A 144179-nucleotide genomic window follows, 5' to 3' on the forward strand; every position below is an offset into this window, starting at 1 on the left:
GTGCTATAAGAGGAAAGCCACACAGACAAAGGAGAAGCTTGATAAGAAACTGAAGGACAAAGGCATCAATGAAGGAGATCTTGTGCTAAGATATGACAATCGACTCGATAATCGTTTTGATGCCAAATTTGAAACAAGATGGAAAGGGCCATACATAGTCAAGAGGGCTTTCAATTCAAGTTACTATCATCTTATGGACTTGAATGGTAAAGAGCACTCCAGGAAAGTAAACGGGTATCGCTTGAAGCCCTATTTGAGTCGCCTTCTACCAAAGGATCTACCAAAGATCTGTCAAAAGGCCACTGTCTCATGTAGGTATTGTTACATGAAGCATGAGTGTAACTCCAGCCAAAATTCTGAGGGGCCAAACAATGAAAATCTCGTCAAGGACTCTGAAGCACTCTCTTTGGAAAAGATGCTCTATGATGGTACATGAATATACCATCATCCTGGGGGAGGGCTAATGATAACCGTTTTCTCGGCTCTTTGTAATTGCCACAGTGAGTTACATCACCCTACCAAAATCACCCAAACACTGTGGCTATCCCTACCATTTCACTGTACATAGGCGTGCGTGAGTCACGGGACTTTTCCCATATCTTCTTAAAAAAACCCTCAATTAGCTAGTCATTGGGCTAGTTGAGCCAAAAAAATAAAAATAAATAAAAAATATAAGTATATTATGGCCCATGCGTATGCAAATATTTCTTTGTATATAGGGCCTAAATAAAAGTTTTTTTCATAATTATTTTGGTATTTATTTAAATATTTCTACCTAGGTGTGTGTTATTTATGCTCTGTACATTGCCTCACCATTACCACAATTTTTTCTTACCATTTTTCATACTCTTTATTCCATATAGAAATATTTTCATGTAAGCTTCTCTTATATTTGGTGTAACTCCACCCCAACAAAAATCCAAAAAAACTAGTTTTATTTATGTGTATATTTTTTCACTATTGTGATTTTTCCCTTCCTACATCTATTTTGTTTTTTTTTCTAAAAAATTAGAACACCAAAAATCTTTATCTTTTTATGGTAGCCTCATAATGAGAGAGATTTCTTTTGACCCCTTTATATTTTTTCCACTTATATTATTTATATTTGACATGTACATATTTTTTAGACCCCTCAATATTTGATTTTCTTAGTTGTACTATTCACTTATATCATAATCTCAACAATATCTTCAATTATAGACCTACCAAATAAGGTCAAGGGTAGGTGGCATGCATACATGCACTATGGAGGGCTCACTCTTGGAGGTATTCAAAAGAATCATCCAAAGAAGGACCCCACAAGGACCTTGTGCAGTGGAAAAAAACGGTCGGTTTTGCTGAATTTTTAAAGTTCACTTGCTCTCCGAATTTGAAAAGGTAATACAAACAAAAGTTGTAGCTCATGGGTTGAAATTTTGCCTCAAATTTTTTCATATTTTTTTGAGCTATGAGCTGTGAGCTATGATTTTATTAGTGGACCCCAGTTTTCCCATGCTATGCAGCCACACTCTCTCTTACACTTTATCATTTTCCTCTTTCACACACACTTCTCCACTCATCATCCCCACCTCTCTCACCCCTCCTCTCTGCACCCTACTCACCTTCTCCTCAACCTTGAAGAATAAGAGAAACCATGGTGAACTCATACCTCCCACACACAATTCCATTCCAAAATTGACCACCTAGTCTCATTTTTCCTCCTCCAAATTACCCATATCTATAAAAAAACCACAAAATTCAGCCTCTTCTCTTAAAAGACAGCATCATGGTGGTTGATTACTCAGCTTCAATTACCTTGTCTCTCAAGGAAGGTCAAGAGTGGAGAAAAAATGTACCGTCAAAGCTAGTGGACCGTCAACAAGCGTCAAAATTGGCCCTACTCAAGACACTTGGAGCATCAACCTTGTAAGAAATCCACCTTTTCTTACCTCTTAAGAGTTTTTCTTCCTTATTTGTATCCTACATGGATACTCCCATTGTAAATATCCAATTCCATTTGTAAATTAATACTAACTCTACTAACACTAACCCACTATGAAAAGTCCTATCACCTCCATTTCTCTCCTCTCTCTTTCCCCACCAACTTCTTGAAAATTCCAAGCAAAAGAAATTATATAAATTTCTGAAAATCTAACCCAACCATGGTTAGAGGAGTAACCCTAGCCTTCAAAATTGCTATAAAAGGAGGGTGTAGCTAGCACAAACAGGGGGAGCCATAAGCAAGAGCACTATGCTATAGCTTGAGAAGCCAAGCTCAACCTCTCTAGAAGGAGCTCTTGAGTGGAAGCTCATTGTCTTATGCATGTGCATGTGTTGTAATGGGGGATTAGCAAGGGAAGTCTATGCCATTGTAAGAGAGAGAGTGATCATTCAATTGAGAGTAGGAAATCTATCATTTCTCCTACTAGTGTAAGCCCAACATTTGTTGAATCAAGGAGGGTGGATTTGGACTAAGCTTGGATACTTTGTCTCCCTTCCAACGTGAAGTATGGACAACAATGATGCGTAAGTGTCTTGGTGTTTTTTGTTAAGTTCTTGATAGCTTGTCTCTGGTGTTGTCATCAATCTAGCCATAAATCCCACATACTGTAAGAGGGCGACAGGGTGGAGAGGACTCCCCTGGCCTTAAGACAGTGATTGGGGTGGCTTTTATTGTGATGTATTGTGGTGAAATTTACGCAAGCTATGTTGAACAAATACTAATCTTACTTTGATTTGTCATGACAGATTTGTAAGGAGGTATTAATGCAACAAGCACCCCCTCCCCCTTTCTCTCCCTTTCTTACACATATATATTTATGTTTGCTTGATCATTAACGATACACTTCAAAGCAGCCCGAGCACTATCTCTCTCTCATCTCTCTCTCTCGTGTTTTAGTGTGTGAGAGTGTTCCATTGGTGTTAGGGTTAGTGTAAATTCCTTGCTTGTTTGTGGGTTGCTCTAACGATTCTCCTCTTTTGCGTCCTAGTTCGCTCTTAAACTAGGTGGTGCCCCTTGTGTAGTTGGGATTTGGCTGTGGGTTTGTTGTTTTGGTTTGTGTTGTGTTGTGCCCCAGCCCCATTGAGCAGCACGGGAGCCTTGAAGGGTGTCTAGAGGTTTCTCTTCTTGTTGTCCGCCCCGGACCGCCTCAGTACGATCAAATCCAACAAATAGACCAAGATCAACAAGTCTAGCAACTGAAAGAAGATTACGTTGAAGATCTGGTACATGTAATACTCCCCGCAAAATTTAAGTGGAAGAAGATAAGGTACCAAGATATAAGTCTCCAATACCCTTTACTTGACAAGTAGTATCATCAGCAAGATAAACAACACATTGAACTGGTAGTGGATGATAGTTATGGAGCCACTTAGACTGATATGTCATATTTCCTGTAGCACCAGAATTGACAATAAAAAGTGATCCATCATGTACATGAAGTACTCTGTCTGGATCAACTGAACATAGGACGCAGCTTGTTTCTAGTACAATGTCGTTTCGATGTTCAGTAGCATATGCTCTATTACGATCTGTGTCGAATCGACGCTTATAGCACATATGAGTGGGATGATCAGATCGTCCACAATATTCACAAGAAGAAGAAGAAGAGTCTCTAGATAAACGTGGTTGTTTTGTGGTAATATTGTGTTCTTCATCATATTGATGTGCCCAACAATCATCTCAGTATGGCCATTTCTGTTGCAGTAAGAACATTGCTTATTAGGAAATTTGAGACGAGGAGAAAATATTACCGCGACGGCCACCTCTGCGGTTTCCTCATTGAAACGGACGCCTTCGAGCATAAAAAGCACGTTCCATCTGTTGTGACTCAGTCTCCTCTTGTGAAATCATAGCTGTATCGTGACCAGCATTACGACGTTCTTGACATTGAGAGTATTCAATTAAAGACATGCAGGCTTGGTCGAAATCAAGACTGCCTTTATTAGAGAGAATAGTAACAATGTTATCATAAGAAGTGTCCTTCACCATATCACGAAGAAGTGTAATCAGTTGCTTTTGTGGAACAGGATCACCGGAAGCAGCAAGTTGATTAATAATAGATTTGAAAGATTCAATATGTCCCATCATGGCAGTACCAACTTCATATTGTAACCTGTTAAGAAACCCTCTCAAATAAAGTATTTCTGTAACAGATTTCTTCTGAAATTTTGCAAGAAGGTACTTCCATACGTCGTGGGAAGTAGGCAGTTCATACATATACAGCAAAAGGGAATCAGTAAGAGCAGAAAGAATATACCGACGAGCTGCTTTATCACGTCATTGCCAATCCGTATAGGCAACATTCCAATCTTAAAATATAGGTCCTTCAGTGATAAGCACGTTATCATTATCCGTATCAACAGGCTGAGGCGAACAAACACAATTTCCAAGAACAACATCGAAATTTCATAGCCTTCAAGAACTAACAACATCTTTGCTTTCCAGCCTAGAAATCCTTGGCCTTGGAAAGGAGGAACAGAACGCTGGCCAGAAGGAAAGCCGTTGATGAGAATATTCATAGCCATATCTTGTTGCGAGAAGACGTATAAGATAAGATCGCAGAATCTGCACACCATATATGGTAAAGGCCGCAATTGAGAATGTTAGAAATATGAGGACTGCGTTCTGTCAATGATAAACGCAAGAGGGATGCTCAAGGAACGTCCAAAGATGTGAGAGACGTCACCCAAAAAAGGCAGGGTAAAGGAGACGTTAATAATAAAAGAGTCCTCAAAATACAGTGGCGTGAGACACAAGATTGACGGCCACAATAGGAATAGCAAAAAGCTAAATCTTCTCAAAAAATTTAACGCCAAATTAAGAAAAACGATCGCGGATGCTTCACAAAGAAGTAGGACGAAGAAAGCTGCGTCAAGCTCAATTGCAGTAAAAACAACATAACTTTTTGCTGCGAACTCCGATTGACGCAAACCTAGGACTCAAATCGAAGAGCTCAAGGAGACGAACAAGTTTTGGATGAAAAGCGCCATTGTGCTATGCTCCGCCATTGCGCTATGCTCCATGGCGCTTTTCCCGTTTCTCCAAATTTTGAGCAGAACACCCCCAAAAATTTAGATGAAGTTCAGGGTGTCATCAACAAGAAAAGGTAATCAACAATTAGATTGATTAGCAATAAACTCCACACAAAACACTAATCAACGCTCAAAAATAAAATTTGAATCTTACATGTGAATCGCATACACATACTATTTTGTCACCATGAATTGAATCAGTGCGTGATCGTTACAGCTCTGATACCATGTTGAGATGTAGAGAGAAAGAGAGAGAGAGAGACGAGACACACCATATACGCTCCCAAAGACTGATTCATATTGAGGACAAGATACAAATATATAGGTGAGACCAAGCTGAGTAGAGTGAGCCATATATAGCTCCAATAGAAAGTTGGTCGGCCAGGTCATGAAAATATCGTCGAGCCTGCTAGGTCACCCCTCCAAGCAACAAATTTTCACTACTACCTCGTTGAATTAATGCATGCCATCTCAACACAGTCAAGGTATTCCTACCCCGGTATCACAGGTGCTAAGACTAAAGTCAATAGTCCAAAAATACCTCTATCATGCCAACAAACTTTGAAAGTTACCTCTAACATTGAAATTTCAAGTTTGGCTCTAAAATTTGAATTTGTAGGTGGGAATTTGGAAACAGAGCAGCTCTCGTCGAGGAGGACGGTGCTCATACGGGAAGTAAAAATTGCATCTTTGCATTTGTATGTAACAAAAAATGTGAGCCTTGAGGAAGCTAGCATAGGGAGTGTTTAGAGCAAAGTGCAATAGCAGTAGTCTAGTCCAATAGAGATGTGACGTGTCAGCAATATTTTGGCCACTGCACTAGCACCGTTATCTTCATATGGGAGCAAAAACATCTCTTTTATTGCAAAAAGACTGGCTCAACATCAGAGCTCCGTATTGACTCCTCTGCCTTACTTGTGCCTTACTTCTAAAAGCGGTCATGTCGTTTGCCACGTCACTTGCAAAAAAATGAACATTTGACAAAGGCCTCACCGTGGCAGGCCAAAAATATTGGAAACACCATTTGATGAGGGCGCACATCATGGAACAAAGTAGAGGTCAACATGCCATATTTTCAAAAAAAAAAGCAACAATCCCTTTGAGCCCACACAACATGGAGGGAAGACACCTATTTGTATGTTGTTTTGAAAAGGGACCATGCCACATAAGCAATACCAAGCTCGGGAAAATCCTTAGCCCCCCCCCCCCCCCCCCCCCCCCCCCCCCCCCCAAATGGAAGCAAGATATCTCGCTTCACAAGTTTCTCGTTCATCAGTGATTGATTGTCGTCAGTACCCTTTAGTAGTGAAATATTGTTGAAAGAAGTATGTTGTTCCACCTTTTGCTACTACAAAGCCCGAAAATGCCTGAACTACATGACAATATCCAATATTGGACGTAGATCCAAGCATACCCATGTCCCTCTCCATAGCTACCCACGTTTAAAGAAAACAATTATGGGCATGACAAATACATATATATCAATGTCGCTGACATTAGAAGTGAACATGCTCATTATCAGCACATTAAGTATAGATGAAGACAGTGATGCACTAATAATCAGGGAAGCTTACACTCATGACCATTATGTATGCGTGTTCTACAACCACATGGTTTATATATGAAGAATAAATCATAGTTTGAGGGAGCAAGAATAGGGCTTCTCCATTGTCCCCATAGATCCACACTTTAATTTCTATGCTGCATACTCAGCCATACTTTCTTGATTCAACTCGATCAACAATTGCCATAGCTTCTTGGATGTGGTACATTCTCCAAAACACCTTAGGAATGCTTCTCTTAGCAGATCCCACATCTTCTTGGTGGCTGGCACCAAGGCGTTGTACCATGATCTTGCTTCCACTTTCATTAGCAGCAAAAAAATGCACAAACATGAAGCATCATCATCCCTTCCAGATACGACACATGCTATTTCAAGGTTATCTAGGAAATCTGAAGCATCTTCTCCCACCTTACCCATGAAGGTTGGGAAGGAAATGTTTTCCATTGCAAAAACCAGGATTTCTCTCGAACTTTTTTTTTCTTTTTTCTTAAACAAAAATGACTTAGCGGCTTATAGCGTCGTTTTTACAAGGCTGGGTGGATAGATTAAAATAGGAGCTAAGAAGAGTGCACATCAGAATAGAATAAATATTCTTACATCAGAAGAGTGGTAGTAATCAAGAAGGGGCAAGGTGATGGGACGTAGGGATCTAAGTATTTCATCAAGCACCCCTACTCCAAATAGGAAAACAATCTTTTGCTGGTAGAATATCATTCTATCAATGTGCAGATTTACATGCATGTGTTGTAAGAAATGGAAAGGAAAGACTTTTGGCCTATTGTTACTATCCATGTCAGGTGTAGGAAAAGGCTTTGATCACTAGAGTTGCATACCTTAAGTGTTGACAAGGTGACACCTTCACCACATGCCTCTACCTCTTGTTGAAGTCCACACAATCCTCCACATTATTGGGCTCAAAATAGACTGGGCAAGAAGAGGCTACCTCAATCGGCTTTCCATTTTACATGCGGCAGTGATGCTTGGGTGTTCATACTTCACTTGAACTCTCTAGGCCTAGAGAGAGCATAGGCCCACTTGATTCCACCAAATTCTTTAAGCTTTGTGGCTTGGACTTAGTGGTTGATGTAGTCGACAACTCTTCTCTGACCGTTGGAGAGAAAACACTTGGTGCTCAAAAACACTTGACGGAGTTCTCAAAAGCAAAACTCACCGTTCTTTCTTCACCTCCTTTGTCTGCACTCATTGATAGAATGCTTTGGTTGACAACGGTGATGACGTTTCAAAAACCTCCCTCTTGATGCTCTTGATTTGCGACTAGCAAGAGCAATCCAAGATGGAGAGCTTACTTATTGGATATCGACAATGATACAACCTGGCAGTAGCACTTCGATGAAGGCCTTGAGTGCCTCTTCAATTTCTTCCTCCTCTGTTCTCCAATTGGAGAATTTACACAACCACTCATCCATGGTCAACGACGTGCATCATTTTCGCATAGTAAACTGAAGGTTTTCGAGAAGCCCTCCTCGTGGGGGCACCAAATGACAAACACAAGTCCAAAATGGACCCCGACATCCTCAACGCTAGGGTGGTGCATGCCGAACTTGTCACGGGAAGTAAACAGGGGACACCACCTAGCTTTGAGCGGCTAGGATATGCAGACACTAGTAGTTAAAATAACACTAGTACTGCACACCATAGAGAGAGAGAGAGACACACACACACACACACACACACAGACATATGTAGGTGATGAAAATCCCTCAGGATGTGAGGGCGATCTTGATTCAAAGTGGTAATTACAGAACACTCAGTTTCGGCAAGATGGAAAGAGAGAGAGAGAGAGAGAGAGAGAGAGAGAGAGAGAGAGAGAGAGAGAGAGAGAGAGAGAGAGTCTATAATGTGTTCTCTAGGGAAAATCCTATATACATGGAGATTCTACTCTTGTGTGTGGTGGCCATTGGAGTCAGCGTGTGTGCATGGCTTCCTTCTCAAGTGCTGACTCCCAAGTGCTGCCCCTTGTGGGACGGGTGTCTAACCTCACCCCTATCTTATTATAGACGTAGTGAGAACCACAAATATAATTGTCAATCCATGGGACAAAGCTGACTTGACCAGTGCATAGAGGCTACAAGAGGTTTTCAATCTCTTGGAAAACAACAAAAAACTCGTATCTAACTCAAGCTACACTCAAATGACTGAAATCACCAAAAGTTAATTGCTCATCGGCAAAAACATCACATCCGTTACAACATCAAACGACATCCAAATGTTACAAAACTTCTAGGACATGTTTATAAGACTTAAGCACACATGCTTATGTTCTCAAATCTCACTTTAGGTCAAGTGCAAAAATTACGATTATGTGAGTTTTTGACCTAGCTGTTTTGACCCAAAATGCATCTAAATGATTAGCAATGATGCCCAAATATCCCGCCTATACTTAGTTTTTGATTCTAAAGTTGAAGTTCCTACTTATGATGAAATTAGGCCGTGGGTCGGTGACACCAAAAAATGGAAAATACTGTGAAATGCTTATGTCAATGCTGCATAGAGCTCTTACCTACGGTTGCAATGCAACATACGTGATTGCAATGCGACAACTGGGGAGGGAGTAGGAAGCGCGAGAAAGAGATAAGTGAGCGCCGTTAGCTCATGCTGTGTTTCTATTATCCAAAAATTGTTAAAAACTTACAAAAATTGGCTTTTATACCTTAGCCAAGGTTTTTCGTTGTCAAAACTAGTAATCTGGGAGCTCTAACTAAAGACAGATTGATACAATCTCAAAGCTCGTAGCCTCAGCTCATCAATTACAATGTTTATCTAGAAAGTAGGAGTTACAATATTGCCAGTTCATCAAAATAATAAGTGTTTTTACAATGAAAGCTCCAAGAAATGGTGTCCGAGTTAGCTTGTCGATAACATTCCCCCCTCCTCGCATGTGTCGCTGCTTGACACAACTTCATGGGATGAAGTAATCTTAGGGTTGATGGCGGGCAAGGTGGTCTTTAAGTGCATGGAGTGCTTTCTCATATCTTAGCCTTCTTCCTTTGTCAGAGGAACCTGCAAGAATTGCATGGTGACCCTGTTTTTAAGCTCAATGGCTGAGTAGACAACAAATCTGGATGTGAGGTTGCTTATCACTAGCCCAAATATCTTTGTTTGCCTAGTGAAGAACCCTGTGTAAAATGCTCCCTCAAATGCAAACACATTGCTAGATGGCAATAGCATGCATCCGGCGAAGAAGCCATAAAGGACTTCTTCAAAAGGTTAGCCACTTAAGTTGTAGCAGAGACCCTTATTGCCTTTAAAGAATGACATCCATGGGGCTCCTCCTTGATCTGGCTCATGAAAATCTTCAATACATGTGAGCAGCATCCAGCAGATCTTGTAGAGCATGGCACATGAGAGATCAAGGAGGCTTTTGAAGAATTTCATGGCGCCCGTTAGGGTTTTCACCATGTATTCCTCTATTGGTGTTCCCTATTCTCTAGAGTTGGCAATCCTGGATAGTATACCCATGTAACCCTCTTCTTAGTCATTGCTTCATGTGCTTGCCATGTCCTTACCCGTGGTACAGGACAAAAGGTTGGGTCTTTTTGAAGTGCAGCAGGTGCTCCTGTGAACAGAATCAAATATATGGGATTCTTGTTCAACCAGGTCTTTCTCCACTTGGGGTGGACATCCTCTACACCTTCTGCTTGCATACCTTTGTATAATCTTTCTTTGACTTGTAAAAGCTCTACCTTGATCAAGGGATATCGCAATGATTGTTGATGCCATTGTGCATTGATTTAGGTCTCTTATTTTGGATTTCTCTAGCTTTAGCTCTAGCTTGAGATCCTTGTTCTTATTTTCCAGAGCCTTGTAGGATTCATACGTACCTTTCATCAAGGCAACTGCAGGATTTTTCCTTATCTGTTGAAATAAGGTTGCCTGATCATTGATCCTTTGCTCTGAATATTGCAGAGATGCGTTTTCTACGTCAAGCTGCACTTGGATCATCTCTATTGACATAGTTGTGGTTAGGAGCTCATTGATTACCTCTGTCAAGATGTTGATATTTGGTGTTGCATGCATCTGATAACTTTGCTAGAAGTTATCCTAGCTCCTCAATTTATTTTGGTTGTTTCTCTTTGGCTAGCTGGTGTTGTTTGGCTTAAGCTTTTAGTTCCTAGACTTGTCTTTGCAGACCTGTAATGACATTCATCCTATCCTCTAGCTCTCCTTGTAGAGCATCGATGACCATCTCCAACTCCCTAGCCTTAGCACTGTGGCTAAGTGCTGCTTCTTTCATTTTTTGATCATCCCCTGCATCTGCTTGGCATATTCATTCACATGTACGATGAATTCATTGTATTCATGCTCTATAGGCTGTCTGGATGTTTCAGTCGTTTCAGCTTGAAGCTCTTTAGCTGGCTCTGTGGCGGTTGCTTGCGGTTGTGGTAGGGGTTCTACCTCTCCTTGAGGCATTGCAGCTGCCTCGACTGCCTTTACTTCTTGAGGCTTCATGGATGCCTCTGCTGTTTCTTGTGGGGTGGTCCTAGATGGGGTGGCCTCTGTCTCTGTTGATTTGGGTTGCTCAAAACTGGCTGCTTGCTATTCAGGCTCATTTTCTTTGGCTTCCTCACCCTCATTGGGTCTAACTGTTGGTGAAGGGGGAGGGCTTGGCATTGGGTGGTCTGCCTATTTTGTAGTGGTAAGATTTGGAGACATTTCTTCTTAGTCATGATGTGTCCTACTTTTCTCTGTAGCCTCCGCTTGTCTTTGTTGCTCTATTGCATCTTCTCTTGCTTTTCTCTCAGCTTCTTGAGCTTCTTTTAACTTGAGGACTTGTGTCTCATACATGCACTCAAGGAAGTCAGCAGGGTCTTCAGCTTCTTTCCTTGCAGGGTTCTTAGTTCTGGGAACCCTTATCTCTTTGGGAATCCACCTTTCTAGGTCCTCACGTGCAACTTGGTGACTTCTTTCCTAAGTTTTTTTCTCTCTTTCAAACCTCGCCTTTTTCTATTGAGGTTCCTCTTGGTGTGCCGCTAATGCTTTTTTCTTCATCTCTTCAATCCTTGCCCTTATCTCTTCATTATCTGAGCTCTCAGTGCTATGAGCTTCATGAGAGCTTTTTGCTGATTCTTCAACTGACTTGTAGACTCTCTTTGATGACCATGTGGTTCTTGGAGAAGGTTGTGCAGACACAATCCATGTGTTTTGATCTGGGGCTGGGGGCAAATTGTCTGCCATGCCAATAGCATGGTATGCTATTCTTGTCAATACTTCAATTGCACCTAGATATATAATTTTACCTTCTTTTTTGGTTCCCTTCAATGTTGTCAGGACATACTATGCATGATCGATCGGTTGCCTGGTTATCGACCTCAACACTTGGGTGAATGTAGTCGCAACTGCATGATTAGGTGTGGTGTATCGTGGCGGTCTCTTTGCTAGAAAGTGGAAGTGATGATGATACAAAAGTGTTGGTTCTTCTACTTGCTTTGGATGAGGTCGGCAAAGGTTATAGTAGCAGTTTCCTTGGTGAAGGTGCCTGTTGTCTTTCTGTCTCGAGCCCTCATTTGTCATCCCTTCAGTAGGCAACTTGAGTTCCTCGGCCACAATTTCCTTTGTGATCACCACTTCAACTTTTTTCCCTTGTTGGTTAGTAATTTGAGGTAAAGCATCCTCTTTATTTGTAGATAACAACTCATAGGCTTTCTAGAAATCTTTGTCACATGGTTCCTGGTCGTAAACGTTCATGAGGCCAAGCCTTCTGTTGGCCTCCTTTGTGTATGGCTTTGCAGCAACATCATAGATCTCTTTCGATAGTAGTTGCAGCTCTACTTGGTGTCCTTCTACACTTTTGAACCTACCTGTGAAAACTGTGGTGTTGTTTTTCTCAAGCTGTTCTCTTGACAAGTATGTTGCTTTGGCATTTTTTTACTGAATTTGGGTCAAATTGGTAGGGTGGCATACCTTGCAACTTCTTTTCTCGGACACCCTTTTCTTGGCCTTCTTGGTAGCTTGCATTGCTCCTGTTAAGTGAATATAGTGCCAAAGTTAGAAAATGTCTGCAATTTCGCTCTAAAATGCCCTTCAGTCTAAATTGCTGACAAATTGAGTCCAACTTGCTTCAAATCAGTTTTGGAACATGCATAGATACATAAAAACATGTAAAGAACAAAATCATAAATTTCAATAAAAAATTTGTAGCAAAAGTAATTAATTACGCGTATTTAAAGCTGAGGATTTTTTCCCATGTTTTACAATATTGACATGATAGGATTGAAATATATAGCAATTAGGTACTTTGAGTGAAGTGTGGGCTTAGTTGAGTGCACTGGGTGAAGATAGTGTTAGATTTAGGCTTTTCGTCTTTGAAACAATAGGCATAAAGGGATTTTGAGATTTTGAGATCCAAATTTTCTTAGACTTGCTCAAACTTGGCCAGTGGGCTTAGGAAATCATGTGCTTTGGTCCCATAAGATCAAAGTTGCAATTTCTCTCCATCTTGGCAAAAAAAGTAAATAATCGTGATTATTAACTTTTTCATCAAAATGACATCTTTTGGTGCAGCTTGGTTCTACGCATGATGTAAACTCTGTGTATGAGATATGAAGTGATTGGATCAAAAAATGTGACAGATAACTCAAAATTTGGATTGGAAGGACTTCTAAGTTGCGTTCTTTGACAAATTTTCAAGTTATCATTGATCATTTTGGCTCATACTTGAAATGTGGCATGTAATAGGCGTGTACAAGTGATAAGTGACGTGAAGGTATGATTTTCAAGACAAAAAAGCACAAAAGTAAATAATCACAATTATTTACAACAGTCATGTTTTTTTGCTAAACTTGACAAGTTTTGACCTTAACATATTCAATACACCTAGAACAAGTTCTAAATTGAATTTGGTAATTTTTTGTCGTGTCGGCATCACTTTGTGCTTTGTTGACTCTGAATTCACCGATTTTCGTGACTACATGGCCCATGGAGTTGGTTAGTCATTTTTGAGGCTATGGACTTGTCCGCTACATAGTCCTGAAACTACCCATCCAATTTTGGCCCATTTGGGGTCAGTTTGACTTTGCATGTCAAATTTGAGTCTTTGTAGCCTTCAAGCTATTTTCTAATTTTTGAGAGCTTGCCTTGATTGTTTTCATGAAACCATCCATGTACATTGTATATAGACCCACTCTACAAGCTGTTTGTGGAGTCAGAATGCAATTTTGGTATCTGGCAAAAACCTAGATTTTCTACTTGGGACCCCCCTTGACCCCTGCCCAATGGTCAATTGGTGATATAGAAGTGGTGTATTATATGGGGGCATGCTACAGTTCAAGTCTCGTCCGATTTGATTGAGCTGACAGACCGCTTTGGTCAATTTTTGGTTGTAGGACTTCGTGCACTGCTCGGATTCTAGGGGTTTTTTCCTTGGGTTTAGGCTAGCTAATGGCCATACAAAATGAATCATTGATAAGTATAGAACTTACCCCTCGTGTCTCGTGTGCGACGGCGCTATAAACAGGCGACTATGGACTCCAAAAATCGTGCGTGAAGAAGGTCGAAAGCTCTCTCTCCAAGGGCAACTAGTGGAAATGAGGTGATTTTAGACTACCTTGAATATCTATACTCGGACTAAGCTATGAATTCTATGCTAGACTCAACAATTTCCTCAATCGGATTCCGGTAGCTCATTCTGCAAGAATTTGCAAAAGTAGGCCTTGGCCGCCTAATTTAGGCTTCCCGCTTCCAATTGCCAGTTTGATTGGAATTTTTTGTGCCTGTTTGCCTTGTCCTTTTGATCATCAACGTATCTTTAGTTTTTCCATATGAGATCATTTGCTATTTATTATTAATTTTTGACCTGTTTATTAAATAAATCAACGAAAATAACAAAATTGTGCTAAAAAAATAAAGTGAAATTCCAATAATTAATAAAATCCATTGAAAAACACAGATTTATTGTTTTTGTTAGATTTCTCCATTTTTAAATCCCAATATCAACAAAAATGATAAAAAATAACTAAAAAGTACCATTTTTTAATGATTTTCTCATATTATATACACTATTTACACTCATCGGGGAGACGTTATCAGATAAATTTCACCTATTGATGATTTGTGAAGGCATTATTAGGTAATTTTGCAAAAAACACACGTTAACATCAAACTTTTTCCTCCCTCTTCAAACATTGCCCTTAGTTACTTAGTTCCCTTCCCACCCTCCTAGATGGCGTACTCCGGGATGACTGTGTGCATGGGTTGAGCAATCGTGTCTATGCATAGCCTTGGTTGGTTCTACCATGCTTTGAAGATCAATGCAATTCAAACATTATATTGTGCAAGAGTTGGGTCTTGAGTAATTAACTCAAGGGTTTCTGATGTCGAGGTTTTCTTTTGCTGTCTTCCAAAGAGAAAATCTTGTAGCTTGTGTGCTCCTTGCTTTAATTTGATGGGAGAGCTAAGGAGGATAGTGAATCCTTGTAGCCATCACGTGTAGGAAGAAGGTGCAAAAAATAGAGAATGAGAGAGAAGAGACAGTAGATACCATTCAAAAACTCGCAATGCTATTGTATATTTCATGTAAAACAAGCTTACAATATATAAATCTAAACTCCCCATGCACACTACAGAAGTAACTGGGTATTATCTGCATGCCTCAAGGTCCTGTTCTTGTGGGATTGACACTTGAAAACCTAACAACCCCCACCTCAAGCCCGAACTAGACAGGCAACTCATGATACCTCGAGTTTTTGATGTAGTCGTCAACCGTGAGTTTTAGGTTCTCTCACAACCAAGGATTTCTGGTGTATCCATAACCAGGTGCTATGATAGTAGAAACCCCCTTGAACAGATAAGTTGTAGGTCAAAAATCTAGCTGCTAATAGATAGATTTTTTGGCTCATTGCCAAACCTTGGGTTTAAGGTGTACCCAATAACTTCATGAGAAGCGAGAACAAAAATAGGACTTCAGAACAAGATCTGATAATTTGGGAGGTCTTACCATTCATGTGTGGAATTGTCTAGAGCCCGTACAATTTATTTTGACTAAAAACATGAAAAGAGTTTAACTAAAGAACGTCATTATCAACATAATATATTGTAGGATCGGTGTATCCCTCAATCATATGAATTTGATTTTTACCCTTTTGAAAGCATTTGTTTGACGGATGATTTGTTTTACCACATTGAACACGAGGATTCTTCTTGAAACAGTCTTTTGTCTGATGATTGTTGTACCCACAAATGGCACAAGATCTGGTTCCATTGAATGGTTGAGATGAAGCTGAGGTAGCAACACAATTAGTGACTGCATAGGCACTAGAAGTATCAGAAGAATTAATGGGAATACTGCATTGGAGACGGTATATGCACTAGGAAAAAGACTATAATTGGTACTATGTACCCTTTTTTCTTCTTCCTGCAATGGATTCATGATACAATCCAAGGAGGGTAGCGGATCTTTCTCCTTTAACACAGTAACAATCTGATGAAATTTGTAAGGCAAACTTTTTAACAAAACGGCTATGAGATCTTCTTTTGGTACTAGGGCTTCGACATAAACAAGTTGAGTTTTAATACTCTTTAGCCGGTTAACTAAAGATGTAATATTTTCATCAGCATGCATAGCAAGAAAGTACAATTCCATCTTTAAACTCATCATTGAATACTTGGCTTTAACACCAAAAACCTTCTCTAACTGTATCCAGGAAGCACTGGTAGATTTGCATCTCATCCAGATAATGAATAAAATCATCTTCGAGAGATATCATAATAATACCTAATGCTTGCTCGTCCTTGTGCTGTTTCTCGGCAGACAATGCTCTGGTACCTACAACGGATGTCCAGATTTGTCGGATGATAGTGGCTTTACGACGTTCCACAATTTTTTTCACATCAGACATCCCTTCACTTTAATTTCCACGTATGAAAGACGGATCCATTGAGCTTGTCGACTTTTGATGCCATATCTGATATGCAAAGGATAGCTTGGTCATGTTTGCTATGCTTGGGAATAATGATCGTCGACCTTGGTTAATAGCATTTTCAATTGCTTTTTAATATATCACTAGATCCGTACCAAACCTTCAAGACTGCTTGGAAGAGTCACAAAAACAAAATTGCATTCGATAGCTGAAACTAAATTGCATTTGCAGCCGCGTAAACCTGAACACTGAGCATCGAGCATCGAGCACATAACTCTCAGGGTGTGAATTCCTCTAGTTTAAGGTGTTACTTTAAGTTGGCCACTTTAATAAGGTATGAACACAAAGGAAAACAAGATCTCTGTGTAGTAGCGTAGACAGGAGATGATGAGCAAGGTTGATGCACTTGGAGTGGGCCAAGGAGGCAGAAGTTGAAGGTGCTCAAGAGTCAAAAGATGGTCAGAAAGCTAGGTCGACCTGATTGTGATTGGGTTTGCTCCCAATAGTGCAGTTCAATAGTGCTCCTTCCTTTCTCTGGAAGGGACTGCTCCCATGCAACTCTATGAGCGTCGATGGCCGGCTCTGATACCAGTTGATGGGAGAGCTATGGAGGATGGTGAAGCATTGAAGCCATCACGTGTAGGGAGGAGGTGTAAAAAACAGAGAAAGAGAGAGAAGAGAGAGTAGATACCATACAAAAACTCACAATGGTATTGTAAAACAAGCTTACAATATATAGAGCTAAACTCACCATGCACACTATAAAAGTAACTGGGTCTTATCTGCATGCCTCAAGGGCCTGTTCCTGCGGGATTGACACTTGAAAACCTAACATATTGTACCCTCAAGATTCTTTGGTACGCTGATTTCCTGAGCTGTCGGTATCAATAGTGATTGTTGTCGAGATTTTACCCGCCATTGGTACCCTGGTTTGTCTTGGTCAAAATGGTGGGGCTTAGTCTTCTGAGACTTAAATCTCCATTGCTTGATTGGTTTTACAGTTTGTGGAGAAGATAAGTGCTCCTTTTTCTTCCAAATCCATTTCATGTTACGTTCCTTGCTCAAAGATCCTCCTCTTTGTGTCTTGAACCTTGGAATCCTCTTTGTTATTGTAGATGATTTTTTGGGCACCCAGATTTGAATTGGCTTGTCCTTAATCTGTGCTTTTGGTACCCAAATTTTGATGACTCCTTGCATGCTACTTGTAGCATTTGCTTTTCCATAGGATGGAGAAGATTTATTGCTCCGTGGTTTGCTCTGCTGGTAACCTCCTTTCCATTTCTCCTTGCTTGCTGCAATTTGAACAATGAGTTGTCCGCCTTTAGGTGATAGCTTGAGCTGATTGGTATCCCAATCTAGTACTGCCTTGTACGTCCACATCCATGATATTCCAAGAATCATTGTCTCATTCATGTGTGCATCTGGTAAGCATACAAATTGATGAGGGCATGAACATCCATGTACTATCACATTTAAGTTGACTACTTCCAATGTCGATGTTGGGTTTCTGTTGTTTCATCCTTTAATAGTTGCTATTCCTACTGTCAAAGACTAACTTGTTGCTTTCTTGTATGTGGAATAGCTAACTGCATTTACTCGAGCTCTTGTATTGACCAATGCATTTGTTCTATGATTGTTCAATTGTACTTTTATGCAAAGGTCCATTCTATCTAACCATTCATCATCTGTTGACATTGCATCTATATGTAATTCCCATAGTTGGTCATCTAGTTCTAGAGTGTCGATGGGAATAGGTATTTGTTGATTTTTAAGAGCAACTTTCCTTTTGAGTACTTGAAGCCGAGCTTCTTCTTGGGATTCATCAAAAACGTGTTGTCGTTTTTATCTTTCTTTGCTTTGCTGCATGCATCCTTTCTATCAATTCATTCGTGGGTGGAAAATTGTACTTCTTTAAATGACATCCACTAATCCAATTAGCCATTGGTTTTCCATCTAAGGTGGAAAACTTAATAGCTCCACTCAGAGATACATCTTCAATGATAAACGGTCGGTTTTCCTTTTTCTTAAACTTTGGAATGTGTTGCTTGAGGGAATAGACTAAAAATAGTTCCCCTTTTTTGAAGATTTTTGTTATTAGATGGAAATCTTCAAGCCTCTTTTACAATCTATGCCCAGTCCACTCAAGATCCTTAGCTACCCTTAGTTTTGACAATAGAAATTCTATCGACAGTATGGCATCAAGACCATAAACAAAGTTAAAGGGTGTAGCATTTAAATATGTTTTAGATTAGGTTCGATAAGCCCATAGAGAAGCATGGAGATTCATTTTCCAATCCGTTCTTCCTGAAGTAACCACTTTAGTCAATACTGAGCTAAGAATTTTATTCTTATACTCAGCTTGTCCGGTTGCTTGTGGGTGGTAGGGAGTTGATTTGTTATGGATGACATATTGAGCAAATACTCAATTACCTCATTGAGAAAATGAGTTCCCCTATCACTGACAATTTCTATTGGTAGTCCATATCTTGTGAGCACATACTCATATAAGAATGCAATTGTGGTTCTGGCATCATTCTTGAGTTTCTTTAGCCTTGGTCCACATGGTCAAATAGTCCATAGATACAATGATATATTGAGCTTGGGTTCTATAAGTAGGTGGATGTATTGGCCCAATAAAGTCTATACCCCATTTTGCAAAAGCTCTAGCCCCCATCATTGGTCTTAAGGGCATGCTATCTACAGGGGTTGGAATTTTTTCTTGTTGACATGCATCACACCTTTGAACATATTCCATGGTATCTACAAAAAGTGTTGGCCACCATATGCCTGCCATTAAGATTTCTCTTACGGTGGTCTCACTCAAAAAGTGACCTCCAGCTAATCCGGCATGTGCTTGCTATATAATGGGAATATATTCATCTTTATTTTCACAAAAACACAAATGTTGATCTTTACCTCTCCAATACAATTGATTCCCAGTGAGATAATAATCTCTTGCTTCAATTTCAATTGTTGTTTGGCGGCGTTTACTCATATCCTCGGGAAATGTTTGGTTTGATAAGTACGTAACTAGATAATTAATCCACATTAGAAAGGGAATGTGGTCTAAGGGGGCCTCTTTATTTGCCATGGGATTAAAAAGGAGATTATGGAAGGGGGAAATGGGTGGATTCCATGTGGACTGAAATGGTGGGTATGGCAGGGCCTAAAAGTAAGTGGTCAAACTTGTACTCTTTTATAAAATGCAAAGAGAAAATATTTTATAAATTCAAAAAAATGAAATTTTCTTTAAATAGTTGAGTAAAAACAAATCCTTTATCTCTCTACTGACTGTCAGTTTCTTCCCCCTTTCTCCTAAAAGGGAGTCCCTCCAAAAGCGTGTTGATCATTCCCTCCCTCCCTCTCTACTGTACCATCTCTCACTTCTCTTCACTTCACCTTGTTTCTCTTTCCTTCCTTTCAATTTTCCCTCCCAGAAGTTTGAACCTCCTTTCCCTCTTCAAGCTTACTTCATTCTTGAGGGCTGCATTCTCTTCAAGCTCAAGTTCTCCATTACTCCATGGGCTTCACTAAAAACTTGTAGCTATAGCTAAAGTCTACAGCATATCCTTCTGCTACATCATCTATCTTTCTTTCCTCAACAGTTTCTCCTTCTCCATACCTCTCTAGGGAGGACCTACTTCCCTCTCAAGCTTTGCAACATTATCTTCCACATTAAGCTAACTAGCAGGTGGAACAGTATAGCAATAAGTGGAATCCTTCACCTTTGTGTACCATCAAGATTCTTGCAAGAGGCTTGCGAAGGTGCATCATGTGTATGTTGCTTCACAACTGAAGCTAGAGATAGCAGAGGCTCCATTGAGGTTTCATGCAAATTGTAATTTTTACTCCTCTTGCAAGTTTTTAGGTTATCTATTTAGTATTGTTGATCGTAAGATTTCCATTGCCTTTTGTTAATATTTACAAATGTTTTTGCATCCAATTTTGTAGAGTGGGAGCCAATAGAGTCCTTCACAGGAACTTTTGAGGCCATCCACACTCAGCTAGGCTAGTTTCTCTATGCTGGTTGTCAGTCCTCTAAGCTTGCCTCACATGACATTTTTTATTATGATCATACTTATGTCACACCTAGGCGAAATGGATATGGTAACCTATCTATGGCTCACTCGCCAACCTTGGAGAGTTTGGAATGGCCAAAGCCAGGCAGTGCCTTGATTGCAGCAACCAAAAGGAGAATTGAGGTGGATTTGCAAGCAGCAATGAAGTGCACCTATGGTTCCCATAAAGCCACGGTAACATGATTTATGTGTCTTCATGTGTTTGTGTTTATATTTTGACTTCAGAGTAGTCATAGGACACCAACAATGTGGACTTGCAAAGGGGGAAGTGCGATCAACGGGTTTCTTGCAGCTGGATGGGAAACTAAGGTGGTGAACCACTAGGAAGATAGAATTAAGTGCTCTATAGTTGCTGACAAGCTGGTATTCAGATACCATATTGCGAAGCAAAGCTTGTGGATGGTCTGTCCCTCTAGAAGATGGAAGCTGATGATGGGAGAATGGGAGGCACTAGACTCTGAGGTTGATGTTAGAGAATTAGTCGGCCTGCAAATACATCTCCACGATGATGCAGTGCACCACAAGTGTCTTAATCTCAGATATACCTTGCCCAAGCAATATCTCTTTGTAATCAATGAAAAGATTGTTCGCTCCAGGAAAGAGAAGAGCTTTTTGTGTGAGAACGTTCAATTTTTGCAATGTATTTTTGTAAAAGGCTTGGAATTGACATGGATTTTGTCCACATTAATACATATGGTGTTTTGAATCTTGTTTCTACGCATACTTGTTTATTCTCAGCTTGTTCAAGTTTTCAATTGAAGCGTGCAATTTATTTTTTGCGGCGCACAAATGTTTTCAATCTTGGTGTCTTTCAATGCATTGTCACGTGATTTTGTTTAAAATTAAAAGTTTTAGCTATTTAGACATTGATTAAGTGCTTTTTAAAAAGACTTTGGGTATATAAGTGAATTTCTAGTTCTTAAACTTCATTTCTCACATTCACAAAACTCTAGCTCTAAGCTCTCTTTGCATCTTCTTTGCAAACAAGCACATGGCAGCATCTACTGATGCACTTTCACACAATTAGAAAAGGTAGGACTTGCAAATTGAGCACATGAACTACTCAGTGTGTTCAAGACTCGGGGGGTCCACCTCTATGTATGTAAGTATACCATGAGAGTTCAACAGGAGGGGTTTTTTAATTCAAACATTTTGGGTAAATTTACATAAATATATTTAAATAAGGGGATTTTTTATAGCACTTTGGAAAAAAACCCGTAAGCTCATAAAGAAAGTGGGGTTGTTTTACTAGTTCAAGATTCACAGATAAGGAGTTTTTTAAATACCCTTTGAACGCACGTTGTATAGATGGTTTACATATAGTGAACCCCCCGAGGTTCGAGGGGACAATTGACATGCAAGCCACTGCCAAGCTTCATGCAGACACATTCAGAATCTTTCTTGACTACATTGGTGCAACACATGGAGGAATATGCCATAATCTTTGAGGGATCTGACACGGTGTGCTTGCCAGTGGATTTCTTGAAGCATCTCTTTGCGGATGACAAAAACTTCCATTTTTTCTTGTTGAGGTTTATTAAAGGCCTCACAGAATGGGATTTCAAGATACAGGTGAGGATGATCTCATGGTTTTGGGCATGGGGTGCATAGGCACCCAATTTATTTCATGGGACATGGTTCTAGCATTACTTGTGCTGCAGAGATTGGACAAGGGAAAATCAAAGGAAAAGGTCAATCAAAGACCTCCAGTTACCATTGTGGAGGAATCAAGTGAAGTTATTGAAGAGATAGATCAACAGGCGGAAGCATCTATGGCACTCGTACTCTTGCAAAAACCCTGTACCATTGAGGAGGAAGATCGAATGATACAGGGAGATGAGGTGATGGAAGAGGTCCCAGACCTCCAAATTCTCACTTTGCATCCAATGGTGGTGGATGATCGTGAGTTTTTGTTCCTTGACGACATTGCCAAAACATTAGGACTCAGAGAAGATGAGTCGCTTGCAGTGCTTGCTATCTATGCAGGCACGAAGAATCCCAGTAGAAAGGAACAGAAGGTCTATTTCTAAACTGATTTTGAAGACTAAGATATCCCAGCAAGCCTCTCTTTCCTCCCCAGTGAAAACAAAAAACAGTTGGTGCAAACAATAGCAAGTACACTAGTGGAAATAAAATCATGTGCCTCTTTCTACAAAAGCGTGACAGAGAGCGCATTTCATCCGCACAAACTGGTTGCAATTGGTAAAGATGTTTGATCTAGCATCCATCTTACATAGAAAAATCTTGAAGAGAGGGATGTAGAAACTGAGGTAAATAAATCTTAAACTCGAAGAATTTCTAGTATTCCTTACTACAAGTGTTAATATCATTAAAAATGCTTTGCAAATGGCTTATCATGTTGATAAGTTTGCAATGCATAGTGGAGGTTCGTGCAAAGTCTCCATGGGTAGGGATATCTCTCTTTGGAATTACCTAAGCCATCTAAGGCCATTGATCGTTAGAGTTGCTCACACAGAGTGCTCCAAGAATGGTTTTGCAGAGCTGCTAAAGTGTAATCATTAAGTGTCATACTCGTTGAAGATTCTCTCACCTTAAATGCTCACAAATTTATATTGGTGGACCGAGAGGCAGCATTGTATGCCTTTACAGGCAAACACCCAGGCTCGGTCCTCTCCTACTACGCCTTGAGCCTAGGTCAAGGGCTCACAAACCCATAGGAGATTGTAAAATCCCTTGGTGTCAAGTAAACCATTCGCCCAATACCCAAAGATATAATTTGTAGAAAAACCAATCAACCATGATGTAATATTTGAATCAATAAAGAATAAATTTTTTTGTCAATGATTTTGTCACCATTCAGTATTTGATTTTTTATTCAACTTGTTCAATAATTTCCATTTTCGCCCGCAAGGCACACACATGCACAGAACCTCAAACATGCAGCCACCGGGCAGTCAGGGGGAGCGTCTCAGAGATAATTTTGCGAAACAGAGTGATGGGGGGCGTACGGGGTCAAGAAGGGCATGTGACGCATCGACGACGTCGGGCGGGGTCAGATGGGCCAAAAAAAGCATCATGGCACACAAGAGCTTCTTCTGCCCCGTTAGACACCACCCAGTGCTGTTGATGCATCACATACCCTTCTGGATCCCATACGCCCCCCTCCGTCGCCCCGTTTTGCAAAATTATCTCCGAGACGCTCCCCCTGGCCGGCCGGTGGCTGCATGTTCAAGTTTTTGTGCACGTGTGTGCCTCGGCGGGCAAAAATAGAGCCATGGTGGTGAGCTTAAATTTAACATATCCAACAATTTAAATACTTATAAAAAACAATGTACAATTAAAATTGAACAATTGCACGGAATGGTAGAAATTCTCCATTTGATATTATAGAAAAAGATTACAAATCTCATGAAGAGAGAGTACATGTGATAAACTACATCTTATGAAGGCATCCTTCATTTCTTAAGTTTATTGCTAAGGCTAAATCTGTATTTTTTTAGGTTACATTCTTTGCATGCACCATACAGGAGACGTCATCTTGAAAAAGCTGCACCAAAATATCTTTGACAGCATCCTGTAGGACCAGTAAAGCTACGCATTATATTCTTGTAACAAAGTCACTATATTCATCGATCACCTCTCTCACCACCCGAGAGAAGGCCGCTTTGGGTATGATTGTCTTAGTGCCCTTTTGATATTTCCTGATCTCACGCAGAGCCAATGTGCCTGGCTTCATCTCTTCTTTTTTTGTGTTGTTTGTGATGGTGGAGGAACCGCGTGCCTAGCCCATTGAGGAGGATAATATTTCTATTTTTTCCTCCTCTCCTCTTGGGTTTGCTTCTCTTCTGGTGTCACCTTGTCCCTTTTTCTTTTGCACATTGTCTGGCTCTCTAAGGATTATTGAGGGCTTTGAGCTCCCAACCTTTGCTTGTTGGGTGGCTTGAGCTCTATCTTGTGCAACCTTCTTCTTTGCCTCTCCTCGTGCTTGTAAGTTGGCCAAATGAACTCTCTTGGCCTCATTTCTCTGGCTTTCCTCTTGCTCTCTCTGTTTTCTCTGCTCTTCTTTTACGTTAAGGGATTTCTTCTCAGCTGTTTATTTATTTTCCCTCTCCATTTATCTTCTTGTCCTCTTGGCCTCTTTTGCTTTAGATACCGGGTCGTCTGGTATTACCTTGATTACTCTTTCTTTGATTCGTGGTGGAAACTTTTACGGCATAGTATGTGGGTGGCCCGAGCACTAATGGTTGTGGCAACAGGCGATTGCGGTGGATTTTCAAGCGGACCTTGATATTCCTCTTTTGTTTCTCTAGTTTCTTGCGTTGCTCTATGAGGAGGTGAAATTGGTGGGGGATCCGAAAGAGGTGTGCAAGTGGCATGGGTTATATCGCTGAGACCTTCAAATATGTGTTGCATGTTTCTTACATCATCTCGATTTGATGGTTGGGGAGGCTCTTGGGTGTTTGGAGCAAGATGGGGCACAGGGTTTTCCACTTGTGGTTGGGGATGTGTATTTGAAGCTGTAGATTCTACATGGGGTTCTGGCTGCAGATTTTTTGCGATGTGAGTGGTTGTGGTGGTATTGTTGTGTTGTGCCAGTCTGCTCATGTGAATTGTCCATGTTGTACAAGATGTGAGTGCGTGTGCGTATGTGCTCGAGTGGATCTTCTAGAATGTGAAACAAGAAATGAACTTCAAGTTGTGAGTTCTGACTTATAAAGTACTATTTTTTGTAAAAAAAACTTAAAAACTCAATACTACCATTAAAAATCCAAAATAACTCCAAAATTGTCAAAATTTGTGACATGAAACCATTGATTGGGATGTAAGCAAATCACTTGGCATTATAGTGTATGCTTAATATGGGAATCGTTGGTGTCAAAAATTTATTGGTTTTTCACCCACTGTCTGCCATTTCATCGTCTTCTCGCCAACCACTATCAAAATCGATCTTTTGCACTAGAAGAATGATATGATTGCGATTGCCTCATACTAACCACTCTCTCTATTTTGCATTTCAAGATTCTTTGCACTCTAGTCTTCTTCCTTCTCTTCCCGCTAAAACTCTATATAACCAATTGAACATTTCATGTAGGGCATTGCTCTTTTTCCTCCCACCTCTATGCCGTATTTTTAAAATACACTGCTTTTCCTTGATAGTGTGAGCGCTCCATTCCTTGGCTACTCCATATGCCCAATGAGCCAAATGTGTTAAGAAAGAATGAGCTTTGAGCAGAAAGAATATGCTGAAAAATAAAGACCCTTAGTTCAAACACTGATGTTTTTTTACTACAAAAAGTGTTCAACCCACCATGTAATGTGTTATGTGTGTCTCCCCCCAGGCATCCACCATTTTCGCTATTGTTAGAAGCTGGACACACCCTACGGAAAATGACTGCTCGGCAGATTATTATTTTTTTGTAATTATTCATTTATTGAGAAAACCAGACATTTTAACTTTGTAAATATTGGGGCTTACAGAAGTTTCCAGATTGTATCCCAGTTTTGACATTTAGATTGAGTAGAAGGTTAAATTGGAACATTAGGGTTTGAGAATTGTAAGGTATTTATACCACTTTTTGACCTTAATGAAAGACCTTTTGTCATTTAATTTTTTTTTTGAAGTCTATGAGTGAGCGTACTGTGTACGAGAGAGAGTGAGAGCTTTATCTTGATGCTACGTGCGCACCGGTGGTCGGAATTGAGTGCAAAGAAGTGCAGCGTGTTGTCCCCAATGAGAGCTACACCAATACCTACATTGTGCGCGTACGGTCTGGTTTTGCGAGCTCCATCTGCGAGCTTCATCTGGTGATTCGGTGAGCATACGTTGTCCGATTTTGCATTGCAGCATATCCACACGTTTGCATTGAGTAGAGCTACACATTAGGCATTTTAGATTTCGAAAACGATGACCTGCAAAATTTGGCTAGACATCCTACGTGATTTTGCACCAGGTGTTTTGGGTTGGGATTTTGGTTCATAGATCTTAGGGAGAGCGGCCTATTGGTGTTAGTAGGGTCTCCTTCAAGTTCTGTGGCGTTTTGAGATTGTTTGATGGGTATTCGGCTCTAGAAAGCGTTGTAGGAAGTTTCCTCTTATGCACTCATGAAGGCTGTAGCTTAGACATTGGGTAGAGACCTCTGTAGGAATTAGTTAGGAGTCGGTTGAGTATAGGTTGACACCCTACGCTTGCTTCCACGTGCCTGCCGATCGAGCTTCGTCCTTAGCTCACAAATCTTGTTAGGTGAGTTCTCGCTGTGATGACGTCCGTTGCGGCGTATCCGTCCAACATTGGTGCCGCTGCCGGGGACGAAAACCTTAGGTAGGTGACCAAGACTAGTCCTTGAGGATAGGGACTCTTTGGCTTGCCAAGAGTCTCGTTTTACATTTAGATAGGATCAAAGGGTGGAAGACTCTCTACGTCTTAGAGGGAGTCTCGGGAGCATGTGTCTGGCCTAGATCCTTCTACCTAGGTAGACTTAGGTAGACCTAGGTAGTTTTTAGTTGAGTTGTGTTATAAAGAGTAGGAGTTGGAGTGGTAGAAGCGGTGAAAGGAGAGCTTGAGAGTCCGGAGAGTCCAGGAAGCAACCAAAACACCATTTCACATGAGGAGTAGGAGTAGGGTAAGTAGGACATCATGATTCAGGATCTAGAGCACTTCATGCATGTATACTTGCTTGATTAGATTCATCACAATGTTGTAAAAGACACAAAAGTGTTTTTGAAAGCTGAAGTGAAGTCCAAAAATTGCTGTGAGGTGAGTGTTTCTGAAAGAGCTATAGAGCATCATGAGCATTTCTGTCAGGAAAAAAATTAATTTTAAGCCAGGAGACATCCTACATGTAGGGTGTCTACAGGCTAATCTGGTGGGAATTTTGGAATTTTGGAATTTTGAGTTGACCAGTGTGTCCAGAAGGTAGGTTTTACCCTATTTTCACCTGGAAAGTGGAAATTTAACCATATCTTGGCAGGATAAGGCCAGATAGACAAAAATTGCCAGACATCCTACCCAAATTGTGTCAAGGCATTATTTTAAGACCAAAACCATAGGATGACTGCATGAGCATGATCTGCATGATATATTGAGTGATTGAGAGAGGTTTCATCCCATTTGGGTGAGAAAATTGGGTTCTAAGCAGACTTTAGCACTTTTGACTGGAAAAAGCTAGAACAACTAAAATTAGGGACTTTTGAAATCCAAACCAAAATCTAAGCATACTACTGGGTTGCTGACATCAAGGGGGACCTGTGGGTCAAGTGTGGGGTCAAACAGACCAAAAAGACATCCTACACGTAGGATGTCATCTGTGTGATTTTGCACTCCAAACTCAGTTTTGAGCATACCAAAGTGACCAACACCTTAAGGAGAGTTTGTGTTGTGCATTTGAAGCCATTTTGAGCAAAGATACATGCTACGCATAGAATATCTAAATCAAGAAATTGAAACCAGATACTGACTCTAGGCCTAGCAGGGTGTTGTATAGCCTGAGGCAAGCCTCCTAGTCAAATTTTGGTCCAAATTGCAACTGATTAGATTGATCAAGACCAACAGCAGGCTGTTGGAATAGATTTTTGATCCATTGACCAGCTTATAGGTGTCCAAATCAAAAAGTAAAAACAACCGTGGACTCAAAAAATCAAGGAGAATCCATAGTGAAAAAATCCAGGCAAAACAGAGCAGGAGACATCCTATGCGTAGGATGTCTATTGAGGCTTAATGAAGAGAAAATTTGACTAAGCTTATACAGTGAGGTTCCATTTGGCTTAAGGGTTCCAGAACTTCTTTCAGAAGTGAATTTGGACCTTGTTTGACCTTTTGACGGAGAAAAGACAGAATTAAGACTTTTCAGGTAAATTGACCAACATCTGAGGGAATTACAGTTCTAGATTAGCAGAACTAATCCAGAGCATCAACAGTGTATAAAATATAGTAGTGGTTGAGGTTAATTCTCCAGTTACACCAATCATTACTAAGATCACCTCTAGCGGCTAGATGCTTTGATTCAATTGCCAAAATTAGATGCTTGTGTATAGGTATATTCAGCGGCAAAGCAAGAATTTGTGAGGAGACTGATCCTTTGCCAGGTGAGTGGTTGGATTTGTAATAAATTGCATTGCTAAGTTTGATGAATTTAAGATTGGGAAGACACATTTTTAGAGATCAAAAGGTGGCAGGTGACCAATGTCCACCAAAGAAAGTGTTAGATCCACTCGCACCGATTATTGAGGAGGGTAGTGATACTGACACTTCATCAGACAAATCCTTCTTCATGATGGGAAGTCAATAGCCAGGAGGTTTCACCTATGACAAACCAATGCCGGAAGGGAGCACCTCCCTAAATCCTTTGAATGATTCCAAGTTCACTGTGATCTTCTTAGACAGAACAAACTCGAGGGGAGCCCTAGTTTATTCTGACTATCAAGGACGCAAGTGTATTTGTATTGAAGAAAGGCCGGCTCAGAGACTGGAGATAATTCGAGTCTATGATGATGGAGATAGATTCCGAGACAAAAAGGGGAACCACTATCTGATAGTTAGGAACCCTGAAGATTACAACAGATATGGAGATAACATGGCAAAGGGGAAAATGGTTTCAGAAACTCAAGAACCGCCTCCAAACATTGATTGACCTGGAGCGATTTTTATATATGATAAGAAAACAACCAGGGTCTCAACTTATAATGAGAATGTGGGACTTTACAAGCATGAGAGCGAGGGAATAGTCTCTTACTTTCATTGCAAAAAACCATACCCAAACGAGTTAAGCAAGGACAAGGTTCTTTACTTATTCTCTTATGAAATTGCTATGGGGAAGGATATCGTTTTTGTTGATAGGTACGGGCAAGAATACCAACGTATTATCCTAGAGGAGTTAGAAAAGGCAACAGTTCTAGGAGTATCAACATATGCCCCCGATGAAGTGCCAAGATCCACCTACACCCCTAGCAAGTCGACAAATCCCTTTTTAGAGGAGTATGACGCGACCTCACATTCTACCTGACCGCAGACATTCAACAACCAAAATCAACGAGCAACTCAGCCATCATTGTACGCATGTCTTCGACAGACTGCAGCATTAGAACAAGACCAAAACCGAGATGGTTATCAAGCCGCATGAGGGCTAAGGGATTTACAAGAACCACCACTCTATTCACGGTATCAAGGAGAGAATAAACCAAAGACTCAAGGGTCAACAGAGCCTAGAAGACCACCCATAGAACGAGTTCAAAGAGATGAACCATCTCTGGCAAGAACTGTTAGAAATTGTGGCTTAGGAGCACCATTGGGAGAGGAGCCAGCCTAATACAGAAGACCAGAAGAGGTATATCGATTAGGACGTGGAGATCCAATGATGAGATTTGTAGAACATCATAGAATTAGACCTTCTCAAGTGCAAAAATGGGTAAACAAGAAATACACGGGAAACAGAGATCCTAGAGATCATGTAGCAGCCTTTGTGCGTGTAATTAGAGTTGAAGAGGCGTTAGACTTTCCTACCCAATTTGCAGGGTTTAGACTAACCCTAGAGGGTGACGTTGCTACTTGGTTTGACTCTGTGGAGCGTAGAGACTTTGAGTCTATTGAGGAGGTGTTTGACGAGTTTATCGAGGAATTCTCACAAAGGGGGATAGCTTATAATACTGTCTCGCAAATCCATAAATTCAAGTAGAAAGAAGGGGAATTTGTGTGAAAGACAGCCCTACGACTAAAAAAATATGTTAAGTTCTACCTTGTGGAAGAACTGCCAACTCAGTCCAGACTTATGCTTATATTTATCCAAGGACTAAGGAATGCAGATCTCCAGAAGAACTTACATATGAAAAGGAGCACGACGTTGAATGAGTTAACTAAGGAGGCTCTTTACCTTGTAGACAATTGTGCAGTCTACAAAGAGGGTGAGATCAAGGATCTTGACAACGATTCATCCTCACAACAAAGTGGAAGCAAGTCTTCTAAGACAGCACCGAAAGGAGAAGTAGTTGTAAACCAGGAGCAGCTTGTAGAGGAAGTGCTAAAAAAGATTAACTTGTACGCCAAACCCCAGGCTAAACAGCCGAAGTGGTGTGCTATTGAACAAAAATGGACAAACCATGGGATGAAGTAATGTTATTTTAACAAGGGATATGTGAGAGAGAGACCTTACGCTCCCCAAGCTCAGGTAGCATCTCCTCAAATTCCACTGATGCCTAGGTATCAAGCTGGAAACCTACCAGGACCTGCAGGTATAGAAAGACCACAACCAGTGTTGGGGCAACAGCCACCCCTACCAGGATTACGACCAATTGGCATAAGATACACACCAACAGTAACTGAATCATAAGAGAAGGCTTTGGTGCCTATGTATGCATATTATGAAGATCCCAGTGGATATGCGGAAAATCCTGTCTATTATCCACCGAAAGAACCCTCGACACCAGAACCATGGAGCATGATAGGAAGTGCAGGACCACCAACAGCTGCGCAGGCAACAGGAGAAGGAAGGTATAGCTTGGATGAATGAACATTTTTGTACATAGCCAACGGAGGCATCGGCGGGCAGAGACATGCATACCAACAAAGAGGAGCTCAAGGAGCACCTCAACAACCTAAAGGACCCTACTAAAAGTGTGGTGGAGACCATTGGCTAAGAGACTGTCCTCATGATGAAATCATTAGAGTGAACGCATATTGCACCGAGTGTGGAGTTACTCATTTGATTCCTGATTTCCCTAAGAACCCGAGCAAAGGAGCAAGAACTACCTTGAACATGCTAGAAGCAGTGCCTTCAAGTGGAGGGTCAGAAAACGAGACAATCATACCTATTCAGGCAGTGACATGAGCCCAAGCTCAAAGAGTGACGAACGAACCCATAATTGAAGATCCAAAGACCCGCTTGGTAAACCTGCAAATTGGCATGAAGCACCAGCTCCCGCCCCTATCAAACTATCTTTAGAAGAACAAGTAGAAATGAAGGAAATACTCGCAAATGATTATGAGTCTAGGGTAGAGCCTATCATAGTGCCAAATACGACAGATGAGGCAAGTGACGGATTCCAGCGTAAAACATTGGCAGAAATGGGTAAGGATTGTAACGGTCTAGATGATCTGTGGAAGCAAATCCGTGAGGCCAACGAAGCTAACAGGGTGAGTTACCACATGAATAGCACGAGAAAAGAGAAAAATGAGATCTTACCTCCTATTGAAGAATTTGATGCAAGATCACAAATGAACTTTGATATGCATTCACAAGGGGGAGACCAGTGATCAATAGTTCGGGGCACAGCCAACCAGACTCACTGAAAACTCTACCCTCTTACCTAGGAGAGTATGAAGCCAAGTTTGAGGTGAGAGCAATCCCATCTCAAAGACTTTCTTCTAACAGAGTGATGGATTCACAAGGGTTGATTGAGTTATTGTCCACCCCGGTGGCATGCACAATCACATTAACTGAACTCCTAAGGTTACGACCAAACATGTGGACCACAGTAGGCAAATGCCTAGAAAAATTTGGATTGAAAGATCCCACCTCGAAGCTTCAGGAAGGGATCAGAGAATTGGACAGGCCTCAACTAAACACTAGGCCAGTACCTTTAAACAAGGTTGGAGAGTATTGCGAGGGAGAAGATGGAAACACCACGCTACCAGTAGAATTCCAAGAAGTAGTTTCCAAAGCTATTCTTGACAGTGGAGCAGGAGTTGCTATCGCCACCAAGGAAATCTGGAAAAAATGAGGAAAACCAGCTTTGAGAGCTACCATAACGAAATTGTAATTGGCAGATGGGTTCATGGAGAAGCCTCTAGGACTCTTAGAAAAAGTGATTGTCACCTCATGCGGAATTGAGTATGAGCATACATTTGCAATAGTCGATTTCGACAAAAAGAACAATTATGAGATCATCTTGGGAAGACCATTCATGAGATAATTGAATATGGTTCAGAATTGGGGTTATGACCACATATACCTCAGGCATGGCAAGACAACAACCAACATTCACTTGAAAGACCATAGTTACAAGTATGTGAACCAGACACCAGTGGAAGAGTTTAATTCAGCTACATTGGCAGGATCGGAACTCCCAGCATGGTTAGGGAAACCAAAAGAGCTATGGGTGTGCGGAGCTTCGCATTGTGGGAGCTTAAAAAGAGAGAAATGCGTCTTAGAAAGAGCGATTGAGAACAAGGATTATATTCCGAAACCTTTTCCTAAAGATGCCTTGGAACCTCTGGAATGGGAACACATATTAGCAACATTGGATGTCTGTACCATTACAGATAGTCCAACAACAAAATTTTGTGATAAGGAGGGCTGTGATGTGCTACCCTATTACATGGTAATCATTATACCAGGGGAAGATGAGTTTGTAGAACCACCAGAACAAGAAGAGTTTTATAACTCCTCTGAGCATCTGGAGGTAAATAACGATGCAGATAATGAGTGTTCAGACAGCGCAAGTGAGCGTGGGGAGAAAACCGAGAATATCAAGTTTTACGATTTTGCTAATCAGCACCCTAGACTCCAAGAACGCTATAGGAGAAAATGAACAGAAAACAAAGCAACAGAAAACCTGATGCCGAGGATAAAAGATAAAACACAGCAAAGGATTGTGTAAAAGATCAAATATCAAGAAGATTCTCAAAACTTCGAAGGGAAGGAACGCGAGAGGAAATAAGACAAGTACGGAAAGCTAAAACAGAACCAAAATCACAAAAACCTCAAAAAAAAAAAAGAAAGAACAAAAGACCCAGAGTGGACCAAACTGGAGCGTAAAAAGAAATACCAAGAACTAAAACGGTCTTTATGAGAGGTATGGACTACTGAGGGAGAAAGTGATGATAAAGGAGAGTCAGAAAAAGGAAACATGAATGTACCATCACACTATCGGAAATTCACCATCCAGGACAGAAAAATCATAATGACACCACCAGTCAAAGAAATAACCAACCAAGAATCTTACGATGGGCCGAAAAATGCAAAAAGGATAGAGCTCACTGAACCAGGTGAAGAGCCTCAGCCGGTTTATATAGAAACTGATTTAGAGCCTGAAGAAGACAAACGGCTAGCACAACTTCTCAAGAAGTATAAAGATGTGTTTGCATGGTCCTACAAAGACCTCAAAGGAGTTGATCCATCAATATGCCAACATACAATTCCTTTGAAATCAGATCCCAAACCTCGCAAACAATGTCCTTATACATATAATGACACATTTGCTAAATGAATCAAAGATAAGATTGACAAGCTGATGGATGTTGAATTCATCTATGCAATTGAACATACGGATTGGGTGTTGCCCATTGTGGTTGTCCCCAAAAAGAGCGGAAAAAACTACATGTGTAAACCTCAAAAAGGTAAATGCAGCCACCATAAGGGATAATTATCCCTTGCCAATCACAGAACATGTACTTGAGAGGGTGGCCGGGAAACGGGCTTCTTCCTTTCTAGATGGGTTTTCAGGATACAACCAACTGGCAATTGCAATAGAGGATCAACACAAAATAGCGTTTGCCATAGAATGAGAAATTTATGCGTATAGAGCTATGTCTTTTGGCTTAACTAATGCCCCAGCTACCTTTCAAAGGTTAATGACGCATGCGTTCAAAGAATATCTGAGAATATTCTTAGAAATATACATGGATGATCTTTGTGTACACTCTTTACTACGAGAGTAACATATTGACCATTTGCAAAAGGTATTTGAAAAATGCAGAACATATCAAATCTATCTTAACCCAGAAAAGTGTATTTTTATGGTTAGGCAAGGCCGCATCTTAGGACACATTGTCTCCATAAATGACATAACCACAGAACTAGACAAAATCAAGGTAATAGTAGACCTGCCCATGCCTACTAATGCAAAACAAAGTGCAATCCTTCATGAGACACTCCGGGTATTATCGGAGATTCATATATATGTATGCAGTCATCACACAACCCCTGTAGCATTTGTTAGTCAATTTCGAAGGGACTGAGGAGTGTGACACTTCATTCCAAAAGCTGAAGGAAAACCTTGTATCAGCACCTGTACTTAAAGCACCGGATTGGGAAAAGATATTCCATATTCACATTGATGCATCTGCATATGCAATCGGGAGTATTCTGGCTCAACCTGGAGACGGAACAATGGATTTTCCATTTTGTTATGCAAGCCGACAGTTAAATAGTGTGGAGAAGAACTACACAACCACCGAAAGAGAGGGGTTAGGAATGATTTATGTTGTAAAGAAATTTGGGCACTATTTGCTTGCAAACAAATTTGTGTTCTTCACAGATCATCGATCTCTTTTGTATCTGGTAGATAAACCATGCAATAATGGGAGGATTGTACGCTGGTTTATTATATTGCTAAAGTTTGATTTCATAGTGGTAGTCAAAAAGGGTAAAACACTTCTATGGGCGGATCATCTTTCAAGGATACACAACGGGGAAGCTCCTGAAGGAGTAGATGATGACATACCATATGCTTATCTTTTCAATATTGAAATGATACCCAAATGGTCTTAGGAAATTGCTAGCATTCTTTCCTTTGGAGGTAGGTTTGATAACAATGAAGAAAGATCCAAACAACAAAAAATTCGACAAACAAGAAAGTTCCAGTTGATTGCAGGACAACTGTATCATCTAGGATCGGACCAAATTCTACAATTATGTATAAATCCGGAAGAATTCAAGTGTTATCTTGAAGAAGTACATGTCCAAGATTGTGTATTTCATTGTTCAACAATGAAAACACACTAGAGACTGAAATAGCTAGGGGTTTATTGCCCAACTATGTACGCGGACAGACATGCTTATGTTAACAATTGTACTATATGTAGTGCCAAACGACCAGTGGATAACGCGACATTGTTTCAGGTAAACATTGCACTTATATGGAGTCAATATATCATTGATTTCTTAACCACAAGGACGTTTCCTAAAAACATAACAAGAGCACGGAAAAGGGCTATAGAGCTAGAGGCTCATGACTTTCAGTTAATTGGGAACCAACTATATAAGTGAGGAAAGGACAATCAACTTAGAATCTGGGCAAGTGAAAGTGAATACCTGATGATTCTAGAACAGGCACATAGAGGCATATGGATGCTAACAAATTTGTAAAGAGTTGTGACGCATGTCAGCGCACCAAGGTGCCGATAAAGAGAGATGAGATGCCACTACGGCCAATGATGGGAGCAACGGCATTTGCAAAATGGGGCATTGATTTTGTGGGACCTATTTCACCCCCTGCATATCGCACCCATACCCAATATATCATTGTGGCTACGCACTATCTCACAAAATGGGCGGAAGTCAAGACAACACAAAAAGCAGATGCATGAATCACTGCACAGTTCTTGTATGAGAATATTTTTATCGATACGGTTTACCAATAGAAATTGTCAGTGATCGAGGAACACATTTTCTTAATGAAGTCATTGAATATCTGCTAGAGGAATTCATGGTCATACATAGAAAATCTACTCCATATCATCCACAGGCAAATGGATAAGCTGAGGCCACAAATAGAACACTATGCACGGTTCTCACTAAAATTGTATCAGAGTCAAGAACAGACTGGGATCAACAGCTACACTCAACACTATGGGCATACAAGGTATCTCACAAAACATCGATAAGAACGACACCGTACAACATGGTGTTTGGCCTAAATGCTATATTACCCATAGAGTTTTTAATTCCAACTCTACATGTAGCGAAACTCTTAGAATGGATAGGGCATGAGATCTCTTCAAGAATAGATGATCTTGAAAAGCTAGATGAACTTCGCTTGAGAGTTGTAGCTTCTATCTATGCTAAAAAGAGAAGACAAAAGGAGTTTTTTGACAAGCATGTGCGCACGAAAGAGTTCAAAACAGGTGATTATGTACTTGTTTATACCTTGAAGCAACATGCCAAGAAACTTAAAAAGCGAGGGATGGGACCCTTTGTGATTAGTGACCTATCACAAAGCGGAGATGTCAAGCTTGCTACATTAGCTGGTAAATAAATGCCAGATTGCATTAGTGGGTGTCGATTAAAGAAATATCATTTACCACTAACACAGGATATGCTTGAACAAATCCATCAAGAAAAACAACAAATGAAGGAGAAACAGAGGGTATGAGAAGAAGCCCAAGCAGAAGCAAAAAAACGCATTGCAAAAAGAAGGCTTCTACGACAACAACAACAATGTGGATCATCGTTGAGAATAAATGCTATTCGACTAATGAATTTTGACGAAGACACAGTGGAGCCAATAATTGCAGTCAAAGTGGGAAGCAATCAAGTTGAATCGACGGCATTGCTTGATTTTGGAGCTTAAGTAAATTTGATCTCTTACAGATTATACAAATAGTTGAAGCCCACAGGTCAACTTCATCCTACTCCACAAGTGCTGGAAAGTAGTACATCACATTCACTGAAAACATTGGGATGGATTATATTGCATATACAAGTACATCAATATATTTACCCACACAAGTTTTATGTGGTCGAGGATGAAAGCACACAACACCCGATGTTGTTGGGACAACCTTGACAAAAACAGTACAATGTGTAGATAGATTGGAATGTGAATGCAGTTAAAACTCAGCATGCACAAGAACAACAGGTGGTAGCCTTTGCTCAACAACCCCGGAATAATCAGCTACCAGCAATGCAATCACTGGATAAAAAGCCAAAAGGAAGGGTGCCACTAAAGAACAACACGATACTCATGGTAAACAAATAGGTACCTGCCAACATTGTTCACTACAAGTATAAAAAGTCATCGAGCGCATGCAAAGATCAGAGTTAGCAACACAAGAAAAACAAGTATGGGTGCGGAAGGATAGAAGTGACATGGCAAACAAACCACAATACAACAGAAGAATTCAATACAAGCAGAAAGTTCAATAAAAACCAAGGAAATAAAATAGATATGGATCCCAAAGAAAATGCTCAGCAATAACTCCAATATGACTCGCATCTGGATCCCGAAACCGAAGCACCAGGAACTCCCTTCAATACAAGCACCATCAAAAGACGAACAACTGCATATGAAACTGACAAACCAATTTATGTGGGTGCCAATCAGCAGCAAAACAATGGCAACCAAGTAAGTAGCAAGAAACCTACAAAGACAGGCAAAACAAAGCTACAAATGGAAAGCAAAAGAGTCCAGATCTACGGCCAATTCCGCCACGACAAATCTCTCCAAGGAGACAACTATGGCCATATCAACACTAGCAACAAAGCAAGTTTTTTTTGCAAGAAAAATGATCAAGCAAAGAGCAATAGAATTACAGCTTTTACTTGCAAAGAAAACAGGAAACCTCGACGGCGAATGCTAATAAGCATCTTGTTTATACCCTTCTCTTGCACAACATTAATTTTTCCATGCTTTGACCGAGTATGCATAAAATAGGGCCACATTACACCGGCTCAGCATTAGCACAATTTTTTCAACCCATGCACGGCACATACACCGAGGCGATACCTTGTCGTCTGGGAGGACTCCGGCTAGGAGGGGGGGAGGCATTCTCAAATGCGGATCCAATAACAGAAAGAGCAAAAAAGAGCATGTTTTTCGACTATTTTTAAGGGTTATTGTTTGATTGGAAAATTTTCTGGACTAACCCAAGTACATATGCCCTTATAGAGCATGAATCTACAAGTATATGGGGCCAAATCCCAAATCAAGCCCCTAGGTGTGCGTATATAAGTAAAAAATAGCCATTTTTTGGACAAAATTTGGTAAAACGGAGAAATCCGGCCATAAAAATTACATGTGAGTGTATATAATGTTTTACGGTGATATTTTTGATTTATTAGGATTTTTGGGAATTTTTTGGGTTAGATTTGCTATTTTTCTTTTAATTTTGCTACTTTTCAACAGAAAAACTTCAAAAATACAAAAAGCAGGTGAAAAACGGTTGTAATGAAAAAAAAAATATGGGAATGATCAGTGACTATAAGACAGCCTATGGTATAGTGGAGGTGCAGTTATGAGACCGAAGCGAAAAGTGTGATTTGGACCGAAACGTGAAATTTCTTGTAAACTAGGCAAATAAAGTGAAAATCAAGAAATTTTTGAGCCTAAACTGCATCTCGCAAGAAGTTGGGAGCACATGTCAAATTTCATGAAAAGTGGTTCGGGGACCCCCATTATAAGAATTTTTCACTTCATTTTAAGCTCATAATTTCCACTATTGACCTTTGAGAGAGAGCTTCTGCCACATAGAGCGAACGGATCTTCCAACAGCTTCTATGACACGCACGACTACCCGACGGGTTTCAGACATGAGAGGTAGGCTCACCACCTTGAGCTTTTCGTGCATGTTTGTCGTTTTGTCACGAAAACTAGCGTAGAGTTCACACAGAAAGTGGGCAGTAGAGACCTACAAGTAGAAGTGGCCACCTAACGGCTAACCGAAAAGCAATGAGACTTCATCGGCACCTTACCCTAGCTTAGAAGACCACTCTTGGATGCCCAAAGGCACTAGAAAACCATCGGGAAAAACCCTAATTCCTAGAGCCCCGCAAGAGGCCAGCAAATGGGAAATCTACGGAGAGGCGCCCAAATGCTACCAAAATTCATGGGTAGGAGCATCTCGACATGCTTGACAAGTCTATGTAGCCCACATGACCAAAAGGTGACCCAAAGCGACACTAAACTTCAGAAACGGCATCAGACACACAAAGCGTCAAATAGCTCTCGCGGCCAAACCGCATGTCCGTTTGCCACCAAACTTCACGAGCGGTTTTCCTAGACCATCAACAACCAAGACCTATGGTGATAGACCACCACAAGTCATCGAAGACATGTAAACGCAACCACGGGTGCTTCTAGAGCGACAAATTGCCAAATGGAGCTCCTGTGAAGCCAAAGTCGACAAAAACCATACGACAAGGATCCCCAAGGGATCGGGAAGCTATGGAGACCAACATCAAGAAATGTCATCGCCAAAAAGAACTCCAAAAGTTAGAAAACAGCTCAGAGGCTCTGAAATCCACACAGGGAGTTACTTTCTCTCTATTTGACTTTTTTGTTGAACTTAGGCTTAAAAGGGACTCAGGGGGACTAAGTGCAGGCACCAGTAGTAGTCTCCACAAAAATTTCATCAGGAGACATCCTACGCGTAGGATGTCTCAAGGCTGGGCACAAAACCCAACAACTCTCATCACACACAATTTTTGAATAGCCTTTACATGCTAGCCACCAAGTTTCATTACATTTGGACCAAAATTGACCTCATATGCATGAAAAAACGCAAAGTCAGGGCATAGAGGCAATAATGGGCCATAGACCTACCAAAACTTGTCCAAATCACATGAAACTTGCACAATACATTCATGAGCACATTGCCAACCAATCTGTGTAGTCACTTGCAAAATTTGATGAAGTAGACATCCTACGTGTAGGATGTCTAAATGACATTTTTGGCCTACGGATGATGTTTTTCAATTCCAGATCTTTTCATATCACCTTCAAGAGCTCGTATATCAGGTTTGAAGTCATTCAAATCATTTTTGACCCCCAACACCTCCAAGATACACTTTTTGAGCCCAAAAACACTACACATGGTCTTACCAACATCAATTCTTGTCCAAATCAAAATCCAAGAGCAGGGCCATGTTCCACAGGCCAAGAACTACCCACATAAAACTCTCAAGCTTTTTTTATGAAATAGACATCCTATGCGTAGGATGTCTCCAGCTCAAACTTGACCTTCTGTGCACAAAATGACATCATGGAAGCCATTACCATGGTGCAAGGAGCCCATATATCAATTTTCAACCCATTTGGATATTATTTGCCACCTGTTGTGGACATCCTACCCAGTTTGTGAGCCTAAAGCCTGAATCTGCCCAAAAATGCAATTTTTGATGCCCAAGCCCAATTCCAATCATATAGCCATGTTGGACAGGCCAAGAGCCACCAGCCTGCCAAGTATCACCAAAATCTGATGAAAAAGACATCCTACTAAATGATAAATTTTTGCCACAATGACACTGTGAGCACATGCACAATTTCCCAACTTCCTTTTAAGTTTTATTTTCAATTTTCAAGTCATTTGGATAGTTTAAACTGAGTTTCTCAGCTGATATGGGAAAAATGCTAACTTCGGACTACTGAGTGCAACAGGATCTATGGCAGCCGCAAAATCACCGGCAAAGAAGAAGAGGATGACCATAAAAGACTATTTGGAAGAGGTGGATCCATTCTTCATCTCAGAAGGAACTCTAAATCCAACCAGCACATGGATTCAAGAGGACTTGCTAGAGTTAGATGATCTGAATATCTACCAAGGTGTGTTCAAAGACACTGAAGGAAATGTAATAGAGCTACCCATGCTACCGCGGGAGCTCAATGAGTTTGTCAGAAGCAAGATGGTATAGTACTTGGAGAAGATAGATCTCCATAATTATTTTGAAGCTGTGCCAGCTGGAATTGACATAAAAAGAGTATGGGAGTTTGTGACTACAATCAAAGAAGATGGAGTGGCCAGACTTACGGATATGCAGAGCAAGCCGGACACTGTGATTGAAATCACAGAGAAAGTAGTGGCTGCTGCACTAGACCTCTCCAACAAAGGGGATAGTGTACCCAAAACAAGAGATGAAGTAAAGGTGTACACAGAAAAGAAGAGCAACTACACCTTTGAGGACATTGCAAACCCTAGAGTGGCAATCATGAGACAGATTTATAATCAGTATTTCCACATGTGTACAAAGCGGCCATAGATGTATTGAATGCCACCTGGAGCAATTTCCACAACCTTCACCTGGGCAATGCAGAAGAGCAAGCCAAAGGTAATCAACTATGCAGCCTATATCCATGATAATCTGGTAAAGATGGGCAACAAGAACCCCACCTACATTGTGCTGGGTGAGCTAATCACAAAAGTGGTTTATGGGGCATTGCACGCCAAGGGAAGATGGCCTGACCCTCCGTCACAAAATGACTGGCTAAGGCTCGAAGAAGATAAAGAGGATGAACAACCAAAATCACCCAGAGTTGCCACAAGGTTGAAATGCCGGTTAGAGACCGTGCAAGAGGAGCATCCAGAGTTGAAGAAGGGAAAGAAGGAATATGTACAAGTGCCGGTAAAAGAGACAAAATCACAGAAGCAGCACGGCTAGAGCGGCTAATGGAAAGTTTCAGAGCCGAAAGAGCCCTCAAGGGAGATTTGAGTGAGCTATGGCAGCCGTCATTGGAAACCATGTCGGTATCATCCCGAAGGGTGCACAGTGACAGATTTGAAGATTATATCAAAAATTTTGAGATCTTGGATGCTACGATAGAAAATATTCCAAATGTACCATTTATAGAAGCAAAAGTGGATGAAGTACGACGCCAACTGCTAGAAGAGGAGTAAGGCCAAGAGAGAAAGAGGAAGACAAAGGCGGACAGGGACTTCAAGAAAAAGCCGGCAACTCCACCGTCCAGCCCGGAGTCCAGCCCACCACCATCACCACCTCCTCGTAGCCCTCCACAAACTCAACAAAAGGAGGAACTATACAAATCTGAAGATCAAGAAGAATCAAGGCAAGAACAGAGACAAGAGCAAGAGCAAAAAGAATAAGCTAAGCCCAAAGAGGAGCACCCAGAGCCAAATGAAGCAAGGTTTAACACATTTCTAGATATACTAGCTGCTGGATATTCAAAAGAAGAGGCAACCATAGTCGCATTTGACTCGGCAAGCATAGGGCCCAAAGAGCAGATGCAGAGCCTGCGGTTAGTGGAGCTAAAAGATATGGCCACTGATACAGTGGACCTGTAGCCACCCACCAATGATTGGAATGTGGTGATGACCAAGCTAACCGGGCTCAGGGCACAATCAATGGCCACGAAAAGTGAAATGGCTAATCTCAAAGACACTGAAGTGCAGATCAAGTTTGAAATCGACACTCTACAAAAACAAAGCCAAAGGCATATAGAGAGAGAAGCAGAGCTGCAAGCCAGTCTGGCAAAGGCATTGCAAAGATGCTAAGAGATGGAACGAGAAAATCATGCAGCAGCTCAAAGACTGCAAGGAGCTGAGGATGAATACAGAAAACTCAGCAAGTCATTGACAGATGCAGAAAGGGAAAGGGACAACCTAACCCTACAACTTGCTTAAGAGTCCAAGGAAGTGGAAGCCATGAGGAATTCCAAAGAGAAGGCAGAGATAGAGTAGGAGGCTAGCCTGGATGAGATCATCGAGGTCAAAGACCAGATTGAAGTTAAAGATCAAACCATCCAACGGCTACGGGCATCTCTTGCCAGAGTCAGAGCTACTAGCTCGACTCATACCACTTCAGAGAGTCAGCTTTATGAAGAACAAATGAAAGAGCTCCAAAAGGAATTGACTTTAGAGAAAAAGCAGAGGTTGATGATGGATGAGGGGTTAGTGGTCATGCAAAACCGCATGGAAGAAGAGCACAAGGCAATGAAAAATGATCTAGAAACCATCAAGAGAAAGCTCGAGGAGGCTGAGAAGATAAATGCCGATTTGAACGACCTCCTTGTGAATATGGGAGAGCAAGCTAAAGCAGAAAAGCAGACATTCCAAAAGCAAATAGAAGAGCTGAGAGGCTAGCAGACAGAAGAGCAGTTCAGCACCGGGCCAGCAGCCATGGAAGCAATAGATTTAGAAAATGTGGCAGATCCTGTGGACACACCCATGCAAGAGGAAATCCTTGTAGGACCCTCTCAAGAGCCACAAGATCTGACACAAGAAGAAGAAGAGAAGCTACGAAAGGCCATAGAAGTGAAAATTAGAGACACGGCCAAAGAAGCCTTCCAATGCGAGCTGAGGGTCTTTAAATCAATGACTATTCAGAAGATAGACTCCAGCAACCTTCGGCGTGAATGGCTACAGCCCTCTCTCCCATATCCTCTGCTAAAGTACAAAGCCGCTACAATCAACAAAAGAATCAGAGAGGAGCCAACATTGCCACTGTACACAACAAACATCTCCAAGCCTAAAGGGGTAAAGTTGATAGTCGACTCTCAGCCCAGGTGGAGAAAGGCATGGCTGACAAAACATCCGCAGTATCTAATCCATCTAGTAGAGGCACCAAAAATCATCAGGGATAACCTAAGTTTCTGTCCTCTACCAAGGATGCGGACATGAAAGGCCCATGAGCTACGGCAAAGAAGAGAACCTACTTGGCTAAACTATTCGAAGCTGCCAAGCTTGAAGGCAGGCGAGAGAATAAGTGTTTAATACATGGTGAAAACCCTAACTGGTGCCATCAAATTGTTCACTGGCTCGCGTGACCTATCTTGCATTATGATGAGAAAGATTTGCAAAACACTTTTGGTAGTCTTTGAGACGTTTAAACCAGGCCAAGCGACAAACAATATCTTCTTCTTTCAAGATACTTACAGATGTGCATATGATCTATCTGGTCAGCCTTCCAAGGAGGTGATACATGCATTGTATCAAAGGATCATGTTTTTGCCATCCTATCACCTCTAGGCCTTTGAAGAAGCTTTCTACACTGGCTTCTTCACAATCAACACTGACATATTCGGCCCAACACTACTGGCTCAACATGCAAGATATGAGTCATTGCTCAAGATGAGAGAAAGCCTAAGATGAAGAAGCAGCTCAACAGCCATGTCGGGGACGATATGAGCAAGGAGGGAGGGAGTGTTAGAAGTTGGACACACCCTACGGAAAATGACTACTTCACAGATTATTATTTTTTGTAATTATTCATTTATTGAGAAAAACCGACATTTTACTTTTGTAAATATTGGGGCTTACAGAAGTTTCCAGATTGTATCCCAGTTTTGACATTTAAATTGAGTATATGGTAACATTGGAACATTAGGGTTTGAGAATTGTAAGGTATTTATACCACTTTTTGACCTTAATGAAAGACCTTTTGTCATTTTAAAGAAAGTTTGAAGTCAGTGAGTGAGCGTATTGTGTACGAGAGAGAGTGAGAGCTTCATCTTGACGCTACGCGCGCACTGGTGGTCAGAATCGAGTGCGAATAAGTGTAGCGTGTTGCCCCCGACAAGAGCTACACACCAATACCTACATTGCGTGCGTACGGTCCAGATTTGCGAGCTCCATCTACAAGCTTCATCTGGTGATTCGGTGAGCATACGTTGTCCAATTTTGCATTGCAGCATATCCACACGTTTGCATTGAGTAGAGCTACACATTAGGCACTTTAGATTTCAAAAACGACGACTTGCAAATTTCGGCCAGACATCCTACGTGATTTTGCATCAATTGTTTTGGGTTGGGATTTTGGTTCATAAACCTTAGGGAGAGAGACCTATTGGTGTTAGTAGGGTCTCCTTCAAGTTCTGTGGCGTTTCAAGATTGTTTGATGGGTATTCGGCTCTAGAAAGCATTGTAGGAAGTTTCCTCTTATGCACTCCTGAAGGCTGAAGCTTAGACATTGGGTAGATACCTCTGTAGGAATTAGCTAGGAGTTGATGGAGTGTAGGTTGACACCCTATGATTTCTTCCACGCGCCTTCGGGTTGAGCTTGGTCCTTAGCTGACAAATCTTGTTAGGTGAGTTCTCGTTGTGCTGACGTTCGTCGTGGCGTATCCGTCCAACAGCTATGAAACTATTGATTACAAAGTTTAAAGTGGATATCTAAGCAGAAGTTAGATTTTCCTTTCCAAGAAAACAAAAACATATCATCTACAGACTGCCACACACGAGCATGCTTAATTCCTAGGGCTACTTCGTTACCTCTGTAGGTGGTAATGCACACACCTTTTTCCACAATTGAAACTCAATGGGACTTTGGGAGTTAGAATAGTCTAAAAGCATATGCGTATCTTTACTACCACCCATACATATTTTATTAGGACGATCATGTGTACTTCCATATGCCTTCCTATCCTTTGATAGCTCTACTACACCGCCATGCAGGCCAAACGCTTGATAGAATATATTCAAGTTCTCTAATGCACTCTTTCCTTCTTTCTGCAGACTCATTATCAATATGGAGCATCAATAACTTGGCAAGAACTCATAGACGGGCATGAAGAGTGCACACATGCACAGTTATAAGAGGAATCGGTAGAATAGGATCCCAATTTAAATAATCCATGTCTCGATTAGGGGGTACACTCTGGTTACGACTGAGCATACCTTGAAACCATTGTTGGAGTGCTTTACCCACCATTTGTGTAGTTGTCACACCTTTTGAAGAATCGAATACAGCTTTGCCACCCTTACCCTTACCCTTACCTTTCATAGAGTTGATTGTAGCTTTGCCACCCTTAACCTTGCCCCCAGTTCCTAATGAGTCTTTACTGTGGCAGCAATACATGGACAGAGGGTCGTTTCACCTTGCTTGCATCCTAACATACAGTTGGGAGTTTTCAAATCTCCTGCCAAATGCCACTCCACTTGGAACGTACCAAGACCTGAAATCTGTAATCGTTGTCCTTCTTGTTGCTGCCAAATGATGTCAAAGATTGCGGTTGATTCAAATACCATTTGAGAGACTCATGTTCTCATGTGGGAGATGAAAAGCTGCCAACCACCAAATATTCTTCTCCGACTGAACACCTAAACAGGTGTTTCCCTTCTCGCTGGCATTTAGCTCAACATCAACACCCACCAAGGATCTGTTTATAAGCGTAACGCTTGCCCTTTCGAGCCGTTGTCCTTTGACAATCTGGAACTCACAAGCTTCATCACAAATATAACTTTTCCATCACACTCTTCTTGTGTCAACCCATAAAATCTAGTCATTGACTCCTGGAGATTCAACAAGTCAACATAGACATTATTCAACTCGTTGTAACAAAAATATTTATTCTCTTCTAATGGGAGGACATCCTCCACTTATTGAAATCCACCCAACAAGATTGCAACATCATTATTGGAGCACCTTTTTGCAACATTAGCACTGTAAGGCGTTGGTAGCAGCCTAAACAAACCTTTTTGTCTGTAACCTAGTGTGACAAGTCTATACAAAGCTTTGTAGGCCTTGAAACTTATTCTTGCAGTGCTGTCACACACCTCCATCATCTACTAAGGTGAACCAATGCTCTTTAGCTCACTAGAATACTTATGGCCCAAAACTTTAGCAATGCCAGCACTGGATGGATCATCCAATAGTTCCACCAACTCCTTTGGTTTAATGATATGCTCCAAGAGAGTATGTCCAATTGTTTCAGCATTGGACTCAATTCCCATCATCATCTGAGCCAAGTTCCTACATATTGAAATAATATTACAGCAACCTACAAAAAATGTATGAAATTAGAAGCTTGCATTTGTATTCCTACCGAGTTTGATGGATATGTTTCTTTCGAGCTCCACCACTTGAAAATAGCATAGATATCCCATGTCTCTTGCGCTTGTGAATGTGATAGCCCAATGCAATGTGTGTGAGATGATCGATTTTCCAGCACATATTACGTGCAGTGTGTTGTAGCTGAACATAATTGTCTAGATGACGCTCTTGCTCCATTTTTTCATGCTCTGCCTTTTTAATAAGCTTTAACATCTCGTCATTTAGCTGCTTCGTCTTCTCATTGGCTTCCTCTCTGACTTGCTGAATGTCTTTCATGTACTTCTCTTGCAATGATGAATAGACAACACATAGATGTTTTCTTGCTTCCCTTTCATTGAAAAAAGTCGAATGTAATCTTCAGAAGTAGCCAAACAATCCGTCTCTCCCATCTCCAATAAAACGCAGTAGCCAAGTGAAATTGCGAAAAGGCGGTGATGCATTGATCATTCGATTGCCAAGGTAAATATGGCCATCGATCCATAAGTTGATGCCTTGCATCCATGGTTCTATAGCTGGTCTCCAGCGTTGGGATTAGATGTGCCAAGTCCCATGGTTGCATACTACTGCTCTAAATTAGTGTTTAATCGATATAATTTTGATTTGTTAGTAATGTCTTGCAGTGGTAGGGGATTGAATGACATTTGTGTTAGTTAATCAAGTAAATTAGTGAGAATGTGTAATGGTAACTGCTACAAGTAGGTGAAGGTGGCTATGGAGGAAAGAAGTGGAGAGTACTCCGAGTTAGGAGAAAAAGATTATGTTGTGGAGGGAAGAAAGCGAGGGAGTGCAACTCAATCTCCTTTGATTTCAAATTGTTGATCATGATTATAGAGAGAGAAATGTTGCAGCACACAAAGGTAACGGAGTTCTCCATTGCACTCAACTGGAGCTGGAGAGGGAGAAGCATGAGGGGGGTGGGAGAGAGAGAGAGAGAGAGAGAGAGAGAGAGAGAGAGAGAGAGAGAGAGAGAGAGGGAGGGAGAAAGTGAGGAATAGAAAGACAATAAAGGAAAAAAGAGTGGGAGAGAGGACATATTTGCAACCTTGGAGGATCTGTACTTTTTCAGAAAGAGGCAACCAGGAATGTTCCTTAATGATTGGAAGAGGAAGTGACATGAGAGAAAAGGGGGGAAAGAAAGATAGAGAGCTGGCTCACATTTTAGAGAGAGAATGCAGTGAGAGAATGTGAAAAAATCTACTTTTCTGGTTGGGGGGGGGCTAAAAAGTGCTTCCGTTAATGAGTTCTAAGTGAGAGAGAGTGTTTTATATGTTAGAGAGAGAAGAGGGTGGGGGAAAGGACATTTGAAACTTCATTTACCCCCCTCTCTTTTGGGTTACTAAATAAACTTTCAAATTCAAAATATGGAAATGGGTTTCTTTTAAATCTCAGCATAGGCCTTTTTGCCCTCTCTTTTAGGCTTGGTCAAACTTGGCTGAAGCTTTAAGCATTCCCTTAAACTGCCAAATAAAGAGGCCCTCCTATACCCCATTCACTTCGTAATGCCAAGTCTTAAGATTCGTCGCATAGTGTGGTCTTCCGCAAAGTGAAGTCCTACTATGGTAATATGTGCTTAGGGATTGGGTTTTCTCCTCAAGACTAATGCAAAGAAGCAATATTCCATCTTGATTTCTTTTGTATAACCTTCCGGCTAGTAATTGATACATGACAATTACTCGATTGATCCGATTGTAATAGAAAGTGGTATTTGCTAATCCACTTGAGCTATGGTCATCAATGATACCATGTTTTCCAACCATCGAGGTATCATTTCAACGGAGAACAGATATGCATTTGGTAGATCATCATCTACTCCCGTAGGTGGTTCTCCAGATACAATCCTTGACAAATGATTTGCTCTTTGATGAGTGATGCCCTTTTCACAACTACAGGGAAATCAAATTCTAAAAGAATGACAAACCATCTCACTATTCTTCCTGTGTTGTATGGCGTGTTGCTCAAGTACAGTAAGGCTTGGTGGTCTACAAAGAACACAAATTTGTTAGCTAATAGGTAATTTCTGTACTTTTTTATGGCATAGATCATTTCCAACCATTCTCTTTCTGTGTTTGTATAGTTTTTCTATGCCATATTCAACTGTCGGCTAGCATAAGAAATAGGAAAATTAATTTTCCCGTGAGCTAGGATACACCCGATGGAAAAATTGGAAGCATCTACATGTATATGGAATATCTTATTCCAATCTGGTGCTTTCAATATTGGAGCTCAAGTGAGAGCTTGTTTAAGTTTCATGAAGGATTTTTCACACTCATCAGTCCATTCAAAGTGTGTAATCAAGTTCTACATTGGTTTTGCAATTATAGCGTACATGTATGAACCGTGTGTAATATCCACAATGTCCCACGAAGGCTTGTCTGCCATTTTTAGTCACTATATATTGAGGCGATCCGGGGCAGGCAACAAGAAGAGCAACCTCTAGACACCCTTCAAGGCTCCCGTGCTGCTCAATGGGGCTGGGGCACAACACAGCACAAACCAAAACAACGAACCCACAGCCAAATCCCAACTACACCAGGGGCACCACCTAGTTTAAGAGCGAACTAGGACGCAAAAGAGGAGAATCGTTAGAGCAACCCACAAACAAGCAAGGAATTTACACTAACCCTAACACCAATGGAACACTCTCACACACTAAAACACGAGAGAGAGAGAGAGAGAGAGAGAGAGAGAGAGAGAGAGAGAGAGAGAGAGAGGGAGAGAGATAGTGCTCGGGCTGCTTTGAAACGTATCGGCAATGATCAAGCAAACACAACTATATATTTAAGAAAGAGAGAGAAAGGGGGAGGGGGTGCTTGTTGCATTAATGGAACACTCTCACACACTAAAACACGAGAGAGAGAGAGAGAGAGAGAGAGAGAGAGAGAGAGAGAGAGAGAGAGAGAGAGAGAGAGGGAGAGAGATAGTGCTCGGGCTGCTTTGAAACGTATCGGCAATGATCAAGCAAACACAACTATATATTTAAGAAAGAGAGAGAAAGGGGGAGGGGGTGCTTGTTGCATTAATACCTTCTTACAAATCTATCATGACAAATCAAAGTGAGATTAGTATTTGTTCAACATATCTTGCGTAAATTTCACCACAACACATCACAAGAAAAGCCACCCCAATCACTGTCTTAAGGCCAGGGGAGTCCTCTCCACCCTGTCGCCCTCTTACCGTATGTGGGATTTATGGCTAGATTGATGACAACACCAGAGACAAGCTATCAAGAACTTAACAAAAAACACCAAGACACTTACGCATCATTGTTTTCCATTACTTCACGTTGGAAGGGAGACAAAGTATCCAAGCTTAGTCCAAATCCACCCTCCTTGATTCAGCAAATGTTGGGCTTACACTAGTAGGAGAAATGATAGATTTCCTACTCTCAATTGAATGATCACTCTCTCTCTTACAATGGCATAGAGTTCCCTTGCTAATCCCCTATTACAACACATGCACATGCATAAGACAATGAGCTTCCACTCAAGAGCTCCTTCTAGAGAGGTTGAGCTTGGCTTCTCAAGCTATAGCATAGTGCTCTTGCTTATGGCTCTCTCTTTGTGCTAGCTACACCCTCCTTTTATAGCAATTTTGAAGGTTAGGGTTACTCCTCTAACCATGGTTGGGTTAGATTTTCAGCAATTTATCTAATTTCTTTTGCTTGGAATTTTCAAGAAGTTGGTGGGGAAAGAGAGAGGAGAGAAATGGAGGTGATAGGACTTTTCATAGTGGGTTAGTGTTAGTAGAGTTAGTATTAATTTACAAATGGAATTGGATATTTACAATGGGAGTATCCATGTAGGATACAAATAAGGAAGAAAAACTCTTAAGAGGTAAGAAAAGGTGGATTTCTTACAAGGTTGATGCTCCAAGTGTCTTGAGTAGGGCCAATTTTGACGCTTGTTGACGGTCCACTAGCTTTGACGGTACATTTTTTCTCCACTCTTGACCTTCCTTGAGAGACAAGGTAATTGAAGCTGAGTAATCAACCACCATGATGCTGTCTTTTAAGAGAAGAGGCTGAATTTTGTGGTTTTTTTGAAAGATATGGGTAATTTGGAGGAGGAAAAATGAGACTAGGTGGTCAATTTTGGAATGGAATTGTGTGTGGGAGGTATGAGTTCACCATGGTTTCTCTTATTCTTCAAGGTTGAGGAGAAGGTGAGTAGGGTGCAGAGAGGAGGGGTGAGAGAGATGGGGATGATGAGTGGAGAAGTGTGTGTGAAAGAGGAAAATGATAAAATGGAAGAGAGAGTGTGGCTGCATAACATGGGAAAATTGGGGTCCACTAATAAAATCATAGCTCACAGCTCATAGCTCAAAAAAATATGAAAAAATTTGAGGCAAAAGTTCAGCCCACGAGCTACAACTTTTGTTTGTATCACCTTTTCAAATTCGAAAGCAAGTGAACTTTAAAAATTCAGCAAAACCGACCGTTTTTTTCCACTGCACAAGGTCCTTGTGGGGTCCTTCTTTGGATGATTCTTTTGAATACCTCCAAGAGTGAGCTCTCCATAGTGCATGTATGCGTGCCACCTACCCTTGACCTTATTTGGTAGATCTATAATTGAAGATATTGTTGAGATCATGATATAAGTGAATAATACAACTAAGAAAATCAAATATTGAGGGGTCTAAAAAATATGTACATGTCAAATATAAATAATATAAGTGGAAAAAATATAAAGGGGTCAAAAGAAATCTCTCTCATTATGAGGCTACCATAAAAAGATAAATATTTTTGGTGTTCTAATTTTTTAGAAGAAAAAAAACAAAATAGATGTAGGAAGGGAAAATTCACAATAGTGAAAAAATATACACATAAATAAAACTAGTTTTTTTGGATTTTTGTTGGGGTGGAGTTACACCAAATATAAGAGAAGCTTACATGAAAAAATTTCTATATGGAATAAAGAGTATGAAAAATGGTAAAAATTGTGGTAATGGTGAGACAATGTACAGAGCATAAATAACACACACCTAGGTAAAAATATTTAAATAAATACCAAAATAATTATGAAAAAATCTTTTATTTAGGCCCTATATACAAATAAATATTTACATACACATGGGCCATAATATACTTATATTTTTTTTTTAATTTTTTTTTTTGGCTCAACTAGCCCAATGCCTAGCTAATTGAGGGTTTTTTTATTTCAGTAAGGAGATATGGGAAAAGTCCCCTAACTCACACATACCTATATACAGTGAAAGGGTGAGGGTAACCACAGTGTTTGAGTGATTTGATAGGGGGGGATAACTCACTATGGCAATCACAGAGAGCCGAAAAACGGCTATCAATATCCAAGAATTTCTCCTTGTCTATCCATAAATGTGCACTTTTTAGGATTTAGGAAAATTCTCTAAAGTTTACATTTTTTGAATACCTTTTTGAGGTGTTCAAAATGATCAGCTCGGATTGATGAATGTACACATAGATCATCCATATATACTTGGAAGACATTTTGAAGATATTCTTTAAATGCATTGCTCGTCAATCTTTGAAAGGTGGCAGGAGCATTAGTTAACCCAAAAGGCATAAACACCATATTAGTAAATTTGGAAATATTCCAATTCTCACTTTCAAAAAGATCTTAATATTTGACCACGTAGTCAAATCTTAGCCAAAGTTTTTAGAGCATGGCTTGAAAGATATTTTCAAGTACTATCTTGTGGAAGTCTTTGGTTTTAAAAATCAATTTGAGATTTATTCATATGGACAAATCTTCAAGAAATTGATGATTCCCAAATTGGGTCTAAAGTTTCAAAGTCTTCAAGATGGTGTTCATAACCCGATAGGAAAAAATACCCCATTTATTTGCAAAGGTAGTTTTATGTTGACCTTTGGGATCAACAAAAAATTGATTGTATCCCAAAAATCCATCTAAAAATCTGTAAGCTTCTTTTCTTGCATCTCGTTCTAAAACATTCTTAGTGATTGGAAGAGGAAAGTTTTTCTCTAATGGTAGCTGTATTCATTTTTTTGAGATTGACACACACTCGTAATTTTCCATTTTTCTTAGGTTCTATCACAATTGGAGACACCCAATCTGTGTGTTAAATTTTATAAATGAATTTGGATTCCTTTAGCTTTTCTATCTCTTCTTTGATCTTCCTGGCAAATGTTCCATTATATGTGTATGGCCTTTGTCTACTTGGTTTAGCATCATCTCTCATGGCATATAGTTCCCTTGCTAATCCCCTATTACAACACATGCACATGCATAAGACAATGAGCTTCCACTCAAGAGCTCCTTCTAGAGAGGTTGAGCTTGGTTTCTCAAGCTATAGCATAGTGCTCTTGCTTATGGCTCTCTCTTTGTGCTAGCTACACCCTTCTTTTATAGCAATTTTGAAGGCTAGGGTTACTCCTCTAACCATGGTTGGGTTAGATTTTCAGCAATTTATCTAATTCCTTTTGCTTGGAATTATCAAGAAGTTGGTGAGGAAAGAGAGAGGAGAGAAATGGAGGTGATAGGACTTTTCATAGTGGGTTAGTGTTAGTAGAGTTAGTATTAATTTACAAATGGAATTGGATATTTACAATGGGAGTATCCATGTAGGATACAAATAAGGAAGAAAAAAACTCTTAAGAGGTAAGAAAAGGTGGATTTCTTACAAGGTTGATGCTCCAAGTGTCTTGAGTAGGGCCAATTTTGACGCTTGTTGACGGTCCACTAGCTTTGACGGTACATTTTTTCTCCACTCTTGACCTTCATTGAGAGACAAGGTAATTGAAGCTGAGTAATCAACCACCATGATGCTGTCTTTTAAGAGAAGAGGCTGAATTTTGTGGTTTTTTTATAGATATGGGTGATTTGGAGGAGGAAAAATGAGACTAGGTGGTCAATTTTTGAATGGAATTGTGTGTGGGAGGTATGAGTTCACCATGGTTTCTCTTATTCTTCAAGGTTGAGGAGAAGGTGAGTAGTGTGCAGAGAGGAGTGGTGAGAGAGATGGGGATGATGAGTGGAGAAGTGTGTGTGAAAGAGAAAAATGATAAAGTGGAAGAGAGAGTGTGGCTGCATAGCATGGGAAAACTGGGGTCCACTAAAAAAATCATAGCTCACAGCTCGTAGCTCAAAAAAATATGAAAAACTTTGAGGCAAAAGTTCAGCCCACGAGCTACAACTTTTGTTTGTATCACCTTTTCAAATTCGGAGAGCAAGTGAACTTTAAAAATTCAGCAAAACCGACCGTTTTTTTCCACTGCAAAGGTCCTTGTGGGGTCCTTCTTTGGATGATTCTTTTGAATACCTCCAAGAGTGAGCCCTCCATAGTGCATGTATGCATGCCACCTACCCTTGACCTTATTTGGTAGGTCTATAATTGAAGATATTGTTGAGATTAGGATATAAGTGAATAGTACAACTAAGAAAATCAAATATTGAGGGGTCTAAAAAATATGTACATGTCAAATATAAATAATATAAGTGGAAACAATATAAAGGGGTCAAAAGAAATCTCTCTCATTATGAGGCTACCATAAAAAGATAAATATTTTTGGTATTCTAATTTTTTAGAAAAAAACAAAATAGATGTAGGAAGGGAAAAATCAAAATAGTGAAAAAAATATACACATAAATAAAACTAGTTTTTTTGGATTTTTGTTGGGGTGGAGTTACACCAAATATAAGAGAAGCTTACATGAAAATATTTCTATATGGAATAAAGAGTATGAAAAATGGTAAGAAAAAATTGTGGTAATGGTGAGACAATGTACAGAGCATAAATAACACACACCTAGGTAGAAATATTTAAATAAATATCAAAATAATTATGAAAAAATCTTTTATTTAGGCCCTATATACAAAGAAATATTTACATACGCATGGGCCATAATATACTTATTTTTTTTATTTTTATTTTTTTATTTTTTTGGCTCAACTAGCCCAATGACTAGCTAATTGAGGGTTTTTTAAGAAGATATGGAAAAAGTCCCGTGACTCACGCACGCCTATGTACAGTGAAATGGTAGGGATAGCCACAGTGTTTGGGTGATTTTGGTAGGGTGAGGTAACTCACTGTGGCAATTACAAAGAGCCGAAAAACGGCTATCATTAGCCCTCCCCCTGGATGATGGTATATTCATGTACCATCATAGAGCATCTTTTCCAAAGAGAGTGCTTCAGAGTCCTTGACAAGATCTTCATTGTTTGGCCCCTCAAAATTTGTTGGAATTAGGGTTGCAGAGAAACACACACAGCTTGGAGAAGACGAAGGAAGCTCAAGGCACACAATAGAGAGTGTGTTACTTAGTGCGCAATGGAAAGATAGATAGCCCTAGAGTGATGGGCGTATATACAATGCACGGGGGAAAAAACCTCCTAAGGAGGGAAAAAATGCCCCGGCGGTCCTAGTGTGTTCACACACATCACTACCACATGTATATGGTAACAAATCCCCCCTGGAGTGATGCGGTGAACGGGAGCTGGCACATGAGTAAAGGGAAGTGCCATGCCCTGAGGACAGGATCAGTCCACAAAGGGGAGTAAGCCCAAAGCTTTGCGGAAAGCTTCAAGCTTCTCACGAGACAATGCCTTTGTGAAAAGATCTGCAAGGTTGTCCTGTGTTGGCACATAAGCCAAGCTGATCTCTCCTGCTGAGAGCCTCTCCCTGACATAGTGGTAATGCACCTCAATGTGCTTTGTGCGAGCATGAAAAACTGGGTTCCTCGCAACTGCCAATGCGCTCTGACTGTCAGTGTAGATAGTGTTGGCAGTGTCCTGTCCAACACCCAAGTCAGCCATAAGGCGTCTGAGCCATACACACTCAACCGTAGCTGTGAAGACTGCCCTGTACTCAGCCTCACAACTCGAAGTGGCCACAGTAGGTTGCTTCTTGCTCAACCATGATATACATGAACTGCCAAGCATGAAACAAAAACCACTTGTGGACACTCGCGTGTCAAAACAACCAGCCCAATCTGAGTCCGAAAAAGCATGTAAGTCTGGCGGCAATGATCCCCCCTTGGGATAAAACAAGCCAAGATGTAAAGTGCCACTAAGGTAGCGGAAAATCCTCTTGACAGCCTGCCAATGCTTAGACCCTGGGCTATGCATAAATCTGCTGACCTGCGAGACTGCAAACTGAATATCTGGCCTCGTGTTGCATACATAAATGAGGCAGCCAACAGCAGTTTGGTAAAGAGTGACATCAGCAGGATCGCCAGCATCATGTAGACTCAACTTCAAACCTGTTTCCATGGGAGTGGCAATAGGTTTGCAATCCTCAAGTCCAAACTTACATAGCAATGTCTCTATGTAACTTTTCTGACACAAGGCAATACCACCATCACACTGCTTAAACTGTATACCCAAGTAATGATGCAACAGCCCCAAATCTTTCATCTTGAAAGTAGCATTCAAATCAGCCTTAAATTCAGCAATATGTCTCTCATTTGGTCCAGTGATCAGCAAATCATCAACATAAAGAACCACAATGAGAAATACATCATCCTCACGCTTTACATACAATGTGCTTTCTGTTGGACTGTTACGAAAGCCTCGTTTAACCAAATGAGTGTCAGCTTTCTCATACCAAGCACGAGGAGATTGCTTCAACCCATACAAAGCCTTCTTACATTTGCACACTTTGTCCTCTTGTCCTTTTATGACAAAACCGCGAGGCTGCATTACATAAACTTCCTCAAATATGTCACCATTCAAGAAAGCAGTAACAATGTCTGATTGATGTACATCCCAACCAAAATGAGCTGCCAATGCACATAGAAAACGCACAGTAGTCATACGACAAGTGGGAGCAAAAGTCTCTTCATAATCTATGCCTTTTTGTTGTGCATAACCCTTTGCAACAAGTCGAGCCTTATGGCGATCGATCTCACCATCCGGCTTGCGTTTCAACTTGTAAACCCACTTCGTACCAATGGCCTTTTTGCCAGGAGGCAAATCACATAAAGTCCATGTGTCATTCTCTATAAGTGCATCATATTCTGATTTCATGGCAGCAATCCAATTTTCTGAATTCTGTGCTTCATCAAAAGTCAGAGGCTCCTCAACATCATGTAAACTAGACACAGCCAAAGCATAACAATCTGATGCATAAGATGCATGGTGAGAGCCTGAACGAGTACGACTAGATAAAGGTGCATCCAATTTACTGTCACGCAAAGTGTGCACCAGCCATTTTGGCATACCTCTAGCCTGCTCATTTTCAGCCCTTTCCTCATCAAGTACATCATGTACATCTGCATCAGTAATAGGCTGTTCTAAAACATTTTCAGAAACCCCCATAGGCTGTACATTTGCCTCATTGGAACTTACATTCGTATTTCCACCACTGAAAAGAGGCAACAAAGTTTCATAGATGTCCTGTGAGCTTACATTATTGTCTCTAGTACATGACAGCAAGGGTTGAACAGAATCTTCCACAAACACTACATCCCGTGAAACCAAAATACGTTTTGTTTGTGGATGATACAACCTGTAACCTTTGCTTTCAGCACTATAACCAACAAAAATACATTTGACAGCCTTATCATCCAATTTTCTGCGCTGCACTTGTGGCACCAAAGCATATGCCAAACAGCCAAAAACACGCATGTGCTCAATAGAAGGTTTTCTATCATGCCATGGTTCATATGGAGTAATAGACTGCAAAGCTTTTGTAGGACACCTGTTAAGTACATAAGTGGCACACATGATGGCCTCAAGCCAAAAAGAATGCGGCAAAGCTTGACTTTTGACCATACATCGTGCCATTTCCGTTAGTGACCTGTTTTTCCTCTCAGCAACACCATTTTGTTGAGGTGTATAAGGCACTGTACATTGGTGTTTTATCCCACGACTAGCCAGAAATGCATTAAATTCATGAGACATATACTCCCCCCCTCGATCGGAACGGAGGGTGCCCATAGTACATTTTGAGACATTTTCAGCCATAGCCAAAAATTGTTTGAAGCACATAAAAACTTCGGACTTCGCTTTAAGCGGAAATACCCACGCATGCCTGGAGTAATCATCAATGAAAGTCACGAAGTACAGGTAATTGCCCAAGGACGGAGTTTGCATGGGCCCACAAACGTCACTATGCACAAGCTGCAACCTGCATGTGGCCCTAACTGAACCATCCTTTGGAAACTTAGAACGCTGCATTTTACCCAGAATACAGCCTTCACAAACATGTTTGATAGGTGCTTCAAGAGGCGGCAAAGAAGAAACCATATCAGATTTCTGCAAACGCAGCAAACTGGCAAAATTCAGATGACCAAAACGTGCATGCCAAAGTTTTGCATCTGAAATAGCCCTTGAATCTGCAACAGCATTTGCAAAATTTTGTCCACACTTGTCATACAAAGTGAGCTTATACAGCCCACGGCACAAAAGCCCAGATGCAACAATTTCATCACCAAAACTGAGATCATGAACTGTACATCTGTCATCCACAAATTTGACTACAAGTCCAAGTCTAGCAAGTGCGGATACAGACAATAGATTCTTCTTGATCCCAGGTACATAAAGTGCATCAACAAGTGTGAAGGAACTGCCATTAGTAGCAGTGAGCACAATCTTTCCAACTCCCTGAACTGGATAAGAGGCGTTGTTGGCACAAGTGACTGAATTCCCATGAGGGACAGACTCGAGAGAGGTAAACAATTCACGATGTGAGGTAATGTGCTTTGTAGCACCACTGTCGAAATACCACACATGTGAATCTGCAGCAACTGACAAGCATGCATCATGGACAGCAGGATTGTAAGTGCACTCTGCGCTAAAAGCCCATTCTGCATCAACATCAGCATCACAATCTCCTTTCACAGAAGACTCAACAATGGCTGCATTTGTAGTGGAACCAGCATTTGCAGTGGAACCACCCTCTTTCTTCTTAGCCTCTTTGGCCTTCAACTTAGGACACGACTTGATCAAGTGATCATTGGCTTTACAATAATGGCAACGCATCTTCTTTTTGCCCTTATCACCAGAATTGCCAGACGAAGTGCTGCCAGTAGAAGCATTAGGAACAGAATTTTTGCCACTCGCAGCAGAACCATAAGAAGTGGCTGCATTACTGTTACCACCCTTTCTTTGAGAAGCAATAAAAGCCTGTTCAACTGCACGCTGCCTAGTCCTGTTTTTTCTAGAAAGTGACTCTTGCAACAGCAATGTGCATAATGCATCAAACTTGACAACTTCAGGATTTCCTTGGGTCATCAGTCTCCAAGTACTAGCAAAAGTCTGGTAGGAATCTGGTAAGGCATCAAGAACAGTCTGCACAAGGGAACTGTCAGAAATGACTTCACCTGCAGAAATGAGTTGCTCATTGATATCCTTGACACTAGCAAGGAAAGTGTCCATATCATCTTCCTCATGCATAATCTTCGACTCTAGCTCTTTACGCAGCAAAGCAATTTTAGCCTCATTGCGGCTTGCATAAAGACTTGCTAGAATATCCCAAGCCTGTTTTGCAGATTTTGCTGAACGGATGTGAGGAATAATGGTGCGCTTCACAGACAACGCAATCAATGCATGAGCCTGCGCATCCTTAACATCCCAACGAGCTTGTTCTGCTGTAGGCAAAACAACTCTAACAGCTGCAATCCTTGCAGCAAGACCTGCAACATCCTCAACATCGCCTACATCTTCAGAACCAGGACGTACATCAATGCCCTGCACAATGTTCCAGACACCTTTTGACACAAGAACATGTTGCATCATATAAGCCCACATAGGGTAGTTGTCCCCATCCAACCTGTCCTCAGCAGCAAACATCTTGAACACATCTGTGTTGTTGTTGTCAGCCATGGTAAATGCTGCACCTGATGTGAAAACTGCCCGAAAATAGGAGAAATGGAGCGGGAACAACTTGTGCTATATAGCACAAACCGTAGAAGACTATAAGGCACCTGTTATGCAGAAAACGGCACTGACAGAAAATCTGCACAAAATGACGAAATAGCCTGTGTAGTACTGCCCGTAGTGGAAACGGAGGCCGAAATGAGCCCAAATCAAAATTCTGAGCAGACCAAGCTCTTCGAGCTTTCCCAAAATATTTGTCGACCTGCGAACGCTCGCCAAAGCTCACTGAAATCGGAGAAAGTGAGCAGGCGTGTGCTGGAGCAGCTGGCGACTAAGCCCGGGAGGACGTGACCTGCTCTGATACCAATTGTTGGAATTAGGGTTGCAGAGAAACACACACAGCTTGGAGAAGACGAAGGAAGCTCAAGGCACACAATAGAGAGTGTGTTACTTAGTGCGCAATGGAAAGATAGATAGCCCTAGAGTGATGGGCGTATATACAATGCACGGGGGAAAAAACCTCCTAAGGAGGGAAAAAATGCCCCGGCGGTCCTAGTGTGTTCACACACATCACTACCACATGTATATGGTAACAAAATTTTGGCTGGAGTTACACTCATGCTTCATGTAACAATACTTACATGAGACAGCGGCCTTTGGACAGATCTTTGGTAGATCCTTTGGTAGAAGGCGACTCAAATAGGGCTTCAAGCGATACCCGTTTACCTTCCTGGAGTGCTCTTTACCATTCAAGTCCATAAGCTGATAGTAACTAGAATTGAAAGCCTTCTTGACTATGTATGGCCCTTGCCATCTAGTTTCAAACTTGGCATCAAAACGATTGTCAAGTCGATTGTCATACCTTAGCACAAGCTCTCCTTCCTTGATGCCTTTGTCCTTCAGTTTCTTGTCGTGCGTTTCTTTCGCTTGTGTGGCTTTCCTCTTGTAGCACTCATATGCTGCTTCTCTTTTCCACTCAAGCTCAGCTAAGGTAAGAAGTCGATCCATCCATGCTTCTTGATCATCTTGTGCTGATTTGCCATGAAGTCGCATTGTTGGAATGTTTAGTTCAATTGGCTGTAAAGCCTCTTGACCATAGACCAAGTGAAATGGTGTGAACTCCGTGGCTTCCCTATATGTGGTTCGATACGCCCACAAGGCACCATCCAAGAAGTCATCCCACAACTTTGTCTTGTTTTTCACCATCTTTCTAATGATGCCTGCAATGACACCATTAGCTTTTTCTACCAAACCATTTGATTGGGGATAGTAGGGTGTACTGTGACGATGTAGAATGTGAAGTTCTTCACAGACTTCTGTGAGCAATCCCTTTCTAAACCCTGGGCCATTATCAGAAACAATCTCCAAAGGTGTGTCAAATCTACAACAAATGTGAGTGTAGACGAATTTGCTCACTGTCCTCTCATTTACCTTTGCCACACTTTGTGCTTCCACCCACCTAGTCATATAGTCTACAGCCACTAGAATGTAGAGTTTACCATTTTTTGTCCTAGGCAGAGGACCCATAGCATCAATGCCCCACTTTTCAAACGGTCCATTTGCAAGCACGATTTGCCTTGGACCATAAACCAATCTTCTATTCCCATTTACCTGACAATTGTGACAACTTTTACACCAATGTTGGACATCCACATGCAGACTTGGCCAAACATACCCCGCAAGCAAAATCTTCTTCACAGTTAATTCTTGGGCAAAATGACCACCACATGCTTCTTCATGCAAACCTTTTAGAATGGCTGGAATTTCCTCAATAGTTGGTACTCTTCTGCATACTTGATCCTTCCCTCTTTGATAGAGGGAGCCTTCTAGGAAGAGATATGCGCTTGCCTTCTTCATGAGTCTCCTCTTCTGAGCTTTTGTGAAGTCTGGTGGAAACTCACCCTCCAAAATGTAGCCAATGATGGGAGCCAATGACTCCAATCCCTGGTACCTCGGTTGCTTCACAGCAGCCACCACCATGATGACCTGCACTTCTTTATTTACACATGTAACTACTTGCTGTGCAAGTAAATCGGCATCTTCATTCTGTTTCCTAGGAATATGATATAGTTGCACTTCTTCAAACTGATTAAACATCTTACGAATGGCATGAACTTTTGTCCTTAAGCTTTCATTCTTGCATGCCCAAATGCCTAAAATCTGTTTAACAATGAGAAGTGCATCTCCCTTTACCATGAGACGTTTTATCCCTTGGCCAATGCACATCTTCAAACCATGAAGTAGTGTGTCGTATTCTGCTTCATTGTTGCTAGTTGAACCTGGTAGATTGACCTTCTCTTTCATGACCACCTCTCCACTTGGGTTGAGCAACACTAGCCCTCCCCCTGGTTTTCCTGTGGCTCGACGAAAAGCTCCATCAAAGAACAAGGTAAAAGCATTAGGAATACTTTTTGGTGGTGGTAATGGTAGGGTCTTTACTTCAGGCACCTTAATCTCCTTTTCATGCACCCTATAAGTGAGAATCCTTGCCAATTGTGCACGCACACTATCTTCTACCTTGAAGGAGTATTGAAACTCTTGCAACTCCATAATCCACCTTGAGATCCTAGTACTAAGATTCATTTGAGATGACACCCAAGGGAACAAATTCTCTGTAGTGAGAATTACAAAAGGTTTTGGTAGCAGGTAGGATCTAAACTTTCTCACCGCAAACATGAGAGAAAGCATCATGAGTTCTGCTTCTATGTAGTCTCTCTCCAAAGCATTCATGACCCTACTAGCAAAGTAGATGGGTCGCATCCTTGTACTGTGGGGATCTTGTTGTAGCAACACAGCACCAATTGTTTCCCTTCCAACACTAGAGCTAACAAAGAATGTGTACTCCCAACAAGGAGGCATGAGTGTTGGTAGCTCTGACAAAATGACTTTAATGTTACAAAAATACTCTTCAAGCTCATCAGACCATGCAAATTCTACTTGTTGTGTCAACTTTTGCAAAGGATGAAGTAACTCCGAAGCTAAGTGAATAAAGCATGACATATACTTCACTTTTTGAATGAATGATATGACCTCTTTGAGATTGTTGGGTGAGGGGAGCTCAATAAGAGCCTTTGCCTTTGAAGGATCCACCTCAATGCCTTTATAGGAAACCTTGTGACCAAGCAAGATCACTTCATCCTCAGCTATGTGACACTTGTCGGGGTTGAGTTGACCTCCCATGTCATAGAGCTTCTTTAAACCTTCTTCACCCTTTGTAGATGCAATGATTTTGAGCTATAAATGCAAAAATCATCAATAAAAACCCTAATGGACTTTCCAAAGAATGCTTGAAACACCATGTTCATGAAGCGTTGGAAAGTTGCAGGAGCATTTGTCAGGCCAAATGGCATGACTCTAAAAGCATAACAACCCCAAGGAGTGATAAAGGTTGTTTTCAATTGATCCTCCAATGCGATACCTATTTGAGAGTAACCCGAGTAGCCATCACACACAGTGTACTTCTCATGAACAGCTACTTCATTTAGTATCTCATCCTGAAATGGGAGGGGAAAGTGATCTCTTTTTGTTGCCTCATTAAGTGGACGATAATCCACGCACACCCTCCACTTGCCGTTTTTCTTAGGAGTGACAACAACGGGAGAGACCCACTCTGAATTCTCCACTGGATAAATGAAACCTGCTGCTAGAAGCTTTCTTACCTCCTTGAGTAGAGCCTGCTCCTTAATGACTCCTAGCCTTCGTAGCTTTTGAGCCTTAGGTGTGGCCTCTGGCTTCAACTCAATCTTGTGTTGAACAACATCTACTCCACGCACGTCGGTGTAGTCTTTAGCAAAAAGCCTAGGAAACTTCCTTAGCACACATTTGAACTCCTCTCTTTCATCCTTTGTAAGTGTTGTTGATAGCATACTTTCCAGCATCCCTTCATCTTGAACACCTTCGTTCTCTTGAGGACCTACCTCCTCCAAGCCTTGACAAGAGGTCTCTTGGTTGCTTGGATTAAACCTTACCCCCATGACTTCGATGGAAGACTCCTCTTCAGTAGTGCTGCCGCTACTTTCTTCTTCTGAAGTGCTATCGGTCCAACCTTCTTCCGTCTCACTTTGAGATGATTCTTCATGGAGCCCCTCTTGGCGTTGCTCCTTCATGTCAAAGACAACCTTCTTGTGATTGTCATTCCTGCAAATTAGCTTTCCACTCTCCCAATCCTGCAAAGCTCGCATTTTCATTAGCCATGGTCTTCCTAGGATAAATGGGTAACCATTTCCCTTGGTAGACATGACATAGAAATCCACTACCTTCTTAATGCCAAAGGCCTCCACACAAACATTTTTACAAATGCCTACGCACCTAGCCTTGCTATTGTTTGCCATTTTCACTTTGATTTCAGGTGTCTCATGGATGTGCATGCCTAGTCTTTGCATGAGCCCTTCTGTCATGATGCAAATTTGTGCACCCCCATCCACTAGACCTTTCCTAACCAATCTTCCTTTTATGTAACAATCTAGCACAGGTGTAATATCCTCGTTCATTTCAGCATGTGCAATTTTTACAACAGGAAAACTCTCTTTTACCTTTCTCCTAGTGCTAACTGCCTTTGTTAAATCCCTCCTAACTTGTGGGCATAATGCAAGAAACTGAGGCCATGAGATATCAAGACCCTTACCTTGCATGTCTTCCAACAGGTTGTATGGAGCCATACCATGTCCAAGAGGGAAGTCTTGGAGATTGATACGACGTCGAGTCCTCTTAGCTTCCTTGGTCTCCTTTGCCTTCTTGCCTTGTCCATGGTCACTCTGTGATGGGACACCTTCTTTCTCTTTACCTTTTCGTCGGCCACGCTTAATGCCATTGGCTTCCATGTCAACCTCATTTGAATTTGTCACCTCTACCACATGCACATTGGGATCTGGCAAAAGTGGAACTCCTTCTACCCCTTGTGGGGGTGGTCTTGGTCCATTTGGCCTTTGTAGAAGCCTTGGTTGTTGACCAGCTCCTTCTCCTACATTCATCACTGGGTAATTCAAGTTAGGTCTTCCTGGATCTCCACGGGGCCAAGGACAATTATACATCCCATGTCCAGACTCTCCGCAATTCCAACATTGCAAGAGTCTCCTAGGTCGTGGGTCTCGCTCTTCAGACTTCTTTGCTTGTCCCTTTGGACCTACGGCTTGTGCAAGGTGAATTGACAAGCTGCTTAAAGATTCATTTAACTTCTCAATCACTTCCGCCGTTACCTCAGGAAGCTCCTTAGATGTTGATCCTTGTGACTTACCTTTGGGTCTAAGACCTTCTATTGGAACCTCCCCCCTTAAGCACTTGAGTTTCCTATATTTCTCAGCAGCCCTAGTTTCAGCTGCATCAAAGGTAGCAGGTGCACCCGCCTCAACTTTTACCTTAAGGTCAGGAAAGAGTCCGGCTATGAACCTCTCCTTCTTTAGGAACTCTGCACCATCACCAGGGTTAGCAACATTTCTCACTCATACAGCCCAAAGACGTAGAAACTCTTGCTTGTACAAGTAGTAGTCATCTAAGTCTTTTTGCTTATGAGAAACAATGTCTTGCCATAGCTTTTGAGTGTTTTGGGGATCAAAGAAGTATCTCTTAAAATGATTGACAACTTCCATGTAATTTTCTTTAACTTCCTCAGGCAAAGAGTCAAACCAAGTGCTAACATCTTACCTAAGGACTACCTCAAACATTTCTACACGTTCTTGATCAGTTACTATCCTCTTGATACGACAAGACATCTTGAAATTTGCCAAAAATAATTCTGCATCCTCTCCAGGCTCTCCAAAGAAAAGAGGATATCCATACATTTGGCGTTGGTTCTCCATTGAATTGATTTCAAAGTGACGCGTTTTGTATTTTCTTTCTTTAAAAGATCTACACAATAATATTCTCTAAATTGCAATCTATTCTACAACAAAATAAAAATATTCACATCAAATGACCTATGATAATCAATGAGAGGTAGGATGACAGGGTTTGGTGACGCGAGAATTTCTCCTACTCTTTGGGCACCAAACATGAACACCATACGTTGTTGAAAATGGGTTTTTCTACTAATTGCAATGTTTATTCTAATGTGTGGAGTGAAATGAAAGGGGAAAACTTCTATTCTTGGGCCATTATCCATTGTCTATGCATGACCTTATGCTTAAAACAAAACAAAAATATAGACGTCCAAACTAAGGTCGTACCTAATGAGAGGCAAAATAAAAGGATTTACTGATGCGTTTATCTCTGCCAACCTAAGAGGACCTAAAATTCTACGAATTACACGTTGAAATTGCAACTTAGTACTAACAATTATGTGTACCTTTTGCCTTGCAATGGGAATGAAGGGATCATACAAATTCTCGTGATTCATGCAAGCTACTTGATTATGCTAAAGGTTGAGCCTTCACAAAACATACACAAGCCTGTCCTTAGTGGGGGCACCAATTTGAGGCGGTCCGGGGCGGGCAAGAAGAAGAGTGGCCTCTAGACACCCTTCAAGGCTCCCGTGCTGCTCAATGGGACTAGGGCACAACACAACACAAACCAAAACAACAAACCCACAGCCAAATCCCAACTACACAAGGGGCACCACATAGTTTAAGAGCGAACTAGGACGCAAAAGAGGAGAATCGTTAGAGCAACCCACAAACAAGCAAGGAATTTACACTAACCCTAACACCAATGGAACACTCTCACACACTAAGACAAGAGAGAGAGAGAGAGAGAGAGGGAGAGGGAGAGAGATAGTGCTCGAGATGCTTTGAAACGTATCGGCAATGATCAAGCAAACACAACTATATATTTAAGAAAGAGAGAGAAAGGGGGAGGGGGTGCTTGTTGCATTAATACTTTCTTACAAATCTGTCATGACAAATCAAAGTGAGATTAGTATTTGTTCAACATAGCTTGCGTAAATTTCACCACAACACATCACAAGAAAAGCCACCCCAATCACTGTCTTAAGGCCAGGGGAGTCCTCTCCACCCTGTCGCCCTCTTACCGTATGTGGGATTTATGGCTAGATTGATGACAACACCAGAGACAAGCTATCAAGAACTTAACAAAAAACACCAAGACACTTACGCATCATTGTCGTCCATTACTTCACGTTGGAAGGGAGACAAAGTATCCAAGCTTAGTCCAAATCCACCCTCCTTGATTCAGCAAATGTTGGGCTTACACTAGTAGGAGAAATGATAGATTTCCTACTCTCAATTGAATGATCACTCTCTCTCTTACAATGGCATATAGTTCCCTTGCTAATCCCCTATTACAACACATGCACATGCATAAGACAATGAGCTTCCACTCAAGAGCTCCTTCTAGAGAGGTTAAGCTTGGCTTCTTAAGCTATAGCATAGTGCTCTTGCTTATGGCTCTCTCTTTGTGCTAGCTAAACCCTCCTTTTATAGCAATTTTGAAGGCTAGGGTTACTCCTCTAACCATGGTTGGGTTAGATTTTCAGCAATTTATCTAATTCCTTTTTCTTGGAATTATCAAGAAGTTGGTGAGGAAAGAGAGAGGAGAGAAATGGAGGTGATAGGACTTTTCATAGTGGTTTAGTGTTAGTAGAGTTAGTATTAATTTACAAATGGAATTGGATATTTACAATGGGAGTATCCATGTAGGATACAAATAAGGAAGAAAAAAACTCTTAAGAGGTAAGAAAAGGTGGATTTCTTACAAGGTTGATGCTCCAAGTGTCTTGAGTAGGGCCAATTTTGACGCTTGTTGACGGTCCACTAGCTTTGACGGTACATTTTTTCTCCACTCTTGACCTTCCTTGAGAGACAAGGTAATTGAAGCTGAGTAATCAACCACCATGATGCTGTCTTTTAAGAGAAGAGGCTGAATTTTGTGGTTTTTTTATAGATATGGGTAATTTGGAGGAGGAAAAATGAGACTAGGTGGTCAATTTTTGAATGGAATTGTGTGTGGGAGGTATGAGTTCACCATGGTTTCTCTTATTCTTCAAGGTTGAGGAGAAGGTGAGTAGTGTGCAGAGAGGAGTGGTGAGAGAGATGGAGATGATGAGTGGAGAAGTGTGTGTGAAAGAGAAAAATGATAAAGTGGAAGAGAGAGTGTGGCTGCATAGCATGGGAAAACTGGGGTCCACTAAAAAACTCATAGCTCACAGCTCGTAGTTCAAAAAAATATGAAAAAATTTGAGGCAAAATTTCAGCCCACGAGCTACAACTTTTGTTTGTATCACCTTTTCAAATTCGGAGAGCAAGTGAACTTTAAAAATTCAGCAAAACCGACCGTTTTTTTCCACTGCAAAGGTCCTTGTGGGGTCCTTCTTTGGATGATTCTTTTGAATACCTCCAAGAGTGAGCCCTCCATAGTGCATGTATGCATGCCACCTACCCTTGACCTTATTTGGTAGGTCTATAATTGAAGATATTGTTGAGATTAGGATATAAGTGAATAGTACAACTAAGAAAATCAAATATTGAGGGGTCTAAAAAATATATACATGTCAAATATAAATAATATAAGTGGAAAAAATATAAAGGGGTCAAAAGAAATCTCTCTCATTATGAGGCTACCATAAAAAGATAAATATTTTTGGTATTCTAATTTTTTAGAAAAAAACAAAATAGATGTAGGAAGAGAAAAATCAAAATAGTGAAAAAAATATACACATAAATAAAACTAGTTTTTTTGGATTTTTGTTGGGGTGGAGTTACACCAAATATAAGAGAAGCTTACATGAAAATATTTCTATATGGAATAAAGAGTATGAAAAATGGTAAGAAAAAATTGTGGTAATGGTGAGACAATGTACAGAGCATAAATAACACACACGTAGGTAGAAATATTTAAATAAATATCAAAATAATTATGAAAAAATCTTTTATTTAGGCCCTATATACAAAGAAATATTTACATACGCATGGGCCATAATATACTTTTTTTTTTTTTTTGGCTCAACTAGCCCAATGACTAGCTAATTGAGGGTTTTTAAAGAAGATATGGGAAAAGTCCCGTGACTCACGCACGCCTATGTACAGTGAAATGGTAGGGATAGCCACAGTGTTTGGGTGATTTTGGTAGGGTGAGGTAACTCACTGTGGCAATTACAAAGAGCCGAAAAACGGCTATCAATGCCCGTGAATGGAGGGCCTCGCTGGTGCGTCGGTGTAGCACGTTTCTCACTTTCAAGGCCAGCCAGGACATGCCTTCGGCTTCATTTCTTGATTTGCCATCACCTTCGCGTGATTTGGTTGTCCTTCTTCTTGTTGTATTCTTTTTGGTTTTCTTCTTCTTGTGCGTGCGTATGGCATGCGTGTGTTTGTTTCAACATGTGCATGCGTATATACAAGCATTGCATATATGTGTGTGTATGTGAGTGTGCGTGTATGTAATTGTGTGAGTGTGCAGGTGCTTGTAAGTGTGTGAGTGTGTTTGTGCATGGTAAAAGAGTGTTAACTGAGTCAACATTAGTTAACAAAAGCTGCTAAAACCCAAGAAGTACGGATGCACATTAAGGATGAATATAAAGAAGCACTACAAATTGGAGTAAGTGGTGGAGCCCTAAAGGCCTTCGGTGCCCGGCCATTGCATATTTTTACCCTAGGTATATAAGGAGTGCGAAAGCAATTAGGGTTCTCAATCTCATTTGTTGAGAGCACTCTTTGATGAGAGCTCTTGAGGTGTGTGGCTATGGAGTCCTTGAGCTTCTCCTTGCTCATGTGACTTGGTTAACACTAATTAATGCTTAATTATCTTTCACTATGCCTCTCTCATGCTTCTTATGATTGCCTATGATGCTTAGATTAGCTAGATCGTAACTAATTAGTGGTTAGTCTCTCTCTAATCTTGTGTGATTCCCCTCTTTTTCTTATGTGTGCATGTTGGTTTGATAGGAGTGTGGTGCTTGATAGATCTATGTGTGTGTGCTTGCGATTAGTGTGTTGCATGATATAATTAGAGTTGTGTGCATCTTGCAATCATTAGTGTGTGTGATTGGGCTGATTGGAGGTGAATGGAAGTGGATGTGGAGATTGCCCTTCATTGTGGCTTAGCTCCTCGATAGGCCGAGAAGCTCACCTCGTAGAGTCACGATTCGTGTTGCCATGTTAGCTCATTAATTGTGTGAGTGTTTCCACGCCCTAGCCGGGTAGCTCATTCCTCCGGATTGATAATTTTGTTGGTCATTGGAGCTATGCAATGATGGAACCCCCAACATTTGGCTCTGTTGCCGAGGACGATGGCGTACGCTAGTGTAATTGTGGAATAAGTGAATGTGTTTCCTCACTAATTTCACTACTAATTTCAGTTGAGTGTTGTTTTTGTGAATTCTGGATGTGTTTGCATGAAGCAATGTATTCATTATTCCCTAGTTTATCACCAGATTTTGCCAATTGTGTGGTTACACACTCTAATTTCACATTAACCCCTCGCTAATTTCACTAATTTTTGTTAACTTACACACTAATATGCTACCAAGGATTGGGGATTTCAACCATTCAATCAATCTTAATTGGAAAGGTAATCAAGGTGGTATTCTTAGCCTCCCTAGAATCTAAACATGTGTAGAATTTTGTAGATACTCCACCATGATGATGTAATGTCAATGACATGTTGCAATGCAATGTTGATACTATGATGGTTTGAAAATTTTTGGATTGTTCATTTTCATGCCCTCGTAATGCCGAAATTTTCCATATTTGCTGGCGTATGAAGTTGACAAGTTTCAATTGCTAATTGGTGAATGTGCATTGCTAATTGTGTGCCTAATTGATCTAATTACATGCTTGAATGGTCAATTGCAAGTATGTGTGGACTAAAATCAAGTATGTGTGCATTCGAATTGAGTATGTGTATGCCTAATTTTAGGTCTGTGTGCACTATTTTTCCTTTGCTCTCGCACCTAAAAATCAATGTGTGCTTAATGATTTTTCAATTGTGACATGTGAAATCACATTGCAATTTTTGACAAGATTTACCCTTTTGTGTGCGCACCTAAAGATTGGTAAAAATTGTCAATTATTCGTGTGTGTGTGTGTGTGTATGTGTGTGTGTGTGTGTGTGTGTGTGTGTGTGTGTGTGCACTCAAAAAGTGCTTAATGTGCATGATTAATTCAATGTTTGATTGCATGTTTGATGTGTGTAATGGTTAATTGCTGCATTTTCTAGCTCAAAACTAGGATTTACACTCTCCAAATGCATCAAATTTTGACATAATTTTGTCGCTAATTTTACCGATTTAATTGACTAATTTGAATTTTATTGATCAAATTATTTGGTAATTGAATTGATGTGTTTTTTGTGATTTTATTTGGTAGCACTAATCCCCTATCTGTGAATAATGTTTTTTTAAAAGGGTATTTTTTGGATATTTTTTGTAATTTCTTGGTAAATTTTTACTAATTTTTGCTTAATTTCGAAAAAAATTAATATCGTGTGATCTTCAAGAGCTCTTTTGTGTCCGTGTTAACATCTTGATTTCGAATGCATTTGGGCTTTTGTTTGCCAAATTTTGAGCGTTTTATTATTTTCGGGGGTCGGGTTGATGATTTTGTCGAATTTGATGTTTTTTTGGTAAAAATCGCTATTTTTGGTGTGCTTCTGCGTGTCGAAAGTGTTTGATTGTGATTACCTATGTTTTTTTAGAGATTTGCAGAAGTTTTCGAGAATTTTTAGGATTTCTGGTCTTTTTTGGGATTTTCGGATGATTTTTTGTGTTCTCGAGTGATTTTTGGCCTAATTTTGGCACTTTTGGACGTTCGAAAATAAGAAAAGACGATTTTTGAGCTTCGGTGCAAATCGGCGGGATTTTCCAAGTCTTGGCGTGCGTTCTGATATGGTGTGGACGTTCGTGGCAAACTCAACGATGATTTTTGATTTTTTGAGGGCTCGTGTTACCGCACGGAAAAGTGTTGACTCTCTCTCGCGCTCCCTTACCACTTCCTCATGCACACCAACTGCAGCACGCCACATCAACAGTGACAAGTAACTCTCTCTCTCTATCTCTTGTCTCGTACTGCAGGCTAGGTCATTGCCATTCTCTCTCTCTCTCTCTCTCTCTCTCTCTCTCTCTCTCTCTCTCTCTCTCTCTCTCTCTCTCTCGTCTCCCTCCTCTGTACGCATGAACGCCGTCAACCACCACACACACACACATGCGTGAACCGACCCCTATACACACAATTCATTAAGCTACAAGAAGAAATAAAAAAAGGGGACCTCTCTTTCCTCAATGACTGCTCACTTGCCTGCTGGAGCCTTGTCTTTTCTTTTTTTTTTTGTCGTTGATTTTTTTTTATTCATTTCATTTTGTTTCTTTTCAATTGCATTTTAATTTCATTACATTTTGTTTTCATTCCCTTTAAATCTCATATCATTTTAATTCAATTTTATTTTCTTTTCTCTCACTTTCATTTCATTTATTTATATATTAGTCCAAAACAAAAGAACAAAAATAAGATATAAACAAAAACTCATTAAAAACTTTTAAATATTGTAGTGTGCTCACTACAAGACACTTGAGAGAGAGACTGGACCAAACTAAGCTTGCCTCTTGCATCCAAGAGCAGCTCCTTATATTAACTTGAGAGGTAGTTACAACCATAACATGTCCGACCACACTAGGTGGCCGGACTCTACCTGCACGACCACACACCAGACCTCCCCCCTTAGGGAGAAAAAAGATGGACATCTTTTTTACAATTTGGGCTGAGAATGGACTCGACAGGAAGGGATCAACTCCAACGCCTCATCAAGGGGAGTGATCATACAACGGCTTAGGGGCTAGAAACTGAACTTGGGGGCTAAACTCGACATCATGCCGATCATCGTCAAGGCACGGAACTCATACATCTCGCTTATGCAAACATTAGGTCGCTATCCCAATGTAATGGACAAGACGAGGAATGACTAAGGACTAAATCCTAACAAAATAAATTTTTCGTGACATACATCCCTTCCCGAAGGAGTTTGGTGTGATGATAATGGTCATTCAACAAAAACTAAATTGCGACATGAACTAAAGATGAAAAGACTATCACTAAATACATAACGAAAGCTTGAGCTTCACGATTGTAGCACTGCTTCATGACCAGCAAGACTAGAAGGTCGGGCACCTCTGCAACAAAGCTGCAGCAACTCTCTACGATTCGAGCATGTTGAAAACAAGAACAACTGAAAAGCATCCGCAAACCAAGACAGCATAATATCCCAAGAGAGTGGGACGCATAGCGGACTTTGACAGTACATTGTTGTACGAAACATTGACGAAAATCAAGGCATGATAACCAGTTAGCAACTCCTTGGCAGAGGGAAGCAGCAGGAAAAATAAGTCCAGCTTTAAGATTGAATTTCTCCTCATCCACTTCTTCGACTTCTTCCACTTCTTCAACTTCCTCAACTTCTTCATCAACATCTAATGTTTCGTCTCCTTCCAAATCGTCTATAGCAGCCTCCTCCTGATCAGGTTTGGCTTCTTCCACAATAGCCACCTGGTCCTCGGCCTTAGAGGTGTCAAGCTCAACTGAGGGGGTTTCCTCGTCCTTGGACGCTACTTCTGCAACTGCATCTTTGCCCGCATCATCAGGGGCGGACGCAGCAACTTCACATGCTTCTTGAGTAGCAGTGGCATCGTTTGGCTTTTTCTCTTCCACCTCTTTCATGAAAACTTCCTCTTGCTCGACCTGCGGTTGCTTCTTAGGAGCAGGGAAATCCTTCTTGACTGCAGCGGCAGCAAGCTTCTTTCCTTTCTTCTGCGCAACGGGGGTAATTGAATAGGGATGTTAATCAAAAGTAGAGGACTTGGAGGCAACATAAAGCTGTAGCGTGACAGATTTGAAGGGAAGAAGCTACGAGTAGCTAGAGTAAATGATGACTTGGCTCGGTGCTGCAAAGGCTCAACAGAATCGATGGCGCATAATACAACCAGAAGGGGGATTCCCTGGCGATGGGGTCTCACACACTAGAGGTCTTTCGTTGGTGATGGCGGGATCAGAAGCGAGCAGAGGCAACAAGATTCTTCCCATAGCCTAGCCAGGGTCATGTGAGAGGAGCAACACCATCACTACCAAAAAGCCAAGAAGCTGGTGTTACTACCAAGAAGTTGTGCCCGTCTCCTCCACTAATGTAGTGTGCTCACTACAAGACACTTGAGAGAGAGACTGGACCAAACTAAGCTTGCCTCTTGCATCCAAGAGCAGCTCCTTATATTAACTTGAGAGGTAGTTACAACCATAACATGTCCGACCACACTAGGTGGCCGGACTCTACCTGCACGACCACACACCACAATATCACCAAAAAAAAAAAAACCGAAAGTTTGAAAAAAATAAAATATAGTTTTAAAAATAAAAAATTCATCAAAATTTTACAAAAAAACCAAAAAACTTATAGAAAATTGATAACAAATAAAAAATTAATATGATAATTTATAAAAATTGTAACAAACTCATAAAAATTCATAAATTTCTTGTAAAAATCACAATAAATCATAAAAGAATCTTTAAACCTTCAAAAATTTCATAAACATTACAAAATTCACAAAAAAATAGAAAATTACAAAAAAAATAAAATTAAATTAAATAAACAAAAGAAAAAGAGAGTTGTCGAAAGAGGAAAAAAAGCAGAAAACACACCATCGGGAGAAATTACACAACGTAAAAGCCAGCAAGCCGAAAAAAGCAAAGATGGGAGAATCACTCACCACAAAGCGAACCAGATCAGTAGAAAACCGACCAAAAAAAGCGAGAAAATAGTAAACTCAAAGCTGTGAGTATAAAAATAGAAATAAAAAAATATCGTGCTCAGTTTTGGAAGTTGCAGCTAGAAGTGAACGTGTACGCTAGAAATTTGTTTGTGCAAATACTTTCATTGCAAATTAGCTTCTAATCCGACGAACAAAGCACAAATCACGGTCGATTGCTATTCAGAGCCCATATTTTCATTGTTTCAAAAGGTATCAATCAATTATGACACTTTCAAGCTAGAGTTAATCAACTCTTGTGAGTCTGAAGAGGTGTCAATTTCAAAAGTGCTTTGGCTAAAGCAGTTTAATAAAAATCGAGCAAGAGAAATTCTGCTAATCGATACCAAAATCCGCTAGGAGATAATTTTTATACAGCCAGCCATCATGGACTCAAATTGAGTTGTGACTTCAAGTACATAAGAGCAAGCTAGTAGCAGTTGCAACACAGCTACAACTACAACTGAGCTACAATGGAGATAAGGTCTTATATGCAGATTCAGAAAGCCATAGATACTTGATGAGCAACAAAAGCAGCACAGGAGCCAAGGTTCTATTAATAAGAGTGAAGCCAGATGTAGAGAACTCCTAGATGTTCATAGACTTCAGTGGAGCCAGGTATTGCAAGCTCAAAGATGAATTGTAGATAGAGGTGTAAAAAATCAACCCAAGTGTTTATAAAAAAATTTGGACAAGCCAACAAAATATAGAGTTGGTGCATACGCAATCAGGATCATTGTACATGGACTACAGTGGTCAGATCTATAGTCGAGCACCAGAATTGCAAGATCCAACAGATCAACCAATAGAAGCCAGTCTAATTGGAGAAAAAAGTCAAAGACGGTACAAAGGTCAAGATGGAGCAGTCTAGAGCTTGATGCTCAGTGTTTTAAAAGAAGATGCCGACAACTTGACAAACACAGATACCGAAGCTTCTCAACAAGAGCTTGACATGACAGAACCAATTGAAATACCAGAGTCATGGCATATTGCTCAAATTGTTGACGAAAAGGTGGACATTTTTTTGAATATTGTCCAAGAAAACCAGACAACAAGGACATATTAACCACCAAGCAAGGTACAGAGAAAATTAAAATGCAATTGAATGGTTTTGCATTACTGTTAGAAGCACAAGTAAAAACACTGCAAGATCAAAACCAGCATAAACATGCACAGTCACCTGAAAATCTTAAAATTGATTCTTTGAACAACAAACTCTTGTATGAATTTGGTCAAGGTGTCCAGATATCACCGAATGTTGAAAAGACTGCTAGGTTTGCAAATGATATTGCATCCACTGTCACAAGTGTGCAATCATTCATAAGTCTAAGGGACACATCAAACAGAATGATGTTAGCTTTGTAGGGTACACATAATTCATGTAGACCATAATTCATATGCACACTATGTAGACCAAAAAGGAAAACTGTACAAAAAGGATCAACCAATGTTTGAATGACCCACATACCAGCTCATAGAAGTGCCTCCAATGATAGATCATAAATGATGTTTCATTTCAGAGGAAAGAACCTATTATAGCCCATCCTCTTTAGAGTTGAAGAATATTACCCAAGTGAACCCAGAAATCTGTTTAGAGCCAAACTCTCCTCCATCAAAAATCAAGCTTCGAAGTTGTGACCAAACGAGCATATACTTTGATCAAAACAATCGTAGACATAGACGAGAGTTTAGAATCTATGATGCCATGGGTCCTGAAACCACATGAGCTCATATCATAGGAGACCCATGGGATAGACAATATCAGGGCAAAGTTAATGCTATTTACAGCTTGACTTGGGGAATAATTTGTCATGTTTCACGAAGATACATAGGAAACTACGCAGAAGGTTTATAAATGCCAAACATCAATAGTGCTACCCAAAGTGGACCTTCACAGTCTCAGAAGGTGCGACTAGATCGGAGACAAACAATTTTGAACTCTTGTAATGAAGCAGGCTATAGTGATCACCCTAGGATGGGGGAGCTGTAAATCCATCAAGCTCACCTTATGTACCTGGAAATGATACACCAGATAGAAGCCCTAGAGATTCTAACCAGCAAACCCCTTCAAAGTAAAAACCATTGAAAGATCATATGGTTGTTAGAAGTTTCCAATTGACCTAGATTCCATAAGCGTCTACAGAAAAATGCTTCTATGAAGATCATCAGGGACAAAAGATTCAGTTGATCTCCACAAGTCAAAGCCAAAAGTGGACAAATCCAATTGTGTTCAAATATTTACATGTGATCAAGCTCACATATGCACATGGTAACAAATATCAACACGATTATGATCTTGTACAAATCCCTATGGATGGTACGATTGAAGTCAAAGACTATGTGAAGATGGTGCAAAGCCTTAAGCTGCCAAAACAGGTGACAAAAAAGTCAAAGTCAAGAGAAGCTAAAGTCCATAAAACTACACAAAAGTCATCACCAAAATCTCCTCCGATGAGATAGATTATACCAGAAAGTATAGTGGATCTTTTAAGATCAAGGGTTACTCAAATGTAGGTAGACAATGCTCAACAATTGCAAAAAGGTGTAATGTTACAGCCAATGGAGCCATCATCGATTGAAGCAGGTGGTCAAGGCAAAGAGAATGCAGATAAAGCTCAACCAAAGGATGTTGACATAGTAGAATGACTCAATACAAAAAGAAATCCTGAGACAATCAAGTTCAACATTGTTGGTGAAAACGAAGAAACGATGTCAAGAGAAGTAAAGCTAGATTTTGAGTTAGACAAAGAACCTCATCTCTTTTTGCACTTGAAAAAGATGTGTCCAACCACAACTGGAAGATGCTCCTGAATTTGTGAGTATATCATGAGACAAATAAGCAGAATGCTCGGGAATCATCTCCACCACCATTGAAGTAAGCTCACAGATAATCATAGATCAATTCCATGTGATCACAACAAAAGATATACCAGATGACATCATAATGGGAATGCCAATGGCCCAAAAGGTCCTAGAGATACAGAGTTCAATGAAGATGCAGTCTTCAAAGACAACCAAGAATTAAGACCAAGACTGGTCACCCGCGAACGATAGTACAAGGTCCTTCAGCACAGCTAAAATGGAGACTAATATCAAAGTAGGTCTTATTGAAGAAGATTTATCTCCATCAATTAGAACTTCAAAGTAAATCAGGCAATAGCGAGTGGAGATCATAGCAAAGAGCAACCATGGAAGCTATTGATCAGAGAATGCCACCAAGGCCATAAGTTAAGAAGAACGACATTGCAAACAACCAGTAAGCAATAGGAAGTCCAAAAATTCATTCATTTCCAATTGAATCAACTGTTGTAAATCAGATTGGAAAATAGAGTGTCAAGTTACACTCCATAGAGACACATTTATATCAAGATGAGACAATGGCAACTGCAGGACAAACATCTTCAATAGAACCTCCAATGACAAAAGGAGCAAGTGTCAGATGCAATTCTCTACTAGATAAAAAAGAAAATTGCAATATGGTTGCAGACAACATTCACAACATTCTAGAGATTACTCCATGCAAACATGATAGCAAAACAATGCTAGGTTTGCATACAAGTCAAAAAGAAATGGTTGCTACTGTGAGCATCCAGAATCATGAAGAGCATATGAAGTTTTAGGTCAAGCCTTCAAAGGAAATACTTGTGGATGTCATCCTTGAAAATCAGTGGTTAGACCAACACAAGGCCTACACAGAAGATAAAATGCTATTACTTTCTTTTTCAAGTAGTAGCAAGCAATAGTTACAGGTACAATTAATGCTGAAATCAAAGTTGCAAAAGTCACAAGAATCAAAGAAAAATATTGCAGACAAAGGTGAAGCTAAAGTGGACTCTTCATAGATTAGCACAAAAGGTGTGACAACATATGCCTCTACATCAAACAACCCTCATGTATCAACTTCTTCAAGCAAGTCAGACTTTCAATACTTCAAGTCAATTACTGACCCAACAAAAACCTCTAAGGAGACACCCGGAAAAGTAAAGATATATCAGTCAAAGTACTCAAGAAAGCAAAGGAAATTCAAGCAAGTTTTTGTTTCGAGCAGTTTAGTCAAAGTCAATGATCCTGTTTGGATTAAGGATAGGAAATCAACACAAAAAGACAAACATAGGGGATGGATAACATCACAATGGAACTTAAAATATCATGAGTACTATGGAGGTAACATATAGATATGGGTGCCAAAACCGTAGGTTAGGGCATATGACGTAATTTCAAGTCCCTCCAAGAAAGAAGGCCCACAAGGTATCAACCTCGACAATATATTAGGATACCTAAGAAGCAGGTATACAATAGATTAGCATTGAAAGATGCTAAAGTCTACCACAAATCTTAAGAGGATACATAGAAAATACAGATCTCAAAGAGTGTGCCTCTCAGAGAAGGATTTTACAGAGGATATACAAAGATTTGGCTACCAGTCAGTCATAAGCCAATTGCAACTACATCATCCCTGCATGAAGATCTCAAGAGTTCAACAAGACCTAGAGCGAAGCAAAGTCAACACTGGAGATACAAAGGTCATCAAGAGATTTGGATTCCTAAGTCTTCCAATGCTCCTAGTCAAAATCCAATGCCGACAGCCAACAGAGGCCTACAACAACATCAAAGACTTCTTATAGCAGGCCTAATTGGAGAATCAAATAGATAATGGAGTCTCACAGTCAAGGAAGGACCACCTAGCCAACATGAATGCAAATTCAAAGAAAAGAAACCTTCAATTCCAACTTGGTTCTTCACTAATCCTCTTTTTGAGGATTCAAGCTTACTCTTACCATAAGAAGTGTTTGTAGTAAGCACAAGAATGTAAAAAGTCAAGTCTCCAAGGTGCAAAAAACACTCATTGGCATAGTTAGAGTCGGGCTACTGAGCCATAAAATGAGCAAAGCATCAGACCCAAAGCTTCAAGTCATATTAAACTTTGTGCTAAGAGTCGTAGTTATTAGGCTTACACTCAAGATGGAAGAGTTGAGCAAATCTATGTCATGTCGCTCATGCTGGATGAGATGAGCATAAGTGTCGAAATCTATTAACTTACAATTGGTGGAGTGTCGTAGAGTCCAATACTCACGCACAGTGCATAGTAATATGAGAGCACATATCCTCGTCGATAAAAACCCATTATTAAAGGGGTGCCAGCTTGCAAAGCCATGTCATATGCTTTTATAGCTACACCATCTTTTTGAATTACCCCTCAAAATCTTTCTTGCACACAATATTGTTTTCCATGCATTTTTGTGTGTGCCTAAATAGGATGTCCTCATTGGAAAAATGCATTAGACACTCTTTTTTGCTTCCACCTATGCACCTTGAGTGGACTACAACAAGCAAACCAATGTTCCATCATGCTACCTTTTTATATTTGCTGCATTTTTTAATTTCATATCAATCAGCAAATAATCCCTTGAGTACTTTATTAATATTTTCCATGCTAATAAATACTCCAATAATGCGCTTATCCCAAAGGCACTTTTTTCCCATTGGGTTTTTTCCCTTTGGTCATCCGGGTATTAGACCCTAATTTAGGACCTCATCATTCTACTTCCCTTGTACATACTTTTCATAAATAAACAACAGCGTCATCATTATGCTATTACAACGGACAAATGCAACATCATCTCTCACATCAAACATATTCAGACCAATGAAGATCTTGCAACAAATGGAACCTCATCAACAAATTCAACGACAAATGAAGACGATCAGTTCATCAACAACCAATCAAAACCTTCCGCACCCTCCACGAACACTTTTCAATAGTGCCCGAGGACGGGCACTACAACCGGAAGGGAGGGAATGTTAACTGAGTCAATGTCAGTTAATAGAAGTTGTTAAAAACCAAAGACGTATAGATGCACATGGAGGATGAATACAAAGAAGCAGAAAGACTGGAGATACACATTTCCCCAAAATGGTCATGTATTGTAAATTCTTGATTTATTTCAAGCCATTGTAATATTCTAATGTATAACAGGTTCAATGGGAGCTCCAAGCTGTAAAGAACAGGTCAATTAGTGTACCTAGGTAGCATATTCAATAAGTGGTGGATCCCTAAATTCCTTGGGTGCCCGTACATTGCATATTTTTATCGTAGGTATATAAAGCAGTGTGTAAAAGAAATTAGGGTTCTCAAGCTCATTTGTTGAGAGCACTCTTTGGTGAGAGCTCTTGAGGTATGTGGCGATGGAGTCCTTGAGATTCTCCTTGCTCATGTGACTTGGTTAACCCTAATCAATGCTTAATTCTCTTTCACTATGCCTCTCTCATGCTTCTTATGATTTCCTATGATGCTTAGATTAGATAGATCATAACTAATTAGTGGCTAGTCCCTCTCTAATCTTGTATGATTACCCTCTTTTGCTTGTGTGTGCATGTAGGTTTGATTGGAGTGTGGTGCTTGATAGATCTATGTGTGTGTTCTTGTGATTAGTGTGTTGCATTGACAAGATTAGTGTTGTGTGCGTCTTGCAATCGTTAGTGTGTGTGATTGGGTTGATTGGAGGTGAAGGGAAGTGGATGTGGATATATTGCCCATTATTGTGGCTTAGCTCCTCCATAGGCTGATAAGCTCACCTCGTAGAGTCACCATTCGTGTTTCCATGATTAGCTCACTAGTTGTGTGAGTGCTTCCATGCCCTAGTCGGGTAGCTCATCCCTCTGGATTGATAATTTTGTTGGTCATTGGAGTATGCAACGATGGAACCCCCCAACAAAGAGAGAAAGAGATTATGCTTGCTGCGTGGGAGTGTGTGTGTGTGTGAGTGTGTATATGTGTCAGCAAGTGTGTGTGTGTGGGAACGAGAGAGAGAGAGAGAGAGAGAGAGAGAGAGAGAGAGAGAGACAGAGAGAGAGAGAGAGAGAGAGAGAGAGAGAGATTTTATTGCATGCTGGTTTGGTCGATGTAGGAAAGGAGAGAGAGAGAGAGAGAGAGAGAGAGAGAGAGAGAGAGAGAGAGAGAGAGAGAGATTTTATTGCATGATGGTTTGGTCGATGTAGGAAAGGAGAGAGAGAGAGAGAGAGAGAGAGAGAGAGACCGGGGCCGAACGAGAGGGCTTGAACGAGGGGAAGAGAGAGAGAGGGGGTGCGGGTGATGGGGAGAGAGAGGCTGAGGGTGAGTGTGTGTGTGTGTGTGGGTGAGTGTGTAAGTGTGGGTGTGTGTGTAAGTGTGGGTGAGTGTGCGTATGGGTGGGGAAACAATGAAAGAGATAGAGAGTGACTTTGATAGGCTGCCGAAACAAGGAAGAGGGAGAGAAAGCGAAGGTCAATGAGAGGGGAAGAGAGGCGTGTGGGCATGGGTGGGGAAAGAGAGAGAGAGAGAGAGAGAGAGAGAGTAGTTTTTTCTGCATAGCGGTCCCTCAGGAGTTGACAAAAAAGACAGAGAGATATTTTCTTTTTTGCACCCTGCATGGGCTTGGTGACACATAGAACGAGAGAGAGAGAGAGAGAATAAGGCAAGAGTGAGAGTTAGAGCGGGAGTGTGAGTGGGTGTGTTGAGAGAGAGAATGCGTCTTAGAAAGAGTGATTGAGGACAAGGAGTATATTCCGGAACCTTTCCCTGAAGATGCCTTGGAGCCTCTAGAATGGGAACACATACTAGCAACATTGGATGTCTGTACCATTACAGATAGTCCAACAACAAAATTTTGCAACAAGGATGGCTATGATGTGCTACCTTACTACATGGTAAGCATTATACCAGGAGGAGATGAGACGATAGAACCACCAGAACAAGAAGAGTTTTATAACTCCTCTGAGCATCTGGAAGTAGATAATGATGCAGATAATGAGTTTTCAGACAACTCAAGTGAGCGTGGGGGGAAAACAAAGAATATCAAGTTTTATGATTTTGCTAATCAGTACCCTAGACGCCAAGAACGTTATAGGAGAAAATGAGCAGGAAACAAAGCGAGAGAGAACTTGATGCCCAGGATAAAAGGTAAAACTCACTATCTGATGCTTGTAAAAGCAGAGGATTGTGTAAAATATCAAATAGCAAGAAGATTCTCAAAAGTCAGGGAAAGAACGCAAGAGGAAAAAAGACAAGTACGAAAAGCTAAAATAGAAACAAAATAAAAAAAATAAAAAAAAGAAACAACAAAAGACCAAGAGTGGACCAAACTGGAGCGTAAACAAAACTACCAAGAACTGAAACGGTCTTTACGAGAGATATAGACTACTGAAGAAGATAGTGATGGTAAAGGGGAGACAGAGAAGGGAAACATGAATGTACCATCACACTATCGGACATTTACCATCCAGGACAGAAAAGTGATCATGAAACCACCAGTTAGGGGAAGAACCAACGAGGAATCTTACGATGGGCCAAAAAATGCAAAAAGGATAGACCTTACGGAACCAAGTGAAAAGCCTCAGCCGATCTATATTGCAACCGATCTAGAGCCTGAAGAAGAGGAACGGTTAACACAGCTTCTCAAGGAGTATAAAGATGTGTTTGCATGGTCCTACAAAGACCTCAAAGGAGTTGATCCAGCGATATGCCAACAAACAATTCCTTTGAAATCAGATGCAAAACCTAGCAAACAACGTCCTTATACATATAATGACACATTTGCTAAACAAATCAAAGAGGAGATTGACAAGCTGAATTCACCTATGAAATTGAACATACAGATTGGGTGTCACCCATTGTGGTAGTCCCTAAAAAAAACGAAAAACTGCAAGTGTGTGTAAACCTCAAAAAGGTAAATGCACCCACCATAAGGGATAATTATCCCTTGCCAATCACAGAACATGTACTTGAGAGAGTGACCGGGAAACGGGATTATTCCTTTCTAGATGGGTTTTCAAGATACAATCAACTCGCAATTGCAATGGAGGATCAACACAAAACAGCGTTTGCCATAGAATGGGGAATATATGCATATGGAGTTATGCCGTTTGGCTAACTAATGCCCCAGCTACCTTCCAAAGGTTAATGACGTACGCGTTCAAAGAATACCTGAGAATATTCTTAGAAATATACATGGATGATCTTTGTGTACACTCTCTTCTACGAGAGGAACATATTGACCATTTGCAAAAGGTATTTGAAAAATGCAAGACATATCGAATCTGTCTTAACCCGAAAAAGTATATTTTTATGGTTAGGCAAGGCCGCATCTTAGGACACATTGTCTCAAGAAATGGCATAACCATTGACTTAGACAAAGTCAAAGTCATAGTAGACCTACCTAGGCCTACTAATGCAAAACAAGTGCAATCCTTCATGGGACACTGTGGATATTATCGAAGATTCATATATATGTATGCAATCATTGCACAACCTCTGTATCGTTTGTTAGTTAATTTCGATTGGACTGAGGAGTGTGAAATTTCATTTCAAAAGCTGAAGGAAAGCCTTGTATCAACACTTGTACTTAAACCACCAGATTGGGAAAAGATATTCCATGTTCACATTGATGCTTCTACATATGCAATTGGGAGTATTCTGGCTCAACCTGGAGACGGAACAATGGATTTTCCACTTTGTTATGCAACCCGACAATTAAACAGTGTGGAAAAGAACTACACAACCACCAAAAGAGAGGGGTTAGGAATGATTTATGCTATAAAGAAATTTCGGCATTATTTGCTCGCAAACAAATTTGTGTTCTTCGCAGATCATCAAGCTCTTTTGTATCTGGTAAATAAACCATGAAATACAAGGAGAATTGTACGCTGGTTTATTATATTGCTAGAGCTTGATTTCACAGTGGTGGTCAAAAAGGATAAAACCCATCTACGAGCGGATCATATTTCAAGGATACACATCGGGTAAGCTCCTGAAGGAGTAGATGATGACATACCAGATGCTTATCTTTTCAATATTGAAATGATATCCAAATGGTCTCAGGAAATTGTTAGCATTCTTTCCTTTGGAGGTAGGTTTGATAATACGAAAGACAGATCCAAACAACAAACAATTCGACAAACAAAAAACTTCCAGTTGATTGCAGGACAACTGTATCATTTAGGATCGGACCAAATTCTACGATTATGTATAAATCGGAAGAATTCGAGTGTTACCTTGAAGAAGCACATGTACAAGATTGTGCATTTCATTGTTCAACAGTGAAAACACACCACAGACTGAAACAGTTAGGGGTTTATTGGCCAACTATGTATGCGGACACACATTCTTATGTTACCAATTGTACTATATGTAGTGCCAAACGACCAATGGATCATGTGACATTGTTTCAAGTAAACATTGCACCTGCATGGAGTCAATATATCATTGATTTCTTAACCACCAGGACGTTTCCTGAAAACATAACAAGAGCACGGAAAAGGGCTACAGAGTTGGAGGCTCGCAACTTTCAATTAATTGGGAGCCAACTCTATAAGCAAGGAAAAGACAATCAACTTAGAATTTGTTCAAGTGAAAGTGAATACCTGCTGATTCTAGAACATGCACATAGCGGAATAAGTGGAGGAAATTTTTTGGGCGATAAGACATCAAAAATCGTCTTAACCGCAGGAATATGGTGGCCTACATCGCACATGGATGCTGAAGAGTTTGTAAAGTGTTGTGACGCATGTCAGCGCACCAAGGTGCCGATAAAGAGAGATGAGATGCCACTACGGCCAATGATGGGAGCAAGGCCATTTGCAAAATGGGGCATAGATTTTGTGGGACCTATTTCACTCCCTGCATATCACACCCATACCCAATATATCATTGTGGCTACGAACTATCTCACAAAATGGGCGGAATCCAAGGCAACGCAAAAAGCAGATGCACAGACCACTGCACAATTTTTGTATGAGAATGTTTTTGTACGATACGGTTTACCAATAGAAATTGTCATGATCGTGGAACACATTTTCTTAATGAAGTCATTGAATATCTACTAGAGGAATTCATGGTCATGCATAGAAAATCTTCTCCATACCATCCACAGGCAAATGGACAAGCTGAGGCCACAAATAAAACACTATGCACGGTTCTCACTAAAATTGTATCAGAGTCAAGAACAGATTGGGATCAGCAGCTACACTCAACACTATAGGCATACAAGGTAGCTTACAAAACATCGATAGGAACAACACTGTACAACATGGTGTTTGGCCTAAATGCTATATTACCCATAGAGTTTTTAATTCCAACTCTACGACTAGCGAAATGCCTATAATGGACAGGGCATGAGCTCTCTTCAAGAATAAATGATCTTGAAAAGCTAGATGAACTCTGCTTGAGAGCTGTAGCTTTGATCTATGCTAAAAAGAGAAGACAAAAAGAGTTTTTTTACAAGCATGTGCGCACGAAAGAGTTCAAAACAGGTGATTATGTACTTGTTTATACTTTGAAGCAACATGCCAAGAAACTTAAAAAGCGAGGCATAGGACCCTTTGTGATTAGTGATCTATCACAAAGCAGAGATGTCAAGCTTGCTACATTAGCAGGTGAAGAAATGCCAAGCTGGATTAGTGGGTGTCGATTGAAGAAATATCATTTACCACTAACACAGGATATGCTTCAATAAATCCATCAAGGAAAACAACAAATGAATGAGGAACAGAGAGTACGAGAAGAAGCTCAAGCAGACACAAAAAAACGCATTGCAAAACGAAGACTTCTGTGACAACAACAAAGTGGAGCACCATTGCGAATCAATGCCATTCGACTAACAAAGTTGGATGAAGACACAATGGAGCCAATAATTGCAGTCAAAGTGGGTAGCAATCAAGTTGAATCGGCGGCATTGCTTGATTCTGGAGCTCAAGCAAATTTGATCTCTTACAGATTATACAAACAGCTCAAGCCCACAAGTCAACTTCATGCTACTCCACAAGTTCTGGAAAGTAGTACATCACATTCTCTGAAAAAATTGGGTTGGACTATATTGCATATACAAGTACATCAATATATTTACCCACACAAATTTTATGTAGTCGAGGATGAAAGCACACAACACCCAATGTTGTTGGGACAACCTTGGTAAAAAGAGTACAATGTGCAGATAGATTGAAATGCAAATGCAGTCAAAATTCAGCATGCACAAGAACAACAGGTAATAGCCTTTTCTCAGCAATATCGGAATAATCAGCTGCCAACAATGCAATCACTGGAAAAAGAGCCAAAGCCAAGAGTGCCACCAAAGAACAACATAATACCCAAGGCTAACAAACAGGTAAAAGCCAACCATTCTAACTACATACATACGAAGTCACCAAGCCATAGTGCAAAGATCTAGGTTACCAAAACCAGAGAAACAAGTATGGATGCGGAAGCATAGAAATGGCATGGCAGACAGAACACACAAAAACAGAAGAATTCAACCGAAGCAGATAGTTCAACCAAAAACCAAGGGCATAAAATAGATATGGATCCCAAAGAAAATGCTCAGCAATAATGCAAATGTTACTCGCATTTGGATATTCAAACAAAAGCAAAAGGAACTCCCTTCAGTACAAGCAACATCGGAAGGCAGACAACTGCATTTGCAACCGGAAAACTGACTTATGTGGATGCCAATGAGCAACAAAACAGTGGCAACAAAGGAAGTAGAAAAAAACCTACCAAAACCGGCAAAAACAAGCTACCAATGGAAAGAAAAAGAGATACGGTCTACGGCCATTCCGGCCAAGCCAATCCTCTCTAAAGAGACAACTATGGCCATATCAACAAGAACGGCAAAGCGACTGTCTTTTGCAAGAAAGACATTTAAACAGAGAGCCATAGAGTTATATCTATTACTTGCAAACAAAACAAGAAACCTCAACGGCGAATGCTAATAAGCATCTTGCTTATACCCTTCTCTTACACAACATTAATTTTTCCATGCATTGATCGAGTATGCATAAAATAGGGCCACATTAATTGACCGAGCATTAGCACAAATTTTTCAACCTATGCATGGCACATACTCCGAGGCGATACCTTGTCGTCCGGGAGGACTCCGGCTAGGAGGGGGGGAGGCATTCTCAAATGCGGAACCAATAGCAAAAAGAGAAAAAAAGGGCATGATTTTCGACTATTTTCAAGGGTTGTTGTTTGATTGCAAATTTTTTTGGACTAACCCAAGTACATATGCCCTTATACAGCATATATCTATAGGTATATGGGGCCAAATGCTAAATCAAACCCTTAGGTGTGTGTATATAAGTAGAAATAGCCATTTTTCAGGCAAAATATTGGTAAAACAAAGAAATCCGGCCATAAAAATTGCATGTGAGTGTATATAATGTTTTGCGGTGATGTTTTTTATTTATTATGATTTTTGGGGATTTTTTGGGTTTGATTTTCTATTTTCCTTTTAAGTTTGCTAATTTTCGGCATAAAAACTTCAAAAATACAAAAAGCATAGATGAACAAGCATTAGTGCCTGTACCATAGGTTGTCCTATAGTCCGACAATAGTGAAAATAAGGTGAAAACTTCTTGTAAAGTACATGCATTCTGAAGGAGTCATAGATGAACAAGCATTAGTGCCTGTTACACCCTATGCGGAGCCTAGTCCATCTACAATAATGGTAGAAGGATGGTATAATTCACATCCACCACCAATGGAGGAACCCGTGACTTATGCTCCACCAGAGCTCGCACCAATGTATTATGTAGCTAATAAAGATGTTAGAACTCCTATAGTAAGACCCATGATTAAGCCAAGAATGAGAAACTATCACAATTGTGGTGCAGATAATCATTGGAAAAATGAATGTCCAAAGCTTGACAAAAACCTCAAGCCATTTGAAGCCTATTGCATACAATGTTGCAAAAAGAGAGGACACTTTCTAGAAGATTGTCCTAAAAATACTTTTAAACCATAATTCTTAGACTTCTGAATGTCCTTTGGAATGATTCCTATTAGCAAAAACTCCTCTTCTTGAGCCAAACTTTCCCGGCCATGATAAAGAGATAAATTGGTCCTCAAAACAGATAGCTCCTTAATCATCCTTTGAGGTGCTTCATGTGCCTCTCCATTAAGAGCACATTCAATGTGTCTGATTCTCCATGCTTAATTTTTTTAAAACATGCCTTTAATTCTGAAATACGTTTCCTTCAATGAGGTGTTCTTGCTCTTCCACACACCCAATACTTGCTTCACAACTAACAAGGCATCACCTGTTATGCTCAACCTTCTAATCCCATGCTTCAAACAAATGTATAATCCGGATTTCAATGTAGCATATTCAGCCTCATTGCTACTGTGTGCATCCAATTTGAACCCTCCCTTGCATACTAGCTTCCCCTCTGGATCATAAAGTGCTATACCCCCTCAAATTGCATCATGGCTCTTTTTGTATGAGCCATCAAAGAACAACACATGTGCATTCCTGATCTGTGGCACTTCTTCAACTACCCTTCCACCACCTCTTCCTTAACAAGGAGGGGATTCTCCTTGTAAGTCAACAAATCAGCTACATTAGCTCTTGTACTGTTTTCCACTAAAAAAAAAGAGAAGTCAAACTCTTGCAGTTCAATTACCCATTTTTTGACCACATTTGACATGTTAGTGCCATGAGTTAATTGTGGAAAAACGGCATAACTCGTGTAGAAAACAAAAGGTCATGGTAGCAAATAATGACAAAATCGTTCAATAGGCATATATAACACTGGCCATCACTAGCTCTACTTCCAAGAATTTTCTCTCTGCTACCAACTTCACTCGGCTTGCATGATACACTCGCCTCATATAATGGCTACCCTTACCCTTTTGCAATATCATGGCTCCAATGGCATCATCCCCTACCGATGGATTTCCATAAAACACTTGCTCCCAATCAGGAGCCTGCATGACTGACAACCCCCCTAACACCTCTTTCACCTCTTGAAACACTTCTTCACACTTGTCATCCCATTACAATGGATCATGCTTTGCCACTTGTTGTAATGGATAAAGGAGATGTGAAAATAATGAAATATAAACCATGCCATATACTTCACTTTGTGTATAAAGGTTGCCAATTGCTTTGTAATCTTAGGTGATGGAAGAATAATACTAGACTTAACCTTGTCTAGATGAGCCTCAATTCCATTTTCTGACACCATATGGCCCAATAACTTCACCCTTGGCTGTGCTATATGACATTTCTTTAGATTTAGTTGTCCTCCAGATTCATCACATCAAGCCAATACCGTCGATAGCTTCTCATGCTGTTCAACCTTACTGCTGTAGACGCAGAAGTCGTCCATAAAAGCTTTAACATAACTACCAACGAATGGTGCTAAAACCCAATTCTCTCTCTCTCTTGATAGAAAGATAGTCCATTTGACAACCCAAATAGCAATACCATGTAGCAATACCAATCCCATGGCGTAATAAAAGTTGTCTTTGTTCGGTCTTTAAGAGCAATATTCAATTGGAAATAGCATAAAAAACCATCACACACACTATACCTCTCATAACCTGTCACTGAATCCAAGATCTGATCAATGAAAGGAAGAGGATATGGGTTCTTATTAGTGGCTGAAGTTAAGGGTTTAAAATCTACACAAATCTTCTACTTTCCATCCTTCTTTGGGCTAACTACTACTGGACTCACCCATTCTGTGGTTTCCACTGGGACTATGAACCATGCCTTCAATAACTTGTCTACCTCTTCCCGCAAGGCCTCCATTTTCTCTTGACCCATACTTCTTAGTCTTTGTCACACTGGCTTAGCACCTTCTTTCATCTCTATATGCATCTCTTCTCCTTTGAACCCTCTAATCTCTTCATATGAAGTAATGAACAAATCAAGAAAAGTAGCCAGCATGTGCAAATATATCTCCTTCTCCATAGCTGAGAGGATTCCACTGATCATTTGTGTCATCAATTCCTGCTTCTTTGACAATTCAACCTTGGTTTGCATCAACATTTCAATCACTTTATAAGACCCTTCACTTTCATCTTCAATCTCATTTGCAAATGAAACTAAACCAGACTCATGGATTTCTTTGTCCATTAGAAGAAATGCAACATCAACATCCTCATCACTGCTGGTAGTATTATCATTATCCTTGTTAGTCACTGTGGAATAGTCTTCATCACTAGAATCATCCTCATCTTCATCTTCATAAAGTTCCTTTAATAGTCTCCTTGTGTCCATATTATATAGCTTCTTGGCACATGTCTTTCCATAGAGGCTAATCGTACCACGTCTCCAATCTTGAACAACTCCCACTGCACGTAACCATCATGTGCCCAATATAATAGGATATGCTCCCAACCCCGTTGGCATCATATGAAAATAAACCACCACCTTTGTATCATATGCCTCCACTTCTAAGCTCTTTACACCACCCAAACATTTTACTTTCTTATGGTTTTCCAATCTGATCTAAAAGCCTGACACCCCATTCACTGTAAGATCCATCTTCTCAATGCATGACTGTGTTATGACACATATTTGCGCTCCACCATCCACATAACCTTGTCCAAGATTTTTTCTTTTGTGCCACACATCTACTATTGGACAAATGTCTGGTAGTTCATCCATCGCCAACACCTTCACTGGACCTCTCTCTCATTCTTTCTCCATTGGGTTAACCATCCTCTTCCATTGTCGCTTAAGTTTAGTCAACATCTCTATAAGCTACTCAAAAGTAGCATCTGCTTTCCTCCTTGTCAGACCCTCCTTCAAGTCATAGCCTAATTGTCCATTCCCTAGTGGAAAATATGAAACATGAAACTTGCGGTGAGCCCTTCTTTTCCTCTTGGCCTTGACATCCTCGCCTTCATGGCTCTTTCCCGTCTTGTTGTTGTTAGGACCTAGGGAATTTCTTCCTTCCTTATCCTGTGTGGTGCTCTTCCCAATAGGCATCACTAATGTATCCTCCAGCTTTGCTGCCTTCTCCAAGGTGACCACACTTATCACTTTTTTCTTTCCTTTTTTCTCTTGGGTTAATTATTCATTGGTTCCTTCTTCTCCTTTAATTTCAATGGCATTATCATTTGACCTAATTTTCACCTGTCTTGGCAATGGATACATATCTCCCCCCATCCTTGGTGGCTTATCACATTGCGGGCTAATGTGACCCAACTCTCTACAATTATAACACGTGGGCGCCTCCAAACTCTACCATTGCTTTGTCCAGCACCATTCCTAGGTCTTTCTTCATCTCCTGTTGCAAACCTCCCCCAACCTCAATTATTTCCAACATTACGTAGCATATTTGGGCTAAGATTCTTTATTAAATCTAACACTTGCCTCATGACTTGCCTTAGCCCACCATCTTTCACTGCTATAATGACCATTACTGACATAACCTAAGGAGTAATTGAAACCACTGGTTCATGATGAACCCCTGGCATGCAACCTTGCAAAGAATCCATACGCTGAAATTCAGATCTCCTGGGAAAAGATTTGTCTTCTAGCTGACTGATTCTTCTCAGATTCCACTCTTTGTTCCTCGCTACACCTAGTGCATCTTCATATGTTCTAGGATTCTTTAGCTCCAGTCTCCAATGTATATTCTCCCAAAGGCCAACCAAGAACCTTTTTTATTTCATCATGTCAGGTGGAGGTACCTGTTGTTCCAAGGCCTTGCACATCTGCTCCCATGCCATTGAAAACTTACGTATGTAGGCATCTACTCACTCACCTTCCCTTTGCAACAAACCCTGTACTTCTTGCCACACTTTGTCAGGATCTTCTGTCTTCACAAAGTCCACTTCCAATCCATGCCTTAGATTGTCCCAACTTTCTCTCACAGGTTGATCATCCACACAAAACTCCTCTTCAAATGCTTTGGACTGAACTGGTGCATCACTCTTCAAACGAATCTGGAGAAGAAGTAACATCCGTGGTGGATCTTGAATTTGATTGCTAATGCAGGCAACCTCCATCTTTTTCAAAATGTCTTTCACATCTTCATCACTTCTTCCATGAAATTGCGAATAAGAGAAAGCCATTGCTACCCAAGTTTTGATGCTTTGAGAACCCCTTCTAACACAAGTGCAAGAACCCATAACGTTTTACTGATTCAATCCCAAAAACTTCAATGGAGATCATCTTTAGATAAGGATAAACACATGCACATCAACTAAGTTTTCATAGTTAATCATCAAAATTACAATAGGCAAAGGGGATTCCAGTATGTCTCTTAATCTTCTTGGCTTGAACACTATGCACTATAGGAAAAAAATATTCCTAGACACATAAACATTTATCTGGATTCTTTGTGTTAAATAAAAAGGAGTGAATTGAGGTGTGTTTTGATCATCCATCAAAGAAAACCATGTATCTCCCAAGAAGGCACACCTAACTTATCCTTTGATTTTGCCAGAATTTCAACAGCATAGTAGCATAAATGGCTCAAAAGACTAAAAACCCAGCCATCACAACTTGGAAAACTTTTGACAGAGTTTCCCTAGAAGAAAAGTAGTAAGAACCCAAAATATAGACTACATATGTATGCATAACCTATCAACAATGGAAGGAAGACTAGTGCGTAGCCTATGGCGAGGTGACAAAAGTAGGAAGACTAGTGCGTAGCCTATGACGAGGTGACAAAAATGGTGCTCTAGCCACTTGTGTCACCGAAGGGATCTCACATTTGAGAATCCCCCAGCTCAATAAAACCTCACCACGACCCTCTCACAAAGGTTTATGCAAATATCATATACTCAAGTCTCAGAAATGATTATATCTTCCAGACCAAGTTTAAAAATGGGTAGAGCTGCCAAATAAAACTAAGTATGGTTCCACAAAGGCGTACAATGACAATATCCATAAGTAACATACAATACCAGACAATGCGCTCAAACAGGCACCAAATGATGCATAGTACCCATGGTAACTGCAAGTGACTTCCACTTGCCAGTATATCAGTCTACTTGCAAGGTTGAAAAACAAGGACTACTTTGATAAGCAACATCAGCTTAGGAGCAAAGCAATTGACAAAGGTGACTCGGTTTTAGTATATGATAGTAGCCTTGATAACCATCACACAGTCATGGGTAAGGTCTCACAAAGATAATTTGGACCGTATATTGTACAGCATGTGCATGAAAATGCTACTTATAGCTTGTGTGAACTAGATGGTACAAAAATAAAGATTCCCATTGCAAGAAAAAGGATCAAAATGTTTAAGAGAAGAGAAGAAAGTGATCCCAAAGATGCTGAGGAGGAAGAAAACATAGGTGACAATCAAAGTGAAGATAAAGCTAGGATGTGCAGGTTTAGAGGGGGTGGATGCCGTACTGTTACACGTACATAGTGGGAACGAATGCTAGAAGATCTATCTTGCAACTTTTTAGATACATAAGTATGTTTTCTATAATGTACATACGTATATCTAAGTATAATAATAAGATTTCTATCTCATCCTATTATTTATCTCAAGGGTAACATATTCTTACTTTATCGTCAAAAAGTACTATGGGAAAGCGCCAATAGCTCCACCTCTTTAGCTTGGGAAAAAAAGCATTGATTCTTTCTTTCTATTATCTCACACCCTAGGTAGATCCTATATCTAGCGTAATTTCCAATATATAAATATTCTATGTACACTACAAGAGGTTGTGTGCTCTTGTGACGCTGTTAGCGACGGAAATACACTGGGTTTTTATAACCCCCGGCGTCGCTAAAACCGTCGCTACGAGAGTCGCTATAGGCGTCGCTATATACGTCGCTATATAGCGACGCTCATAGCGACGCATATAGCGATGTTTACACAGAAGACTATAGCGACGCTCATAGCGACGCTACAGAGCCATAAATAGCGACGCTTATAGTGACGCCCGAGAGAATTGTTTTTTGGTGGCAGGGCATTGAATGCCCTGCCACCCATCAACCATATTGTACTTGATTCACTTTTTAAAAAAAGCGCAAGGGTAGATAAGAGAACCAAAATAGTCACCCACAAGACGCATTGTTTGCAAAATTGACAATTGTACACATCATAGGCAAAATGAATTGATTGGAAAATGTAATAATGACAACTGTACAACATCGTAGGCATGAAGAATTGATTGGCAAAAGGAACTGCGGTGACAAATGTAATAATATACATGGTTCAAAAAGACGTATAAAATCCGTCTCATGATACATAAGCTATGAGAAACCCTAAACTAATGCTATCTAGCTACGGCTAAACTGACGTCGTCTAGTCAGACGTCTCATCGCGTCCAAGCGGCGTATCTGTCGGATTCTGCAAAAAAAGACAATAAGACAGCTTTCAGTAAGTATAAACATATAACGACATTTATAAAACAATACAAAAAATAAAAAAGAGTAAACCCTAATACTAACCATGCCGCCGCGAGAACTGAGAATGTCCATCAGGGCGTTTAAGCCCTTCCTGCCTGCGTACTCGCGCTCGTACGGTGTGGGATCACGTCCTGTCATCGACCACTGTCAAAACATACAAAGATTTCATTATGTTAGAACTAAAAAACTCATAAACCCTAAACTATCGAACATGCATGAAGAGAAATGTGAAAACACTTACAAAATCGGCCTCAAATGATGCCCATCCACCGCTCCCCAAGTGGTGCGAGCTCCTTGCCTCTACTCGCGCTCTGGCTGCATCCTTTTGTTGCTTCCACTTGTCGGGATTCTCGCGCGCTGCTTTCTTTGCATTCTTCCAATCTTCTTTGGCCAGCCAATGTGGCCTGTTCCACCCATTCTTGATTGCTTTTTGCACTTCGGAACGCTTGTGTTTGCAGTATTCGCACATTCGAATCTTCATCAGGTCTTCATTGAAGCGCTGATCCCATGTTGGAACGGGAAACTCATCATGAAGTATGCTGATGACTCTGTTTTTAAAATCACTTGGCACTTCACTCCATTTGTTTAGTATGTAGTGTCTAAACAGCTGAGATCAAAGACCACGCATGCGCGAGATCACCTTCTTCCCGTCATCATCCATGATGATGCCGCCGCTGATGTCGACGGAGTAAGGCAAGCCCTCTGGCCGGTGACGCATGAACCTGGGTGTCCCGACAGGGGTCTCTAGCGACGTGTCGATGGGGGTATGGACGTCAGGTGTCTCCACCGGCGTCTGGGCCCCGAAGCGAGGAGTGTCGAGTGGGGTGGCTCCTGGCGGAGTAGGTAGAGGTGTGTAGCTTCTAGGAACAGTCAGCCGTGCAAAACCTGGCGTAGATGGCGATGCTGTGGCTGGTGTGGGGGCGGGCAAAGAAGGGGAGGGTAAAGAGCCTCGTCGAACACGAGGCGGTGTGGAGGCATCGGTGGCGGAATCCGCACAACAACCGCCAGCGCCACCACTAGAGCGCCGGTGTCTAGACGAGTGTGAAGCTCGTCTCGTCGACGCCGAAGCTTCGGAGCGCGCCGAATGCTCCGAAAGAGAGGGAGATGCGGATGGAGTAGGAACGCGCGATGATGCGCCAGAGCGATGACGCTCCACGTACCACTGTCTCTACTGCGGTGACAAAGAAGAAAGAAACTCCTCATCATCCATACCTGCATTAAACACACGAATATTTGAACTTAATATTGAATGAATAGAGTAGACAATGACGCAAAGACCATTAAATACAATGACGTAATGACGCATATAAATACAATGATGCAATGAATTGAGTGATAGAATAGGCAAGTCAAAAACTCAGAATTTTCAATCAAAAGATGTGAGCGCGTGTAGAAAAGAGCGTTATACACCATGGAAGGTACTTAGAGAGCCAGAGCTTTTACAACACGGAGAAAAATTGTTCAAATACAATATTTGTGGCTTTAAGAGATCTCTCTCTCATCCTCGCATAACTCAGCATAACTTCCTATATCTATATAGAGCTCTCCGTTTAAACACATATCGTCTGTTTCATTTTGTAGCTCCTCTGCATGCACCCCATATAGAGTAGTAGCATCTTGATGCTCGTCTGGCACCACCGCAGCGGCTTCTGATTGAACATCTTCTCTGATCTCCTCCATTGATGTCGTTGTGATTGGCACATGGTAGCCTTCATACGTCCTTACACTACGAGGGGCTACCTCTATGACGTACCACCAGTTTGATGTAGACTTTGTAGGATGAAATATTACCTGCCAGAGCCACATAACTTACATGAGAGCTTTCAAGCACATAACTTGTAAAAGGGGGATGTTAACTATTTACATACTTACTTGTTCACAATGCTCGGGTAGTACGAAAGTGTCTCTTAGGTCAGTCCATTTCTTAGTAGAATCCACCTCAAGAAAACCAGACTCTCCTCTACACACAGTAGCGTTGCGACCCTCCATGATTATCTTGAACCATTGCACGTCGAACAAGTCGACAAAAAATCCTCTGTAATCGATCCTCAAAATCTCTTGCAGCGTGCCGAAGTAAGTGAGGTCCGCCACCACAGGATCTGCATCAGAGGAACGTCGTCGACTAGACTGTTCAAATTTTGCCATGATTCCACAATCTTGAGTAAAACGCTTTTTGGCGATTCGTTCCACCCTAAAATGTCGACCTTTACACCATGCTGCTGTGTATGACTTATACTACAACGAACAAAGATTATAAGTGGCCGTTCAAACGTTTATAAATAAAGTCACTTGCTAGTCGTACATTGCAAACTTACCTTGGTCGCGCAACCCCGAGAGTACTCCCACTCTTCTTCAGTCACTTCGTCACCGCATTGTTGTGCGCTTTTCAATTGGTTGTGCAACCATCTTAAGCTCATGAAGGTTGGTAGGCTCTCCAGAACCGCTGGATAGTGCACCGGTGGTCGTCTTCCCCGTCTCCGCTCTTGCTTTGCATCCTCATATTGTGAAATCCACTTTTGCATCACTGGATTGTGAAGCATGCAAAATCGGTTGATTTTAGCCTCTAGATCTTCCGTCATCTTCTTCTCAAAACCGAGATTGCACATGACAATCCCAGATATGCGCTCATCATCTATGGTTCGCCATAGCGTGTCCCGGGATTTATCAAATCCGTCTAGCCACTCTCCAATGTACACTAGGGACTCTGATACCAACCAACCTTCTGCCATGCTACCCTCCGGACGTGCCTTTTGACGCACATATCCCTTAAGCGTTTTCATGAAACGCTCTAAGAAGAACATCCATCTGGAATGAACTGTGCCAGCTATTTCCACCTCATCAACTATGTGAACAAGAAGATGCACCTGAATGGTTAGCATTGTAGTAGGAAAATGTTTCTCAAACATGCACACAAGCTCCGCAGCATTTAGTTTGGCGAATGGTATGGAGTCTACGTTGATCTCCTTTTGTGAGATCCATTGCACCAGCTTTGCAAGTTTGTAGATTGTGTTACGGATGTCGAGAGACAAACATCTCTCAATGGCAACCGGTAAAATAAACTGTAAAGTATGTGCAGCAATGATATTATAGTCCACATTTTATGCAATGATATTAAAGTCCACTATGAACGTACCTGACACATTTTATGCCAATCGTGTGACTTCAAACCGGTAAGCTTTCCTTCTTTAGTAAAACACGTTCGGAGCGAGTGCATTACGCCAGTGGGGGTCCGCAAAGATCGAATGGTCTCTTTTACTTTGCGTTCTTGGGCTCCTGTGAAAATCCATGGTTCTTTAGGGAGTTTTATCGATCCATCAGACGCTGTTTGCGGCCAATATTGCTCCATACGATCCACATTTCTAAGGTCAACTCTGGCTCCCAAAGTATCTTTCTTGCCGGTCAAATGGTCCCATAGTAGATTACCCACATTCTTGAATATATGCATTGGATGGAGCAAGTGATTGATCATGAGTCGGGGCCAATATGGTAACTCGTACCATAGAGATAGTCTCTTCATCCCTGGAGGCAATCCGTCATCGCACATCTCCTTCTGCTCTAACCATGCTTGTGCAGACATCCTTGGTGGCTCTCTTCCCAAAAAGCCGTCGCGTAACACATGATTCTCTGGAAGATACGCTTGATGACCTTCGTAGATTTTCTTCTTCAGTGAGGGTGCCCTACGTGCATTCAGTCTAGGTCCACATGTGACACATGCTGTGTATCCGCTTGTTTGAAGCCTTGCATGTATACACATGATAATAGATCAACTATGGGAAAAAACAAGATTTATAGTGTCTGAGTGAGGAGTGTCAATAGATCACCTGAGCATTCTGTTAGCCCGGGATAGTCATGCATGGTCCACATTAGAATGCCTATGATCAAAGCATTCCGTCGTCCTGTGTGTCGGCTCATATCCACCACCTCTATGCCAATCCACAATTGTTGTAGCTCTTCCAATAGTGGACGAAGATACACATCCATATTCCCTACTTTATATCGCCCTGGCACAATCAAGCTTAGCCATAGGTGCCCCTTCTTCGTAGTCAACCACGGGGGAATGTTGTAGTTGACGATGACAACGGGCCATACACTGTAAGATGTTGATCTTTGACCAAATGGATTTACGCCATCCATAGCCAGGCCTAAGCGCAAATTTCGAGCTTCCCTGGCAAAATCCGACCATGTTCCATCTATATGTTTCCACGCTACGCAATCTGCAGGAATTCGTAGCACACCATCCGAAGATTTATTCTCCTCATGCCATGATGCTAGGGCGGCCATGGACTTACATTCGAAGAAATGCTTGATGCGAGGAAGCAGAGGGAAATGTCGCAAAACCTTTTGTGGAATTTTTGTCCCGTGGAGATCTACTCGATATCTTTCAGAATCACATTTCGGACACTTCTCCATGTCTATGTATTCCCCTCTGAAAAGAATGCAGTCATTAGGACAAGCGTGGATAGAATTGTAATCCATCCCCAAGTTTCGCAAAATCTTTCTTGCTTCAACTCGGGAATCTGGCATCACATTGTCAGCTGGTAGTATGTGCTCTTTCAGCAATCTACACAACATAAAAATATGATACAGTCGTGTAAAAATCTATCAGATCATTATACATTTAGAGTTCTATTAAAGTAAACTAATTGTAATAGATCACCTGAAAAGCGCTGTGACGCTAGTGTCACTCCATCCAAACTTTGCCTGCATGTTGAGAAGAACCAGGAGTGCTTTCAATCTAGACATACGTGCTCCATTATACAATGGCGTATCGGCTTCACTTTTCATATCATCATAGATAAGCCTTTCTGAATCCATGATCGTCTCGATCATTTCATCAATCTCGGGCTCAAACATTGCCTCGTTGGGAATGTGCTCTGCATGATCATCCCTCGAGCTGTCAGAGGCTACATCTTGTGGCCTCACATATGCTGCTTGACCAAAGCGCCTGCGAACACGTCTATTGGGTTGCAAGATTGCTGCTTGTTGGCCAGCGTCAGAGTCCGACGAGTTATAATTGGCAACAACTCGATCTATAATAGATGGATCAAACTCGCCAAATTCGCGAACGTGCTGCAAAGAAACATGTCTTGTCCGTCGCACAGCATGCTTGCATTGATTACAAGGACATAAGACCCTCGTTGAGAGATAGGTGTTTCGGTTGGATGGTCCCACATCCTCGTCGCTACTCATAATGAGGATAGAAAACTTATAACCTGGACAACAAATTTAATATTCTATTGGCATTCTTCGTCTTATCTCTCTCTCTCTCTCTCTCTCTCTCTCTCTCTCTCTCTCTCTCCCTCACATTCTCTAGTCATGTCCAATCCCCGCACACCTCGGTCTAGAGGTGCACGGAGATCAGAACCACCGGGTTATAATCTCGTCTTTATTGGTCAATACCTATATTTGTGGGTACAAGAAATCTACACACCCACTTCTACATGATACTGCATGTAGTGGACAAAACCGCTTTGCCTCTTCTCTAGCTGTAGCACTTCACTTCATCTTAACATCTTTTCACAGTAGATCTTTTCACTGTTCGTCTAACTCTAAATCCTAAACCGTAAGTAATTCTTGCGTGGACTCGATCTAACGTAAATAAGCGTAAATCTAACTAAAAATAAAGCTAAATCTAATTTAACGTAAGTCTAATGACTAGAGGTTGTCTAGATGGTCATTGTGTCGGGGATGTAGTGACTCTTGCCGCCCTGAAGATCCACCTTCTTCCCTATCTTCTGAAGACATTTCACCAGTACTTTTGGATCGACGGAGCCCACCATGAGTGAAGGCAGCAATACCCTATATTCCATTGAGGGCTTTCTTCACCCGCTTCATGCAGGCATCGCAGTCTATGGAGACCTAAATCTAATCTAATATAACGTAAATCTAAATCTAGTAAATCTAGTTAAAAATAAACATAAATCTAATTTAATGTAAGTCTACATATAACCTAATCTTTAACGTCTTTTAAAATAGTTTCCTACGATGTTATAACTCTCTTCTTCTTGTGTGTGTGCGCGTGTGTGGATGTGTGTGCCAATAAAAAGAGATAAATGGTATAACCTTTCTATCACCCATGCCAAGTATGATAGATTGATTATGCCATTTCCCTCTTGAATAATAGGTCTTGAGTTCAACTCCTCGTCGGCTAGATCTTTAGGTCTTTTAATTTTAATTAGTTTCCTACGACGTTACATTAGTTTCTCTCTCTTTCTCTCTCAATGTGTGTGCGTTTTTTTGGATCGTATGCATGTTTTCTCTCTCTTTTCCTCTCTCAATGTGTGCGTTTTTTGTTTATGCATGTTCTCTCTCTCTTTTTCTCTCTCAATGCGTGCGTTTTTTGTTTATGCATGCTCTCTCTCTCTTTTTCTCTCTCAATGTGTGTGTGCATTCTTTGTTTATGTATGTGTGTGTGCGTTTTTGTTTTTGTTTGTACTCTCTCTCTCTCTCAAAAACACTATATGTGTGTGTGTGTGAGAGAGAGAGAGAGGGAGAGAGAAAGAGGGGAAGGGAACATGAGAATGAGGAGAGGGAAGGAGCATACCTGGCTCTCCTTCCTCTCCTCGTGTGTGTGTGTGTGTGTGTGTGTGTGTGTGTGGAGAAGAAAAAGAGAGAGAGAGAGAGAGAGAGAGAGAGAGAGTGAGGGAGAGCGTTACCTGCTCCTTCCTTGAGGGCACCGAAAAACTCAGATCTGAGATCTGAGTTTTTGGGCGCGCTCGGTTATTTTTTAACCCCAGCCGGCGTCGCTATGAGCGTCGCTATAAGCATCGCAAATTTCTTTGTAAATTTGCGACGCTCATAGCGACGTCGGGAATTTTTTTTTTTTTAGCGTCGCTGTGTGAGCGTCGCTAATATGAAGAGCCTCTTGTAGTGGTAATTTTTATATATTTACTATATTTTTTTTTAATAGCTACTAGGAAGGAATCATATCCTAGTGGGACACTAGCTTGCATTATTTTCAAATATGCACTCATTTTCATGCATTATTAAGAGGATGCTTACAAACCTTGGTCAAAGAGAAATGTTATGCTTTTATATTGTATGAGTGTCCTTTGGAATCAAATAAAAGTTTAGGCTAAGGGGATCACAAGAAGACTTTTGCTGTCAGAAATGTACCCTAGCTTGCTGATTTTTTTGCACAAGGTTCCAATCTGAATTGGAAGTCGTATATAAAGCGGGGGGCATCACTAATGAGCTACATTTTCTATCCCTATTTTTACTATTTTGTTTAGAGCCACGATTGAGGAGATATGATCAAAATACTGAACCCCAATCTACCCACATCATACAGGGACAACTCATTTCAAACTTGCCAATTTCTGTTCACACTGGCTTTGCTCTTCTTGTGTAAACCCTTGGGGGGTCCCTTCACCTATAAAAGGGGACCTCTTCTTCCTTGAAAACCATTCAAGCCATTCATGAGGGAGTGAGAGTAGTAATGTATAATTATACTTAGCCATAAACATAAGCCTATGCCTACACTTACTCCTAGAGGAAGACTAGACAAACTTGTAAGCTATCCTTGGAAGATAAGCTCTAATCAAAGAAGTACTTGAACTTGGTGTATCAATCAAGGCTTGAATTCTTCACTCTTCTTCTCTCTCCATCAAAAATGGTGAATAACTCTCGAATGGTTTGTCAAGTAAGATGTATTCTACTTTGATATTTTGTTGATTTCTTGATGTTTTCTTTTTCATCTCTAATCCAACATATATCTCTCCCTCTCTAACCAAACCTATCTCTCTCACTCTTATAAATTTATTCTCTCTACAAATTCTAGGTTCTCCTTGCTACAGGTACATCTCTCCCCAAAGTATCAGTATTGCCTACGAGCAAAAATAGGGCTTGGGAGGGAAACTTCTCTTCTTTTCACTTATCTCATATCTACATTTCTCACATATTATCGTAGATGAAGAATCCAAATGATGTGAATTTGTATCACTTTTATTATGTGCGATCTATTATAATTAACCTATGGATTAGCCGTAAAATCCACTTTCAACAACGCATAGTGTTTCTCTTTGGCCCAGAAAGACTCAATGAAATACTTCTTTCACCGGATCCCATCATACTACCCCTAATAGACTATAACTTTTCTTTTGACATAAGTGTAGTTATCTTGCTATGAACCAAGAGTATTTGTACACACATTTAATCCTAATCACTACACAAAACATATATATTACGGTAAGCATAAAATTACAATTTCAAAGAACAATTCGTAGCTTGTTTAGTCGATAAAGATTGAATGCCATTAACTCATCTATTAACCCTTTCATATTACCCATGATACAATATGACCATAGCCTTGATGTTTTCATCTTTGTGTTGTTTTGATATTCTCTTTTGTGTTCTTTCTTTGTGTGTGTAAGTGCAAGAGAGAAAGAGTGGGGTGTGACGCGACACGGAAGAGCGTAATACATTGATAATAAAAAGTACAGAATATACAGAGTGAATATATGAAATAAGGAGTTTGTATGCATAATAGTTTAACACTAGGTTGGTAACCTAACAGGACATAAAAGTGTCCTTTCAGGGTTTTGAAAAAAACCTCCAAAACCATAGTAGATCCACTCATTTTGTAAAATCCTTTCATGAGGTTATAGTTCAAGGCCTACTACACATGGAAAAAATAAGAAACTTGTAAAATTTCTCATCTTTTGGTCACACCAAGCCTCCAAAGTTGATGGACCAGTACATTTTCATCAAAACAGTCATTTCTTACATTTTGTTGCATAAAAATAAGATTAGGGATTTTTGTAGGACTTGAGATAAATTCCCTAGCTAACTTCAATGGGTTGGTGATCAGAACATATGATTGCTTCTCACTCACTATTTTTTGTTTTGCCAAAAGAAATAGGTACAAAAAAGTTGAATTTTTACCATTCTATAAACCTATCATCAAAATTTATATAGCCACGCTCAATACAAATAATATATGCATGTTTTCTTAGTTCCCTATTGTCCTTTAGGATCATAAGGAGCCATGGAGCATGTCAAAAGAATAATACATCTCTTACCAAGGGGAATCTTGGGGACAAAGATGAAGTGATAATACAGCAAACATGAAAAAACTGGGTTCAATATTATGAGTTGTAGAATCCCATACAAACTATTCAATATCTAGCCAAATGTGATCCTTATGACTAGATATGGTTACTACCTACAAAATGCATGTAGTTGTCACAAGAAACTAACAATATTGAAAAAGCTATACTTGATATACTAGAATGTTTCGTTTTCTTCTGTAATTGAAAAAATCAACCATCGTTGTCTACTATGCAAAATAGGATACTAGGTGCCCTAAAACTCAAGGAATATTAGCTTTATGTTACAATATGCGACGTAGAAAATCAAAACTGCATTTGGATATCATGAAAGCCACCAAAAAAATCATTGAAGAGCTAAAATTGGCTAAAAAACAGGATCTGACAATTTTTGTAATTTGGTCATAACTCACAACTTTAACATTTATTTCTCCCTAGAAACATCAGGACATGTTGAGGACTACTAAAGATAGTTCTCTAGCATTATAGACCTCACAAACATGAATTCTAGAGTGGTATAGTTGCAAAAAGTTGAAAAAAGCAAAAAACAGGACCCATTTTTTCACATAGTTTAGGTTGTGAAATGTTGTGCAAGGACAAGGTTAAAGATGGAATTGATAATCCAAAAAAATGTCAAGTTTTTTTCAACTCATGAGACAACTTTCTAGACAGATAGCACCTCAAAATCCATTTTGAAACTCTTGACATAATTCAAGGAAAATCGTCACTTAACAGGACATAAAAGTGTTCCATTACCAACCTAGTGTTAAAGAAGAGCATAGCTCGTTTCATAACCTCTCAACCACCCCCAAGCTATCTCAATCACACTCTCACTCTCACTCTCAATCTCAATCTTGTGCACAATCTCAATCTCAATCACACTCTCACTCTCAATCTCAATCTCAATCTCAATCTCTTGATGGCAACAACGATCAGAATCAAAATCGCAACAAGGATCAGAATCCCAATATCATGACACCTTGCAGAGATCCTATTTCACACATTGGTTTCTGTATCATTTACAAAATAGCCAAAATAATATTCTCGTGCAACCAAATCAACATGATAATCAAATTCAAAACATTATTTTGTACCATAATAAAAGAGTATAAACAGTTCTTGATTAGATCGAAAAAAGAGATATTACGTGTATACATTTGTTTGTAAGCTAACCTGTTGCTGCTTATAGGTTACCCTATTGCTGCTGACAATTAGTTTATGTCATTACTTGGTCAAACGAACTTGGAACATAGACTTCCAGGTACTTAAAACGACGGGAACAGGTCTGGTCTAGGGGCTATAGTGGATAGAATTGCAAAAAAAAAAACCCTTCGTTTGGTTAAAAACGCAACTTTTAGATCGCGACTCATAAAAACTCTATTTTTGGGTCTCCACTACTTTTTTAACTTGTTTTAAGCCTACCCATGTATTTTAAGCTAAAACACATAAATATAAAATATTGATATTAATAATGTTTTTTAATTTAACTACGTTTTTATTATACTGTTCATAGACAAACTATCTGTTATTTATTAATATTTATGAAATATGTCTTTAGTGTATTATTTTAAAAAAAGAGAATATATTTTCGCTCTTAATATCTTAAAGTCATTCATATAAGCTCTATCTAATGGACTATTCAACAATCTTTCAAATCGTGTTAAACGAAAGATATGGCACTACATTCTTTTCGACTTTAAGAACTTCAAAAATTAATCCTATTACATAGGGATTCTTTGATTGCACTTCCTTCCAACCCTAGACTTCGTGGCATCTATAGTTTAACTGTTCCATATACTTTTGGAGTTCTCTAACAAACTCTCACAGCCAAAAGCCCGGTGCTTTCCTAGCAGGAACACAAATTTCTCGATAGCGCTTCCTAGGCTATAGGCACAATCATGAGAACCATGTCTTTATGTGAAAAGACGACCAATGGACAACTTATTATTTTTATCCTATATGTAGATCACATGCTTATTGGTGGTCGTTCCAAGAAGGACATTGATCACTTGAAAACCAATCTAGAAAGTCAATTTGATATGAAAGATTTGGGTGAAGCCAATCACATTTTGGGTATGCGCATTACTCTTGACCGTAAGAAAAGATTGTTGTACCTTTCTCAAAAAGATTATGTGCACAAGGTTCTTGATTGTTTCAGCATGCAAAAGAGGAAGGCTTTGAGTATTCCATTGCCTACATATTTGAAACTTAGCAAGAACGACTATCCCAAATCTGCTGAGAAAAAAATTGTGATGGCTAAGTTTCCTTATGCTTCATCTTGTGGTAGTCTCACATATGCCATGGTGGCTACAGGACCTAACATTGCACATGCAGTGGGAGTTGTCAGTAGATTTATTTCTAACCTTGGTAAAAAGCATTGGGATGCTGTCAAGTCGATTCTCAAGTATTGAGTGACGTTGCAGATAGGTAGTTATGCTATGAATGTGGAGAGTCATCCATTCAGGGATTTGTAGATAGTGATTATGCAGGCTGTGTTGACAGTCATAAATCAACAATACATTGGATTTACACATTTGCTAGTTCTGCTATTTTTTGAAGATCCTTTCTTCAAGACTGTACATCCATTCCTACTGCAGAGACAGAGTATGTTGCATTGAGTGAGGCATGAAAATAGCTATTTGGATTTCTCGTCTAGTGAAAAATCTTGGATTGGAGCAGTGTACACCAATTTTTCATTGTGATAGTTAGAGTGCTATTGCCTTGGCTAAGAATCCAGTGTTTCACTCTAGGACAGAACACATTGATGAGCGTTATCACTTCACTCGTGTCTGCATGGAAAACAAGAGCCTTGATTTAGTGAAGATACCCACATCAGAGAACACAGTAGATGCACCTACTAAAAGTCTCTTCAGCCATTAGTTTCAACACTATTGTGAGTTGATGGGAACTCGGTGAAGAGTGGTTCTTCTTCATTCTTATGGTCTCCCACATTCGCCATCAAGTGGGAGAATGTTAGGTTTAATGGCCATGTGGCCGACTGCCCATCACTAACCGCTGACCCTAAGTGTACAACTATACACTTGTGTAAGCCACCAACACTAAGTGTGTAATGTCCCTAAGTGCATAAGATAGAGAAGATATAAAGGGGGCACACTGTGTGGGTTGGCTCTCCCCCTCCAACAACCTGTGTGTATTTGTGCGTGTGGCTATGGTGGTGTGTGAGTGTGTGCGCGTATTCCTCTTCCTCTTCCACTGTGCTCCCGACTCATCTCCTTCACAAATGTCAAAGAAAAAGAAGAATTGACATTGTTGATCTTTCAAAGAGAAATGGCCTTGCCGAATCATGCATATTATTGAGAATCATAATATTGCCCAATATTACAAGAGATAGCTCCTAAATCTTAGCTATCACATGCCATCTAACTACCAAACTCCTCTTGATGGAAGCAACAATTGGTTGTAAAGTTGGCAATGTAAAAAATCATGCAAGATGGAATAAGTTCAAAAATGAAACTTTAATTTAATGTACTTATCAATTTTTAGTGACCACTACCCTTGGCATCGGAAGACATAGAATCATGGTATGGTTGGCTTATACAAAATACCCCATATGTGTAGAGGTCATGGTGCACCGTGTACCATTTTCTTGATCATGTTAAATGCAAAAAAAAAAAATCTAGGAGACATGTCCTAGCAAAACTTCAAAGCTGGAGAAAGAAATAGTTTGAATGGATTTTTGAACTACAAAGGGCCAGCCATGCCAAACATCTTTGTACCCATTAAAAGGTCTAGTAGCAGGCCTAGTTGTACTAACATTTTCCTACTATCTAGGACCTCCCCAAATCAAGAGTTATCTCCTTGAGATGCTATAGCACTACCGGTTAGCGTTGCCTTTGTATGAAAAGTTCACCTCTAGAAAAAATCCTGCAATATGAAATTACATAAGGCTAAAAACTCATGAAAACTAGAAATATCAAACCCAATGATCATACTCGGTCAAGGTTCTTGGCCAATACGTTGCCTAGGGAAAAGCCACGCTTCTTATCAAGACTGTTTCTTACACAAACCTTGCTTGTATGTTGTCTTCACACAAGTCTTTAGTCTTTTCTAACTATGTATTTGGAAAAAATTAGCGTTGATGGTAACTTTCACACTCCTTTTGTGTACCTTGAGTGCTTAACTTGTATGATTATAAAGAAAATTCCATTGCAACACACATGTCCATTACATGACATAGATATTGAGCACATTCTCAAGAAATGTAAAAATCAACTCTGAACCTCATGAAGTACTCGTGCCAACTTGCCTTAAGACAAAGTGGAGGCTTATAATACATTGGTTCAACCAAAGCTGGTATGTGCAGGAAAATGGACTATGTCAAGCAATGGGTGCTAGCCGGTGCAAGGCTAAGGGCTAAAGACAATGTGGAAGACCTAGGAAAGCAGGTGCTAGGGGGAGTGCATGCATGATGCAACTTTTAGGTCAAAATTATCGAAGACTGGTCGAATCGGGATGGAAAGTAAAAGTGCTCTAAGTGGTATATGTTTGCCCTAGAATGTGGAGCTCAAGATGCTTTGCAAGCTGATCTTTTTGGTTCGTCAAACGGAGCCCCAGTCTGCATGATATTCAAGTTTAAAGCTGGAAGGGCTAGCAGATCTGAGATGGATAGGGTAGCTGGGGACGAGTGGCTAAGGTGGATGTCAACAGATAGATGTGTAAAGCTCAAGGTATGGAGTATGCATGTCTTATTGGATTATGAAATCAAAGCTCTGGATTGCAAGTTATGGCCATTAGAAGAATTCTTGGGGGCCAATTATGGGCCACGTTGACCCCATTGGAGGACATGCGATCTGGTATTGTTTTGGGATCGACAATGTTATAGAGGATAGTACGACTCAATTTAAGTGAAGAGGGACTGATAATACCTTAATTGGAACTCAGAGCAGCGAGATATTAAGGTTTGAGGTCTGGATTAGATGCCGAGTAGGTGGATGCATGTGGTTTTTTTTCAGTATTCCGATGCCCCATTTGAGGCCTTGGCAAAAAGGGAATGCGATGCGGCTGGATTGATTTGAACTGGTAATACAAAGTTTTGGGTTCACTTTGCGGCTCGGGTACCGGGCCTTCAAAGCAACAAGATGTAAGGACTTGAAGGTGGTAGAAAAAAGGAGTTTTTTAGAGGCTCATATAGAGAATTTGAAGAAGTCTAATGGGTGGAGGCGATGAGGGGACACCATATGGCGGACAATGATCCCACATGTGGAGCATAGATCCTTATGACGGCACTATATGGGATGGGCCATGGGACACTTTAGGTGTGTAACAAGGAGGAGGATCTCCTTTGGAGCTCTTGGCGATGGTGGTCATCCTAAAATGTTGCGGGTGGTGGCGTGGCCGATGAAGGCAAACTTTTGGTAGTGTGCAAGTGGCATTGATGGCAGCACCCAGAGGCTCTTAGTGGGTGACAATGCGCATAGTGATGATGTGGAAAGGCATCCCGATAGCTATCCGTTCTCGTGCCCATAAGGGACATGCTTTTTTAAATACAAAGCACACCCCCCCACCCCCCATCCCTCCCCCTCACTAGCAACCTTGCTAGTGACAAGGGGTAGAGGACGTCTCATTTGAGCTTGAAGTGGGTTTGTGTGAGGGAGAGGAATTGGGCCCCAAAGGGTGCTAGAGGGGAGGACTCCAAGTGCACGGTCAAAGGGTTGGTCAAATCCCATCAAAGGGACAACCTAAGAAGCTAGTAAGAATGCAGTTAGAGTCCGAACAGATGGTGAGTTCCAAGAAGCCAAGGGGAGCCCCCTAAGGGGGTCAAAGGTGCAAATTCAAAGGTGCTAAAGTGGTCAGTGAGAGAGAGATAAGAGAGGACTCATTGAGGTAAAAAAATAAAAAAATAAAAAATGCCTAGGGGCACTAGCAAGATCTCTAGTGCACCCCCCTTCAAGAGAGAAGCTAGAGAGAAGATACAACGCGGATCCCCCCTTCAAAGTTACCAACTATGGGTGCAAAGTGGACCAATCAGAGGCCAGATGCCCAAATTGAAGACCACACCCCTATAAAAGTCAAATTGAAGACAATTTTTCATGCTTTTTGCCATGAGGATTTTGCCAAAGAGGTTTTTGGGGGCCTGTAGAGAGCTATAAAGAGTGTGTGTGAGTTCTTGGATGGCCTTTTTGTGTAGAGGTTTGTGCCTGCAAATCCCCAAATGGATTTTTTCTTGCACAACAACCATGTGGGTGCACCCTTTGATGTAAAAGAGTTGTAAATGGCATTTGAGCAGTGATGAAGCTTCCATTGTGTTTCTATCGCTTTGTTTCCCCTACACCCCTTTCTCTACTTCTTTTGCTTGTGTGTGTGTGGTGTTGGTGTGGATGTGTGCCCCGTGGGCCCCTTCGTTCTGTGAATAATGGAAGTGAGTGTGGTTTTGTGTGTGATAGCCAGGCTCAAAACAAGCTATGAGATTCGTGGTTAGATGAGTGTGTGCATGTTTACACGCTGGTATGTGTGTAGGTGGTGGCCTGATAGCATGCGTCAAGAGTTTTGAAGGTAGCTTCTAGTGGATTGGGGTGTTGTGTACGCCTTCGGCTATAGAGACCTAGTCTTTTTGTGTACAAGGTGTGTTCCCCCATTCACCCTATCCATCTTCTAGTGCCCCCACTGCAGGAGCGTCTGATGATCCTAGTTGATGTCGAAGCGATGCTTTTGGTGATGCCAAAGGTGCGAACTTTGAAGAGTAGGTGCTGCTAGAGAAGAGATGACTTTGATGGGTTTTCCCAATTTCATTGGATCAAAGATGCAAAAACTTGGCTTCAAGATTACGGATTGTTCATGGTTGAAAGCGGTCTGTCAAGAGAAGAAGACGTGGTACAAGTGTTCCCCCTCCTGGTTCATGGTAAAGCTAGCCTATGGTCCAATGGAATGCGTGGTGAAGAAAAGGTGGATTGTGAAGCCCTAGATGCATCTTTTTGAAGCAGATTCGTAGCAAATACGTAGCTCGACAAAGTAAAGAAGAGAAAGATGGAAAGTTTTAAACAGAGCTTGCAAGCAGATTTTCAAGCATTCATATGGGATTTGGAATTCCTTTGCCGAAAGCTAACCAAGGTAACTGTTGCAGAGAATGCCAATTTTTAGAAGTTTAGTAGATTCATGGATTTCCTGCATGGGGAAGTGCATGACAAGGTTGAAATAGATGGCCCGATGTCGTATGAAGAGGTGATAGCTCTAGCAAAAGGGTGGACCAAAAAGATTCTAAAGAAGCGTGAGGCTAGGTGGAGTTTTCAAAATGAGGTGGTCCCAAGGCAATGCGGTGGTAGTGGAGACACAAGTAGTGCAAAGGGAAGTTCATTTGTGAGAAGGGCCAAGGGCTCTTTGGCTATAGAGAGACATGATGGTTCCTACACCGAGGATGTCGGCTAGAGCAACTCCAGTCATGGGTAATGTGAAAGTGGTTCCCGAGTGGACAAAAGAGGTTCTTCCAAGCTCAAGTATGGTTGTAGAAGCTCCGTTGAAGTGTGGTAAAGGTCAAAGAGTGCGATTTGTAGAGGAGGTCAAAGCAATGAAGCTATAGGAGATTTCCAAGCTTGAGACGGAATAAGGGATCAACGAGTTGAGTGAGAGTAGCTCTATGGATGTCGACACGAGTTGGGAGATCGAGTCCCCTCAATCCATGTATGATGAGTTTGACCCCTTGCATGTGATTGGAGAAGCAATGAATGTGTTCAAGCAAAAGGATGAAATGCAAGAGGAGATGCCTGATGATGATGAAATGGAGCAGGCCAAGCCTACAGGTGATGATATGCAGGTGCAAAATCTTTCCAAAAGAGATAGGGCAACCTTGCCTATGGTAGTGAAGCACTAAATTGCATTGTTCATTATACGGGGTATGTATAATACACTTTAAACAAATCTATTTACACAATACCTATTTGTATTCACCCGTATTATATGGTGCCACATTAACTAAACTATCATATTGTATAATTTCTTGGAATTTTGATCGAAATATAGCTCTTTATATACCATGAAAATGAGCTGGTTTCCTCATTTCATTGATCTCTCCTCCCCTTTCCTCATCTATAAGTGAGCTTCATCATCAAGAAAAATATAAAAAAATCAGTTTCAATTTAGTTATATATCTGTTTTAGTAAAAATTTAGAGCTTTGGACAAAAAGTGTTTTCTAGGCTTTGGAGTTTTCAGTTTCGTCTTTATCTGCTTTGTGTGGAGTATATCTTACATTGGGAGGTAAATTAAGTAAGCTAATTAATGATTATTTGCCTTGTGTAGAGGAAACTCACACTTGGAAGGGATTTAATAAAGTTAAAGCTAGAAGTTATTTTCTTTGTGTTAAACTATGTTCACACTTAGAAGTGACTTAAGCTAGATAGTTAAAGTTAAGAGTTACTTGTTGTGTGCTGAACTATGCTCACACCTGGAAGTAACTTAGGCTAGATTTATCTAATGATTGTCTATCATGTGTAGAGTAATACTCAGACTACAAACAATTTAGGTAGATTAAATAATAATCTCTCTCTTTGTGTAGAGATATTCTCACACCTAGAAGAGATTTAGAGAAGTAATGAATTTTGATTGCTTGCCATGTGTAGAGTTGCAATTACACTTGGAGGTAATTTAGATAGTTTTTTCTTAAATATGTTGCTATGTGTAGAGATTACTCACACTTGGAAGTTATTGAGATAGACTAATTGACTTATTTATCATGATTGAAGTGTAAAGTGAAATTAAGCTCACATGTGAAACAAATATATTTGTGGTATATATTAATTGAAGGGGTTGAAAACATTGACAAATAAAGTAATGTGAATGTTATTAGAGTTTGATTCTAGATGTGTATTTAGTAATTAGTTATGTTTGAGTTTGCAGATCTTAAGAAGATGGTGCAAGGATATGGGTGGAACTACCGTAGATGAATTGGTTAGTGGAGAAGACTACATCAAAGTTGAGATGTAAGACCTGCGGCCATAATTCTAGTGGAAATGAAACATGTGTTCAAATTCCTGGAAAAACTTTAGCTTGCAAACACCCCCCAAGAGGTATTGTGAAGAAAAATTTTGTGAGTAGGCGCTCAAGGCAAAGAAAGCCCATGTTGAGGGCAAAAAAAAGAGAGGTCCCAAAATGATGGCTCCATATATGACTAGGGACATCGAGATGACACTCTAAAATGATCAAAACCCTCCCTCAACCCTTGCTCCGGGTCAAGGAGGGTGTCATCCATTCTTTGCTGGGTATTGTAGCTCTAATCCTACCGAAATCTCTACTAACATAAGATGAAGTGAAGCATGGACTGGAGGAGAACCTGCACCAAGTGGTTCTACTTTGCATCAGGAATGGGATAAAAAATGGCTGCTTGAACTCCATCTTAAGTGGATGCAAGCACTTGTTGCATGTGGAATTCCTTTTAATGTCATTCAAAATCCTATCTTCAAAGATGCTTTAACACTAGGTTGGTAATGGGACACTTTTATGTCCTGGGACACTTTTATGTCCTGTTAAGTGACCATTTTCCTTGAATTATGTCAAGAGTTTCAAAATGGATTTTGAGGTGCTATCTCTCTAGAAAGTTGTCTCATGAGCTGAAAAAAAATCGACATTTTTTTGGAATATCAATTCCATCTTTAACCTTGTCCTTGCACAACATTTCACAACCTAAACTGTGTGAAAAAACGGGTCCTGTTTTTGGCTTTTTGCAACTATACCACTCTAGAATTCATGTTTGTGAGGTCTATAATGCTAGAGAACTATCTTTAGTAGTCCTCAACATGTCCTGATGCTTCTAGGGAGAAATAAATGTTAAAGTTGTAAGTTATGACCAAATTACAAAAATTGTCAAATCCTGTTTTTTAGCCAATTTTAGCTCTTCTATGATTTTTTTGGTGGCTTTCATGATATCCAAATGCATTTTTGATTTTCTATGTCGCATATTGTAACATAAAGCTAATATTCCTTGAGTTTTGGGGCACCTAATACCCTATTTTGCATAGTAGACAATGATGGTTGATTTTTTCAATTATAGAAGAAAACGAAACATTCTAGTATATCAAGTATAGCTTTTTCAATATTGTTAGTTTCTTGTGACAACTACATGCATTTTGTAGGTAGTAACCATATCTAGTCATAAGGATCAAATTTGGCTAGATATTGAATAGTTTCTATGGGATTCTACAATTCTTAATGTTGAACCCAGTTTTTTCATGTTTGTTGTATTTAGCACTTCATCTTTGTTCCCAAGATTCCCCTTGGTAAGAGATGTATTATTCTTTTGACATGCTCCATGGCTCCTTATGAACCTAAAGGACTATAGGGAACTAAGAAAACATGCATATATTATTTGTATTGCGCGTGGCTATAGAAACTTTGATGATAGGTCTACAGAATGGTAAAAATTCAACTTTTTTGTACCTATTTCTTTTGGAAAAACAAAAATTAGTGAGTGAGAAGCAATCATATGTTCTGATCACCAACCCATTGAAGTTAACTAGGGAATTTATCTCAAGTCCTACAAAAATCCCTAATCTTATTTTTATGCAACAAAACGTAAGAAATGACTGTTTTGATAAAAATGTACTGGTCCGTCAACTTTGGAGGCTTGGTGTGACCAAAAGATGAGAAATTTTACAAGTTTTTTATTTTTTCCATGTGTAGTAGGCCTTGAACTATAACCTCATGAAAGGATTTTACAAAATGAGTGGATCTACTATGGTTTTGGATGTTTTTTTCAAAACCCTGAAAGGACACTTTTATGTCCTGTTAGGTTACCAACCTAGTGTTAATGAGCATGGTGAAGAAGGGTTTTGTGGTACGTGATAATAATAAGATGCATACACAATACTTACATAAAGTGAAAACTACACCAGAGAATATTTTAAAGCGCACAACTCTTGATTATGTGCCACAGTATGGATGCAAAATTTCTCTAGATGGTTGGAAAATTGTTAGAATAAACCATTGATTAATGTGATGTTGATTTGTCCAAGAGGTTCCACCTTTCTTGAGGCGATTGATACATCCATGAAAGACAAAACTAGTGGTTATCTTGTTGGTGTATATAGTCAGAAGATCATGAGGACCTAAAAATGTGACAACCATCATCACAGATAATGCATCTAACAAGAAAGCACCTAGAAAAGCAATTGAAGAAAAGTATCCAGAGATTACATGGGTTCCATGTGCTGCTCACATTTTGAATCTGCTCTTAAAGGACTTTGGGAAAGTTCCTTCTATCAAGCAAACTCTCCTAGATGCAAACCACTTAGTGAAGTTTATAAGAGAGCATTCATTTTCTTATGCTTGGTTTAGAACAAAGTCGCCATCCAAAAATTTACAAACTTTTTGTGTGATCCATTTTGGGACAACATTTTACGTTCTCTCTATGCTGCAGCAGGTTAAAGCAGTCCTTGTTGATACATTGGCAAATAGAAGATGGGACATTTGTCTTGATAAATATCCCAAGTATGAATTTGTTGTTTCCAAATGCTATCAACTTGTAAACTCTCTTATTTTTGGAGAAATGTAGACAAAATTGTTGCTATCACAAAACCCTTCACTCATCTTATACAATTAGTGAACAAAGAAGCCTCTATCTTTGGACGGGTTTACTGGTACATGCATGAAGACACTTGCAAGTTAAAAGGTTGTACATCTTAAGAAGGAAAAGAGAAAGTGATGATGATGTTGTTTGTCAAAAGACAATGGGAGAAGCTGCATACTCCTTTACATGGAGCAAGTTTTGTCTTAGATCTCAAGTTCCACATGCACGAGCAATATTCAAACATTGAAGTGATCAGTGATTTCAAGAAAGTGTGTTCTCAACTATTAGGCAATGTGGATGGACAGGTGGCATACAGAGAGAAGATGGCATATACTAGTAAAGAGTGAATGCTTGGGGATCCTTCGCATATAGATGTTATCTAGACGATGACCGCACCGGTTTTGGTGGAAAGAGTACGGTGGAGAAAAAGTAAAACTTCAACATGTGGTTGTAAGAGTATTGTCTATTGCTGCCTTGAGTGGTAGCTCTGAAAGAAATTGGTCTTCATTTACTTTTGTGCATACTAAAAAACAAAACTGATTAAGTCCTAAAGGAGTTGTGGACTTGGTGTATGTATTTTGTAGCATGCAACTTATGCATGAGCCATCAAAGTTAGCCACAAGTGTCACAGAAGAAAGATTTAAGCTCTTTCAAACACACAAAGAAATCGCAAATGAGCTCAACTGCGATGATGAGATGGAATTTGATCTATAAAGTTTGTACTATATTCTCAATTAATTTTGCAATCTCTCTCTCTCTCTCTCTCTCTCTCTCTCTCTCTCTCTCATTGTCTCTCTTTCTCTCCATCTGCTCTTTATCATTGTCAAAAAGAGGGAAGAAGAGAGAATAGAACTTACACAATCGCAAAAACATCCGACATGTTCATTTGTTCCAATAAATAGAGATCTACATACCAAAAAGAGGTTAAGGGCTACAAATCTTGAGATTTAAGATACAAAAAGAGCTTTGTATTGTTTGGGAGATTTAATTTAAATCATGGATTGCATCTCCTAAAAGATCAGATGCACGAAATTTTGATTGGCCAAATGAATTGCTTGCACCTGCATTACCTATCTCTTCTTAGATAACAGGCCCGTACCTTCCTCGTACCATGCCAACTTTCTTTCTAGCACTACTATTTGAGCACGCAGCATGGCTGGGGTTGGCTAGTGTCTCTCCTTCAGTTGCCAAATCCACGCCTTGGGTTGCAAGTTTCTCAATGACTGCGGTTTCTTCAGGCAAATATATGTAGCCTCTCTGGAGGATCTTCTTGATTGGCTTCCTGTGCATGAATCTTATCGACTGGGCGTCCTTTGCCAACACCTCCTATAGTGAGAGGATTGTTTCAATCAACTTTGAGTTGCAATACATAGTAAAAATAGCATTGTTTCACAAAGTAAATTGCCACTTGACTATTATTTGGTGGCCATTTGTACACTTGGATAAATCTTGTAAGGATATTTCTTGCGAGGATAGTGTGTTGCAAATCTGAAACCTTCAAGGGACCAGAAGCCTAAGAATTTCCACAGACTCAAAATAATGTATTGCGTAGAAAGTGATTTGGGCATAGCTTTCTGCATTGCCTATAATTTAGTGGCTTCCCTTGAAGTTCTCATTTGTCTTCTTGGGACGTAGCCAAAGAGCTCAAGTCTCCTTGAGCCACCCGAATCTCTTCTTCTTTGTAAATTTGTTGAGCCAATGCATGTTTAAGCAAAGGATCATTAGGCTGCTGTGCATTTTGGTCGAGAGCAATATCTTCCATAATTGAAATGCAAAATAATAAAATTTAATGAGATAGGTCTTAGCACTTGGAAAAGAGAGATGGTTTGGAGAATTCAGCAATCCAGCTTGAAATGCATTAAAACCTTAACTTGAAGAACTTTAAGATCGTAATGAAAAATACGATTAAAGATGTAGTTTGAAATATCACCACACATTGCACACCATTAATACCAAAAAAGTTAATTACTGGTTTAATCATCAAAAAGTCTCAAGACAACTTTGGTTACAACATGATAGACAACATTATGGGCTCCATTCAAACAAAGGCTTAAATCCCATGACTTAGGTCTTTCTAAGGGTTTGGGGGATTTTCCACTGGAAAGATGTTTGTTTACATTTCCCAAAAAATTGCACTTGAGAACCTTGGAGGGATTTGGGATACACGCAATCAAGCATCTAAAAATATATAAGAGACTATATATATCAAATGCTTTGGTGAAAGGAGGAGCATTGTTGCTGATATTTTCAGGGATAGTGCATGGATAATCTCGCTCAAATTGAGCTCTACTTTGAGGGGTGAGTTTTGGCAACTTGGGAAATGTTGCCAAAGTGCTTGATGATGTACTTTGTCCCAACTCCGCAATGCCAGCATACACTCCTTACTCACCAAAATGGAGTAGAATATACCCTCGTGTCCTACGTCTCTCCTACTAGCACTCCACATCTGTGTGTGTGTGTGTGTGTGTGTGTGTGTGTGTGTGTGTGTGTGCGCGCGCGCCTTGCTTCGTTGCATGTTGCACAACATGCACATATGTGCCTCATTTGGGTTTCCTACTTGGTATACAGCAAAGAACGGAGGTGGGGGGAGGATGATAGCAATGCACATGGGGAACACAGTGAGGGAGGGTGAAGGGGGGCAGAACATAGGAGGGAGTGAGAATTTGATTTTTGGAATTCGAAGAAGATTTTGCTAATATATGTGGAATAGAGCACGTAGTAGTATCAATAAAGGAATCCATTTTATGACTATTAATATTTGATCCTCACCTCTCATTTCCTCTACTAAATCCATTGAATCCATTTTTTAAATTGAAGTCTCTTATCCATTTTTTAAGCTTAGAATAGGCTGATTTTTAAATCACCGTGCACTTTTGGTGAGTATTTCTAAATGCTATTGTGACATTGTTGGCGACAATATCATACAGTCACCACCTCATTGTGCCATTTTTACAAGCATTCAAAATGATAATACGAGTAGATCTCTAGGATATGAAGTGATAAAATGGATTCAAAAGAATGAGAAAGTACCTAAAGTTCCCTTTTTGGGAAGCATTTTGCAACGTGATAATGTTAAGCACTAAGTGAGAAGATAAATGGATTTAAAAAATGAGGGGCCCTAGTTTTCACGCTATGTTCATCAGCTCTCTATAGGTTGCATGAGCTTGGGGGCCTCGTGACCAACTGTTGTAGGGGATGGGAGTAGTGGGAGATGCTATCGGATGTCAAGTATGTGGGTGTTCTTGCATGCGAGGGGAGGATCTGTGCTGCAGACGGGTGGGGGATCTCCTCACGTGGGAGGAGCCTGGCCACTGTATGCCTCTTAGTGCATGCGATTTGCTCGGCCAAATTATTTTTGGTTTTGGGGTTTGCCGACAACCCCTCCCTCAATTAGCGGAGAATCCAGCTCACCTTGCCTGGTTCATGTCCTTGTTGTGCAATGGTTTGATAGGAGTTGAGGTATGGAAATCTCTATTTTCTAGTGGTTTCAATTTGGTGTGTGGTTTGGGGCTTGGCCCCCCCGTTACATTGGCCTGCATGTCATTGGTTGGGGCCTTCAGATGGTGTTATGGATCTTTTCATCACAGACACCTTCAAGTATGGAGGTTTTTGGTTCTCAGCTTGCCTATTGGGGAATGGTTACTTTTGTTGGTGTTTCTTGGTGCTCTTGTTGGTTTGTAGCGGTTGGGATCTCACTGGTGGAGGCCCATTCTGGTCTGGTTAGATGGCTGTCATGTTTGATGTGGTGAATTTTTGAAGTTCATTGGGATATAGGTACGATTCTTTTTGGCTCTATCCTCTTGAGGGATGATGTGCTCTAGTGATAGAAGAGATCCTTTTGTGGCACCTCTTGAGTCCCAATTGGATGATGGGGGCTATGGGCCCTGTCCCCTTCTCGGCATGTAGTTTTTTGTTTGTTTTTGTATCAAGGGTAGCAGCTTCTTCAACCATGTACTTGGATATTTGTACGGTTTGATGGGGTGGCTACCCTTATTTAGCCGATGTACTTAGTCTATGATGTCGTGCGGTGTGGTCATCTCATGTTGTCATCCAAAATGGTTATCTGGGTACCCTGGCTAGGTTTTGAGGAAGGTTTTTTATTAATATAACATCACTTATATGTTGTGAGTTTTGCACAAAAAAGAAAAAGATAAAAAGGCTTCTAAAAATGAGAGTGTTAACCCCTTCACCATTAATCGTTTTAATAATCTTGGAGGCCTTTGGAGACAAAAGTGTAAAGCAAAACACCCCCCCCCCCCCCCCCCCCCCAAAAAAAAAACCAAAAAAAAAAAAAAAAAAAAAACCTAGAATAGTGAGTGTAGGTATATATATATATATGGGATGGTATAGCTTAGAGCATAGAAGGTAAGTTGTTTTAAAAACGGGGGACTTGATTACACCATAGCCACTTGATAGCCACTTGAAAAACGTAGGTTGGGTGAGAATTTTGTTTTTCAAAAATTGAGTGACTACTCTAACCCTCACCATTGCTTGTTGGGAAGCGTTCGTAAACTCTTGTGCAGAGTGCTTGGTGAGAAGAGAGGGCAAGGCCTATTGTTCTCAATAATTGAGTGAGTACAAATCCTCTCACTATGACTTATTGTGAAGCATTTGGAAACGCTACTCCAAAGGGCTTGGTGAGAAGACTAGGCTTGGTGAGCGCCAAATGCATATTGAATTGCTCATCGTGGTTTTTTACAAAGCATTTAGAAACTCTACTCCAAAGGGTTAGGTGAGAAGAGTAGGCTTGGTGAGGACCAAACATATATTGATTTTATCACCATGTCCTTTTACAAAGCGTTTTGAAACGCTGCTTCAAAGGGCTCGATGAGAAGAGTAGGCTTGGTGAGTACCAAGCGCAAATTGATTTTTTCACCATGGCCTTTTGCGAAATGTTTGGAAACGTTACTCTAGAGGGATGCGTGAGAAGAGAAGGCTAAATGACTACTAATTGTGTTGTGATCCTCTCACCATGTTCTTTTGCAAAGCGTTTGGAAACGCTAGTGTATAGGGCTTGGTGAGAAGGCCACCTCCTTTTAGTCATTGCCAAGGTGTTTTTAAATATGTTGTGGTGGAGTTCAATAGCCAAGGTGGTGTCTTGTGATGAGAAGGGAAACATGGTTGCATCTTTTGATGGGCTATAGGTGATGTGGGCATCCAAGGTAAGTGTACAAGGTTAGCTCAAAGGAGAACAAACAACGCCCTTTTAACGATGTTGTTCCACATGTAACAATTAGCGAGGACGATTGTAGTGAATTTAGACGTAGATGACCATAGCCCACGTTGATAGGTTGAGCTCATATGGAGACTACTATACATTGAACCAATCAATCCACCTTGTATGCACTTTCAATAGTGCTAAGTGGAGGTCCTCATACCACATGACAAGTCATGTCATATAGTCCCACCAACGATGAGCACATCATTTAAAACACCTATCTGTCGTTATTACCACTAGCTATTGGTTGAAGGGTATGATGAAGGGGCCATGCATATATAGTCATATTTCAGTCTATGCCATCTTTCATCAAGCATGTACTTCACATATAGCCTAGTTTATTTATAAATTGAGTCAGCACTAGACTTGTAACTTGCATTTTGAAATGCTATCAGCTAGGGGATGGCAAAGGCAACAATTCACAATTTGCTCCTGTATGTCCATGAAGAAGTAACAATAAAAAATTTAACACCTAAGTACTAAACTTGGTCTTTTCAACTTGTGCTTTGAATGCTTTGTGACTAGATCCAAGCTTCTTCCATTTGCATTCAACCCTATTTTCTTCCTCTTGCTTCTCTTATTTTCATTAATTGTTTTTTCTATCGGCTATTGTAATCAAGGTCCTTGGCTATGGGTCAGTGGGTATGGATTAGACATAGGTTGTGATTGTTTAGTACTATAAATAGTAACTACTTGGATAACATTGAGTGACTAGACTAAAGTCACAACTGTGTCAATGTATGCCTCCTCCCAATTGATCGTACAACTAGGCACTTGCATTGTCATAAAGACGCATAAAGAGAGTAATCTTCAAGAGTTTCTTGCATATTAAACTTTCCACGGATAAATTGGATGTTTGTTGGATTCTTTAAATTAACTTATTGCTTTCCCAATTGGTGCCACATTGTGGTCGTGCTACATACCTACCATTAAGGCTATCAACAATTGGTGTGAAAAATAAGGTCCACCTTCAAGGATAGCCATGTTTGCAAGGAGCCTCTCATATACCATGCTCTTAGTATAACCCTCTGCATGATTCCCATATCTGTGTGTGTGTGTGTGTGTGTAATCAACACTTTCTGAGTGTTTCCCTTTTCCCAACTCTTCTTACCTTATGTTTTTGAAACTCCATCTACCTCGACAAAAAAAAAACTTCACTTTGAGGATTGACTTTGAGAAGAAAAACAATAAACTATTTAGCACTTGGGAAGGTAAACTTTGAACCACTTACTTTTGGAAATGCTATTTTATAGGGCTCATTGAAAATAATGAATCTTTTTTTTGCAATACCACCCAAAAGGAGAGGGCTGAAATATATTATAGCATAACTCAAAGAAATACAAAAACTCCATGCCCATATTGATCCATGGATTCTTCATCACACTTAATGAACCTAATAAAGCATCTGGAGTCCATATATGAATCTTATTTAGTTAGTGAAATTAATGAACTTTATACACAAGATGACCTCATTCATGATTTCCATGCACTCCTATATTGCTTTGATTATTAATAAATGTAGGGTCGATGAAGAAAAAGTGAGAATATTCAAGCATAAACTATCTTTCTGGAAAAGCTAAAGAGAAAGACTCCTTCAATGTATATACCATATAATACCAACTTCTTACAAAATTTATTTTCTTCCTATCGACCTCCAAGCTACCTGATTCAATCTGGTCTTGATGGAAAGTTAAGTTGAGACACTCTTTGTATTAGAATTTCCATATGCCTACTATATTCACTAACCATTTCGACGACAAGCCTATGAATGTTGAGCAATATCCACTCAAGGGCTATAATATACTATTGTGTGGCTGTAGAACGTCTATATCTTTGCCCAATTAGAAACAAGTCTTTGTAAATACATTACTATGGATGTCAAGGAAAGTGATCTTAATGATTGATACAGTAAGGATGATGATCTCTTTGCTAGTTCAAGTGTTGCATCACATTATGCAAAAATCACAATAATAATATAGAAAAAGAGTTGCATCACAATCCTAGTATTGAAAAAGAGGACGAGGGTGTGACTAGCAAAAACATGGTTTATATGTGTGATGTTCCCTTTGTTGTGGAGAACTTTAGGCCTTCTCTCTCTCTCTCTCTAAAGAGCTTGTGGACTATTAATATTGGTGTTGATAGCAAACCAAGAGACTTATCTACCAAGACATTACAATAGAAATAAGTCATCTTTTTTTAAAAAATCGTCTTTAGAGTGTGCATAATAAAGACTAAAAATAGGTGCGTGGTTTTTAAAAATAGTATTAGGATTTTAATTAGTGCTTGTATTAATTGATGCATACAAGCACTGAGAGTGGTTGGATTTTGAGTTGATTGTTAATTTTTAAGTAGTTTAAAAGAATTAAATTCTTCATGTATAGTGAGAAATATAGGGCATAGGAAATAACCATTTTTTATATTGCATACTTGTAGAGATACTTGATACAAGGAACATATGTTCTCCTATTGGGGGCGATGTATAAGAAAAAATCTTCACAAAAGGGGATATATTAGGAGCTAAGACCATTAAAATGTGATCTATGTGGTTTCATCTTTCCATGTCCCTCGCTCGCTTTATATCCCTCGCTCGCCTCTTGCCACTCTTTCAATGATATCACCCCTCTCAAAGATTCTAGTGACTTGGCCTAATCATTGCTTTACTGTGTTATGCATCACTCTATTAGTGCGCAGAGCCGAGTCAAATGAAAAAGGGAATGCACTACACAGCTTTAACCAACACCGTTCCACAAGTTCAATCACAAAATCATCGAACTTTGCCTGTAGTGGATCAATTGCTCATCGCAAATGACTGTATGAAGCTCCATAGAGGTGGAACGGATCGACAAAAAGTGTTTTACTCAAGATTGTGGAATCATGGCAAAATTTGAATAGTCTAATCGACGACGGTCCTCTGATGCAGATCTTGTGGTGGTGGAACTCACTTACTTTGGCACGCTGGAAAGGGGGAAATGGGAACAACACCCAGCACACTCTACACTGACTCTCTATAGCCCAGTGAAATATCAGGCACCCCTAACCACACAGAAGCATGTACACACGTACACTATCTTCCAGCCTTTGCACCATGGACTCGCCTATGAGCACCATCATATCTCAACACCATTGGAGGCATACAGCTCCCCAATTTGTAAATGCACTCACACAGGGAGGCAACACACGCCTCGACCACACATACAAGCTGCCCGCACAATCTCTCTACCTCCCTCTTTGCTCACATACACACAATCCCGGAGCCACCGCTACCATGGGCATACGGCAAAAAACATGAGGCAGATAATATTGGCGGCAAACTCGACAAAAAACCACAACCAACTATGTATCACATAAACCCAATCAAATACAATGATGGCGAATTTGATAGTCACCGACTTCATAGCATGATGCTTCGTGTTGCTTGATACTCCTTGCACTTGATCATCGACGGCTTCTCTTGCTTGGAAAAACCTCAGTTTACCTAGCTGCTCTATCCTCCCCGACTTGCAGCCCCCTTTGTAAATAGCGCCACCTCCTGATATGGCCGACTTTGATGGGCCTTCAACTGGCAACCCTTATTCCTGATTTCGGCCCTGCACAAATCCGGCCCTCCCTTCTTCAGTCCTCTGGTAGCCCACCTCCCCTTGGAGCCGCTTCTTCTTCTCGTCCTAGCTAGCAACTCTACGTTTGCTCCTCTCTGGATGCTGGCCCGGGTCACTCCAACTTGCACTGTGAGCTTTGCTAATCCCTGCAACACACTATCTTGTTCCCCTTCTCCATATTATGCATCTACCCTCCTATAATGCTCTCAGTACTGCTACCCCCCTCAATCTCCTGCTCCTCACGACCTTGCTCTCATTGACCAGCACTCAACCAGTAGCACCTCTTGGGGCCTTCAATTCTTATCGTTTCATATCTAGTAGTGCTCCTCTCCATGTTTCTCGGCTACACCCTTCAGCTTGCAGCTTTGGATCCTAGCTACACAGCCCAAGAGCTCACCTTTCTTGCTCGCCTGATCTGTAGCTACCCTTAACTCCTACAATATGGGGCCCCCTCTAGTGAGAATCTCTCAGCCCTGCCAGCTTGCCTCTGCAGTGCCTGATCCTCGCCCCTCAAAACTCGGCACCACCCGAGAGTCCCCCCTTTAGCTTCCTTTCGACCTTGGTCATCTGCAGGTCTCGACCCTGATGGAGCCCTTGAGTCGCCCCCTCTTCACCTCATGTGGTGCTGCCCTGCAGACAATCCACCACCTTCCAGCCCTCCAAACCCATGGCGGACTTTCTCTGTGACCAATTCCTCCGTCACCAGGCCCTGGTGGCCCTCTCTTCTCTCCAATATGGCACCACCCTCTGTAGGTTAATGCCATTGATCATCAATGCTTCCCCAGGCTCTCGATCAGGCCAACTCCTCCCCAAGTTCCCCTTCCTTCTTTCCATTTGCAGCTCATTAACCACTTGGCATGCCCGCCAATTGGACTTGCTTCCCATGCACGCCCTTGTAGCACTGCAGACTCCCCTCCACATCTGCCAGTAGCAGTAGCGCCTCTCTTCAAGGATGCAGAGCTGGACTCGTCGTTTTTTTCTTGATTAATAGCTTTAAAAAAACTTTGGGCTTGGCCTCCTTGCACACACACTGTCACGTATTTTTGGATGAGTACAAAGGCCATAAATGATGCCAAAAAAACTTGCTGATCACCCTCATGTATATATATACATAGTGCTTCCAGCTTTGAAAGTGTCCTTATAGAAAACCATGTACAAAGGCTTGGTTTTGGTCAAGCTGTTGGTTGAGTTTTGGGTTGGTCGAGCTTTCAAAAAATAGTTTTTAGTGAGCATTCCTAGCCGTGCTTGATATCTTGCAAATACGACTCCGACATCATGAGTTTTGGGTTGGTCGAGCTTTCAAAATATAGTTTTTAGTGAGCATTCCTAGCCATGCTTGATAGCTTGCAAATCCGACTCGAAGTGGATAGTTTTTCACTTTAAAAATGGCGATGGATGCACGTGGAAAGACGGCAAGTGGACCGACTTGATGGTTAAAGTTTTCTGGAGTTAGCCGGGGTAATAAGCTCCAAGCCGTGCTTTACGGCGCTATATTTGGTGGTCGGGGTCACCCGCTACGCCTCCAAGAAAATGGCTCAGTTTGGGAGCAAAACAAAAATTTCAGGTTTGGACATGGGGAAGTTGGGGAAGTTGGGGAGAGCATGCCATGTGGCAATGGAATAACCCCACATGGGGGGGAGCATGTGAAAACTGGAGGGTATAAGGGGGGGAGTGGATACCCCTAATGGTGAATCAAAGGAGTTAATGGAGATTCTTGGCCTTGCTTGAGAGGGCTCCTGGGCTTTGGGGAGAGGAGGGGCCGCCCAATTTGTGTTCCCACTACTTGGACAGGCGCCCTCTCCATTTTTTGGTCCCCGGACATTGTCCCCCGCACTTGCCTTGGTCAAAAAATGGCCGATAGCCCATTTACCCAAAAAGGGCTCAAAATGGACCAATAAAAAGGTGCCTAAAGGGGGAAATGAAGTCGGCTGAGAGGGGAGAGAAAATCCCTTGGGATAAGAACCAAAAAAATCCCCCTTTAATAGCTGCCTTTTCCTGCACATCCTTTTTTGCTTACAAAGACTTGTTTTTTGGAGCTTTTGAGAGACCTTCCATCTTCAAAAGCTTGTAACTCTATCGTCGGTTATCAGAATCAAGCATATGGATGCTCTACGAAGATCCTCACGACACAAGATTTGTCTTCATGGTCTTGGTTTTCTAAAACTTTAGCCATGGTTTGAGTTAGAGCTGTTTCTCGTCCATCTTCACAGGTGTTAGACTTTGGTGTTTTCTGCCGTCATACAGGGTTTCTTTCCAACGGTGTGACTCGTGCAAAGCTATAGAGGTGCTTGTTTTTCTTGCCGTTTGCATGCTAACATAATTTTGGTGCCCCCGGGGAGGAGAAATCCTCATGTTCTCTAATTTTTATGAAATTCGTATACCATGCAGACAGAAAATGTAAATGGGATGTGGGTCCTTATGGAAAACCGCCTATGTATGTGCTATTTTGTGGACAGCAAGTGAGGCGGTTGTTTAATTGGATTGCAGCCTTTGGGAGGGTCGTGAGGTTGTTTGAAGCCGAGTACTGGGGGCCGGGTTACCCAGTGTGAGGTGGATTAGGTATAGGAGCGATCCATCAACATCCCTTGCAGTTTCGACGTCACATGTAAGTGTTTGTGTGGCAATCAAACATGGAAAATGAGTTTCCCAAGTTTCATGGATTGCCTAGTGAAAATGCGCACTCTTTTATTGAGAAATTGGAAGTTACTTTCTTGCTTTGGGGCGTACATGATTCGAAAATACTGTTACGGTTGTTGCAATACAGTTTACAGGATGAAGAAAAAGCTTGGCTACAAAATTATGGAGAGGCGGCACAGGCACAAACACCAAGGATTGTGTTGGACTATAATCATGTGAAGCTGGCGTTTTTGGCACAATACAGGAATGTCGAAGCACTTAATGAAGTTTGGCATGAGATTTTGGGCTACACTCAGAGGGCTAATCAGAGTGTGGATGATTTTGTCATGCATTTTACCTGCCTTTGGGATAAATGGGCCCAAGCAATTGGAAATGAAACCCCTCCCGCCATGTTACAAAAGGAACGTTTTGTGGCAACCTTGAAGGAGAGTTTGAAATTTAAAGTTGAGTTGAAGCAGCCTACCACTTTTGAAGAAGCAGTTGTAATTGCTAGGGGGAAAGAATGGAAAGGTCAAAGACTTAACAAATACGGGAGAGTGGTCCATGGACAGGTTAATGGTGGACAAAATGAAGAGAGCCAGGTAGAGGCTGGAGTTCAACCTATGCGAAGGGCTATAGACACTGAGCAATTGCAACGTAATATGCAGGACATGATAAACATGATGCAGGAGTTATGGCTCAATGTCCTTGGAGGTGGTCGTGGTCGTGGCTGTTAGGAAATAAGACGTAGCTAAATAGATAATTGAGTAGATTACTTAATGGAGAGAGACAGATTTACATACACGAGATTATAGAGTAGAGAGAGAGAGAGAGAGAGAGAGTACACACGATATACGTGGTTCACCCAATGTGGGCTACGTCCACGGGAAAGCAGCCACTCAATGGCTTTAGTACTTCAAAACAAGAAGTAATTTACAAAGGGATTATACCCTTAATGGAGCTCCCGCCTTGCTTCACTCTCACCACCTCACACTCACCTTGTTGCATCAACTTCACACTATGAAATGTGTGTAGAAATGGCCTCCTTTTATAGGCCAAAAGGGCTGCCCTCTCTTATGAGAGACAGCCATGTGTAGCCGCCCTTGTGCGAATAAGTCCAAATCGGACCCTCCAATCCGCCCATGTGTGGCCGCCCTTGAGAAGACAAGTCCGCTTTTGAATTCGGCCACCGGCCACCGGCCATTGACTTCCGACCACCGGCCACCGGCCATTGACTTCCGACCACCGGCCATTGGCCATTGACTACCGGCCACCGGCCAACCGACCGGTTGTTTTCCGACCACTTTCCGACTGCCGTCCGGCCATAATATTCCGGCGAAAAGGAATATTCCGGCGAAAAAAAGTCTTGGGGGCCTCCGCCCCCGAGGCCTTTAAAGTTGCCCCTGATTCTTGTCCGTGAAAATTTTGGTTTCCGGTGAGTGATTTTCCTTCACGCACGATGGCTTCTCCTCATAATGGGGGCCTTACAAATGTGCGCTTTTACCACAGAAAATTACAAGGGTAAATAAGGCTCCATACTTAACAATCTCCCACTTGGAGACTGATCTCCAAACCAAACCTGTGACTGCTTTCCATTCTGGCTTTTTATCCTTGAATGCCGATTGAAGATGAGCAAAAGCTCAACTTCTCCTTGTTGACCACCTTTGTAAACATGTCTGCAGGATTTTCACTTGTATGCACCTTTCCTAGCTTTAGTTGTCCCTCTTCCAAAAGAGTGTGTATGAAGTGATATCTCACCTCAATGTGCTTTGTCCTTGAATGAAAGGCTGAGTTCTTCGCAAGATGGATAGCGCTTTGGCTATCACTGTACAAGACACAATTGTCTTGTTTGAATCCAAGCTCTTCTAAGAATCTGTGAAGCCACAGAATTTCTTTGCTTGCCTCCGTCATTGCTACATACTCTGCTTCCGTGGTAGAAAGTGAAACCACTTTCTGCAGCTTTGAAGCCCAGCTTACTGCTGTGCCTCCAACCGTGAACACATAGCCAGTAGTGCTCCTTCGAGTATCTTTGTCACCTGCCATATCTGCATCAGCATACCCTTCTAGAAAAATATCAGTTCCTCCAAAATACAAAGCATTTGTTGTTGTCCCTTTTAGATACCTAAGTATCCACTTCACAGCTTGCCAATGCTCTTTACCTGGGTTGTCCATGAACCTACTCACAACTCCCACTGCATGTGCAATGTCTGGCCTTGTCCAGACCATAGCATACATTAGAGAACCTACCGCTGCAGCATATGGAACTTTAGACATATAGGCTATCTCCTCTTGTGTCTTTGGACACATATCCTTCGTTAGTTTAAAATGACCAGCCAAAGGTGTGGAAACTGGTTTTGCATTTTGCATTGCAAACCTTTCTAGTACCTTCTTGATGTAATCTTCTTGAGATAGCTTTATTGTCTTCTTCGTCCTGTCCCTTGATATTTTCATACCAAGTATCCTCTTTGCAGCACCTAAATCTTTCATTGAAAAAGATTTGGACAGCTCCTCTTTTAGGTCTTTGATGTCCTGCATGTTAGCACTTGCAATCAACATGTCATCAACATACAACATTAGGATGATGAATTTCCCATCTCCCAAATTCTTCGTGTAGACGCAGTGATCCGAGTTGCATCTTGTGAATCCATGATCCAACATCCATCGATCAAACTTCAAGTACCATTGTCTTGATGCTTGCTTTAAACCATACAAGCTCTTCTTTAATCTGCAAACCATTTTCTCCTTACCTTTTACTTCATACCCCTTTGGTTGAAGCATGTAGATTTCCTCCTCTAAGTCACCGTGAGGGAATGCCGTATTTACATCCATTTGCTCGAGATTTAGATCATGAGCAGCCACAAGGCTTAAGACAAGCCTAATTGAGTTCATTTTTACAACAGGAGAAAATATTTCATTGAAGTCAATACCTTTCTTTTGAGAAAAACCTTTTACCACAAGCCTAGATTTGTACCTTTTCTTCCCACCTTCTTCTTCCTTTATCTTGTACACCCATTTGTTTTGAAGTGCCCGCTTACCTTTAGGCAACTCAACCAACTCCCATGTTTGGTTCTGATGTAGTGAGTCCATCTCCACGTGCATGCTCTTCGTCCATTCTTCTTTGGATTCATGTTGCATAGCTTCTTCATATGATTCCGGCTCTCCAGAATCTAAGATCAAGAGATGGTTGAAGGAAGGAACAAACCTTTCTGGAGGTCTACTTGCTCTTGTAGATCTTCGGGGAATAGGTTGAGGCTCCTCATTTGGTTGACGTTGTTGCACATTGTCACCGTTTGCAGTCCTTGAGTCTTCACCGTCCTCAAGCTCCATGTACTCATCACCTGTTTCTTTTGTTTGTTTTCTTTCCAAGTAATCTTTGTACATATTTTGTTCGTTAAAAATTACATCCCTACTCCTTAAGATTTTACCATCTTCAGGATTCCATAGGCGATACCCAAAGTCTCCTTCTCCATATCCAATGAAGAAACACTTTTTGGACTTTGCATCTAACTTTGATCTTAGGCTTCTATCTATGTGCATGAAAGCCTCACACCCAAACACTTTGAGAAATGCATAATTCACCGGTTTACCTGTCCATGCCTCTTCTGGAACTCCCCCATCCAATGCCGTTGAGGGTGACCGATTGATTAAGTACACAGACGTACTTACAGCTTCTGCCCATAGGTCAAGCGGTAGGCCTGCATGTAGCCGCATGCTTCGTGCTCGTTCCATGATTGTCCTGTTCATCCTTTCCGAAATCCCATTTTGTTGAGGTGTCCTTGGGGTTGTCCTTTGCCTCCGAATGCCATTGCTAGCACAAAAGCTTTCAAAAGCTTGGCTGCAATATTCGCCTCCATTGTCGGATCTGAGGCATTTAACCTTGGTACCTGTTTCATTCTCCACAAAGGCTTTCCACCTTTGAAATATGGAAAATACATCGGATTTATTCTTCATGACATAAACCCATGTTTTTCTAGTCGCATCGTCTATGAATGTTACATAGTACAATGAGCCACCAAGTGATGGTGTACTTGCAGGACCCCAAACATCAGAATGAACCAACTCAAGTTTTTTATTTTTTCTTTCATTTCCTGATTTTTGAAATTTTACCCTCTTTTGTTTACCATAAACACAATCTTCACAGAACTCTAAGTCCACTTCTTTCAAACCTGGTAGAAGCTTCTTTGTTTGAAGGATTTGCATTCCTTTGGCACTCATATGCCCAAGTCGGTAGTGCCACACCGCACTGTCAACTTCTATAGTTGCTGCACAAGCTGAAGGTTGCGTGCTAACAGCACACAAGTAAAGTGTACCGACTTTTTCACCCTTGGCAACCACCAAAGATCCCTTTGAGATCTTCCACCGTTTGTTTCCAAATGCAATTTTGTGACCTTCATCGTCCAATTGTCCTGTAGAGATTAAATTTTTGCAAAGAGAAGGAACATGCCTAACATCTTTAAGCTTCCATTCATTTCCGTTAGCAGTTTTGACAGAAACTGTACCTTTGCCGACAATCTCACAAGCTTCATCATCTCCCAAGTATACATACCCAAAATTACCTTTAGTGTAGTCTTGGAAATGTTGCTTGTGTGGTGTCGCATGGAATGAAGCCCCGGAATCTACTATCCAGGAATTAGACACATTGTCTAATGAGAGAATTAGAGCATCTTGCTCTACTTTACCCGCCACATTGGCCTCCGATGTTGGCTTGTTGTCTTGAGACTCTGTCTCCTTCTTCTTCTTGGACCAGCAATCCTTCTTGACGTGGCCTTTCTTGCCGCAGTTCCAACATTCAAGAACTGACTTTGTGCGTGACTTGCTCTGCCTTGAGCGATCACGACCCTTTTGGTTTTTGAACCTCTCCTTAGGCCTTCCTCTTGTTTCCACTGATAGTGCAGCACTTGATGATTCTCCTGTGCTTCTCCTTTGCATTTCCTCGCTTAGGAGAACACCCACAACATCATCAAACTTAAGAGTATTTGTGCCAGAGATAGAATTACTTACAGCCATCACAAGGCTGTCCCAACTATCCGGTAGAGATGATAGTATAAGGAGAGCTCATACTTCGTCATCGAAATTGATTTTCACTGATCGAAGTTGACTTATGTTTGTGTTAAAGTCATTTAGGTGTTCTGCAACTGAACCATTCTCTGCCATCTTTAGATTGAACAAGCGCTTCATAAGAAATACCTGATTGGATGCCGATGGTTTCTCGTAGAAGTCGTCAAGTGACTTCATCAAGTCCTCCGTGGTCTTCATCTCCGAAACATTGAAGGCCACCGTTGACGCCAAGCTTAACCGGATTGTTCCTAGTGCCTTTCGATCAAGGACAATCCATGCTTCATCTGCCATTGTTGCGGGCTTCTTCGCAAGACCGCCTAGTGGCAAATAGAGGTCCTTCTGGTAGAGATAGTCTTCAATCTGCATCTTCCAATGTTGGTAGTTTTTGCCGTTGAACTTCTCAATCTTGAGCTTCCCTTCCTCCGCCATAACTCCCACTCAATTCAAGGAATCCTTTCCTTGAGATAATTTAGCTACGAGCAAACCTTGCTCTGATACCAGTTGTTAGGAAATAAGACGTAGCTAAATAGATAATTGAGTAGATTACTTAATGGAGAGAGACAGATTTACATACACGAGATTATAGAGTAGAGAGAGAGAGAGAGAGAGAGAGAGAGAGAGAGAGAGTACACACGATATACGTGGTTCACCCAATGTGGGCTACGTCCACGGGAAAGCAGCCACTCAATGGCTTTAGTACTTCAAAACAAGAAGTAATTTACAAAGGGATTATACCCTTAATGGAGCTCCCGCCTTGCTTCACTCTCACCACCTCACACTCACCTTGTTGCATCAACTTCACACTATGAAATGTGTGTAGAAATGGCCTCCTTTTATAGGCCAAAAGGGCTGCCCTCTCTTATGAGAGACAGCCATGTGTAGCCGCCCTTGTGCGAATAAGTCCAAATCGGACCCTCCAATCCGCCCATGTGTGGCCGCCCTTGAGAAGACAAGTCCGCTTTTGAATTCGGCCACCGGCCATTGAATTCGGCCACCGGCCACCGGCCATTGACTTCCGACCACCGGCCATTGGCCATTGACTACCGGCCACCGGCCAACCGACCGGTTGTTGTCCGACCACTTTCCGACTGCCGTCCGGCCATAATATTCCGGCGAAAAGGAATATTCCGGCGAAAAAAAGTCTCGGGGGCCTCGCCCCCGAGGCCTTTAAAGTTGCCCCTGATTCTTGTCCGTGAAAATTTTGGTTTCCAGTGAGTGATTTTCCTTCACGCACGATGGCTTCTCCTCATAATGGGGGCCTTACAAATGTGCACTTTTACCACAAAAAATTACAAGGGTAAATCAGGCTCCATACTTAACAGTGGCGGTGGTAGAGGGGTGACCCAGCCATATGAAGCTCAACCTAATGCCAATGCTAGTCCTGGACAAGGTGATCCTCAGCCATCAAGAATGTTTATCCCTACTTGTTATAATTGTGGTGAACTAGGACATATCATCACTCATTGTACAAAGCCAAAGAGGATGGTAGGTGATATGTAGTCACTTCCCCAGCAGGTTTGTGACAGGTCTAATGATTATGCCTTGGATATATGAGAAGATCATGGTGCTGAACAAGAGAATCAAGCTTCAACATCAGGTGGTCATGTGGGTATTGTGCAAGTTGAGAATAAAGATGCAGATATGATGCCATTGGGGAAGCGGGAAAGGGCACCAAATGGTGTTGTCCCTAGCAAGAAGAAAGGGAAGGAGAAAGAGGGTGAAGATGCAAAGACCAAGAAGAAAAGGAGACCTCGCAGGAAGTTTGAAGTAGCAGATTTTCCATTGGGAGAAGGTCAGACAGCTTATAGTCTCGAGGAGGATGTGATTGGGAGGAAAGTAAATTGTACTTTTGGACAGTTGAAGTGAATCCTATTGAAAAAGAGCCGAAGCGTGGTCATGTCAGAGTGTTGTCTCTAGAGGAGTTACCCTTGGCACAAAGGTGTGAGCATGGGAGAGGCCTACATTGATGGAGGTGCGCAAGTTTGTGTGATCACACAGTAATGTGTCGAGAGACTTGGCTTGATCATGTCCGGAAGCTCTGGGTTCAGGATTCGACTAGCAAACCATGCCAAAGTTAAGTGTTTGGGACTAGTCAAAGGTTTGGAGATTGATGTTTTTAATATGAAAGTTATGGTGAACTTTCATGTTATGCCGGCAGGTTTGGGAGCTTTTCCTCTCATATTGGTACGACCTTGGTTAAGAGCTCTTGGTGTTATACAAGATTGGGGCAAGGGCACAATCCCTGTGTATAGCAAAAAGGGAGAGAAGAGGATGTTTGATATGATTACCAAACAGCCACTGGCATTAGAAGAGGTGTCTGAAGATGATGAATTTGAAATCACGAGTGAGGGAAGTTCAGAGGATTCAGATAGCAGTGCTATTTTGAGTTCCAGTGGACGAGGGTGAAGTGTCCTTTTTGTTACTAAATGAAGAGGAGAAAGAAGATGGTGAAGTGCTGCAAATTTCAGAGGATATAAATGCGTCAAGTCGATTGGAGCAGCTTGAAGAGTTAATGTAGCCCAAGAAGGAGCTATCAGTGAAGAAAGGACTTGTTCAAAATATGCTAAGTACAGATTTGTCACAAAAAGAAAGGGCAGAATACCTAATGATGCTAGAAAAGTTTCTGAATCTTTTCACTACATCATATCAAGAAATAAAGGGGTTTTGTTGGGGACCCAGTGAAGATTGAGTTGATAGAAGGAGAAAAGCCAGTGAGACAGAAACTAAGAAGAAATGGGTAAGGAGCAAATGAATGCTTTAGAAGAAGAAGTGGATAAGATTTTGAATGCAGGGTTTATTGTTCCAGTAGATAATGTTGAGGGGGTCAGCCCTGTAGTGGGCACTCCCAAGAAGGATGGGTGTTGGAGAGTTTGTGTTGATTATAAGCCATTGAATGCAGTGACCAAGAAGGATCCTTACCTGTTGCCTTTCATTGATCAACTCTTGGATACAGTGGTTGGTTTTGAAAGGTATAGCGTCTATGATGGTTATTCAGGATACTTTCAGCCTATCTTGCTCCTGAAGATCAAAAGAAGACTACTTTTATCACTCCATGGGGTTGTTTTTACTTTCTTTGCCTTCCCTTTGAGTTGACAAATGGGCCTAGGGCTTTTGCGAGAAAGGTAGATTGGGTTCTTACCCCGTTCCTTGGGAAGTTTGTTAAAGGGTTCATAGATGATTTCTATGTGTACAGCTCACGCAAGGAGCATGTTCAAAAGTTTGAGATGACTTTTTCAAGGTATGATGAATGCAGGGGTCAGTTAAACCCTAAAAAATGTCATTTGGCATAGACAAGGGTGAAGTTTCTTGGGCATATGATCCCTGAAAATGGAATTGAAGCAGATCCAGGGAAGGCAGAAGCTTTGCTATTGTTGTCATCCCCAAAAGATACGAGGAAATTGGCTACATTCATTCAGAAGGTCAAATATCTGTCTCGTTTCATACCTTTGGCGTCACAATTGTTGTATCCTTTGCAGCAAGTGGTCAAAAATGATCCTTTGGAGTGGACACATGACTGTGAGGATGTTTTTGACAAAGTTAAAGAAGTGTTGAGCACCTTACCTGTTATGCAAGCCCCTGATTGGGAGAAGGAGTTTTATGTTAATCCGTCAGTTGGAGAAGATTCTATTGGGGCTATGTTGTTACAAAGAGGGAAAAAGTCTCAGTATATGAAGCCTATTTATTATGTTAGTAGGGTGAAAACTCCTCATGAAAGAGAGTACTCAGAGGTTGAATTGGTGATTATTAGCATGGTCTATGCGTGTAGATGGTTTAGACATTACTTGTTGCAGAAACCATTCACCTTTCTCACCAGTTTTTCATTGCTTCCTCAATTGTTCAATAACTCAAATATATCAAAGGCAGTGATGAAATGGGTTATTGAGCTGCAAGAGTTCCAATTCACTTTTCTAGTGGAAGAGAGTACTCGGGCTACTTTGGCAGACTTACTCACTTATAAAGAGACTACAGTTTTGGTTAAAGAGGAGGTGGTCCACAGGAAAAAAGTGGAAACCCCTGCTATATCAAATGCTTCACTGCTACATTTTGATGGCTCTTATCGAAGAATTCATGATGTTGCTTCTGGTGGGGTTGTTATTTATGATGCGCAGGGAAATCTTCTGAGGAAGCAAGGGTTAAAACTCAATGCAAAGAGTAATAATGAAGCGGAGTATATGACTCTTGAAGGCGGGTTACACATTTGTCTACAATTGGGAATCAAACGTTTGCAAGTCAAAGGTGATGCGTTGTTAGTGGTAAAGCAGGTGTTGGGAGTATGGAAGAATAAGAATACTAGACTGAAGAATCTATGCTTCAAAGTGAAATTGCTACTCAAAAAGTTTGAGGCATGGAGCTTTCAGCATGTCGAAAGGACTCAAAATGAAGGAGCGCATGAGGCCACGCAAGCAATGATTACTTGTGTGTTTGTGTTGAAAGCGGATGCCCCTTTGTATCATGGAAGAGATTTGATGTCAAGAGAGGTGGATTTCTTATTGACCGGTCTCTTGCTTGAAGATTTTCCTTCATCTAAAAAGTATGCTTTTATGAGAAGAGCAAGGAAGTACAAAATGATTGGTGTTATGCTTTACATGAAAGGAAGTGATCTGGTGTTGCGTCATGTGCCTTGGAAGGAGGAGATTTACAAAATTTTAGAAGAAAAAAATGAAGGGTCTTGCGGAGGTCATTTTGCTATGAAGATTATGCTTCACAAGATCTTGCAAGAAGGCTATGTTTGGCCTAGTATTACGGGATGTCAATCACTGGTGTAAATCTTGCTTGGCTTGTCAAAAGATGGGAAGAAGGGTTCTTAAACCTGAGCTGCGGAAGACAATCTAATGAGGTGTTTGAAAAATGGGGCTGTTATTGGGCCATTACCCACTACAAGTAAGAGGAATGTGTATATTTTGACAGCGGTGGATTATTTAACACGTTGGGCAGAGGCCAAAGCTGTCAAACAAATTACCAGCAAGGAGATGGGAAAATTTGTGTATGAGCACATATGCTGCAAGTTCGGGGTGCCATTGGAGTTACTATCTGACAGAGGGCCAGGGTTTAGAGGTGAAATGTTCGATTTCTTATGCAAGAAGCTTGGCATAGAGCATAAATACAACACCCCTTATTATCCGCAGTTCAATGGACTTAACGAGAGGTTTAATGGATAATTGGTGAAGATTCTGACAAAAATGAATTTAACACATGCCAAAAATTGGGACTCAGAGTTTCCTTGTGCGTTATGGGCATATAGAACGGCAATAAAAACTATCGCGGGATTATCACCATATCATTTGGTTTATGGCAAAGAAGCTTTGATGCCTATTGAAGTGCAAAATCCCTGCACTCAAGTTTTTGTCATTGCAAGATGAAGAGCAACAAGATGCTTGGCAACAAAGGTTGTTGGATTTACAATGTCTGCAGCTAGACAGGCTTTTGGCCTTGGATTACTATCAAGAAATATGTAAAAAGGCCTAGAAAAAAGCTAATGAATGCATTAAAGATAAGGTAATTGAGAAAAGAGATCTTGTTTTGTGATACAATAGTAAATTGGATCACCCTTTCCAAAAGAAGTTTCAGATCAAGTGGGATGGTCCTTTTACTGTTGTAAACAAATTTGATAATGGGACATATCAACTGGCTGACGTAGATGGTACACTACATAGCCACCATGTTAATGGTTATAGACTCAAGAAGTATTTAGCACGGTTAATGACTATTGTGACAGATGAGATGTTATCAATGGAAACAAAGAGTGTGAATGCGCCACAAAATGTGGATGAGGTTTTTAGGGATGAGCAGCAATTGTTCACCCTGGGGACCTCTGCTTGTCATGAATGATCAAGCAGACCAAGGGGGGTTGACAAGTTATGTCAAGAAGTTTTTGGATGAGTACAAAGTCCATAAATGATGCCAAAAAAACTTGCTGACCACCCTCATGTATATAAATGTAAATAGTGCTTCCAGCTTTGAAACTTTCCATGTAAAAAACCCTGTACAAAGGCTTGGTTTTGGTCAAGCTGTTCGTTGAGTTTGGGTTGGTTGAGCTTTCAAAAAATAGTTTTTAATGATCATTCCTAGCCGTGCTTGATAGCTTTCAAATCGGACTCCGACATCATGAGTTACACGCACTCGAAGTGGATAGTTTTTCAGTTACAAAATTGCGGCGGATGCACGTGGAAAGACGGCAAGTGGGCCGACTTGATGGTTTTTTTTAGCAATGGCATGTTTAAAAATTTATGGAGTTAGCCGGGGTAATAAGCTCCAAGCCATGCTTTATGGCGTTATATTTGGTGGTCCGGGTCACCCGCTACGCCTCCGAGAAAATGGCTCAGTTTGGGAGCAAAACAAAAATTTCAGGTTTGGACATGGGGAAGTTGGGGAGAGCATGCCATGTGGCAATGGAATAACCCCACATGGGGGGGAGCATGTGAAAATTGGAGGGTATAAGGGGGGGAGTGGGTACCCCTAATGGTGTATCAAAGGAGTTAATGGAGCTTCTTGGCCTTGCTTGAGAGGGCTCGTGGGCTTTGGGGAGAGGAGGGGGCGCCCAATTTGTGTTCCCATTGCCTGGACAGGCATCTGTTGGGGTATAAAGCCCAATGTGGTCGCCCAGGTAAGTGGGCGGGCCGCGAGGTATGTACACATATTCTTTTGTAAAAACCTAATAAGAACTCACTATGCTCTACACATTAAAGTAGAGCGAGTTCACCATATCGTCGTGCTCTTCTTCTCGCACTCTCTCTCGCGTCGCACTTCCGCTCGTACTCCTTCAACTGGTATCAGGCTCAGATCGAGGCTCGGGGCAGCACTGCAAGAGGCTAGAGTCACCAGCTCAAATTGGAGTGAAATTCCGACAGGCAAAGACACCGCCCCAAATCTTGTGGTCATCTCGGCCACCGTTTGGCTTCGACAAAGGTCTGTGCAGGCCATTTTCGACTACGTGGTCTCGACGGGTGCAGATCCGACTCTGCAAATTTGGGGTTTTCGGCCTACGACTGCAGGTGTTGAGGATATCGACACTCCCAGAGTGTTGATTTGTGGCTATCTACACATCGAAGGACGGCTCACAGTTCTTGGAGGCGTGTCACATATGACAAGGGCGCATCTACACACAGATTGTAGGCGACATCCACTAGTTCATCAGGTAGCTTGTGTTTGCTGCTTGATATTCCAGATTTCATCCTGACATTGCAGGTACTTCCACATGGGATGTATTGTCAGAGATGATGTCTGTCTGTTGAGGGTTTGCTGGCTGTGAGTTACGCAGCAAAAAACAGCCGCAGTGGTTACAGCATACAGTGGGAAATTTGTGGATGTATGACTTTGTGGGAAGTCTATGTACTGTCAGATTTACTGCAGCCTTTGTTGAGGGTCGAGTGAGGTTTGATTGAGCTGGGGGATTCTCGAATGTTGAGATCCTTTCGGTGATACAGGTCTTGGAGCGATCCCTCGAGCACCCTTAGATAGGCCGTTAGGATGTATTGACTGTGAGTTAGACAGTTGGGATTGCATCTTTGCTTTACTGCCGCTGAGGCATTGTCGCAGTCTATGCTTATAGGACAGTGACAGGATAGTCAGAGACAGTACAGGTGCAGGACAGGTTTACCCGCAACTTACAGTGTCAGAGAGACAATGTTTTTTGAGCTGTTTTTTGGTCTGTTTTTGAGTACACCAAAGCCATTTTACAAAGGAGACTCTGCCGAAATTTATGCAAAATCTGAAGCTTTCTTGGTTCATTTGACAGGTTGATATTGGTTCAGAGGTCAGTTTACAGGGGAAACTCTGCCAAATTTTTCCCAGGAAAGTAAACTACTGTGAAGCGTAGCTATGGCTGGATCACAGGACACTGCTCTTTACAATATCAAGAAGCTGGACGGAACCAATTTCCCATTGTGGAAGCAGCAAATTTGGCACGTGTTGGTACAAAAGAAGCAGATAAAACCTATAAAGCTCAAGGGGATAAAACCAGAAGATATGGACGAAGATGAATGGAGCGAAATGGATGAATTGGCACTTTCTACCATTATGCTGACTTTGGCAGAAACCGTTTACTTCAATGTAGCAGACGAGATGTCGGCTTATCAAGCATGGTTAAAGCTGAGTGATCTTTATGAGAAGCAGAGTGCAGCTCCACAGGTATACTGGCTTAAGAAGCTTGTTGACTTGAAGATGAAAGAAGGGACACCTATGTCCAATCATCTGAATGAATTCAACACAATCTATAGTCAGTTGTCAACTCAAGGTGTCAAGTTTGATGAACCTGTTAGAGCTATGTTCCTGTTGATCACATTGCCGGAAAGTTGGGACACTTTTTGCACAGCTTTGAGTAATTCTGCACCTCCAGATGGTTTGAACATAGCAGGTGTAGAAGGAAGTCTGCTTACTGAAGAAACCAATAGAAAGACAATGGACAAAGGCAAAGGAACAGCCTTAGTTGTCAGGGGAAGGACCAAAGAAAAGTACAAAGGTGGAAAGAGGAATCAGTCTCGTAGCAAGTCCCGCAGTGCTAAAGGCAAGAGTGACATAGAATGCTACCATTCAGGCAAGAAGGGTCACATGAAAAGAGACTGCAGAGAATGGAAAGCAGAAAAAGGCAAAGAGAAAGCTGAAGACCATGGTGAGAAGAACAAGTCCTCAGTGAAGATTCAAGAAATAAATGTGCAAACACTGTTGCAGAGGATGACAGTCTAGTGTCAGGAGACATCTACTTCTTGAAGAATACAATGGACTCAGCTCTTCTTACAGCATCTGATGGAAATGCACTGAGTGACTGGATTATAGACTCAGGGGCATCACTTCATGTGTCTCCATACAAGGAGTGGTTTACCTCTTATGTGACCACTAAAGATCATGTTCGGCTAGGAAATGGGCAGACATGTGAGATCTTAGGTGTTGGAGATGTTCAATTGAAGTTTCAGAATGGATATTCTTTCACGCTGAAGAATGTGAGACATGTTCCCGCAATTACAAAGAGCTTGATCAGCACAGGTTTACTTGATGATGCTGGCTACGTCACCACTTTTGGACAGAACATGTGGAAGATATCCAAGGGTTCTATGACAGTAGCACATGGAGTAAAGTCTGGAGGACTTTACATGATTTATGTATCAAATGCCTCTAAAAATGTAATCAATGTAACCGAGCAGCCGAACGTTTCTTTGTGGCATAGCCGGTTAGGACATATGTCCAAGAAGGGAATGGAAATCTTGTCTCATTCTGGTTATTTGCCTGGCTTTTCATTTAATGATTTTGAATTCTGTGAACATTGTCTGTATGGTAAGCAAACACAGTAGTCACATAAGCATAGAAGCAGTAGAAGAGATACACAGTTGGCACTTGTTCATAGTGATTTGTGTGGACCTATGCCTAACCTATCTCTAGGGGGAGCTTCTTACTTTATGACATTTATAGATGATTACTCGAGGAAAGTATGGGTTTACTTTCTCAAGCACAAGGATGAAGCGTTTAGTGTTTTCAAAACGTTTGTGACACTTGTGGAGAATCAGAGTGGCAAGAAGCTTAAATGCTTACGCACTGACAATGGTGGAGAGTATGTTTCAAAGGCCTTTCAGGACTTTTGTGAGTCAAAAGGTATAAAACATGAACTTACTGCTCCTTACAATCCTCCTCAAAATGGTGTTGCTGAGAGGATGAATAGGACCATACAAGAGAAGGTCAAAAGTATGTTGTCTAATGCACAACTGCCAAATGGGTTTTGTGCTGAAGCTGTATCAACAGCTGTTCATCTTCTAAATAGATCTCCTAGCAAGGTTTTACAGAAGGATTCAGTGCCAAAGATGGTATGGTCAGGAAAAATGCCCTCATACAAGCATCTCAGAGTCTTTGGCTGTGAGGCATATACTCACGTTCCAAAGGAATTTAGGAACAAACTTGAGCGAAAGAGTAGAAAGTGCATCTTTCTAGGCTATGGTAATTCTGGTGAGATGGGGTACAGACTTTGGGATCCCGAATCCAGAAAGGTTGTCTGCAGTAATGATGTTCACTTTAATGAATCCAAATATCATTCTAAACCAGAGAGGGTTGAGGAGATTAGAAGAGTTGTCTTCCAAGAAGATGGACCTGCACGTTCAAGACAAAATGTCAGGGCTCAAGAGGAGCAAGGACAGGATAGAGTGGAACCACAGGCTGTGGCTGAGCCTGAGCCACCTATTGTGCGTAGATCTGGACGTGTCACGCGACCTCCTGATAGGTTTGTTCCATCTATGAACTTTGTCATGTTGACTGATTGCAATGAGCCTTCATGTTACAAGGAAGCAGTGCAAATGAAGGACTCCGGGAATTGGCAATTGGCCATGCAGTCAGAGATGACAGCTCTGTATAAAAATCAGACATGGAAGCTAGTTAAATTACCACAGGGCAAAAAGGCTCTACCTTGTAAATGGGTTTACAGGTATAAGATCACCGCTCATGATAGTCAGCCAAAGTACAAAGCAAGGCTTGTTGCCAAGGGCTTTAAGCAAGAACAAGGAATTGACTTTGATGAAGTCTTCTCTCCGGTGGTCAAGATGACTACATTGAGATGCTTTCTTGCATTGGTTGCCATATTAGATTTGGTGTTGCACCAAATGGATGTCAAGACAGCGTTCTTGCATGGTGATTTAGATGTGGAAATTTACATGCAGCAGCCAGAAGGGTTTGTTGAGAAAGGCAAGGAAGATTGGGTATGCCAGTTGTTAAAGAGTCTTTATGGCTTAAAACAATCACCGAGGGCATGGTACCATAAATTCCACAAGTTTATGCTTTCTCAAGGCTACAAACATAGTGAGTTCGATCACTGTCTATATACAAAGAAGTCTAAGGATGGTAGTTGGCTGATCCTTATTTTGTATGTGGATGACATGTTGATTGCTGGCAAGCACTTGGAAGAAATTTCAGCTTTGAAGTCAAAGATGGCAAAATTATTTGACATGAAAGACATGGGTGAGGCAAGTCATATACTTGGTATGCGCATTGAGAGAGACAGATCAAAGAAGTTGATTTGGTCATCTCAAACAGAGTATATTGACAAGGTTTTGCAGCGTTTCAATATGGAGAAGGGAAAGGCATTGAGTGTTCCATTGCCACCATATGTGAAACTTAGCAAACAAGATTGTCCTGTGTCTAAGGAAGAACAGGCTGAAATGGATAAGATTCCATATGCGTCTGCAGTGGGTAGTTTGATGTATGCAATGATTGCTACTCGCCCAGACATTGCATTTGCAGTGGGAGTAGTAAATTGATACATGTCAAACCTAGGCAAAAAATATTGGGAGGCAGTGAAAGGAATATTGAGATACCTGAAAGCTACAAAGAGTATGCGTATATGCTATGGGAGTCAGGAGCTAAGTGTAAAGGGTTTTACAGACTCAGATTATGCAGGTGACTTAGACAACCGAAGGTCTACGTGAGGGTATGTATTTACATTGGCTTGTGGAGCAGTATCATGGTGTTCTAGATTATAAGATTGTGTTACTCAGTCTACTACAGAGGCTGAATATGTTGCAGCATCAGAGGCATACAAAGAATCAATTTGGCTTAATCGACTAGTAATAGATTTGGGAATCAAAGAAGAGATGCCTCTGTTATATTGTGATAGTCAAAGTGCTATACAATTGGCTCGCAATCCAGTTTATCACTCAAAGACAAAGCATTTGGATGTGAAGTATCATTTCATCAGGGAAATGCTCAAGGATAAGCAACTTCAGCTTGTCAAAGTTCACACCACAGAAAATCCTGTTGATCTACTTACAAAAGGACTTCCCTTAGAGAGCTTTGCGCATTTTCGCAAGCAGTTAGGTGTAGGGTAGTACATCACTTCTCTACATCTCTTGTATATTAGCTTGTATAGTAGCTTCTCTCACACTTAAAGTACCACATTGGACTTTAAGTGGGAGGTTGTTGGGGTATAAAGTCCAATGTGCTCGCCCAGGTAAGTGGGCGGGCCGCCAGGTATGTACACATATTCTTTTGTAAAAACCTAATAAGAACTCACTATGCTCTACACATTATAGTAGAGCGAGTTCACCATATTGTCGTGCTCTTCTTCGCGCACTCTCTCTCGCGTCACACTTCCGCTCGTACTCCTTCAACACCCTGCCCATTTTTTGGTCCCCGAACACTGTCCCCCCCCACCTGCCTTGGTAAAAAAGTGGCCGACAACCCATTTTTTACCCCAAAAAGGCTCAAAATGGACCAATAAAAAGGTGCCTAAAGGGGGAAATGAAGTCGGCTAGGAGGGGAGAAAAAATCCCTTGGGATAAGAACCAAAAAAATCCCCCTTTAATAGATGCATTTTCCTGCACATCCTTTTTTGCTTACAGAGACTTGTTTTTTGGAGCTTTTGAGAGACCTTTCATCTTCAAAAGCTTGTAACTCTCTCATCGGTTATCAGAATCAAGAATATGGATCCTCTATGGAGATCCTCACAACACAAGCTTCGTCTTCGTAGTCTCATTTTTCTAAAATTTTAGCCATGGTTTGAGTTAGAGTTGTTTCTCACCCATCTTCATAGGTGTTCGACTTTGGTGTTTTCTGCCATCATACAGGGTTTCTTTCCAACGGTGTGACTCGTGGAGAGCTATAGAGGCGCTTGTTTTCCTTGTTTTTTGCACGCTAACAATGCCAACAATTTCTGAGCTTATGTTTTCTTAAAAAAGCTTGCTTTTCTTCCTCAAACGTTAGAGCTCCTATGGACATAGCCAACTTCATAAAAGTGGCCCCCGAATGTCAGCCATCAACCCGCAATTACCGAAGGAGCTCGAGCTGGCCAAATTGGAATATCCATTTTGCATACATAGCAAGTTCCACTTTGGAGATAAATCTATCGACCTTTGGCACCTTCAAGCATCACAACCGGGCAAAGCTTCTAAAC

The sequence above is a fragment of the Adiantum capillus-veneris genome, chromosome 7, assembly GCF_014529385.1.
Source record: "Adiantum capillus-veneris isolate H3 chromosome 7, ASM1452938v2, whole genome shotgun sequence".
Lineage (NCBI taxonomy): Eukaryota > Viridiplantae > Streptophyta > Polypodiopsida > Polypodiales > Pteridaceae > Adiantum > Adiantum capillus-veneris.